This window comes from Onychostruthus taczanowskii, unplaced genomic scaffold (genome assembly GCF_017590055.1).
Source record: "Onychostruthus taczanowskii isolate IOZ18803 unplaced genomic scaffold, ASM1759005v1 scaffold38, whole genome shotgun sequence".
Taxonomy (NCBI): domain Eukaryota; kingdom Metazoa; phylum Chordata; class Aves; order Passeriformes; family Passeridae; genus Onychostruthus; species Onychostruthus taczanowskii.
This window is the reverse complement of record NW_024501237.1, coordinates 2,685,057-2,798,863: the sequence shown is the minus strand read 5'-3', so window position 1 is coordinate 2,798,863 and position 113,807 is coordinate 2,685,057. Positions and strand designations below refer to the sequence as shown.

The 113,807-nt window shown below is 44.5% G+C and overlaps 4 protein-coding genes across 19 annotated transcripts; 2 read left to right on the top strand and 2 right to left on the bottom strand.

Moving 5' to 3' along the window:
* Positions 1–11,822: 11,822 nt before the first annotated feature.
* COPS4 (COP9 signalosome subunit 4) lies at positions 11,823–20,898 on the bottom strand. Of its 2 annotated transcripts, none has more exons than XM_041412218.1 (10): positions 20,785–20,898; positions 19,584–19,663; positions 18,475–18,626; positions 17,387–17,490; positions 16,465–16,618; positions 15,206–15,356; positions 14,715–14,885; positions 13,311–13,426; positions 12,864–12,948; positions 11,823–12,364 (listed from the first exon to the last, which is right to left on the bottom strand). In XM_041412218.1, exons 1-10 carry the CDS (start codon positions 20,859–20,861, stop codon positions 12,231–12,233), a joined length of 1,224 nt encoding a protein of 407 aa, XP_041268152.1. In that variant the 5' UTR covers positions 20,862–20,898; the 3' UTR covers positions 11,823–12,230. The 2 variants fall into 2 exon arrangements, with proteins under 2 accessions (XP_041268152.1, XP_041268153.1); XM_041412219.1 differs by having other exon boundaries at positions 20,724–20,860.
* On the top strand, positions 20,898–58,684 carry LIN54 (lin-54 DREAM MuvB core complex component). Of its 5 annotated transcripts, none has more exons than XM_041412213.1 (14): positions 20,898–21,350; positions 36,703–37,433; positions 43,005–43,125; positions 45,767–45,912; positions 47,384–47,539; positions 49,775–49,991; positions 50,694–50,767; positions 50,922–51,119; positions 52,891–52,982; positions 54,282–54,353; positions 56,690–56,792; positions 56,986–57,123; positions 57,852–58,054; positions 58,386–58,684. In XM_041412213.1, the coding sequence occupies exons 2-14, from the start codon at positions 36,738–36,740 to the stop codon at positions 58,585–58,587; spliced, it is 2,418 nt and encodes an 805-aa protein (XP_041268147.1). In that variant the 5' UTR covers positions 20,898–21,350; positions 36,703–36,737; the 3' UTR covers positions 58,588–58,684. The 5 variants fall into 5 exon arrangements, with proteins under 5 accessions (XP_041268147.1, XP_041268150.1, XP_041268151.1 ...); XM_041412214.1 differs by lacking the exon at positions 20,898–21,350 and adding an exon at positions 27,937–28,025; XM_041412215.1 differs by lacking the exon at positions 20,898–21,350 and adding an exon at positions 28,984–29,106.
* Positions 58,685–61,214: 2,530 nt separating this feature from the next.
* THAP9 (THAP domain containing 9) lies at positions 61,215–66,170 on the bottom strand. The gene is made up of 5 exons (XM_041412212.1): positions 66,074–66,170; positions 65,806–66,001; positions 65,442–65,721; positions 65,049–65,199; positions 61,215–64,714 (listed from the first exon to the last, which is right to left on the bottom strand). Exons 1-5 carry the CDS (start codon positions 66,151–66,153, stop codon positions 62,791–62,793), a joined length of 2,631 nt encoding a protein of 876 aa, XP_041268146.1. The 5' UTR covers positions 66,154–66,170; the 3' UTR covers positions 61,215–62,790.
* A 582-nt stretch (positions 66,171–66,752) lies between these two features.
* On the top strand, positions 66,753–106,465 carry SEC31A (SEC31 homolog A, COPII coat complex component). 11 transcript variants are annotated; one of them, XM_041412022.1, is made up of 29 exons: positions 66,753–66,891; positions 67,428–67,510; positions 68,040–68,163; positions 70,233–70,431; positions 71,490–71,585; positions 73,116–73,256; positions 75,164–75,306; positions 76,242–76,341; positions 77,564–77,725; positions 77,894–78,046; positions 79,426–79,662; positions 80,217–80,291; positions 82,336–82,386; positions 83,127–83,204; positions 85,298–85,373; positions 85,948–86,126; positions 87,603–87,729; positions 87,877–88,022; positions 89,660–89,833; positions 90,356–90,529; positions 93,089–93,181; positions 93,819–93,948; positions 94,914–95,222; positions 98,461–98,499; positions 99,995–100,053; positions 101,982–102,257; positions 102,648–102,767; positions 104,843–104,914; positions 105,736–106,465. In XM_041412022.1, exons 2-29 carry the CDS (start codon positions 67,432–67,434, stop codon positions 105,913–105,915), a joined length of 3,792 nt encoding a protein of 1,263 aa, XP_041267956.1. In that variant the 5' UTR covers positions 66,753–66,891; positions 67,428–67,431; the 3' UTR covers positions 105,916–106,465. The 11 variants fall into 11 exon arrangements, with proteins under 11 accessions (XP_041267956.1, XP_041267954.1, XP_041267953.1 ...); XM_041412020.1 differs by having other exon boundaries at positions 98,461–98,508; XM_041412019.1 differs by having other exon boundaries at positions 94,914–95,267.
* Positions 106,466–113,807: the final 7,342 nt, after the last annotated feature.

Below are 113,807 nucleotides of genomic sequence, written 5' to 3'. Positions count from 1 at the left end.
GATCTCCTTGCAAACCAGGACTTCCCAGGAATTCTGACACTGTCAGTGCTGCTGACAAATTATATCTCCTAAAATGAAAGGGGAGGAAGGATACTTAAATAATAAGGAAAGACCAATTGTTCTTAGCAAAACTTACTTGCATTAAATCACATTCTTGGGAATTGTTGAGTACCAGTGGCTCTGCTTTCTCAGTAAAGTGCTTACTGCAGACAGGAGCCAAGAGCAACCCCAGAAAATCATACCCAGAAACATATACAAGAAGAAATAACTATTTTTTTGTCCCATTAGCCCTGTCCTGACATGTATAAATGATCTTTTTTACCCTTTTATACTGTCACATATTAGTTACACTGGATCGGTTACCATTAATGCCACATTTTCCATTCATGTGAGCAATCTGTGGCTCATTTCTTCAGTCTCCAAACAAGAGGTTATCCCATTGGCATGACCTGAATCACTGTCAGAGGAAGGGTTAACCCTTGGGGTCATGTGGCTGTCATGGTATGAGGGACAGTGCTCTGAATATAATTTCTCCTGTCTAAAGGTGGGGTAAGCACAAAACATCCCAGGCAGGATGGCTTCCTCCATAGGCAAGCAGGATAACCAACACTCTCCTGGGCCAAAGGTGTCCCACACATATCAAAAGGTATCTGGTGTTTCTCAGCTTTAGGAGACTGGATGAGTAATTATCCACACAGTGCCATGAGTAATGCTGTATGAGAAGCATCCTGCCCCCTGACCACCCTGCAGGCCACACTGAAGTGGCTTGGGACAACTTACATTTGGCTGTCCTTTCTGCTTCTCAGAAACCCTGATTCAGGTGGGCTCCTGTAAGCTGGTTTGCAAGTTAAAGGTAGAAGGCACTGGTCCATGTCTGCCCTTGTCTGATCCACTGACATTAAGGGACTACTGGATCAGGTTCCATTTTCCCCTTGAGAAATACTATGGGACTCCTTTGCCTGCACAGGCAAAGGCTTTGTGTGGCCTCTCATCACAGCTTTGGGATACTGCTCCCAAGAATTGTCTCCAAACCTAGTGAGCCTGAAAAATTCAACCCCCAAGGGATCCTAAACTTTTACATAATCTTGACTGCATTTTGCAATTTCTCCTGTCTTTCTCCAGATCTTAGTAATACACTGCTACTTATTCTGTTATAGGCTACTCCCTACACTAGCTAAATTGGACTCTTATGCCAAGAAGACCCGTGTGTGCTACAATCTAATGAAGCAACCATTTTCCCAACCCTTGTGTGAGATTTCTAAAAAACCTGGGTGCTTTTTGTAACATTCTAAAGCGTGATTTGATATATATTTTTTTTCCTAAGTACAAATATATTTATTACATTTATTTGAGCATGAATTTGATGCATTTATTACATTTCCTAAAGGGAAATCAGTGGAAGAGCAAAGACTAATTCCCACCTTCAGGTATTGGAACAAAACCAGTCAGGCTGAGCCTTTTCTGAAGCCTTCCGCTGAGGTGGTAGCAGAAGGTACCACCATGGACATAATTCAACAGCTTGTCCTCCAGCAGTAGGGAAATCCTGCAGGGAATACTTGCAGGGCATTTTTGATCTAACAAAAGTATTCCCTGGCTAACAGGTTATGTGTTTCTCGGCTTGAGGAGACTGGATGACTAGTTATGGACACAGAGTAACAGGCAATGCTCTGTGAGAAGCATCCTTGCTCCCTGACCACACTAAGCTCTCATTTGGGACACCTCATGTGTGGCTTTCCTCTCTGGTGCTTGGGAACCCTAATTCAGGTGAGGTAGCTTTTATTTTTGACACAAACCACCACCAAGACCTCTAGTAGAGGAGAAATCAGGTTTTCAAGAAAAATTCTTTATTACTATGTTTAAGAAAGGATCTTGTAGTCTCAGCTCAACAGCCCCATGGCTTTTACTGACAGTCCCTGATGCACTAGACAGGAGGCTCAGTGAAATGATGCTTTTTCTGTGTTAATACTGGAAATAAACTATGACACCACTTGGAATCACTGGGTGTCCTTAGGAGCTTAAAATGGTTCAGCACAGATTAGGAGCAGCAAAGGAGACCAGCTGCAGAGCACATCAAGAATGATCCATGTGACAAAGCAGCAAGTGTCTGAGAATGTTCTATGAAATGTTCTGCTGCAGTACTCAGGTTTCATGGCAGCAAATCAGTTGTTCAGTATTGTAGAACACAAAGAAAGTTCAAGAGGAGGGATGCCCAGGAGAAGATTCCTTCATCTTCCCCCAGATTTATGTGCTAAGCATGATGCCATATGGTCTGGAATATCCCTTGGGTCAGCTGGGGTCAGTTTTCCTGGCTGTGTGTCCCCTCCCAAATCCTTGTGCACCCCCAGAATCCTCGCTGGCAGGGCAGTGCAAGAGGCAGAAAAGGCCTTGGTGTTGTACAAGCCCTGCTCAGCAGTAACCAAAACATCCCTGTGTTATCAGCAGTGTGTTCAGCACAAATCCAAAACACAGCCCCATGCCTGCTACTGTGGAGAAATGAACTCTACCCCAGCCAAAACCAGCACACACAGAGACAGCAGCTTGAACATTTCAGAGAAATTAAAGCCCCTAATTAGCCATGCTAAAAAACTAATTATGACATAGGACAGGTAAGAGAGATGAAAGCAAAGCTTAATTGAGGTGAGCCAAAAGCCTATTACAGGTTAGGTACAAGCCCCAGAATCCAGCACAGCCTGTTTTACCCAGCTTGTCCTCACTGCATAGCTTGGATACCTCTATGGCACAGGCACTGTGGGAAAACATCAGTCTGAAACTGAAATCTGCCACCTGACTGTCACAAGGCAAAACCCAAAGTAGTGAGGACTGGCACAGCTTCCTCTCTAGTCCTCCACTCACAGGTGCCACTGTGTGATGGACTGAGCCTTCACTTTTGCCAGGGCAGCTTGCTGGGTCCTTGCAGTGGAAACTTCCACTGTGGGACCCAGCTGCTCATTAAGGGAAACCACCCAGCCATTTCAGTCTCACAGGTGTGGAGATGCAGCAGCTCTCCAGGTCACCGTGCACAGCAGCCATTTCCAGGAAACAAAAAATCAACTGTGTGGAAAACATGAATAAAACATACCCCATACAAGGCAATAAAGAAAAGCCCTTATCACAAGCTGAAACAATAACACACCATTCATTCTTCAAGATGTACCCCAAAAACAGCTAAACAGTTTAAAGGGTAACTTTTTAATGGGGCATAGCTCAGAAAATATTTTATGTACTAAAACTAGTGCCATTTTTACAGTGACCATTTGTACTATCAGGTATCCCTGACAGGATACTTTCACTTGGGTTTCCTAACCTCCATCTGCTGCACACACATTGTGAGCCAATTTTATTCAGAGATTTCTCACCCGCTCAGAATCAGGCCCGTGTCAGCATATTGCTGTGTAATCTTGTCAACATGTGCCCCCTTTTCATGCAAAACCAGCTTTCAGAAGTTCTGTTAACTCAAGCTGGGCTCTTCTCCTCAGGGACCCCCCACTAGAAACAAACATTGTTAATCTTGCACATCTGTAGCACTTTCTGACACTTTTACAGATGTTACACTAGAAAATGGGGCACACTGGGCTGCCAGGGTTGTGACTCTAACCCATCCAGGGCCGTGTCCCAGCCACATGAAAACACAGGACAGGTTTATAACTGCACCTAGCACACAAAACAGCTGCTGAACACCCAAAACTAACAAGCTAGTTACATTTGCTGTGAGACAGAATCAGTGTTCCATTCCTGAAGCCCTTAAAATGTGAGGTAAACGTGATTCCCTTTCTGTGTAATGTAACTTGTAGAAGCTGGCTCCATGGTGCTCTCAGGGAAAATCAATCCAGGCAAGTGCAAAGGGCTTCCCACCAAGATGGAACATATTTCATTTTGTGAGAATGCAGTGATTTGTTCTAGGCCCAGCAGCTTAAGAATTGATTGCCAGGTATGGGTGAGAAAGAAAAGCCAACCATTTGCATGGATTCCATCCTATTTTAGTACAAGCTATTAACACAATCAATGCTGATAGCAGCCAGAAGCAATTGCAGAATGTCAACAATGGAAGAAAATGCCTGACAGTTCTACAAGTGTGGGAAACAACAAGCTTGGAGGAGCACATGGAACATCTTTAACCACCTTCTCTTAGCTACCAGAATTGTTTTAGACCCTCAGGAGCAGGCAGCAGCTGGCTGGTATCACTCTCCGAGACACTGGAGCAAAAATAAGTCATCAGCAATGAGCACATTGCTTTGTTCCCAGCTCCCACAACGTGCACAAATACACCTAAACATCCCCAATGCCTGCTGTCAGCACAGGTGGTTTGTAAGAAATCCTTGGATATAAGGGAGTTTTCTGCCATACCTCTTCTTCCTAGCAGCTGGAGCTTCCAGTAGGATTCCTCTGCACAGGCTGGTGCATGCAACAGCTTGGCAATGAGATTAATGGTCACAAGGCAACAAAACTGAGATCAGGGTAAAACCAGATCTGTCCTTGGGCAGAGAGAAGAGGAACAACTGGCTATGAAATTGAATGCCTGCGCAACAGGACAAGTAATTGAATTGTCAGTCATCTTTTTTCAATTAAAAATCATGCAAGAGTCCAGCGTGTGATGAAGTACTACAACTGATAATCCAATCTGTGTCCTTTAGAGGTCTCCAACCCATCTGTCTCCCAAAGGCTGTCCACATTCATGCCAGGAGGCAGTGTGCTGATGGGATTTCATCACCAGCATCAGTCTATAAATCATACTCACAGCCAAATGCACAGGCTCTAGCTGGCAGAAGGCATTTCTGAACAACCCCACCACTCGGCTCACAACAGCCCACCCACATGCAAGGTAGGACAGTCTGATTTGAAAATCACCCACCTGCCCCTTGATTCTCCCCAAGGATCCAGCTGGGTCGCTCATCAGCCCTGATGTCAATGTCTCTCACTAGAAGGCAAGGCACAACTATTACCAGCTTTTCACCCATGTTTGATAACTCCCTGGAAAATGTTTTCCTGACTTGACTAAGGCAAGCAACAGCAGCAACAGAGTGCCTCACATGTGGCAATATATCATCTAGCATCTCACTTCCTGATCAAGGAATTTAAATATGTATTTCATTAGTTAAAGTCAAACTGTCAGATGAAATGTGATTACCTTATTGGAAAATAGAATGTAACCTTCCACTTAGACCCAGAAGTTAGTGCAGTTATTATTTGAGGCATTTGATTGCTTTGTTGTCTGGCCATAAATTTCTGATGCAGTTCTGCTTCAAATACAAGCATCACAGAATAAAAGCAATTAGAGGCTACAGCACGGCTGCTGTGCAGAACTGTGTATGGTACAAGTCTTTTCACCTTCAAATCACTTCTCAGTTTGAAAAAGCTTAAGGCTTGAACAGACCAATAGGCCATGGTGTCTGACCTCCTGTGGGTCAGACCCTTAAATTGCACTGTTGCCTTTGGACTACACTCAGCCAATATTCACTGACTAAGCCACTTTCCAGCCAGGCACCCATTCTGGATTTCAAGACAGCAAAACTGTGGAAACCTACCCTTGCCCTTTGACAGTTATCTCCAGAGCTTAATTCCTGCTCTGAGTTACTGCTCATTTGTTTTCTCATTACAGATGCACATTTTCATTTTCTACCCATTTGTTACTGCATCTCTCACCCTAGTTCTGTGAATATGTTTTGTATGGAAGAAAATGGATAGTTAGCCACTCCAGGGACTTCTGAAAGAACTCATCAGCCCAAATTCCTCAGGGCCTCCCTAAAAAGAATTCACCTTTTTTAAAATCACTCTGACCACACTTTACTGTACCATCCATATGTTTTAACACAGCTTTAAAAACACGTACAAATATTTCTAGCTTATTTCTCTTAATGGTTTAATCCATTACCAATATACTGCACAAAAAGCAGCGAAAACTGACACACGTGTGTCTAATTTGTATGCAGCCATTTCAAGCTCTGTTTTGCGTTAATGACTGCCCTCCACCCAGACTGCCTTGCCTTACCAGTCTGCCTTCACTGCAACACAGCACCCACAAACATCATTCTATCAGCTATTGACTTGCAGACTGCAAACAGATGCTGAATTGAGGCTGCCTCTAACAAAAACTCCCAGCTGATAAGGATTCCTTAATGAACAGCTAGAATGACATCAGTTTGTTAGCTCTTATCCTATCAGCTTTGAACAGCTAATTCTTGCAAATCACAAGCACCTGTGGAGGTGGGTACCTCTTATCCCCTGCACAATTACTTTTTTCAACCCTACTTAGCTTGTTTGGCAGCACCTGTTCCCCTTTAATCCATATTGACCCACACTAACACATTCCTGTCCTGTAGTTCTTTATTGAGTGAATCATATTTCTGTTTTGACATATTTTCCCTGGGAATACTGACAGAATAGCCTGCCTATAGATGAGCCCTAAACTAATGTGAACTCCTCGTCCAGTGATCAACGCCCATCTGTTTATCTCTTTACATCTGCCACAAAGAGGAGAAGCAGCACTTACAATACAAAGGCAAATTCCAGCTAAAAACCACACAAAAATTCAATGTAAATCTGGAGTAGATATTTTTTCACTGTGAAAGTTGCAGCAACTTTTGCAAGCAACAAGAAAAAATCCTTATGATCCTGTCTTGGGTCTTCATTTACCCCAACAGTCCAAATACACCTTCTTAGGTCATGCATACTGTATTAGCCCCACTGGCTGGGTGTGCATCCTGAATTCCCCAACAGCCTCCAGGGAATTCATAACCTTGCCCTCTCTGCTAATCCTCTTCTGGCTGGTAATCTTTATTCTGCATGGATGGAAAAAGCATCTGATCAGAGAAGATGCCCTCAGGTTAAGGGAACAGGTATTGAGCTCCATTAGCAAAACCCCACAGATCAAACATATTGACAAGCTTCTGGTAAAGGGGCTTACCAAGGCAGATCTGGATTTCCAGCCCTTCAAAAAGATGACAACAATAGAAACAGCACAGGCTGGGAGCACTTTCAAGTAACAAGACATCTTACAAAGACTGTGAGAATTTGAAAGATTCTCTGACTACTCCTCCCTGGTTTTATCCATTACTGAAAAGTAGAAATACATCACAACAATTATCTGTTTTCAGATAATAAGAACACTAATTCAAAGAGCACAATGCTAGTCATAATGCTGTCTTTAATACCACAAGCTATCTGGAGCCACAACAAAATGCCACATCCAACACAAATGTACAAGGCAAGGCAGTAGAAACTGGACAAAGTGACTATTTCCCATTCCCCAGAACAGACTATAGCTGGTCATGGACTTTGACCATGTGAAAGAGTCACAAAATACTTCACACACCATTTTCCTCTAATTTTGTAGTCAGTGCAGTACTTTGGGACTCCTCATACTCCTCATAGAGACCAGCCAGACAGACCATGCTGGAAAAAGAAGGTTCTATCCTTCCTGGTTCTTAAAAACCCTCCAAAACAATCAGTGCCAATTGTAAAATGAAGCTTTAATGGTGATCAGGTGTGCAACAACAGTGCGTGTTTTGAAAGCAAAGTCACAGCAGCTGGGATGTGTTTTGTACCCAGAAACAAAGCTTTATACAGGCAATAGTGGAAGCATTATATACCCTGAAATATGGAAGTTACATTGATGATTGCAGCATTTCAAAGCCAACAAAAATATAATTGTGCTGGGATTCACCCAAAGCTGGGAGGTAAATGATAACACACGTTTTCTTCAATCCTTGCCCCAAACAATCCACACATGCTATGCTGTGAAATTGGTAACTGATTGAGTTCCAATCCCCCTGCCATGGGCAGGAGCTCCTGCCCCTAGAACAGGTTGCTCAAAGCTCCTTCTAAGCTGACCTTGAACACTTCTAGGGATGGGACATACACAACCACTCTGGACAACCTGTGCCAGCCTCACCACCCTCACAGTAAGGAATTTCTTCCTAATATCTAATCTAAGCTTGTTGTCTCTCAATTTAAAGCCACTAGCCCTGGGGTACCCCAGGACTGGACACAACATTCTGAGTGGGGTCTCACCGCAGTGGAGCAGAATCCCCTCCCTCTCCCTGCTGACCACACTGCTCTGGATGCAGCCCAGGACACATTTGGCTTTCTGGGCTGCGGGCACACATTGCCAGGTCATACTGAGCTGCTTATCCATGAGCACCCCCAAATCCTTGTCCGCGGGGCTGCTCCCAGTGCATTGTCTGCCCAGCCTGTATTTGTGCTCAGGATTGCCTCAGCCCCCTGCAGGATCTTGCCCTGGGCCTCGTCGAACTTGAGGTGCACGGCTCACGCAGCCCCACCTCTGAAGCCTGCCAAGGTGCCTCTGGGTGGCATCCCTTCCCTCAAAAGTCAGAATTTCAAGTTTACACTGTTGCAACAAAATGAATGCTGTGCACTCACTGTGAGCCTAGGCTGACCCCCTACTTTTCAGTCTGATGTTCTTAGTCTGGTAAACTCCTTTACTTTGCTTTTGGATTATCTTATGCAATGAATAAGAAAGTTAGAAGAGTGACTACCACAAAGAATAAAAACATCATTTTGTAGAGAAGTCATTTATCATCTGTAAAGTGAAGTCCCTAAGCCTTAAACAAAAAAAAGGAAATGGATTTGCATGGGTGTTGTCCCCCGAACAGATTACTTACATTGTTTTCAGGTTTCTTCATAGAAAGAAAACGAAACATTTCTAGATAAATGCAGCTCATTGTACTAAGATTTTTTTTTAATTGGTATAATACCAAGATCTCATTAATCCCAAATTCAGTCCCACATTGTACTTAAAAACATCTTATGTATTGTTTTGATCCTCCTGCGAGGCCCTGTGGTAATTTTAACTCCCTTACTCTGAGCAAAGTTCTCTTTTTGTCATTTTTAGTTTGGGTGAAAGGAAAACTTTCTGGTACCAGGGGACAGTTCGTTGAAGTGAAGCACAAGCTCAGCCCTGCATGTGGAAACAAGCTTTGTAACCCGCTCTGAAAGCAGCTAAAGGCTCACAAATCCACCGAGCCCAGAGGCCAGTTCATTTGTTCTCCTGTGCTCGCTAGGGATGAGCAGAGTTTAATCACAGAATAAGGCCGGGAATGTTCTGTTCCACAGCGCCGGAGCCTGCCCGTGTGTTCTGTGCGCTTGGCTCTCCCTCTAGCGGGGAGCTGCCGGCCTCGGAGCCCGGCTGGAGCAGGGAGGATCCCGGGCCAGCGCTGGGAACGGGCTCGGGGGGTTGGCACTGCTCGTGCACACGTTTGGTAAGGAAATACCCGCAAACATCCCTGTCTGACAGCGCAGAGCTGCTGTGGCAGCCGCACTGCCACCGCCGCGGGCTGTCGCTGCTGCCACCGAAGCCCTTTCACGGCTGCAGTGCCCCGCTGGGTGCCCTGCTTGGCTCCCGCACTCACACAGTGTCGTATCCCCCACTGGCTGGACCCCAGGTTTCCCATAGCAATGTCCCACTCTTCTGGATCCTCAAAGCAATTTGATGGTGGTGCAGCAACACCATAACAGCTGGAATTGTGCTTCCGACAAGCAAACTTGAACAAAGGATTGCACTCTCACAGTATATGTATATATCTTTTCACAGACGTTTATACTTTCGTGTTCCAGTGGTATTTAGTCTGAGGTCTTTTTGCTGTTCATCAGCTCCTGCTGTGTCTCAGGGTGACCAGTCCCTCCTTGGCATGGTCACAGCCCCTTGCTGGGTCTCCTGGCGTTCCCCCACCCAGGGCACAGCCTGTAGCCACCAGCACTATGTGTATTCCTCATCATCCCTCTGTTTTAATTGAGAATACCTGCTGATTTACTTTAAGGAAAAAGAAATAAAAAGAAAACTTTCAAGGTACTGAGACACTGCCTTTACAAGTAACAAATGTAATAGAATTAAGGCCAACAAGTTGCCGTAGAGTGGTAATGATTATCAATATAAAATCATGGAGGATTCTTGAAAGACGCTTGTTGATCAGCTGGTAGATCATTTAACTACCCATCTAATGTGAGAATGGTGGATCCGGTTTCCCTTCTCTAAAACTGTTAACTGCACAATAAGAACAAAGTAAGAAGTGTATAGCCCCTCCCATTTATGTTCCTATTTGGATTTTTGTGAGGAAATGTCCATTAAGATTTCCATGTCCAGGTTGTATATCACATTCCTGTATGTATGGTGGGTGGATGGCACTGAGCATACTTTCTCCACTCTTCAAGCTCTGTGCATATACATAACATTGGACCAGGTGTTCCAAGCCCTTCCCTTTACAGGTTTCTGTAATGCCTCTAGCATGGGCTGGGCAATGGATTACAGCAATTTCTGCAGGTAACTGTACTTCAATAAATTAGATCTTCCCTGCTGATGTGAAAATTACACTCTCTTTCCATAGCATTCCTGTTGCATGACAAACCCCAGATGCTGCGTGTCAAGACTACAAGTTCTGTCCCTTGTGTATTCATCCTTGCTGGAAGTGGCTCTGCTTCCCTCACCTGTCCCTAGCTTCCCAGGCTAGATCTGGGAACGCTCTGGGAACGTATGTCAGGGCCATCAGATAAATCAGTCTGTGGCTTGAAACACGCGTCACCAAAGGTCGTCTTGGTTTTGAGGCTTGAGTTGACTGCTTCAGGTCTGTCCTCTGTGGCTTGAAACACGCGTCACCAAAGGTCATCTTGGTTTTGAGGCTTGAGTTGGCCACTTCAGAAATGGTTCCGTAGAACTGTTTACTGCTTTCCAAAGTCAGTCCTGGCCCACAGGGAGCAAAGGTCCACAAAACAGCTGTGAACACACACTGGTATGGCTTTTTAGGATTGGATCCTCCTGAAGTACCAGACTGAAGCAGCAAATAACCTAAATGGGAATGCATATGAATGGCATACGTGGCACACCACCTGCAAAGGGCATGCTCCAGGAGAAGAGCTCTGTGCAGAAGTCAGAGCACAAGCAAAAAGGAAAACAACAGGCTCCAAACTAATAGTGACTGTGTCAGCATTTCTCTTGAAGGGAGAGAAAATTCTCAGCCAGAACCACTTCAAACAAATTACAATTTCTCTTGGAAATTGGTGGTCAAAATACCCTTCAGCCTATTCTCACCACTTAAGTCATCACTCTGCTCTTACTTTTATGATGCTGTTGTACGAAGATGTGCGGCACTTGCACAGCAAAGAACATCATAACTGGGTCTACGCTCACCAGACAGTTTATTACTGAGTAGTAGAATCAACACACCTCGAAATGAGGCACTTCTTTACAAACAATGACAAGTGGAAGTACAGCAAGTGTGCATGCTGCGCATTCCTGTTTAAAGAGCTTGATTTAATAGCAATTAGTTTCTGCTGTGCTTGACATCCTGAAACTTATTAATTCCTTTCTTCAGGGATGTTTGCTTTATCAGCCAACTTGGTTTTGTTTCTCTAAGCTGCTAAAGAACTGAAAAATATGATGGATCCAAGGACTGGAGCTAGATGTGCAACTGAGTGGACAATTGAGTGGATGGAGTTTGCAACAGACGGGAGATAGCCAAGCATAGAAGCCTACAAAGACCCAAATATTTGTCATGTTTTTTAAATGTGTGTATCTGGCAAAGCACAAGGATGGGTAGAGTGCCCAAGTCCAGACTGATAAACATCAGAAGGGGCACTTTCATCCTTCATTGCTGCGCATAAGCATTTCAAGTTTGTCCTGCTTATCACAGGACACCTTGGTCTGCATTTCATAAGCAAAGAAAGAAAAAAAAAAAGGCTTTAATTTAACATTTTCAGGAGCTGAAAATGCAATTACAAAAATCTGTTTTATTTCAAGCTACTGTTTAAGAAAAATATGAAAACAAAACCAAAAAACCCAAAACCACAGGTCCTTACAACACTTAAACCAAGTGGCTCATCTCAGCCTTTATTAGAATAATTACAACTAAAAGAAACATGGTGCTTCTCTTTTCACAGCAGAACACGCACCACAGGAAGTAATGGGCTACAAAGCTATAGCAATACAGTGGGGAAAAAATAAAATTAAATAAACCAAACCCAAGGCTTGCTGCAGACATTACAGCTTCTTTAAAACGAAAACCACAGAGCAGAGTGCAACGCAGAGGCAGCAAGAGCATCAATCTAAGCTCAGAGAACTGGGAGCCTGTCACACCAAACATGGGATCAGCTAGTTGTGTCCTAAGCCATAGTGAAAGCAGAAGATGGGGAAGTGAAGAGGGTGTTTTGTTTCCCAGTCCTGCTCAGCTGCCCCTGCAGGCACAGCAGGCAGGTGATGCCTCCTCTGGGACAGCGGGCCATGGTCACTGAGCCATCTGGGCCTCCATGGCTTGCGCTGTCCACTCCGGGGCTGTCTGACTAATCTTCTCCAGAAGGTTGTTCACCTGGAAACACAGGGACTGAATCTGCTTGTCCCAAGTTGGCAAAGCTTCACGAGCTGAAAAGAAAAGAAAAAAATAACCAATACTAAACAAAGTAAGTCCTAGCAATTCCCTTGCTTTGTCAGCTGCAACCTTTCCTTTTGCCACTGCCCTCACTGAGCTCACAGAGGAAGCCTTCCTTGTAGTGACACCAGGATCACTTCTGCACTCAAAAACTGCAGTTATTTTGGCTGCCTGTTACAAGGCTAACTCCTGCATTGAAGAAGATAGGAACAGAGAATTTCCGGGTAAACCTGTTCCTAGAAGGAGACTGATGGAATAAAGTCACTCTTTCTGGTGGGTAAGAGGATGCAAAGCCCTCTGCAGGGAGTGAGTGAAGTGTCAAGGTTGTCCTTATGGCCAACTCTGCCACCTCCCGGCTACAGCAGGACGAGCGAGCTCACTTCAGGCAGAAGGGATTATTAATAAACTTAATTTCCTTACCCTGGCAGGGACCACCTCAAAAAGCTCACTCTGAAAGGTGCTAAAAAAACAATATACTGTGGTTGCACTTACTCTCAAAGTGAACAATTCCATCAATCTGATCAATAAATCCGTTCATGCGACCCTCAGTTATCATCTGAGAAGCAATCTTCTCTGCCTAGAATAACAATGAAAGATGTCAGAAACTTAGTCCATTCTCAGAGAAGTCAGAAATTATTCAGACTTAATAGTCTTATGGGGTTTTTTTTTTCCCCACACACAGGGGGGAAGGAACCTACAGACAGCACACATTAAATGATTAGACAAACTAGCAGTGGCATCTAACTCCACTGTTGTTCTTTCCATATTGTGCTACTCCCACTCTCATAAGATGTGCTAGATACTTAACCTTCCTCGTAACATGGAATATTTAATTATTCCCCAATATTTAACTAGTTTTCCTAATATTTATCACAGATATTTTCTCATGCTATTCATGCTCCTTGTTTAAAAAAAAATAAAAAGGTAGGAAATGGATACCTTGGCTGCAGGGATCTCTAGCAATGCTCCAAGCTCTTCAAAGGTAATGTTGTTGTAAAGTTTGCTTGCAGACAGTAAGTTGTGTTCAATAACAGCTCTGTCCAGAATACTGGAACCTTTAGGGTTAGATGAGGAAAAAAACCCCAAAATGTTACTGTAAGATTGAAAGATTTGTTTATACAGTAGAGCAAATGAAAAATCACTTCTCTTTCTTTTTCTGAAGAGTTACATGTGCAGAAGGTCCAGATGCATCTGCCTTGCATCCCTATTAAGCTGCGCAGAGACAGCAGACAGAAACAAATGGATGGCACATGGCTGATTTTAAAGCAGACAAACCCTTTATTTAATTTCAGGAGTAAGCAAGTGGAGCCCTTCCTACAAGACTTACTGTCTGAATTGAGGGGTTTGACCTCCTGTGATCCTAGCTTGACAAATGGAAAGACCATTGGGGGTTTTCTTATTGTTCATTATGGCTCTTGGGGGTACAATTAACCTCTCTCTTACCCTGCTTGTGATAAATCCTTATCTGATGTCTCTCCCCTTGACTGAACAGTTTTCAACAATAAAACTCATTTGCCCCATAACCTCTAGCTGAAGATAAACACATTATTAAACACCAGCTAAAGTGCATTCTTTAAGGACAAACAGTACAGGTTATAAATAAACAACAAAGTCACCAAGGGAAGGAATGCAGCGTATTGCTAGCAAGCACCTTTAACCCAGTTTTCACTCTGCAAGTACATGGTTACTTATTTTTCCTTAATCAACAATTATTTTTCACTAGGAAGATTTTCCTGATTCAGAGGTATTTCATGCTTACGTATTTTTCCACTTTTATATTCTTCCAGCCTAGGAAACTGAGACCAGTGTGTTTAGGATACCAGTTAAGTCATTACTTGACATTTTTTCTGACTGTTCAGATGTTGAGGACTTAGTGTCATGTCAGTGGAGACGTGTGTGAGGCCCAAACCTCACTATGTCACCTTCCTGTCAAGTCAGGAAGCAGTTCCAATAAACATATCATCAGTACAGACCATTTATGGCCTGAATGCAGGTCATGGGTTTCTAGGCACCCTACTCTCAACAGTGCCTGAGAAGTTCAGGAGGACAGAGACTGTGTTAGAAACACTGGGAAGTTGCCAGTGAAGAGGACTGTATATGGACAGGGAAAGAAAATGTGACAAGTTATCTTCCAGATGAGTATTTCAAAACCTTAATGGCAAATCAGAAAGATGAGCTATACCTAAGAAGCTTTACTATCTAACTATACATGCTGAAAAATATTTCTTAAATGATGATATAAGCAGTAATAAATTCTTTTCCATGACCCTTCTTGGCTGATTTGGGAAATCTAACTGCCATGGATGAACACCTAGCATTACAAGGTTTTAGAGAAGCATGTACCATCAGCTGTAGTCGCTTTCTGGTGAGGCATTAGCATAGCTGCGAATTCTTGCAGTTGATTTCCACGGATAATTCTGTCGAGATACATTTTCTCCAAGATCCCATAAGCTGCAAGCTGCTGGCATCTCTCATCCTTGAAGAGAGTAGCAAGCATGCGGGAACGCTGTTGTCCTAGGAAAGCCAACAGGAATTCTCATAACTGACCACCAAAACACCGAGTACTTAGAGGTAAACAGCAGGAAGTTACCTTTTCCCCCAGTGCATGCAAATAACAGCCAACAAAGCTCTACTGAAGAAGGATTTTGCTGTTCAGTTCAAAGGCAAAGACACTGAACTAATCCAACTCTGAGCTAACAGGCTGCCAACATGTAATTCTGACATCGTGTTCACAACTTTGCATTCCTCGCCAAATCTTAGCCATACCAGTAACACACAAGCTGACTTGCTTTGGGGAAAATACCTTTTACACAAAAATGTAAGGTGCATTTTACCTGCTGATGCCAAAATAGTACAATGCAGTGCGTGTTTCAGTGCCTCCAGCCGCTCAGTCTCATGGACTATGCTCTTGTAGGACAGCTCGTTGTACCTTTGGGCAGCCTCAATGAACTTCCTTCTGTAGTCGAGTACTCGAGCGTAGCAAACCTAGAAAGGAAGGATAACTCAGGGAAAGGAAAGCAGCAGAGGTGGCTGCATAATACAGATGTGTAAAAATTGCACACTGTCAAGTGACAGCTCCCATAAATATTGCTCTTCTGCTTCCTAGGGAAATGTGTGCCCTCAAAGAATTAGCTTGACTTGACAAGTCCTTGCTGAAGTACCAGGGAAATCAATTGAAAGGACATTTCCCACCACTGCCCACATGTTAAACACTGCAAATGCTCGAAAAGACAAGTATTGAGCCTAAGTAATTGAAATATTGCACACCTGACACTGTACTTGTCTGAGTTTCCCCTTCACTGCTGGCACTGACAGCTACCACTTAGACAGCAATTTATGTTTCAAGTATTTGCTTTTCCCTTTCAGCATGGGAACACCACCTGATATTTCCTCCTTCCTTTGTGCTTTTCTAAGATTCACTTTCAACTGAGTGCACACTTCAAAATGTAATATGGGATAAGGAAAAAAGGAAAGGGAAATCCAACAAACAGAAACCACCAGATGCTGAGTTACTGCTTGTGACACATCTGCTCTGTGTCACAGAATTTTAAACATCACCACACCTCACCAATTCTGTTACACTGTAGTCATCACTGCTCATCAGTTATTAAAATGGTTTGAGAAATTTGTGTATGAACTATGTGCACTGTAAACCCACAAAAAAGCAGGAATATCAGCAGTTAATTTACTACTTAAGACTCTAAGTTACTTTTACATATGGAACTTTTTTAATTACTGGGGGGTGGGAGGACTACTACTGTCTCTAATATTGGATGCAATTTTTTCCCTTGCTTAGATTTATAGACAAAGGTAGAGGCAATATTTTCAACAATATTTCAGATGCTTCTTAACCTAGTTTTTATTTTCTACCAGTAAAGCTGGCATTTAAGGAACAGTACAGACTTATCCCCAAATGGTAAGGAATGAGTTGGTTAATAACTGCTAAGATGTGTCTCTCAAGCTCCCAAAACCATATGGCTTTTCCCTTTGTCTCTTCTCTAATGAGGAAAGTTTTAGTGGCGCTGCATTAAAGCATCTTAATGTGGAATTGTCTGCCTTTAGAAGGAGAAAGCAACAAAGCAGGTTAGACAACCTTATAATGGATTTGGAGCTGTTCATTAGTTGATTCATTCTGAAGCAGGGAAGCTCGATTGATGTAAGCTTCTGCTTGAACTGGGTCATCATCCTCCAGATACAGCCTGGCAATTTTCAGGTAGGTCTCAAGTTTATAATCTACATTGTACTGCCTGTAGAGGAAAGAAAAAAAGCAAGTGCTCAGAGTTGCTCCAAAACTACATTTGCTCTTAGCTGCTTTAACATTTGTTATGATTCTTAAGCACTGGGCATCATTTGCTTTACCCTGCTTTCTTCTTCCCTACTGCCAAATTAGTGCTTTCTGTACAGAGAAGGAAATTTGAGATGAATGCCAATACAGAATTGGCTCCTGCAAACACCAGTAGAAATAATGCTGCCCATCAAGACAAAATGTACACTCTCATAACCTGTTTTTTGTGGACTGGAAGTTTGCCACCAGTGGTGAGCCACTTGAGTTAAGAATCAACCTTGCAGTGCAACAAACAGGTGCTAAATAGGCAAAACCTACAGCAATTCCTTCTATGTGCACAATGAGAAAGGGGAAAGGACTGCCAGAGAAAAATTACTGCAAGGGCTCTACACCTAAAAAACCCAAGCAAACCAAACTAAGCCAAACCCCACCTCACAAGCACACAAAAGAATCCCCAACTGCATTTGTTAATATCCAGATCCAGTTTCAAACTATGTCTTCATTTTGAACTGAGAAGGTGGACACATTGAACAACTGCCACCTTCCAAGGACCTTTCAATAACCTTAGAAACATTTCTGCAAAATACTCTTAAAAATACTTGTTTATCAACAAGACTAATTAATAGTGGGTAACTTCTGATGCAGCAAACCCCAAAATTCTCACTTGCTGGTCTAGTTCAGTACAGAGAGAGCAGGTACAGCTAACACCACAGAACTGGGTGTAACATACTTTTGCCCTGTTTCCAAAGGGATCCCCACCAACACTTGTGCTGCATTTCTCCAGTCTTCTTCTTTCTCATAGATTGATGCAAGATGTTGCCTTATTGAAGCCACCTGAAGGACAACAAAATCAAGAGCAAAAGTAGCCATCATTTATAAAGCTTTTAAAAAGATGAAACAAGTCTTTCAAGAACTGGAGCACCAAGAGTCACAAGTAATTTCTTGCAGTTACATTTTGTATCGTGCCAGTGAGGTAGCAATGAGGTGATCTGTGATTAGATCCTAATGAAGAAACTTCTGCTTTGGAGAGTGCCTGCCAGCAGGTAAAGTATCAGTGCTCACAACCTGGGTTTTAACTGCAAGTGTGGGTAAAGAAAAAGAAATCATCTGATGCATTGGATTTAATTTATGCATAATCATGATGACATACATGCAAGCATATTTAGCTCAGAGTAAAAGCTGCTTACAAAACGCTAAAGAGAAGCAAATAAAAATCATGACTTTCTACTCCAGTACTAGATCCTACAGCTTCTCTAAGAACTCTCAGATGATACTGTGCATTTGTACAACAAAACACAGAATTGAACTGAAAATGCAGAGCAGCACATTCAGTAGTTAAGCAGAACTGGATTTCAAGAAAATATTTTTTCCTGGTAAAATGACTATGGCTAAAATGAACACACAGAGAAAATTGATTTATTTTGAAACAAAAGCTATTTTTCAAGGTGCATGCTCTTCACACCACCTGTCTGTTCTACTCCTCGGGTAAAAGGCAATACAGTGAGTAGCAGCCTGTCTCTCCAGACACCTCCAGCAGCTCCAGGATTGTTTCACTGTAACAAGCCAGTTACTGGAAGCAGAGGAATTACATGCCCATCATCATCATGATGAAGTGACAGTCTGTAATCGTTGCACAGTCCTAAGTGCTCTCTGCATTTAGCTCAGGTTTCCCATGTACAGGACTGAAAAACTGGTCTTTAAGTAGAAATAGCTCTTTTGAGCAGCTTTTTGAAAGGCTTGAAATAGTCAGCAGATAAGGAGGGGAAAAACTAAAGCCAAACCCACAAGCCAAAACCCATCTCACCATTGATCTCTCACCTGTTCTTCAAATGAAATAACTCTGGGCTGTATCTTTTCCAAGGTGAAGTGGTAAATTTCTTTGGCTGTGCTGTCAGGGAGACTTGGAAGATGTGTACAGAAATCTGTCAGCAGCTGCCGCGAGATCACCAGGCTGACATTCTCATTCACCACTGGTTCAGAGATGCACACAAGAAAAGGATGCAGTATTTTTCAGTGCCTTCACTACAGGTGAAAATTTGCTTTTACATTAAATTTGAATACTTAAATTTTAAAAACTCTGCAAGTGAAGGGGTTTTTTTTCCTTTTTTCATATAGGTGGGTTTTTCTGTTCTTTCAGAAACTATTTACACTAAAGGTCACCAGAGTTCTAACCCCTGACAGATAAATGAATTTTTCACCTTGATTTATTGTTCTCAGTTGCTGTAGTATCTTAGACAAAGTAACTGTTTGGGCTAAATCTCACTAAGCTTATTCTCAACTTTAAAAACATTATAGCAGACATAATTTACAGAGATGTTCCAAACACCCAGTACAACACAAAAAAAACCCAAACCAACCAACCAACAAAAAAAAACCCAAAAAAACCCCAATAAAAACAAACAAACAAAAAAAAGAAAAAACAAAAAAAACCCAAAAAAACAAAAAGAACCAAACAAAAAAACCAGCCAAAAAAACAAAAAAAAAAAAAAAAAAAAAAAAAAAAAAAAAAAAAAAACCCCAAAAAACAACAAAAAAAACCCCCCAAAACAAACAAACAAAAAAACACACACACAAAAACCCACAAAAATCCCCCTAACAATTTCTTATTAGGGTTTCAGTTTTACACATGGCTGAAGAAGGAGGCTGTCAGTTTAAATACCATAAATTCAGCACTCAACAGAGAACTTTGTTTTCACCTTCCACTGCTGACAGGTTGGAAAAGTGTAACAGCCACAAAGCTTACAAATCCATTCCCTCTTCACTTCTGAATGTGGTGATGGGGGTTCCTCTTCCCATTGTGTCTGAGCTCCAACAGGACAAAAATATATTGCATTTACACAATCTCACGTAGAGCTAACAAATCCACAACCCCACAGACCTCTGGCCTTCACTCACTGCACAACCACTTACCCCACTTGTGCACTTACTTGCTTCTACAAAAGCTTTGAGAGCTTCAAGCTGCTCCACACCCGACAGCTGAATGGCTTTTTCCAATATTTGACGGTACCTGTCCATAAATAAATTTTTAAAAGGTTAAAAATCACACATTTTTCCACTAAGAACTTCTGTCTCTGCGTGCTTTCTACGTCAGAGCCCTATTTTTGCTCATATTTTCTATACCTTGAGGTGGCAATTCTCCAGTTTGTTCCCAAGTGTCATAAACATTCACCTGGAATTGGTACCTGGCTCTTCTTAAATCCCAGGATGAGATTCTCAGATAACAGAGCCCAATCATTTTGTTATCTAAGACGATAGGTGCAATTTTGGAAGTCTAAAATAATAATAATAATAATAACAACAATCATCCCAGGATAGCACATAGAAAAAGTAATGAAAACCGTATTGCTCATAGATTCAGATTAACCAAGGTATTAAAAAATTCAAAATGCCACATTCAACGTGAGTGAGAAATAGTGTTGTGATAAATATTATGTTACAGCCACTTGACAGCAGCACAGGTGTACTCCATGTGTTTTTAAGTGTTTATTCCTTTAAAAAATAGCAAGTTCTCCTTTCTTGTTTCAGCAAGCTAATAAAACTTTGCCTCAGTGTGTGTGACACTGATGAAGTACTACATCCGCGTGGAAGCCACATTTTGAGGGGAATATTTCCAAGGTTTTACACGAAAATCCTAGAAGTGTAAACTCCTAAAACCACAGCCCCCCTAGAACACAAGCAACTGGACAGAATTCCAGGTGACAGATCCGCATCTGACTGGACTCTCGCAGTAAAACCTGTGTGGCACAGCGCGCCACGAGAAGCTCAGCCCCTGAGGGCTGCCTCCGAAACACGCACCGAGCGCAAACGGCAATAATTCCCAATGACCACACGAGAGTGGCTGAGACACCCGATACACCCACGGCAGCAGAGGACAACAAACTCCCCGGCCTGCCGCTGTGGCACACCCAGGGGCAGCAGCCGAGCCCTGAGGGGGCCGAGCGGACACGCGGGGGCCCGTGAATGAAAAACTACACAACCGTGAAGCGAAACCTTTCTGTCTCCTTTTTATTCGAAGAAACGCGGCCGCTGGGCACGACCCACCCTCCCAGCGCACGGCGCTCCCTCACCCCGCGGGCTCCTTGCACCCCTCGCCCCAAGGCGGGGAGGCGGCGGCGGCCGGCAACTCACTTTCCCGCCAGGTCCTTGTGGGAGCCGCTGGAGTTCATCAGCTGCGCCAGCTCCTGCCTCACCGCGCCCGCCGCCATCTTGGGAGCCGCCTCCTCCCACCATGGAGCCGCGCGCGCTGGCAACGTCACGTGACGGGGGAGCGCGCGCAGGCCGCGGGAGGGGGCGCGGGCGGGCCGGCCCCACGCGCGGTTAGCGGGGGAGGAGGGAATATCCCACGGGGTTATCCCACGGGATTTACACCACAGCTGGGATAAGGCCGGACCACCACCGCCGCCTCCTCCTCCTCCTCCTCCACGGGTGGTGTCCGCGCGCGGCCCCGGAAGCGGACGGCGGGGCGGGGCGGTCCCGGAAGCGTGGGGCGCTGCGCCGGCGGTTGCCAGGGCGGCGCGGTATTATGGGATGCGGCGGGGGAATGGCGCGGGGCGCGTGATTTTGAACAAACGCGGCGGCGGGATCGGCGCGGGTGCGGCCGCCGCCGCCGCGGCCGCCGGGAGCGGCACCGGGGGGCGCCGGCACCGGCGAGAGGCATCGCTAGCGGAGGAAGAAGAAGAGCGCCCGCCCGCCCGGTGAGTGCGAGGGGCGGGAAAGCGGCGGCGGGAGGACAGGGAAGGGGGCGCGGGCACGGCTGACAGCCACCTCCCGCCGGGAAAGAACAGGCCCGACCTCGCCGGGGGCTCTCCCCGCGGCGGGCCGGGCTCCTTGGTGGCCCCGCCGGCCTCCCCGGGATAGCGCGGACAGTCGGTCCCGGCCGCCCCTCCGCCGCGGGGGTGGCCCGGCTGCCCCGGGCCGGGGACGGCGAGTCAGGCGGCTCCGGGGCCCGGGGTAGTCGCCGGCAGGCGCCGTTCGGGAAGACCGGGTCGCTCCCGGGAAGCCGCGGGTGGGTGAGGACGGCGCGGCCGTGTCAGCGGGATGCTCCGGCTGTGCCCCGCCGGGCGGGTGCGGCGCTGCCTCAGCTCACCCCGGTGCCAGGGCGCACCTGTGGCCTGAGCGTCGCTGCCGGGCTGTGGACAGCGCCCAGCTCCAAGGGAATGTGTCCGCTTCTGGACTCCTCAGTACAAAAAAACAAGGAGCTCCTGGAGAGGGTCTAGTGGAGGCCATGAAGATGACGAGGATCTGGAGCATCTCTCGTATGAAGAGAGATTGTGGGAGCTGGGCTTGTTTAGTCTAGAGAAGAGAAGACTGATGTCATTAATGCATATAAATATCAAAAGCAGGTGCCACGAGGATGGTGGCAGTTTTTGGTGGTGCTCAGCAACAGGGTATGGATAAATGGCCATAAGCAAACATACAAGAAGCTTCACCTCAGTATGAGGAAGAACTTTATGTTGAGAGTGGCAGAGCACTGGAACAGGCTGCCCTGAGAGGTTGTGGAGTCTTCCTCCTGGAGACATCTGGAACCCTCTTGACCATGGACCAGGTGTCAGCTGCTCCAAGTGGCCTTGTCTTGTCAGGGAGGTAGGACTGGGCTATTTCCAGGAGTGCATTTCCAACTTAACAATTCTGTGAATGTAGCCAGAGCATCTTTTGTGATAGCCCCAGCTTTTCCTGTTACCATCTTGCTTGTTATGACATATATCAGGATTCGGAATGTTTTTATTTGTGGCCTTGACTCTAAAGAATGTCATGTACTAATTATGTAATGCTTGATATTGAGAATTGGGGTTCTGGAATGCCCTTTGGCATTGAGAACACAAGAAACTGTCCAGTGGAATATACTGTTATCAGGATGAAAGCTCTCAGACTTAAGATGTCAGGTAAGGAAAGGACAGATATTTAAATCACCTTTCATTAGGTTCATGCTTCTGAAGAGTCCCTTGAAATATATTACAGTTACTGTAGGAAATACTGAATATAGAGAAGTAATTTGAAGTGTTCTTTGCAATGTTTACATTAAACTGGCAATAGCAGGTTACTTAATCATTGAGTATGTGGTTATCTTCATAGTATCTTTTGGCTTATTGGAGGCAAGAAGAATAGTAGGTTATTAGCTGAATATATTTCTTCTGTCAGTGGAATCTTTTTTGTAAAATAAAATGCATTAGACTTGTCTTTTTTTCTTTTTAAATTACTATTTGTCAAGACATGCAGTTTGCATATCTGTCTTACATGTTACATGCCTTGTCCAGAATTGCACCAAGCTAGAGAGAGATGTGTGGCTGTAGACAAACAGGCTGGCTTGGAGATTGTGTTTGAAAACACAGCCCAGCCTCCCTATGGGATAAAAAAGTACTTCATGCTCGTAGTGATGGGGTAAGCTTCAGCAGTTTGTTATGCAAGGCTCCTTGTTCAGCTTATGTATCAAGAACTATCTGCTGATGTTTGGTTTGCTTACGCTTTGATGTCCACACTCGGATCTTTTGTAACTGAATGCTCTGAACACTTCTGTCAGAATTCTTGAGAAGTTTTAAATGCTTTCAGGTGGAGTATCTGCTAACCACAGGTGCATAAGAAGGGTGATGATGAAGAGTGCTGTCAGAATTCAATCTTAGAGATGTTGTTATCTCATGCACTGCAATATCTTTTATTTTAGATTTGGAAAAACTGTCAGAACCCCTTAGGCTATTTTCCCTTACACTTGTTTGAAAAATGTTTTCACTGGGAACTAAGGTAGATTGGAGGGGGTTGTGTTTTGCTTTCTGCTTCAGCAACAAACTGTGGTTCCTTATCTGTCACTTGGTGTGGTTGTGCTTTTGTTCTCTATATCTGCTGTAGAGGTAGTGCTCACATGTGTGAGAAGCACATCCTAATGTCCTACAGAGGTTGTACACTACAGCAGTGCAAGGGTGTGGTGGGCCCCTTCATAGCAAGTACTTAGGAGACATACTCAGAGTTCGTTAGGTATGTTATTATTCATAGTTTCAGGGGCTTCCAAAAGAAATGGAAAATGTTTCTTGAATTCTTGTTTCGAAGGTTTGTATTTTCCCGGGCCTTATATTTGATTAGCTTGGTTCCTCAGTTGCTCAGAAAGCTGATAAGCAGCATGTGGCTTTCAGTACAGCCTGTGACTAGGCTTGCTCACCTGACAACATTAGAAGTCTGGAAAAGAATGTTCTTGCACAAGAAAGTGGGAGACTAACAGAAAAATCCCGTGATTAGTCATGGGGCGCAAAGCTACATGAAGTGGGAGATGCCCATGTTCCAGATCTGGATGTAGATTGGTAGCTCCTTAATTTGTGCATCACTGCCCTTCAGAAGCATCCTTCTGCTACTGGACGTGTTGCTGCCCACATGAGGGGTATGCCCTTAGTGTTGGGCTCTGCTTTGATCTGTTGTCTTGATCTAGGTATGTACTGAACCCCCATCTTTAGGGACTGACTGTTTTGGGGTTTCTATTCCTTTGAAGTAACAGCAGTTTTTGTTGCACACTCAAAAAGTCTGTCTTCCTTGGGTGAAACTTGTTTCTGTGAAGTCTTTCAGGTGTGATCCCTTGGCGCTGCTCTGGTGCTCATAGACTTTGAACAGAGCTGTCTCAGCACACTGACTCACCAGAATTTGTTTACTACTTTGTGAATTAGTTTTCTTCCTGGGCTGGACATCAGTTGGCTTGGAGAAAATGGGTTTCTGACAACCTACAGCTGGTTTTGGATGGCTTTGCTCATGCCTGGCCCCTTCATCTGGGCTGCCCTTGCAGTTATACAGATGTTTGCTAGCACAAGGAGGGTAAATGGATGGAAACAAAAAGGCAGATGCTGAAGGTGCACAGGAGATCTTTAGCAGTAGTGCTGGCTTAGAACACACAGGGAATTGAAAGACAGGGAAAGTAATGCTGCTGCTCATGTACACACAAAGTCACAAATTTGCTGTTTGAAATGACCATTCAATAAAGGTATTGCTAGGATATTGCTCACACTAAATCCTAGGAAGTTGTAGCAGGTGCTTGTTTTATTAGTGTATAATTATCAGTTTGTTGACATATAAGGTTTTTTATCTTTTGCATTTCCTTTTAAAATTATAATGGAAGCATAAAATACTCAGAACATGCCAAGGGAAGAAGGGTCTCTTCACAACTGGTATGTAGACAAGTTGGTTTATTGGTTTTCTTTTCCTTGTCTAGTCTTAAAAAGAAATCAGCTAGCACCTCTACTGTAAACATGGCAGTGGAAACATGAACTTAAGCAAACTTCCCATGGAAAAGAAATGGAACAAACCCAAAAACCTCAACTGTGTAATATAAAATTCTCATGTACATATCACTTGACAAGTGTCAGTTTAAACATGCAGGAGCTGCTAATTTGTGTACCTTGGCCATTCTTCTGATCTGCTGCACGCCGTTGTTTGTGTGGTGTCTCAGGCAGCGAGCAGAGTGTAGAATAATGGGAAGGGAATGGAGTGCGTTGGTTGAGGGAATTATGGTTGCCTTGGGAACTATTTTGTGACTATAGATGGTTAATTTGTGGTAGAAGAACACCTGGTATTTTCTTAAGTATTCCTTGTAGCCGTTGGAAAAAAGACTGGATACTTCCACTGGTTATGTATGCAGCATTTGATAAGGTTGGGTTTTTTTCCTTGCTATGGTTTCTCATTGATATTGTATTTAATAAACCTAGAGCCATGTTCCTCTGGGAAGCATGCAGACAAACTGCCTCCATTACTTGTCTTATGTGGAGATTGGGAAAGAGAATGGAAGTTATTTTGTCTGTGTTCCACATACCTATTTTGTTACTGTGTTAAAGCTATTTACTTTCACTCTGCTATTACATATGCAAACATGGTGAGATTGCAGTCTTAGATGATTAATTTTTCCACTTACTCTTGTTAATCATAGCTTCCTCATGGATTCATCTTTTTCTGGTTTCATTACACTCATTTTGTTAAAGCATTTCTAGCTCAGTAAGCTTAAACAAAAGCCTCTCTGTTGAAAAAACAGTGCTGAGTGATTTTGTAATTCTTTGTTTTATGACAAAACAAACTTTTCAGTTTTAGAGATAAAACATAGAGTGTCAGAGAGAGTAAGAAAATGGGGAATGCCTAAGATGAATGACACTATTTTACCCATTACTGGAAAAAAATAGCAAAATTGAAGAATGGCAGTTAATTAGGAGAAATGTAGTACAGCAAGATCACCTACATGCAATTGTGCTCTTTCCTTTGACAATAAGCCAGCAGAGCAGGGTGAGTCTTGATTATAGATATACGTGGAGGCTTTTCTAACAAACGAATGAGTGAAAGCATGTCTGGTGTCAATAGTTTCTTAAGAACTGCATTTCCTATTTTTTTTTGTGTTCTTCTTTTTGAATTTCAGTTGCCTGGAATAGTTGATGTGCTTGTTTGTATTTGTGAAAAAGGGATGAGAGAACACAGCAAATAAGGAGATTACCTAGCCTGTTCTTTAGTTTGTTTTGCTTGTAAAATGACGCAATAAAAGGATTTGTTTCTCTAAGATTTATTTGTTTCCCCCTTGAAATCAACTTAGGCAAACAAGTGACCTTCACTTTCTAAAGTGTGACTTGATTCTATTTTGCATAGGTAGGTAGGTGTTCTAAATCCTTTGCACTAGCAAGCAGTCAAGACACTCTGGGAACTATGAAACTTGTGCTGTTATACATTGATCTTTTCTTAAAATAAGTTTCCTCTTTGCTGGGAGAATGCCTGGACCATTAAATGACCAGTGGACGTTTTTCCATTTGCAGAGATTAGTTTTGGTGCCAGTAGTGTGAACTGGCGACACTGCAATGACCAGCAAGGCTGCAGTCAGTTTTCCACTCAATCATATTGGCAAATTTTGTCACTCCTGTTTCTTGTGGATAAAAAAAAATGTGGATTTCCCCAGGAGAGAAGCAGAAAAAAGGCAAGAGGGACGCCACTTGTGAATTTTTACCATTGCTACTGGAATGACTGGGAAAAATAAGAGCTCATTCTTTGTTGAACAGGAAGGTGAGTTTTGGTGTTATGTCATCAAAAAGAAATAGATTGAAAAAAAAATGTTTTGACAAGTTGGATGTCCTGGGTTCTTAACAAAAATTATTAACGACATTGATAAATGCAGATGCTACAGAATTTTGTGGAAAGACATCCCATAGTTATTTTCAAGTTCTGTTTCTGCTGCTGGGTTGGTTTCAGTGGACTCTACAGTTTGACACAGAGCTGTTTGGGTGTGTGTCCTGTGCTGGATTGTGGGAGAATTTACAGAGTGACAGCCTCTGGTTCAGGTGTGTCCAGCTCTTTGTGGGTGTGTGCTGCTGTTCACTGTGCAGTGATGAACTAGGGTAGCTGAGTCACACAGAGAACCTGCCGAGCTGCAGGTCAGCTCCAGTGTCCTGTCATATGTTAATCACTGTTAATCTCCAGTCCTCAAAATTATCAACTGACAAAAGCTGTCAAAAAAAAAAAAAAAAAGTTGGCAAAAGCTTTGTTTGTATACACAAGTTGGTTTTAGATGTAATAAAGAGCTAGATCTTGATACATGAAAAAAAGCCAAACGAGCCAATCTTTTCCATGGAAAGATACAGTTAAGGCTTTGTGTACTGTTGTTTCTTCACTTAGTAAGTCTGAGAAGGAGATGAACATTCTGGATCTGTGTCAGCTCGGGCAGTGTAGTGGTGACTTGTCCAACGGGTGGTTGAGCATGCTTGGTATGAAAATCAAATTTGGAAGGGTGTCCTGTAAGGACAGATTTGGGGCTTTTCTCAAGTCCTGCTGCTTGAGTAGGGTGGATGTTAGGAAAGGGTTTCTCCCACAGAGAGTGATTGGGCAGTGGAATAGACTTCCCACCGAGCAGCATGGAGAGTGCATCCGAAGAACTCTTCTTCCTAAGCAGCCTTGGCATATTGTGTGGAATAACGCTTCTCCAGGGGTAGAGTAAGATACAGTGTTGATATCTTGCCGCGTCACTTGCATATTGTGTGGAATAACGCTTCTCCAGGGGTAAAGATACAGTGTTGATATCTTGCCGTGTCACTGTCAGCATATTGAAAACAAAGGTTGTAAAGAGATACAGTGTAGTCCTAGTCACTGAAATGTTTCTGGCTAGTCCTGTTTCTTAGGTTTTTGGAGGTTTTTGAAATGCTTATCCAAAGCTGTTGGTTTTCTTACCTACAGCTAATGAAACTTAGGAGTTTGTGTTTCAGAAGCTCTTCAACTTGTTGTGTTACAACACATGAGACTTCAGAGGTCTGAGCAGCCTGCATTTGAAGTGACCCACATGGTACTGGAGCAGGGATGAAGATTCCACGGAAATTCCTATTTCTCCTGTTGAATTGATCTCAAGTCAAAATCTTAATGTGGAGTTTCATTCCACAAAGGTCAGTCAGCTATTGCACAGTCCTAGTGATTTAAGTAAGTTTTCCAAAAGGAATACAGAGGTGCTTTATCTAGAGATTGAAGTGGGAAGGAGGTGTTAATAGTGGTTTTCTTGAATGAGGGAATCTGAATGCAGTCCTGGTTTGCCTGCAGGTGAGCTATTTATCTTCTGCTCAGCCCTTCTGCAAGTGAATATATTCTGTACTTGTGGAGTGCTGTCATGTTTAAAGCTGGTAGAACTACGGAGATTGCAGCTAGAAGTACATTTTCCTGCAAACCACTGCAAAGTAACTGTTTGGATTATCTGTATTTTTGTTTTAATGCTCCGCTTGAGTCAAAAATGAAGAAAGCCAACCTAGATAAGTTCAAAAAGCGGTAGTGGCCATAGCAGCTTTCACTGCTGTTCAAATCTTGACAACACTACCTTTAAAGCATGGCACTTTATCTTAAGGTTTTTCTCTGGTTTTAATTTCTGTAGTGTTCTAACTTTGAAAAGGATCATGATTGCATGAGACACATAAGGAATTAAGCTTTTAGGGCAAAATTTCCTGTGCCATTTTAGCATATTTTTTTAAATTAAATACTTCACTGAAATCAGTGTTGTGGCAGGGGGGTTTTGTTTCAGTTAGAATGAATTTAATGTATTGTACCGAATTGGGCAGTGCTAGTGTAGTGTAGGTGAGATGCACTTGGGTCATCATTGTGCTTCCCAGTTGGCAGAGTCTCAGTAAAATTGGTAGGGTACAATTCTGTTGTGATGAACTCTTGTTCATAAATACAGCTCTAAAATGTATTCTTGCTGAAATTGCTGGCAGCAGGCCTGATCTTAAGGGTGTGCAATGTGATAACACCTGTTAAAAGTCCATGGGGAACTTGATATCAAGCCTGTGGTGGTAGTTTTCACACTTGTTGTTCAGCGTGTTCTTGGTGTGATATTGCTGTGTCTTCTGAATTCTTCTGTAGCCTCACATTCAAGGGGTGTCTGGAATTTAGAAAGCAAGACCATTATTTCAAGCTGTATATGGAAGAAAAAAATCTGCATTTTTTTTTTGGGCCTAGTGATAAGTACTGCTCACGTTTCAGGTTTGTTTGGTTTTTGGTTTTTTATCGGTCAAACTAAGTTCACTACATGTTTATTCAATGTAACTTTAGATTCGTAATGCTTTACTATTGGCCTACTAAACACGGCAAAAAATTAAATTACTTGAAGTTATTTTAAGGTTTTCTACTTTTGGCCTCATCCCAAAGTTTGTATGGAACATAATGTTAGAAGCCCTTGATTAAACGTAAAGGCCCTGGAATCCACAAACCCAGAATCTGGATTGTTCGCTGTAGTGAACACCTTCAGAACGTATTTAGTGGTCGTAGCACCTGTACAGTTCTGTGTTTCACCTCTTGTGCTATGGCATGTTTTGAAAATGACTGAAACTGGCATGCAAACCAAGGGAAGGGTAAAGGGGAATGTTCTTATATTTAGTTTCTATTTTATTTTTAGTTTGCCTAAAGCTCTGCTTGAAAGTAGAACATTGTTTCCCATTACAGAAGGCAATCTGAACTGCTTTGAAGTATTCTGCTGCATGGAATGTTATTTCCAGTACTTCCCTGGAAAGTTGCTGTGAGTGAGGTGTGTGGTAAACAAGCAGCAAGTTAACTAATGACTGAGTGAGTGCTTGGGATTTTGTTGTGTTTTGTTCAGTAATACTGCTCAGTACCTCTCAACAGCTGGAATGTTCTTCCTTAATAATCTTCTTTTGTCATAGGTAGTACCTTTGGGCAATGTAGTATTTTCTTGTGTTGGAAAGGGGGTTGTCCAATCCAGAGCTAGATATCACAGTGTTTTGAAATACTGGTTTTCTAGGAAACAATGCACTCACTTGTACGTGTAACATAATTCAACCATTTGCAATTTGTATGACATGCTGCTTTTATTGAAAACTTAGTTAAAGCTTTTTTTCTTTTTCTTTCCACCTTCCATTTTGCCTGAAAGGCTTTGGCTCGTGGGGATTTCTGGTTGTGTACTCTTTCTAAGGTCTCTGTTTGTTTAATTGTAAAAATTGCTTTTCTACTTGGTGTATAATTGAATTTCTGTGGTAGCATGCTGAGATTCCTTCTATGTGACAAATAGTTTTGATGTGAAGAAAACAGCTATAGGTCACAGGATAGTGAGTCTTAGTGTATTTGTAGCAGCTGTTGTGATGAAGGAAGAAGATGCATTTGTGTAAAACATTTCTATTTTGAAGACAGTAAGACACAAATATTTTTGAAAAGTTTTTTTTTTTTCCTTTACAGCCTGTATGCAAAGAACAACATTGCTTTCTTCCTCTGTGGATTGGGTTTTTTGGGCAGGAGTGGGTGCTCTTTGTGTTTTAAGTGTCCTTGTCAATATTTTGTACTATTATCTGGTAATTTTAGCAGCATGGAGAGTTTAGTAACTTTTCCATGGCTGAATAATTGCAACATGCTTTATTCCCCACCATCTCAAGGGCTGGAAGATGAGGAAGAGGAAGAAGAGTGGGTGAATAAATTGCTGCTGCAATACAGTGTTTCCACTGAATTGTACTTAAATTGTTGCAGCTTCCAGCTCCTTGCAGAATCCCGGAATGGTTGGGGTTGGAAGGGACCTCTGGAGATCTAGTCTAACAGAGCCTAGGGCAGGCTACATCTTTGTGTGTGGGTGGGTTTCTGCAGAAAAGGACACTCTGCAGCCTCTCTGTGCAGCAGTTCTAGACAGTGACCCCACTGCTCCTAACTCACCCCAGAATGCCATTGGCCTTCTTGGCTAGAGGGGCACACACTGCTGGCTTGCATAGAACTTCTGCCCTGGAACTCCCAGGCCCTTCTCCACAGAGCTGCTTTCCAGCAGGTCAGCCCCCAGCCTGTACTGATGTGCGGGATTATTCCTCACCAGGTGTAGGAGCCTGCACTTACTTTTGATGAATTTTATTAGGTTTCTCTCTGTCCAAGTCTCACTGAATTATAGCACAACCTCTTGATGTATTAGCTATGCCTCCCAGTTTTGAATCATCCACAGACTTGCTGAGGATGCACTGTGTCCATTCATCCAGATCATTTAGCAAGTTCAGCAGGACCAGACCCAGTACTGACCCCTTGGAGGGCACTGCTGGCTGCAGGCCTCCAACCAGACTCTGCTCCAGATCACAACCCTCAGTTTCCCTCTTCTGACAACTTTCGTTTCAAACCCTCCTCACCATCCAGACAAGCCTATGGACAAAGGTATCTTTCCTTTCTCTGTCAGATGGATCCCCCCGTCCCTCACAGACCAGGTTTCTGAAGCAAGTCCCATGGTCTGACCACCCAAACCTCTGCTGGTGGCAAAGGGGGTAGCTGGGGCTGCCTTAGCTCAGCATCTTTCCTGCTGTGATAGGTGTTTCCTCTTCAGTCTGTAGAGCAGTGAAGCAGTTTGGCAGGGGCACCTCAGCTTTTGGGAGAAGTCTCTTCCTCCTGCCAGTCCTTGCTGTTGCAAGCCTCCATTCTTCAGCATTATTTCCCCTGTCCCTTCTGGGTGTGCTGGTGGGGGAGTTTTTTGCTCTTTTCCTGTGGACTGTGAGTCTCCTGCAGCCTGTGCTTGGAACCAGCCATCCAACTGTTTCCTACCACCTGCTGCAGGAGATCCAACACCTGGGCACAGCTTTTGCAGACAGGCCTGCTACTTGTCCCTGCCCTGGCAGAAAGGTCTAGGCACTGGCACTTGAGGGCTGGGCATTTCAAATTGCTTAATCTCTAATTATTAAGGTCCCAAAAAATCGGATTTCTTCAGCTCAGCAACCTTCAGGAGTTTAAATATCTGCCAGGATTGGAGAGAGCAGATAAGCAGAAGCTGAAAAATTTGAAAAGCCTTTATGCAACTAAAATGTGGTTGGTAGCATCTCATGCTTCTCACTTAAATCATCAAGGATCCATTCTGTATTTCCCCTTTTTTCCCCATGTTCTTGCCTTTGTTCTAATGAATGGACTAGGAACAAAATATATTATGTTTTTAAACCGTTGCTACTTAAGGTATAAATATGCCAATTTTATTAATGTAACCATGTAATGTGGGATTTTTGAGTTTTAAAGTCCTCAAATCTGAGCCATAGCCTGCCTGCTGGTGGTCCTCTGCTGCGCCTTGATTGCAAAGAGAAGAGATGCTATTGGCACATTTTTATCTCAGCTATGGAAAATCCAAATGCTACCCCTTTTGTGCTAACCGACTGTTGATCCTGCTTTCTTTTATATTCATTAGAGTCCACTGTACTTGCAGTGAACAATTACTTGTTAGGTTGTCCACTCTTACTTTTCTGCCATTCATCTAACTCAGCTTTTCAGCCTCATTCTCCCCTTTCTTGAGGGCAAGCTTCATATTTCTTCTTCATACTTCTTTTTAAGGATTTCTGCACAGTTTTAGCTCAGAAGCTGAAAATATTTGCTCTTGCTGTCTCTTAAGGGTGCTACTCTTAAGTGTATCTGTCCCAGCTTTAAAGAACTACTAACAGATGCTGCTGTATCTGGCAATGATACTTAGTTTCACTTAGCGTTTTCCTGCTAGTCCCAAGAGAATCCCTGCTGCTTCAGGGATACATTAGATGTGTTACATTTATGAGGCTTTTGATTTTGGGTGGCGTGGGTTTGTTTTGTACTTCAAGAGGTGTTCATATAAAAGCTGTTACTGATTTGGTTTCCTTCTTTTCTGGTGAAAGTGACACTTGAGAATTTGGTTAAAAAATGAGCATTGCCAGTGACTCAAGGCAGGTCTGGCCAGAGTTCCTAGATGTGTTGGGCTATACCAGACTGTTCCCAAGGCTGGGCACCGCCAGGCCACCAGCCACAAATGGGGATGAGTGCCTTGGCCCTCTGTTCTCTTGTCATGTCCTTGCTGACATGCATCACCTTCCAGGAGTTCAAGTAAAGCTGGACTCAGCAGCCTTGTTTCTGTATAATCTGAATTTATGAATGTGTTTTACTTGTAGTACATAGCCTTGCTGGTGGTTTTGTAACCTGTCACCCTACTCGAACCGCTCATGGTTGCAGGCAGGAGGGTTGGCTATTCTTAGTGAAATGGAGACGTTTCTGCATGTAATAAAATGCAGTTATTGTAAAGTACAAGACATTTTTATGTCTTGCATTTTGTTTACTTCTTTGTAGATCACTGTGCTTAATTATATTGATTTTTTAAAAATTATTTTCCTGTTTAGTGTGCTGTTCTGGTATTTTATTAACAAAGATGTTGATATGATTGATCTCAATACTTTTAACAGAGTTTCTTAGAGATTTTCCAGTGACATGCTAGTGATGGAGAAAAATGATCAAAATTCACAGATATCTGTCAGACACCATTCTGTATTTTTGCCTACAATCTTGATCTTCTTTATCATCTTCCTTACAAATCTTCTTTATCCTTTACACCATCATAGATATATTTTTCTTCCTGAATATCAAGAACAGGAATCTGTTTTATGAGTAAGATGATCACAGGTGGTTTGCTCACACTGAGTTTTTTCCATTCCTTCTCCCTACTGTACCTAGCACTTTCCAAAGTTGTTGGTCCAGGACTTTGCTGACAATATGCTTTAGTTTCTAACTTTTTTTTCTCTGTTTGGCTAGTTGGGTGTTCTGAGCTAGCTCTGTTTACAAATCTTCATTATGTGAAATTTTTTGTGAACTTTTATTTAATTGTATGACCACTATTTTTTAGGCTAAAATTATCTGTTTAGTAATCTGAACCTAGGATATTTCTGAATTTCCCAGTCTGAAGCTTAAACACTTGCTTGGTCTAGATTGCTTTTATCCTTCAGGCTTTGAATAAGCACTTAATGATGCATCTTTTCAAAAGGTTGTAGTTATAGCTTGTGCATTCAGTACTCAAAACATAACTGCTTAAGTGAAGGAAACTTTCAAGGGTTTAAATAGTTAAAACGATTTGCCACCCTTTGTTGATCTCAAGGCTTTTAGGATCTTAAAGAGGTTGGCATGCCTTTACTGTTGGTAATCACTTTAGTAGAGGAGCTGGAAAAATGGAAACTGTATAAAAGCATTAGTAAAAAATAAACAGCTGAACTGTTGAGAAATCCTGGCTAGATACCAAGAAGTAAAAATCTGCAGGGATGTTGAAGTTGCCTTTGACAGCAGCCTCTGGTATAGCCAGGATGAAATTTTCATTATTGCTTTTCATGTATCTATTCCAGTTATGTCCAATCTGCAGTGAAGAAATAGAGCCAGTGGGTTATGGTTCTTTTTTGCTGTTGTTGAGCACACTAGCCTGTAATGGAAGCTAAGTTTAAAATTACCTGATAACTGCAAAATCTTCCTATGTGATTGCCATAAGTTGTTAATCCAGTAACTATGAATAGTGTTTCTTTCCTTTTCACTTCTCTGTTTCATCTGATTCCAGACTAGATGTGATATGTTTCTTTTTCTTCTGCATTCTGACTTGCCGTGGTTAGTTTGGACTCAAAATGCTGTTTAAAAGCCTGATTCCATGTATTTTAATATAAATATGCTTTCAACTAGATATAGGTATTTAATAAGCACTTACTACTTTGTAACATAACCAAATGGCAAGGACAAAGAATGCAAATAACTGATGAACTATAAAACTATTCAGATATATTTAAGTATTTTATGATCACACTGTTAAAAGATGCTAAGAATGGCCTTTCTTCTTGGGAAAACCATGTGCAAATGGAAACCAAAAGCAAGTTATTTAAAACTATTTATAATTACAGAGTGAGGTGGTTTTCCCAGTGTCTGATTTAGATGATTCTCTCCTTTTCAAACTTGGAGGCAATCATTACATGGATTGTGCTTGACACTAGGAGACTTAACTTCTGGATCCAAACCCTATGTGCATATCAGTATAGAACAGGATGATGCTTTGAGGTTGGTGGTTTGGTGGTTGATGATGGTTTGAGGTTTATTTTTTTTTGTGTCTGAAATAGTTTGAAGTTTTACTGTCTGAGCAGCAAGCCTTTGCAAGTTGCTGAGGTGACAGTCAAGTGACACAGCTCAGAAGACCTAGTGACCTGAACATATGCTGTTTGTAAAAACAGTCTACTTTTGAGTAATCATCTATGCAGTTAACCTATTTGACTTTAAGGCAGCAATATGATACTATTACTAATGTGTCCCTCGGAGCTGGCTGTTTTGTCTAGGGCTGCTTACCAGGGCTGGCATCACTGTGCAGGCATTACTGTGGGACAAATGCTTTCCACAGGAGGTATTTCTGGCAGTGACATAAGATAATTTTGTATCTTTAAATGCCTGCCAATAAGTGAGCCCTGACTTCGACTGTCAGTGCAGTTCTTTCAGAGCTCAGGCTTCTTGAGTGTCAGGGCACTTTGGTCTGGCTGGCACTCTGAGGTGAGGGGGGTCAGGGTGGCACCCTTGGCAATCAGGGAGGCCAGGACTGCTCCAGCATAGTCTGGAGCTCAGCATGGGAACTGTGTCATTCTAGCAGGACTTTTTTCCCCAATCCTTCCACCTTGTGGGTGAAATGCAGCTGTTCTGTAGTTAGCTGCTGTACAAAACGACTCCAGAGGAAATAATGTCACCCCTGCATTTGGTCAATGTTTTCACTGGCACGGTTCCTCATGAATTAGTATTAAAACTCAGCTCTGCTTTTCCTAGCAAATAGGAAACAGAATTTGCGAGGGTTTTGTCCCCTTGAGCTTATAATTAGTACTCAGGAGCATGTAGGCAGGCCCACGTGGTGTGCTCACCCATCCGGGGCCCAAGTGTGCTCATGGGGTCAGCAAGTGCAGAAAATGCCTTATTAAGCTGATCTGTTTTCAGACTCTTGACACTGATACAGCTTTAGGGGAATGGTGCAGTGTGACCATTTCCAGCAATGTCTGTAGGGTTTCTCAAGTGGAAGTGACTCTGGCTTTGAATCTCGCTGCAGGGGTTTGTTTAATATATAACTTGGGTGCTCTTAAAAAAATTCCTTTTATTTTTCATACGGTGTGTTATTTGTTTTGTGTTTAGAACACCTTTCAAATTAATTATGAATTTGTGTGTTATATTTTCTGGTGAGTATTGAGGTAAAAAAATTACTGAGCTCTTCTTTTCATAGCCAGCATCAAGGGATTATCTCTTCATCTTGTGAGTGGCAGAGCTTTGGCTTGATCCTGTGGTAGGTGTCTGCTGATTGAGCTTTTGGGGTTGTTTAAGTCCATCACTAAACAGTCGTTTGTTTTTCTGAGATTTCCAAAATGAAAATTTGGCAAGAATGTTATGTCTGGTATGGATAACAAGTCTCTTGAGCAAAATAACCTGGTAATCAATGTTGGCATGTATGAGAACACATCATCATCTATTAGATTTTTTTAAAGCTGTTTAATTCTTGCTTTATACTTCAGTGAATTTAAATATCTGTGCCCATATTTTCAGGGGGGAAGCACTGCTTCTTTGTGTACTGTGGTGTGAAGAGTGGACTGGTAATGCCTTTATTTTACTTCAGTGAATGATATTGTAAGGTTTGATGTAAGTTATTACTAAGACTAAACTCAGCTTAGTATGTTACATTTTGATAACAGTTTTTTTTTCCCATGATAACCCTCCTGTGCATGCACAATACTTTCAGTCTGAAAAATTTTGACTGTATTTTCTTCTTTGGTAATATTATTCATAAAGCTTTGAAAGTATGTGTTTTCTGGAAGCCAATAACTTTTTAAAATATTGCAGTACCTGCTCCGGCCATCACTGCCACAGCTACTAAAATGGAGGTGGTTTCAGCAGAAGTCAACAGCTTGCTCCCTGAGGAAATCATGGACACCGGCATAACTCTGGTGGAGGATGAAAGCATCGAGGCTGTTATCGTGTCGTCGCCAATGGGAGGAGAGTCTATTCCCATGGAAACAGAACTGGAAGAAATAGTGAACATAAGCACCACCAGCGACTCCTCAGCCACGACCACAGCCACGGTCACCACGGAATCGGTTCCTGCGCCCAGCAGCCACTCAGGAGATGCTGCACTGACCACCACAGCCCCAAGCCCTGATGTGAACGCAGCTGTAAAGCCTGCCTTTCCAGGTGGCCTCCATAAACTTGGTGCTCAGACCCCTGTCACTATCTCAGCTAATCAGATTATTCTGAACAAGGCCACTGATATTAAAATAGGCAGTCAGAGTATTAAACCAGACGGGCAAAAGCTGATTGTAACAACTTTGGGCAAGTCTGGCCAGCCTATTGTTTTAGCATTACCCCACAGCCAGCTCCCACAGTCGCAGAAGGCCGTGTCCCAAGCCCAGGGTGGAGACTCCAAGGTACAAGGCCAGCAGATCAAAGTTGTCATTGGAGGTCGGTCGGAAGTGAAACCTGTTGTGGGTGTCTCAGCTTTGACGCAGGGAAGTCAGCTGATAAACACTGCGGCCCAGCCCTCTGTCTTGCAGTCCCAGCAAGTAAAAACAGTACAGGTAAAATGAGTTATGCTGATGAAACATCTTAAAACCAGTTCTGTTGCTGCAGTTGTTGTCTGTTTCCTGCACTGATTGACACACTGTTGCTTTCAGCCTTTGCATTTATTCTTTGTATTAAAAAAAATACAATGCTGCTCTTAGCCCATGCTTTCATCTGTGGATGCGTTTGCCATTTTATGCTGTTTGCCTCTAGCTACTGTCTAGAAGCTTAGGGTTTGCCTCAGAGAAAGTGAACTATTCAGCAAACTGAAGATAATTTTCTCATTATTTTAATTTTATAAAAATAAATTATACATACTTTCAGGAAGACTGAATTCAACTTTATATGCCTGTTGTTGTTTATTCGAAATATACACTCCTTTATGGAAGAGTAGCTTCTACCTGTTACGTTCAGTTTGTTTAAAAAAACTCTCTGAAAAATCTTCTAGCATCTGAAAAAGAACAGAAGGGTGTATCTTGTCTGACTCAAATCTAATTATCTAAAGCTGAACATTCAAGGTTTTGTTCCCAATCTCTGGCATGGATCTTGAGATATTTGAAACCCCAGAGAATCTGCTTGGATCTGAAAATGTGTTGAAAAGACTTGGGTTATCACCCAAAGGGTCTGATTCTCATCTTTTATGTGGCAGAACTAAATGTGAGTGACTTTGTTCTATTGGCAGTGGGGCAGAAATAAGACTACTTAAAGTGAAGGACAAGTAGAACTCAATGCAGGGTATAATGGAAAAATATTTTTTTACTGTTAAAATGAATTGAGAAATTAAACTCTTAAATATGCTATTAAAAATAATCATCTGCACATAAAAGTGACAACATTTAAAAATTTTTATTAGTCAAATGTTCCTTGATTAGTATTTCATGGCAGGTGAATAAGATAAATTCTGGATATTTTCTTTAAAGTTGCAGATGATTCCTGCACCAATTACTTTCTCCTTTTTTGTTGCTACATCATACCTGGAAGCATATTTAATAATGGCCATTTGAAACATAAATGATTGTCACTATAGTTTTCAAGAAAGTCTCTGCTCTTTAGTCATCATAGGAACATTTAAGAGCAGATCAGTTCCTGTTACTTGGCTTCATTATTCACTGCCTAGTGACAGGTACAGGAAACTGGGGAGAACGACTTAGCTGTGATGTGGTTTTTCCTTGCATGAGATGATTTGTGCTGTCAGGGACTGAAATCAGCAGCTTGGCCATCGACCTCTGAGATTTGCCATTGGGAATTCTACACATTCCTTAGCAGAAGCTCTTACTGATGGACTTGCATCCGTTTTTAAATCTAGTTAATTGCAGTTTGGGTAAATTTATTTTGTTGTGGTTTCTTTTTGTTAAGCATTGGTTCCCTTTGCAAAACAGATTGAATTTTTCGCACTTGACATTCCTTTTTTCCCACAAGGAGAGGAGGAAGTAGAAATGAAAAGCAAGAAGACAAGATTAGCACCCGATATTGCAGGGGAAGTGATTGCATTAGCACTTCATAGACAGTGCTTTTTCCTGTAGAAAATTTCTGAAGTATCAGAGTGACGTATGAGGCTGGGTAAGAGATTCTGGCTCTACTCTGCCCTGAATGACAGGGGAGATAACCCACACCTTGAGTCCCTATCTTAGAAAATGAAGTGATTCTTTTACCCCATCACCCTGAAGAAGCCCCTTACTCTTTCAGTGAGTGGAAAAGGAGGCTGTGAATGCCTCCCTGAACTCCCCGTGGGTCTTGTGTCATTTATCTCCTGTGAATCAGGTATTTCAGAGGGAGGGCAGCAAAAGACTTTGACTTGGTGCTGAGAATGAACTGGTACAGATTAGACGACAAAGAGCTCTTATCAGTTCTTGTGGTCACTATCATAAAGGCTTTGCATATCATTAGAGAAACTCAATTGCCTTGACATCTAATCTAATCTTGTAATCTAATTGTGATAGTTGAAGTCTCAGGACCTGAGGCATAATTGGTAGGGTTCAGCAAAATGTTTCTTGGAATTTGACTCCTTCTCTTACAGTTCTAGATGTATGAGACTGAGAGGTGTTAAGTGTGGCAGGGCCTTTGGCCTCGTCAATATCCAGAGGTTAATTACTGTCCTTATGGCAGCTTGTCCTGATTTAGCTGAAACTAGTGCCATGGATGTGTGGGAAAAAACTGCTGGGCAAGTACATCTGCTTTCAGCCAGTGGCTCCTGCCTGCCTACAGCCTTAAAAGTGGTGGTGTGCCTGCTGCTCTGCTGCTTTAGTCCAGGTTTATTAAGCAGGAGTTTGGCCTTGCACGTGACTCTGAACCAGGTGTCCAGACATATCACCATGGCTGCTGTTAAGTCTGCCTTGGGCTTGCTTTGTGTGGTAACTGGCTCTGGTTTTAACAGCGTCCATAGCATTGTTGCTACCATGGCAAGGCAGCTGCTGAGCCATCATTGTGGCTTTATTTCATCATTGAAAAGGGACCTTGTGCGCTCCCTAACTTCAAACTCCCATTCCTAGCTCAGTTTCTTAATCTCTGAAGTTAAGGTGTTCTTTTCTATTTCTAGAGTCCCTGAATTTTCATGTTATGCCAAATACAGATTACATAGAGAGTGGGTACATGGACAGGCTCCCAACAGGTCTTCTAGGGAGTGGATTTATAGTGTATTAGCTCCTTTGTGGTAGCTGACTGTGGATATCCAGCATGAAATGTGAGGTATGAGTGTGCCTATTTCTATATTAATAGAACAGAGTCTAAAAGCAAAGTCCAGCTCTATGGACTTGCTAGTTCATCCTCCATGGAGAGTGTTTAGGAAGACAGAACTTGACCCTTGAAGTCAAGTTGCCTTCAGGTAAATCTCTTGACTTCTGTAGGGGAAGGAAGGTTGGTGTGTGCTCCTAAATATAATAACATTGCTATGGAAGAGCTTGTTGCTCTAGGAAATATATTTGCAGTCTAACTCAAAGTAACTTGCAGAGGGCATGCTTAGCTGATGTAGGCAGGGGGATAATGCTAAGCTCCTTGTGATCGATACAGGGAATGGCAGAGTGCTCCAGAGAACTTGCCCATTTTGAGGTATCAAAGGGGCATCTTGATTATTTCCTCTGGCTTCTTCATTCTTTACTGAAATGGGCTGTGAGTTTCCCAGTGGTGCCAAGAAGCTTCTCCCTGGTGGCTGGGGTTATCCAGTGCCATAAACCTCAGAAAAGCTTGCTTGGCATCAGGTAGGGGCAGGAGTGCTGTTCCTCATTTATAACCAGTCACATTTGTCTTGCTCTTTCCTAAGCCCTGAGGGGATTCCCTTGTTTATTAGACCTCCCTCTTTGTAGACAAACAGTTCACCTAAAAAGCAGGGGGAAATTTATTTGAGGAGGAGACTGCAAGTCGAGTATGAGGGAAGCAGAACTACTTGTGTTGACCTGTTATTTGGGGATTTTTCAGGTTTTTTTGGAAATACTTTGTGTTAATGGTTGGTAGTATTTTACACACATTCATGTAAGTAATTTAAGCACATTTATTGACTGTTACTGGGAAACTGCTGTTACCCAGAGCTGGCTGTTCCTGCTGAGTGCTCCTCATGTTCTGAGCCAGACTTAGCTCTCACTTCAGAGAAAAAGCAATAGCAGTTGAGTTGCAATAATACCTTATGGCAAGGTATGGTTAATTTAAGCAAAACAGAAAAATCAAGGAGATGAAATTTATAAGAATTATAGAATTGATAAGAAATTAAAGTGTGTCCAACCTGAGAAAAAAAATTACAGATAAAATGCCTGTTCATCTATCAGCTGTATATGTGCTAAGGTAATTGAATCCTTGAAGTTTAAAAATGGATTTGAGTTAAATTTGTGAGCAGGGCTGTGAATGAAGCTTCCTTCTTCAAACAATTTATGCTTCAAATTTTAGTTAATGTATTTCGAAAAAGAACAGGTTTATTTGTCCTTGGTTTCATTTTAAAGCCTTGACAATTATATATCACCCATAAAGCACTTACTGTGCCTGAGGAGCAGCATATTTGTTCTGAGATGGAACTTTCCTCTGAGGAGCACTTGTAGTCTAACTGTGGAGCAGCACGTGGCTTCCTTTAAATGCAGTCCATTCTCTGGTGGTGCCTGGTGTCAGAGCTGCTCCTTGCTGGCTTCCCTGGCTGAGTGGAGCTTGGGCACACTGAGGTGCCTTTGGCTTTCCACAGCAACCTGGAGGGCTCCAGTGCCATAGCAGAGGGGAGCTCCAGCTTCCCTGGCTGTGCCATGACTGTGCTGCTGGCAGCTGGGGAAGCCTCACGTGTGCTTTTTGTGGAGCAGCTGAGGAATTTGTTATGTGCTGCTGAATACTTTGAATGTTTTTGCCTTATGTGGTTGTAAAAAAAGTGTTTTCAGGCAACAAGTTCTATAGATAGGGTTTTATGGAGGAAACCATAACTTCCAGCCTACTCAATTGCTTCATTTGAGCATTTGTAACTGTCTCAGGCTGTCGAAAGTAGCTGTCAGCTCTGTATCTTTGCATGTCAGGCAGATCTCTGATTTAGCCGCTTGAGTAAGAAAGGTGACTCTGTGCCCTTGAGAGGTGGCTCCCCATGTGGATGTTAATGTTGTGCCTCTCTGATATTGCTGGAGTTGATGGCTGATGCCCATGGGATGTGGTGGAGGAGAGGCAGGATATGCCTCACCTGTGGGGTGGGCAGGTGTAAGGGCTTCAGTAAATGTGAGCACACAGCCTTCCAGCGTGCTCACATGGGCTCAGACCACATCCACAGACAGCCCCTGCAGTCAGCAGGTTAAAAGTCTTTGGAAAAAGTCAGCCTCTAAATTGAACTATTCATTAGCTGGGTGCCAACTCCTGGAATAAATGGAACTGGTAGTTAACTTCTCTCAGTGTGGAAGGGGAGAAAAATCTTCTTTAAAACTTATAAGACTATATACTCATGCTTACAAAGATTTCAAGCTGAAGTGATCTGTTACTGAATTGCTGTACATGTTCTTGGTCCTGCTGTGTTTCAGGAGACTGGATTGCAAGATGAAAATAGATCTCCTTATACCTGGAGGTAGCCAACTGATTTGTTCTTGGCTAGTGAGTACTCAAAACTTTCAGGCACTGATGATCCATGTGCTTTTGGGGAACTGTTGCAGAAAACATTTTCCCCATTTGCAAAACAAGTGTGCTGCTATGTCAATATGGTCAAGAAATTCTTCAGAGTAGTAGTGGTCATATTTAAATCACTGGGGACAAGTTTTGTCCTGGTTGGCTGAAAAAGAAGTGACTTCATTTAAAGCTTTGAATACTGAGAGTTGTGCATTTAATTTTGACATCTTTATATAGACAACCACACATAAGAAATAATTTCAGCATCTTGAAGATGAGATGTTTGCACAGAGAGCTATCTTCTGAAAAAGGCGAGAGGGATTTGGCTATCGTACTTTGGTAGCTGGCATTCTGAAGTGTCAAGGATAATCTCCTAGTTCTTTCTGTAAGGAGAAGTGGAGATGAAATGCAAAATACAGTTTTTCTTCTAATTATGTGTGCAAGTATTGCCCTTTTTATTTTTTAATGTACTTAACAATACAATAATTTAGATCCAAAATGCTCAAGTTACTTTAGATCTTTTTTCCTCCATCTTTTAGATTGCGAAGAAGACTCGAACCCCAACTTCTGGCCCGGTGATCACCAAGCTGATATTTGCAAAACCAATCAATAGCAAAGCTGTTACAGGGCAGACCACTCAAGTGTCACCAGTCATTTCAGGTTGTACTACTTTGACTTGTTTTGCTTTGCCATTTTAAAGGCTTTTCAAACAAATGGTAATTGTAGAAATTCTTCTGTCTCAACACTTTTACTGTAGTTTCTGTCAAAGTACCTTAAGCAATTGAAAAAAAATCAGAAAACTTTTTTGGTAGAAGCAGATAAATGCAGTTGTTGGTGCCTTTATACTTAGCTTGTTTAGAATAATCTTGATAACTGCAGAGTTGCTTTTACTGCAAGGTACTTTTACTTCATAGATTTTGGGGAGGAGAAAAAAAAAATACCCCAGAGCCACGGAAAAGATTACTTGATGAACAGAAAGTATTTGTAGGAACATTTTATAAATACACAGGGGGAAAGGGAGACACATGCTTTTGTATTACTTTAACCTACTTATAGTTTGACTTAAATGTAATACATGAAAGTAACAGAAAAAAATGAATGAAGAAAGTGCATAAAGCTGTGTTGTTTTTGTTAAGTTGCTCACCTACTTCAAAAATAACGATCACAGAAGTGTCTAGGAAAGTAATTAAGGCAAATAACAAATGGTCTTTCCCTTTGGAAAACAACTCTACACATCCTTATAAAAAAATAAAAGCCAAACCGACCACAGAACAACAGCAAAAACACCAACAAAATTAAAGAAAAAGCCACAGTGTAATACCTTGTTTATAATGGCAGTGTATCTGTTGCTAAACATCTGAGGCATCTAATTTTTTTGAAAAAGACAAATGTAGGAAGTTGGATTAATCATTAGAGCTTTGAAGGATGTCTAACTGCTTACAGATTTATCAGTCTAAGTGGGCCTAAAATGTTTCCCAGGTATTTAAACAAGTTTTTAAGTCTTTACAGCACTGGGACTTGAGCTGGTTTTAAGAAGGATGTAACTGTCTCCTGTATTCAAAACACTGATAGGTGCCAGTGAATGGCACATAGCTGGCACACAATCTTTTTCTTGAGTTGACAGGCTGCCTGCAGCCTGGTATGTGTTTCAGGTGAAAGAGGAATTCTCCATCCCACTCCCCAGTTTGTCCCCTTTCTCAAATTCCCTAATATATAGACCTGTAAGAAGATTGCTATGCTTATAAATATCTGAATTAAGTTGTGTTAAAAAAAAAATCCAAACAAACAAAAAACCCAACCCAAAAACATTAAAAATCCAACCCAAAACCATTAAAAATTTCTTGCAGTTTTTAAATCAGTATTTTGAAAAATCACCTGTGCCTGAGCCATCACTAAAACTGTCACTGAGAGGTAAAGTTGCTTCATTAATTGAGAGGGAAATCTGTAAATATTGTTTTCTCCCTCACCATTCCAAACAGCCAGCACAGCTTGCCAGCTTTGAGAGGCTGGCATCACTTTAGAGCAGGTGTAACATTTGTGGTTTGTGTTTTGATTTTTATGCATGTTTTCATGAATCTGATAAATATTTTTAATTGCCTGGAAATGTCTGAAAGCTGAGGTGGAAGTTGTAATCTCAAAAGACTTGTCAATATAAGCAACCAGATTCTCTTTAGGAAGCTGATGCCAAGGAGGAGATGTAGTGAGAAAGGGAAAGCTGTCACCAAGGAAACAACTCAAAGGATTGAAACCTCTAGATGTTTTTTTCCCCACAAACTGATGTTCTTCAGATTGCATGTGGCTTTAGCAGCTGCTGGCAACTATCTGTGCTGTTAGTTAGACTGGTTATTTTAGAGCACACAGACTTCAGAGGAAATCAGCTTGCTATAAGGATAGTGTTTTTTCTTGTTAGTTCCAGTTGACTTTAATTGTTATGCCACTAGTTGATTTTGGATGGAAAAGTTATGCTGGTATTTGTTTGTTTTTTATTTTTATAAATGTAGTACAAGAGAATGGGTGACAGAAGCTATGACAGAAATGAGTCTGAACCAAAGTGGAGCAGAGGAAAGCTCAGTGGTCAAGCATTCTTTGGAAAGAAACTTAGAAAGTATGGAAAAAAGAATCTGTTTTCCATTATGGGAGTTTGCAATATTCCTGAAACTGATGTCATGATTTGGAGCTGCTGTTTTTGATGTTTACTCTTCTTTGGCATTGTAAAAAGTGAGATAATATATGACACACACATGAAAACATGGGTGGTAGTATGACTAAAAACTGTTAGGCAGTGAAAGAGGCAGCCATCAACAGAGAAAAGAAAAAACCCAAAAACCTCAGAGCTGATTGTAGACAGACCAAACATCTTTTTCTTGGTCACTGTAACACATCTCGTGTTTGATGGCTGAGGTTTCAAAGGAAGTAGTCCCCCACTGATGCTCAGTTTCTCTGTGCATTGGCAGCAGCCCAGGGCTTTCTCAGGAAACTGCCAGCTGGCTGGGTGTACTGGAGGGCTCTGCTCCTCAGGATGCTGTCCAGGCTGTCAAGAATTGTCAGCTGAATGGTACAGAAAGCTCAATGTGCATTTTGGCTCTTTTTTTAAGCCTGAGCCAACTGTCTTTTTTTTGTAATAACAGCAATTACTTTCTTCTTTGTTGCTAAATGTAACTTAAAGAGTGGCAGTGTCCTTCCTGTCAGGTCATACACTCTCAGAAGTAGGGATAAATTGCACAATGGCAGGGAAAACTTTGCTTTAACAGTTACTGTGACCAGGGATAACTGGAGCTGATGGTATCTTCATTGTTTATAGGTAGGGTTTTTTCACAGTCTGCTCCAGGGACACCACCAAAGACAATAACCATCTCTGAGAGTGGAGTCATTGGATCATCTTTGAGTACAACAACACAACAGACACCGAATAAAATAGCTATCTCACCACTCAAATCCCCCAATAAGGTAAGGATCTGTTCTGGCTGCAGCCTTCTATCCCTCCTGCACAGTGGTCTGAATGGAGCTCTCTGTGTCTTTGCTACGAGCTGTTTATTATCTCTCCAGAGATACTAAACTTGTCTCCAGAGTCCATAAAAATATCTCCAGAGTCTCCATTTTGCATCACAATGCTCTGTGGTAATGCCCTAATTTAGATTTTTTTTCAACTAGCTCCCTTACTATGGTTTTAAGCAGATATGCATTACTGCATAGTTTCCCATTCCTGCCATTTCTTGCCATTCCCTAAGCATTGATTCTGAGAGCAGCTGTTCCCTCTTAGCCAAGCACTCAGACTATTTTTAATGCCTTCATAAAAGATCAACAGGCTGTTTAAGAGGAGACCTCAATAATATTAATAGGTCAGCACTTACTAACCATTCCTGCTACTGCACAGGCAATTCAGTCTTCCCTGATCACTTCTGAAGTGAATGAGATTTGCAGTGGTCCTTGCACAGAGCTGGAGATTGGCACAGGTCAAGGTGACACTTGTGTTTTAGATTTGATAATTGTCTCGAGAAGAGGAATATTGCTGGAGAAAGGGAGAGAGGGGGACAAGATGCACAGTGCAGGCACACTGAAATACCATGAATAAAAAGCAAATAAAGAATAAAGAATTATTTTAGTTTGGCTATGCTTTAGTGATGTAATATTATACAGATGGAGTAAAGGACTTGTGTTTGACAATTATTAGTAAGAGAAGCAACATAAAGAAGTTAATTTTTATTCTAAAGTTACTTTTTTTAACTAGGAGTGAGTGTGAAAAGACTCTTTAGGGTTACATCTTGAATTTACTGTCAATAAGTAATTCTAAGTATCTGATTTTTCTTAAAACATAAGGAAGTTCAGAACAAAAAGTAGAAAACCAGCCTTGGAAGGGATGTGTTTATATAGAGTGTTTAAACACTTCACTCTGAAGAAATATGGTCAGAAGACTGCATCTCTGCGAAACTGCAGTGTAGATTTGAAAGTACTGATGTTCTTATACTTTGACTGAATCAGTAGTGTGAGGTGAGAATTTTCTTTTAAACAGCTTTTTTTAAAAATTCCTATTTGTGATGAAATAGTCATTGTACCAATTATAATGCATTTATTTAGAAGATCCCTCTTGACAATGCTCAGGCTTTAATGGGATAATTTCCTTAAAAAAGCCCTGAGAAACAAATGGAAAGACAACCCCTAACTCCCACCCGGATGCTGTGCTAGGTTTCTACAGGAGCCTGTTGGTGCTGGAAACCAATGATGCCTTCAAGTTCCTAAGGGCTCTATTTACTCTTGTCACAGCTGGACCCGTGTGAGTTGTGGTTAAATCCAGGACCCTTGTTCACTGAAACAGCTCTGTTCTGGTGGAGAGCCGTGCTGTCCTGAGGAGGGGAATGTGTATGTACAGGGTCCTGTATCCTGCACAGAGGTTTAAACTGCTTTTTGTTTTGCCGAGCAGCTAACAGTGGTGTCAGTGGCCTCCCAGCCTCCCAACTCCCCCCAGAAGACGGTGGGCGTCCCACTGAATGTAGCGTTAGGACAGCAGATCCTCACAGTGCAGCAGTCAGCACCCTCCTCCCCTGGGAAGGCTATAGTCAACCACACAACCACCCAGGTACAGACCGACTTTCCTTTGTCTTCTGCTGTGTCTGTGTCATTGCTTGCTGGAAACTGCAGGGTTGGACCGCGGGTTGGCAGCGGGCCGTCCGCCAGTGTTCTTGGAATGGTGTTTGCTCAGGAACTGGCAAAAGTATTGCCCCAAGGAGCGTATACTTCTTCAGATGAGGGGTGCAAACCATTGCAAGCCCATACAAGGGTGTGCTGTTAGAAAGTAGCTTTCCAACCTGGAAAGCCCACTTGGTGCAAATTCTTGTTTCTGTGTGCTGAATCTCCCAAGTCACCTGAAGAACTCTGTGACATGAGGAGGAGTTCTTTGGGTGGTTCTCTCTCTTCTGACAATGTTTCTATGCCACTGCCTAGGGCTGCTTTCCAGGTATTTCTGAGGTTTGCAGCAGTGGAGTTCATATTCCTGCTGTAGAGGTCTGGGCTGAAACCTACCGAACCAGAAAGTATTCATTTCCTATGTCTCATTTCCAGAAAAACAGGGTTTTCCATAATACCTTTTATAAATAGTTTTGCATTAATTAATCACAAGACAAAACTGATCTTTCTTACAAATGACAGTTTTTGCTGTTTTCCTCTTTTGTGATCTTAGGTAAATGTTTTTCTATCATAATATCTGTACTCTTGTTGTGGTAAATATGAAGGGATGTATGGGTGTAAATAAATCCACAGTATGGATATAGCTGGGAGTGGACACACATGTAAAACATGAGACCAGTGACTTAGACAGATTTTCCCAGTCTTATCTTACTGATACAGGAGATAATTGGAATGCTGATGTGGGAATATGGACACCATAGAGATTTGAACTCATTTTTTCCCCAGGGAGAGCTGTCTTCTGAAATAGTTGTTGAAAGGTTAAGTCTCTCTAATGCAAGCACCCTAAGTGAGAAAATGGAGATGTTTGTGGGAGTTGCAAAGCTATCTGACACAACACAGGGGCTCCACCTGTCTTCACTGGACTCAAGAACATGCCCTTAGAAGAACTGTCCCTTGAACTTTACAATTTTCCCACTTGTCCTTGGATAGCAGCTACTCATTTGTGTGCTAGAGAGAACTGGTTTCTCTTTGATAATGTCTGTGACTGCTTGCACATAGTGCTTATTTTGATGCTCTGGCTTGTTAAGGTATAAAATATCTTAAGATAAATAAAAAATCCCAAGAAAACACCTTTTAGAAGAGCAGAGTTTTTTTTCTAGTAAAATGTGTGCAAATTGAGATTTCATTAATGTAGTTGCTGAAAGCTGGGCAGCTGGGAAAATGTTCTCATAAGAATTCACATCATACTGTCAACCAAGTGTAATACTTAAACTTGATGTCAGGACAATATGCTTAATATCAATAGTAATAGATACTGAGAATAAAAAGCTGACCTCTAAAAAAAGTTAAATGGAAGGAGAAAAAGGAAGAAATCAAGGTTTGAGGTTGAGCAAGTCTGGGAAAAGAGGCTGTTATCAAACCAGTAGACTTATGAATGTGTATAAATGAAATAAAACTTTCTTGTTATTAGTTTGTAGTTTGAGAAAAGTTGGAAAGATGAACTTTTGCAAATTCCAGCTGTAAGGTAGCACAGGTCTGCTGAGCTCCCTTTCTTTCAGCATTTTGCCTTTTTTCTTAATGAATTTGTTTTGCTACTCCTCATTGTTCTTGCTTCTTTCATTTCTCAGCTTGTACTCTTTCTGATGTCCATCAGTTATAGATTCTGTTCCCTTTTCCTCTCAAGGGTTGCACAGTGACTTCTGTGGATTAATTACAAACTATCTTAAAAGGACATATCTGTACACACGCAGATAAATTGTGATGCAGTCCAGAAAAACTGTTTTGCAAGTTCTTACCATGTGCTTTTAATAGTAGCAATATTTCTGTGTTTGGTTGCTTGATTGTGGAAGACAAACTGAGCCATGTTCGCTGTAGTTACTGGAAATAGTTTTGGCAGATGTTGTATCTTGTGAAGTGGCCTGAGTCACCCTACTCATGTAAATACTAGTTTACTCTGGTGTTTGGTGTAGAGCATTGAAAATGGAACTGAGTTTACTCTGAGCTGTTTGGAGGCATTTAATCTTTGCATCTGTTCTACTTTTGAAAGCAAAAAGAGGGTAACTGTCTTCCCTCTCAGGGGTAGGAATGGTACGTTAGAGTTGATCACTAACAAAGTGAGAAATAAACATGCTGATGTTCTTTCTTCCTTTGTACAAGTAACTTCGTGCTGTCTGTGTTGGCTTAACAGGCTGTGAAATCAGCAGTGCAGACCATTACTGTAGGAGGAATGGGTACATCTCAATTTAAGACAATTATTCCCTTGGCAACTGCACCCAATGTTCAGCAGATTCAGGTACCTGGAAGCAAGTTCCATTATGTCAGACTCGTTACTGCCACAACAGCCAGTAGTTCAGCCCAGTCTGCCAGTCAAAATCCCAGTACGAATACTCAGCCTCTGCAACAGGGTAAGTGCTGGTGGTAACATTGTCTGAAGCCTCTGCTGGGTTTTTCTTTCATGTTTGTTTTGTAATTATTAAAATGAATATATAACAGATCTGTGACAACTGCCAGATGTACTTGGTTTTGTGGTAAGACTTCCAAAAATTCCATATTCTGCTGCTACCTCTGGTCTGTATGTGAAAATGCTCCTTTGTGTCAAATTGCTCTGTAGTTGGGCCTGAATCCTGGGAGCATTTTAGGTTGCTTTTCCCTAGTTGACCAGATTTGTGGGTGGTTCATGACCTTTCCCATCTGCTCTATATGAAGAGCGTGAAGGCAGGACAGTCCACAAAGCGTATTGCCAAAACTCCCATAACATGAACATCCTTCCATGTAAATTGCTTTAGAAGTGTCAGGTGTTTTTGCTGGTTTCTGTCCATGCTTTCCAGAGGGGTGATGGAATAAAAGATTTCAAAGGGAAGAGAGATGTAAGGGAAATCCAGTGTCCAAAAAGGTCTGCACCCTGGCTGGTTTTTTAGACCATTGCTGTGAAATATGTGCACACACTCTTGGGCCAAATAGCTATTTACAAAGGTGTAGTCTAGATCCAAGTGTTGCATGCCATGAGTTACAGTGTTAAGTACCTCTGTGTTATGCACATGTGAAAGTCTGAACTTGCACTTGGAGTGACTAACACACATTCTTATGATGTTGTTTCTTGACACCAGCGAAGCCTGTGGTGGTGAACGCGACCCCCGTGCGTATGTCAGTTCCCATAGTGCCAGCACAGACTGTGAAACAGGTGAGTTGAGTTTAAGTCATGTGATAGTCCTGACCTGTTTTGGTTGGACAGAAAAAAAAGTCTGCTTCCAGCTCTGTAGAGAACTGTTCTACTAATCAAAGTGTGTTCTGAATGACTGAAACACTGATTTCATAAAGAGCTCTTTTCTTTCCAGGTGGTGCCCAAACCAATCAACTCAACTTCTCAAATAGTCACTACCAGTCAGCCCCAACAAAGGCTTATCATGCCAGCCACACCACTGCCACAGATCCAGCCCAACCTCACCAACCTCCCCCCGGGCACTGTGCTGGCACCAGCCCCTGGCACAGGAAATGTTGGCTATGCAGTCCTTCCAGCTCAGTATGTCACACAGGTATGGCCTTTCCCAGAGACGGTTAAGCAAATGCTGCTCTTGTGGAATATTCTGCCTTTCTCTTAAAGGTTTCTGCTCTGTGACTGCCACCTGACACTGAGGCAACAGTTTCTTTTAGGGACCCTTGGCAGAATGATGATGGCACTTTAATTTCAATCATGGTTGCAATTAAAGCTTTGTTTTCTCAAAGGAGTTTTTATTAGCATAATAGCACAGCATTTCTGTAAGAAGAATCAGTGTAGTGCAATTTTGAATAATGTAGTACAGAATTTGTAATGCCAACTTACTCGAATCACCTAAATATCAATTTGGAATTTCTAATCACCTAGACCCTGCATATCCAATATTGATACACAGTTTGCTTTATCACTTTAGCAGTCATAACCTAGACTTGAAAATCATATGAAAGGGTGCAAATCATTGGTCCTCAGAGGAAGCAGATGTCAATGGAGGTGACCCTGGCCACTGGCGGTCACAGGGCTCAGTGTCCAGCAGCAGTTCCAGTCCAGGTACATTACTCAGGACTTGGAACAGCTTGATTTTATAACTGTTCTGTGTGCTGTCACACTTCCCTGTTCCCTGACAGTCACCACCACCTGGTTGTCTGAGTGCCTGAGACCTCCATGGCCAGTAAGGAGCAGAGTAATTGGCCTGGTGCCCAGGAATCCTGAGACCTGTAGTGAGGGAAAGAAGAAATCCTATTGGTTTGTCTGCTTGGTTCACAGGTCTTTCAGAGCCTGGTGATGAGGAGAAAGGGGAGCATATATGTGGCCTGCTTGGTCACAGAGAATGGCTGTCTTCATTATGAAATGGTGTTAGTTAATGCTAAGCACATTGCTAGGGGTCAGAAGCAGCTGGTACCAATCACCCCAACTGAGGCCTAGGGATTAGTTTTTTGCTCTTTGCCAGGATCTGACCAACGTTCAGGATGAAAAGTAGAATAAATTGAATGTTCTGCTAAAGGCTGAAGTTTGTAGAAACAAAGACTCTGATAGCTCCTGGTGTTACTGGTATCAGACTGGTTTCTGGTTGCCTTTTGGTTTTGTCACAGTTGCAGTTTGACCCTGAAGGTTGTTACTGCGTCCTTCCAGTCTAGTTCTGCAAATTTTACTTGAAACTAGCATCTGTTGGACCTCTCCTCTGAGGTTTGTGTTCCAGTCACAGCCTGTCCCCGTTTGCCTGGCCATAGTAGGTCTATGTCTTGCTGTGTGCCAATATGTCCCCAGAAACTGTCCCAGCAGGAGCAAACAGCTGCTTCTAGGTAATGCTGAAGAAGGCGGCCCAGAGCAGTGTTGTTTGGCAGGCTCTTACGAGATTTTAGTTTTTTAACGTGAAAAGTAAATGGTGGGTTCGGGTATGCAGAGGAGTTGGAATGCAAACCATTTTGCTTACTTTCATAGTAAGTGGCTTGTATATAAAGGAAGCTACTAATTTGTGCAGGAAGTGATTCTGCTCTATTAGGGGGAAAATGAGCATGTTTTTAGGAGCAGGAGCTGTTTGTGGTCTGAACATTTCTGTGTGTTATCCCTGTCATCTGTATGGACCTAGACACTGTAATAGACAACAAAAAATACAATCTAAAATAGTATTTTTATGCTAAGTATGGAGACAGGAAGTTGCCACCTGGTCCAAGTTCTGTAAGTGTCTAAAAGTATTTTTAGAAGGAAGTTATTTTTGTAGCAATGTCTGGAAAGCTAATTTAAAGACTAGCAACACATCCTCTTGTTTATAATTTCTTTCACGTCAGGCATTAACCTTTTTGTTTTGTTAGCTACAACAGTCATCCTATGTATCCATAGCGAGCAACACTGGCTTCACAGGGACATCCAGTGTCCAGTCCCAGGCACGGCTGCCATTTAATGGGTAAGAATTCTGAAAAAAAAAAAATCCCAAAACCTGTAGAATAGGTTGCTTGAATAGGCATGAAGTCTTGGAGTTTGGTTTGGGGAATTCTCGAGTCTGCTGTGGTGTGATTATTACCTCTGACTGAAAGGTGTGGATCTCTCTGACATTTGAGCCAGTCTCTTGATCAAAGCTGTGTTTTTCTTTCTGTTTTTTGAATTCATGTAGCAGGAAGTTGACCTGAAAGCTCCCTGTTGCTCTTTTTTTATTTGCAACAGCACCTGTGAGCTACAGGCCTCAACTGTTTCTCAACATTGCTGCAAAGAGGTTCTGGACAACATATAAGCTAGATGCTTAACACATACAGAAATTCAGCCAAACAGCAAAATGGGTGCTGATAGGAGGCTTTGGGTTTTTTCAGTCATGCATTTTTCCTTTAAGGATGAAAATAACAGCTAACATATATTATTTTCCCTTTGCCAATCCAGCAGGCTTAGCTGTTCTGCACAGTCCTTTTGTGTTAGTGTTTGCTGGAAATTGTGACATGAAGTTGCTTTTTGTTGCTGCAACCTCAACTGATGCAAACTAATCCCAAATCCAGATGCAGCTATTCAAATGAACGGGTTTGATTTCATCTCCCTGGAATTACGTGCAGAAATTGCTGGATAGGGATGGAACAAATCTCATCAGATGTGATTAGTGTCACAAAATCCAAGTCTTAGGAGCAGTTAAAGACTTGTCTACTATAAAATTTATCTGAAAACTGAATACTGTGGTTTGGCTTGCTTTCCCATTATTCCAGAGTGTTTTTGGGGTTGTTTTTTTTTTGTTTGTTTGTTTGGTTGGTTGGTTTTTTTTTTGTTTGGTTTTTTTGTTGTTGTTGTTTTTTTGGGGTTTTTTTTTGTTTGTTTGTTTGGGGTTTTTTTGTTTTTTGTTTTCTTGGATTTTTTTAATTCCAAGTAGAACAAAAGAAAAGGCACAATCATGTTGTGTGAATTTTGGTTGGATCTGGTCCCACTGCACTTGAAGGGATTCTGGAGAAGGATTCCCTGACTCCAGTTTTTTAGTTATGCTTCCTCTAGCTTTAAAGCCTAATTTCTACTTCAGGCATGCATCCAAATTTGCAGCAAATAATCCATCTCTTTCTGGGCTAGAAAGGAACTATTTATAATAGTTACTTAAACACAGTCAGCCAAAAACCTAATCCAAGGGGAATAGAAAGTTTTTTTCAAAGTTTTTATTAGGAGCGGTTTATATGAATTTAAAAAAGGAAGAAACTGATAAAACTGTGTGTATATAAATGCCCTTTTCTCCCCCCAGAATAATTTCTTCTGAGTCTGCAAACCGCCCCAGGAAGCCTTGCAATTGTACTAAGTCTCTGTGTTTGAAATTGTAAGTACAGCTTGGTACAGTTTTTCATGTTTTTTTCATTTAAGCCTTATTTTTAACATCACAAATGTGCACCAAATATCAGAATATAATGGTTTTAAGTATGTCCGAAATTTTATGTCTAGATGCTGATTTAAAGTGGATATTGGTGAAGATGTTGCAGAGCCTGTGTAATTTTGCAGCTCCTGTGAGCTGTGTGGAGCATAACATTTAAAAATGTCTAATTTTGCATTATGTACCTTATTGCATGGTGGAGCCAATTCCCCTCAGCAGCTCTGGTTGCCCTGTTGGTACCATGAGTGAAATGGTATCTCATGGTATCATTCATGGGCATTTACTGTACTTTGGTGAAGTGATCGGTAATACCATGCTAGATCAAATACATCAGCATGTATTGGGCTGTGTGTATTTTATTAAAGGATTGAATAGACAAGTGATTCTTCACTCATAGGTCTACATCTTGCTTATCCATGAGATATTGTGCTGTTCCATTCCATGTATTTGTAAGCATTTGACACAAAAATGTTTGGAGCTGAGGAGAGCTTCTTCACCTTTATCAGAGTCAGTTTACTGATGTTTCTGGGACAGGAATGGGAGGAGATACTGAAATTAATCTGTGGTTCCCTGAATCCTAGACAATGAAGAGGAAATCAGGGGTGTGGTACTTGAAGGGGAAGTGATGCAATTGCATCTGAACCCAAATTAAGAAGTTTGTTTAAACTCTTAAGCTTGGGTGTCTTTTTGTTTAGTGCACCCCACCTCTGTATGGCGAAGTGTGCCCTGTGTTTCCTGGTCTCAGACTTGTCTGTTGCGCAGCAGGAAGGTGTGTAGCTGTTTTTCAGATATTTTGCATACATGACTGGCCTCACAGTGCCCAATGTATGTTAGAGGTGTAGGGGGTTAGGTCTTGGTGCCTGAATGTGCCCTAGAAATGCTGGGAGAGGAATGGCATCACTGGGAATAATTTGCACCTTTAGAATGCTGTTAGGAAGCAAACTGTCCTTGTAAATCATTGATGTTATGTGTTCTGGGCATTGGTGCAGAGCAGATGGTTAATTCACTCTGGCACAGGTGCTTTCTCTCTAGTAAACCTTTTTTTTTTTTTGTCTGGAGGGGAACTTACTTTTTCCCAAATCCTCATGTAAGGTAGGCACATAGCCTATTCTACGAAGAAGTCAACTCAGTTATTTGCTCTGGATTGATGCTGGCCCTGGTTCTTTCAGAAACCAGGACTATTCTACCACTGAATTTTAAAAAAGAAAGGAGAGCTACTACAGGTTGTAAAAGCTTTGATTTAATTTGTCCCTGGGACCATTCAAGGTGCTAAAAATCTCCAAAATCCATTTCAATCTGAGGAAGGGTTGCAGTGGGCTCCGGGACAACCCTAATCTAGTTTATGTCGTGCTAGGCTGGGCAAGGCACAGAAAGCCAGTTCAGCAATGGGTTTAGGCTCCAAAAAATGTCCATACACCCCCAGCAGGATTTGAAAAGCAAGTGAAGAGGCTCATCAGTTTTTAGCTATTAGCTGGTGGTCCTGGAAGCTTTGAAACATGTTGGAGTTTGTTGCGGCCTAAAGCCATGTTTGAGCTGGGAATGAATGTGGTATTTCCTTGTATTAGATCTGTGAGTCTGTGGATCGGTGAGATGTTGTTTTTGATGGGAGGCACCAGAGGTACATAAGAGGCATGGCAACATGATTGGCTTTCCCTGACCATATTTTGCTGCTTTTTGTTCATATATATGTCTCTTTTTCAAGTCTGCTTTATCCTCACTCAGATCCTTCCGTTGGTTGCCTGTGCTTCAAAGTCTCTGAGATGTACCAATTGTTACCCCTTTTCTATTCTTCCATCCCAGCTTAAGGGCAAAACTAACAAAATAAAAGCTCCTTGCTGGGTTAATTTGTCTGTTAACTGCCACTCCAATTTCTTGCCTTTTGTTTTGGCTCTATGAGGGCTCCTGGCTTGGACTGACTGGATCAGGAGCTGGCTGTAAGGTGGTGCAGCAGACTGGCCCTCAATATGTGGGTGACCCAAGAGTCACTCTTGGAAAAAGTCTCATTAGCTTCTCTTGCTGCTTGGGGGACCTGTGCTATGTGATGAGTTCAGGTGGATACCCATGAGCTCTGCCTGTGTCTTCACACAGCAGCTAGACTTGCACTAGAGGATTTTGGCTCTGCAGTGAGGCTGGTACTGCTTGCACATGTGGAGTTGAGCATAGGGTGACCTGTACCCATATTGGTGCCAGAGTAGGGACATCTGGTACTGCAGTGTGGGAGTCAATACTCACACACCAATGTAATGGTTAATATTTACAAATGCCTTCTGCATCTTCTGTTTCAGGTATTGTGACTGTTTTGCAAACGGTGAATTCTGCAATAACTGCAACTGTACAAATTGTTATAACAACCTGGACCATGAAAATGATAGGCAAAAAGCAATAAAGGTGAGGGGCCTCTTCCCCTGCCCCCTGGGATCAAAGTCATTTAGCTTCTTTTTTCTGAAGCTCCAGAGTGGGGCAGAGTGGGTGTATAATGCCCTGATCTCCTCCCACATGTGCAAGGCTTAAGTTCTTTTATTGCACCTCTAAATTCTGCTCCCTGCATGCAATGACTGACCCTTTGGGTCTGCATTGACAGGCCTGTCTCGACAGAAACCCTGAAGCCTTCAAGCCCAAAATAGGGAAAGGAAAGGAAGGAGAATCGGATCGGAGGCACAGCAAAGGGTGTAACTGTAAACGCTCGGGATGTCTCAAAAACTACTGCGAATGTTATGAGGTATGATGCATTATCTCATTTAAAAATAGTAGATTTTTCCCTTTAGTGTAGTGACTTCTCTCATTTGCTTTGTCTCTTCCTTGTATTGCTATGTTTTCTTCTGTTTGTTTCCATTCCTGTAATGTTACCTCTTCTCCCAGAAGTTTGCACATAGAAAGCCATGTACATGGAAAAATTGGTCACTACTGTTCTTTATTCACAATTTTAATTTTAAACAATTTAGCAACTTTGAACTTAGGCTTGGATTTGTTCTTTACTGAATAGCACCATTTCCTAAAGAAATCTACTGTACCAAGTCCCTAGGAGGAGTTGAAGCAGCATCCCACAGATACTGTGGGATAGAATGTGTCTTTGGAATTCAGAAGCAGAAGTTGTTGTTACTTCATGTGCTAACTGATCAGTCTGTGGATGTAGTGATAGTGTAGAGACAGACTGATCTTTCTCAAAAATCAGCTGTCTAAATTTCACTAGAAACTGGAGGCTGATGAAGAAAGGGATGAGTGGGAAACCACTTATTTACATTCTATGCTCTATGATTCGATTGAACTATACATTCTGGGACATCTCAATGTGAGGTAAGAATTTACAGAAAAGACTACTACCTGGGAGTTTGCTCTAATTGGTAAGAGATTAAAAGATCTCCTTTTTGTTGTGGTTTCTTATAAGGGGAGCCAAACCTGCAGCAGGTTTCTTTTGTTTGTTTCTTATGTTTTGTTTGTTTCTTTCAGGCAAAAATCATGTGTTCTTCCATATGCAAATGCATTGGCTGTAAAAATTTTGAAGAAAGCCCAGAGCGAAAGACATTGATGCATTTAGCAGATGCTGCAGAGGTCAGGGTGCAGCAGCAGACTGCTGCAAAGACCAAGTTATCTTCCCAGATCTCAGATTTGCTGACAAGGCCAACACCAGCCCTCAGCAGTGGTGGTGGGAAGTAAGTTAATGCTGCACCCTCTTTGAGTTGTTTCTAATGCAGGTTTTTGATGTGTGTGACAGGTATGTCCCTGTTATCTCTGAGCCTTTTCTGTGTAAGCTATAGAGGTGGGAGCAGTCAAGTGAATGGAACACTTTGTTCCTGTAACAATAGGGATTCTGACCCACCAGTTCCTTTGGCTGTTAACTGAGGCTTATTCACTACCTAAAGGCTCTTGGAAGCAATGGGGTAGATGAAATCTCATCAGTCCTTGGACTAAAAAGTTGCCAGCCCCAGAGTTAGGTGCCTTGTGTGTATTTGCAGACACTAAGTTGGTGTCCCTTTGTTTCAGGCTGCCCTTTACGTTTGTCACCAAGGAGGTGGCCGATGCAACCTGTGAATGCCTCCTGGCACAGGCAGAGCAAGCGGAGAAGACGGGCAAGTCCAAAGCTGCTGCAGAGCGCATGATCCTGGAGGAGTTTGGACGCTGTCTGATGAGGGTTATCAGCTCTGCAGGGAAGTCCAAAGGTGACCCTTGTGCCATGAACTGCTGACTCATGCACATGAGCCACAATGAAGCGGACTGAACAGAACACTTAAGGCACAGGGACACTTTGGTTTAGCATAAAGGATGGATTTAATAATATTTGTTAATTTGGTGCTTGTTGTAAATTGACCCATGTAAGATTGAAATGAAAAATTCTTTTATAACCAGATGTAGAGCCTTTTAAATCTTAGCTAAATTCTCTTCTATGTCAGACAATGCCTAAAAGTCAGTTCTTCTTCCCAATGTACAGCTTTTACCCTGGGTTTCTTAAGAATTAGGTGTGTTCTCTCCTTTCCCCCAGAATAATTGTCTGAAGGGCATATATAAATTATTATAATATATATTATTTACAGTATATGGATTTGCATCACTGTGCATACAGGAAAACACAGGTGATGTCACCAGCCAAGTCATGCTTTTGCTGACAGGCCTGTAATATGGAGGTACCAGTGTATCCAAGATAATTCTGAAAGGAAATAGGTAGAAATAAGCATCTAAATGGAAGGTAGTACTTGTATTTAGGACCTGACACAGCATGTCCCTGTAGTGCATGGAGCACTGTGAGATGCATAGGCAATAATAGAGGGGTTGTTTGCAGATGTAGCACTGAGCAAGCGGTGGAGAATGTTTCTGGAGCAGGGCCCAAGGAGTATAGAGGCGAATGGCATTACAGAGAATTTTTGATAGGAATGGGGCAGAGTGCTCAGGTGTTTCTTAAGCTGGAACTTGAAGGCTAAGACAGTGGCCTGTCCTCAGAAGTGAGCAAGAGCAGCCACACCAGACTGTCTGCCCAGCGTAGTGTTACCAAAGTATGTAGCAGATTGATGCTGTTGTTTGGGTGAAGCTTGGTTTATCAGAGGTCTGCAGCACGCTAACCCCTCACTGGAAGTAGGGCTGTGCAGTCCCTGTTTTTTTCTAGGATCAAGCTGTAACCCTGGGAAAGTGTTTAGGCCTGAGAAGCTGAAGTCACTGGAGATGACAATCTGCACCTGAATCAACTTAAAAATGCAGGTAGGGATCATGTTACCCTGCTGTGGGTATTCAGGATGCTGCTTCTCTCCATGTTGGCAATTTACGTGGCATAAGGGCTCTTATTTTGTTTAGAATAATTGTGAGAGCTGTGATCAGAGAAAGTACTAGCACAGAATCAGGATTGCTACAAAAACAGACACAGATCCTTTCACACTAAATGGGGGGCAATCAGCTATAGCTGGGCATAGACTAAGGCAGGGGATTTTTTTCAGTATTTGTTACAGGCAGTATCAGATCACATTTTTGATAGGGGAACACATTTGCAGAATTAACTTGGTGGGTTACTCACCTATCATGAACATCCATTAACCATGTTTAATCACAGGCATTTTTATTACCTGCCTCACTGCAGCCTGAACTAGCTATGTTTTTTCCAAAAGGGATTTTGCATTCCTTCTATAAAACTGTAAATACAGAGAAATGCAGGGCTAGGGTGGGGAGAGGTAGGGGCTAGGCACACCAGCAGCAGAGATTTGTGCCTCTGTGTGTGAAGGCAGTAGGGGGGGAGGATGCTTCACCTCTCAGCCCTGTGCACTGCACAGAAGGCCCTTGACCCTTCTCTGGTGCCTCTTTGAAATGCCTGGGAGGCTTGAAGGGCTTGGGAGGCAGTCAGCAGCAGTGGTGGGCTCACAGACCAGGTCTGACCTGCCAGTCACTGTCTGAAGGGCTCTCTCTGCTAAGGACATCTCCCTGAACATAAATAGCAATGTTTGTGCAAATCTCTGAAAAGGGAATCCACCTCTCGTGTAAGTAAATGCCACATTTTTTCATTATTAGGACTTGGATTTACTAAAAAATCAGTGCAGTAACTTTACCTGTAGATAGTGCAGATATTCCGTTCCCTTCTAGTGACCTAATATAGTCTGTCCAGTAAGATTTGTATAAATGTAAATTAGTGTAAGTGAATAAAGTAATACCTACTTACGTTATTTTTCAAACAGATTGCAATATGCCTTTTGTTTAGACTTCAATCTGTGTTAATTTTGTATATATTCAGTGTCTTACTCTAAATTGCACCTTTTGTGATGTGTATTTATATACAGTGTGCAAAAGCACTTGTGAAATTTAGATTACAGTTGTAATTATGTATGATGGCATTGCTGGAGAATATTTTGCTTGTAAAGACTTTGAAGGTGCAATCAAATGCTCTTAGTTCTATTTTGTTTTGAACAAGCTTTCTCAAATATTAAGCTTGGATTCCTCTCTCCCTTCTCCCTGGTGTAGAGTGTATGAATTGGTTTTTGTACTTCCTTAGCCATTTGCATCAAACTGCTGGACAAGATTAACAGTCAAGTTCATCCAGTTACATAAAAAATAATTGGGAATGGGGCAAGGATTCATTTTATAGTTCTGTTTACATCCAAAAGTAGAAAAATTAAATTTATATTTACAAGACCTATTCAAAGAATACACTTTTCTATATTGTACAAATAAAACAGTCAGATAAATCACAAAAAATAAACATTTATACTATTCTGTAAATACGATTTTTTTTGGCACTCCTTTGCTTCAGCACTGACAAATATACACAGAAGGTTTGTCACTGAAATATCAAAATAAATTGTTAACACTAGGTCCACTTCTGATGAAAGTACTGACTTGGATTTTCAGTGTGAGACCAAAAGCTACCAGAGATAAATAAATCTCTGTACAAGTATCCCTTGGTTACTGGTGTGCTGTCATGCACACCAATCCATGGCACAGTTCATAACTACTCATCTTAGAGCTGGAGGCAATGCAAGTGTTCCAACATTACATGACTGCAACCAATCTGTCACTGAGACTTCAGAAGCATTTTGCCAGTTGTCCCAAAAATCACATGTCGAGGGGAGGGAATATTTCCTGCAAAGTCTCTTGTAGCTGGAATGGCTCCGTGACTGTAATGGCTTCACTGTGGATTTTTGCATAGATATTTGGATTGGGGAAAAAAAAGCCCAGAGGTTCTGGTTTGTTCCTCCCAGCAGTGATTGTATGAATTTCTGTGGTGCTGCTGCTCTCAAAGCAGAGCTTGAGGGGTTGGGTGCAGCAGAACTAAGGGAAGGAGGAGAAACCCAAACCAACCAGAGAGTTTTGTCAAGTCACTGGTAGGCAGAACCATACCTTTAATATTATTACTGCCCTAGGATGTGGCGGATCACCAGTTTTCATCCCAGCTCCATCATGGATCTTGAGAGTGACTGAACAGCAGGTTTTGTGGGAATTTGTTGTCTTCCATCTCTGGATGCAACTCCAGTTTTGCATGGCAAAGGGAAACCCCTTAGTTCTGCTAAACTTTGCTGTTTCAGGCAAAGCACTGGAGGCAGCTTCCTTGCCATGGAAATGAACTAACTGAAGAAGCCTGTCCTACTTGGTGGCATCAAAGCTATGGTTCAAGTGATCAGGAAACTCTGAAAGGAGGGTGCTGTGTGCCCTGGGCTGCAGGACACAGGCCAGCCCTGGGAGGATGGGACCATGAAATGGGAACTGAAATGCTTGCCCTGCTGCAGCACACCCATGTATTCCTGCCCCTGGAGGGTACTGGTGCTTCTGGATGCCACTGGACACAACAATCTGGTCACAGGCTCAGCACTGAGCCTGAGGATCTAGACTGGACCAGTATCTTTAGCTGTTTGATGAGACATATTGGAAAGGAGATTAGAGCTTGTGTACAACTTGAGTGCCACTTTCTTCTCACGTCTTTGTTTTCAGATTTAAGTAGAAGCTCTGCAAGCTTTCCTGCCCCCAGCTTTTATAAAGCACAGCTTTTTCGTGAAATCCAAGTGCCAGTGCATGTGATTCCCTGCAACCCCATCAACTATCAGTTTTCTTCTGGCGAGAGCACTTGCAGCACTGAAACCACCCAGCACTTCCAGGAACACTGCAGTCTCCTACCCCTGCCCCAGGCACCTGGAGCAACCGTGGCTCATCCTGACCTGCCATCGAAGTTTCATTAAATTTGTGGCTGCTTTGCAGGACTGCTAGAAAGGACAGGGGATGGGATAAACTTCCTTGCTTTGCTCAGTTAAACTCTGGTTAGGGGGTTTGCAGTGGCCCAAAACATCACTGCTTATCAACACTAGTTTTGCCAGCATTGTTGCCTCATGTGTGTTGCCTAGATCTGTCCAGCACTGAGCCTAAGCAAGGAACAGCCATCCTTGGAACCACAGAGTACTCAGTAAGACCAAGTGTGTGTTGAGCTTCACTGACAGCTACCCAGTGGTGGTGGAAACAAATGCTTTCCCTTCAGTCTCTTCAGTTTGTGCTTTCCACAAGGGTATTTCAAACTCAGGTGTTGGGCGGGGCGTGTTCTTACATTTAAGTAACACCGTGTTATTTCCTTTACTAAGACTGTGTAGTGGTTGTTGATGCTCATCTCCCCCTCAAATAAATGTTTTGTGAGGGTGGGAAAGAGGGGGCTTTCTCCCAGAAGCTCCTGGAAAACTTTCTGCTCTAGACACAAATGCCACAGCTTGGTATTTTTGTTGGCATCTCCTACTTTGCCATATCGGTTTAGGACTTGTTCTGAAATGCTTGTTATGTGGTGCACACTGGCTGAGGGCAGACTCACACCACCTAACTTTTTTACGTAGAGCACTGACCTGCATCTTAGCCTGCTCTCATCTGCCTCAAACAGAGCGGCAAGACAAGCCTCACACTGCAAGTCCAAGGCCAACTGCTCGGCCACCCAGCCAGCCGTGCAGGTGAGGCTCTGTGCGTACAGCGACAGATCTGTCAGCGCGTTGCTCAGGGCAGAGCTGGGCAAAAGCAGGCCTGTGCTGTAGGGGTGCTCTGGGGCCAGAGTCCTCCCAGGAGCTGGGTGATACTGAGCACGAATGCTGCCCAGAGTCACGGCTCTCCTCTGAGACAGGGATACGTCCCAGGGGCTGGCAGTGCCACTGCTGGGTGGTGAGCCGGGGGCCAGGCTGCAGCTGGCCAGCAGCTTGTGGTAAGCAGCCTGGAACACAGCGCAGGTGGGGCTGCCACTGCTGCCACAGGCTTGCTGGAGGGCCCTGACAAACTGCTCCAGAGGGTCCAGGCTGAAAGCACGTGTGTGGAGGTGGTGGGAAGGAGTGCCTTTTAGACATGTGTGGTTGGAGGAAAGCCACTTGAGGCTTTCAGCATTGAGCAAGAAGCTCAGAAATCCCAGCTTGCGTTTGCTCTTAATAATGCATCTCCCCACAGAGTCTGTTAAGTTGACAAAGCAGCTCCTGGCCTCATCAAAGAGGTTGCTTATTTTGGTATAATTCCCAGCTAGCAAAGGCTCCTTTCCAAAGGGACCTCTGCCGTAAAATACATTGCAGAGAGAGCTCATCAGACGCACAAACTTGACAGTCCCGCTGCAGTTCTGAAACGAGGCCAGGCCCAGCTTCTGGAGGTGCTCCAGTGCCTCAGCAACACCCTCGCTGAACAGCAGGGTGGCAAGGTTGACCTTCAGGTGGTAACTCCCTTTACTCCCAGCCCTGCCCGACTCAGGACTGCACAGCTCCAACACCTTCTGCTCGCCCAAAGTTGCCAGCTCCACCACGTGCTGCCACCACATGGTGTCACCGAGCCACTCCACCTTCTGGAAGCACTGCAGAGCATTCCTTATCAGCAGGAGGGCATGCCGAACATCAAAGAAGTACGCGATGCTGTGAGCAGAACCAGGTGGATGCTGGAAAGTGCACTGAATCCTTTTGGGATCTATCCTAATGCCCAAAGCTCTGGCAGTCTCAGCACCGCGAGCAGAGGCACCCGATGTCACAGCCAGGACCACCATCCCAACGCTGTTCAGTTTATGGATGGCCTGACGAAGGAGCTGAGCAAGGAAGCGGCCGGACGTGCTGTTCACCAGGAAATAGCCCAGGGGAGCTGTCCAAGGGCTCGAGATGCCGACTGCCATGAGGATTATCGCTTCCGAGGCCAGCGGAGCTTCGTCGGCGTCAAGGACGCCTGCTCCCAAGTCAACAAAGCCCGTCAGCTGCTTGCTCTGTGGGTCCCACTCCTGCTGCTTCTGCAGGGACACGTCCTGTACCAGCACGGCGCAGTAGCGGCAGGCCTGATCCTCTCTCTCCACCTTTTCCTGAAGCCGGAGAAAAATGTCACTGCTGAAGCCCGCAGCAGCCTCGTTATTAGACAGCCAGCTGAAAAAAAAAAAAAAAAAAAGGCAGGATGTGATTAGGAGACATGATTCTGGAAAAGTTGAAGCAACAGGCAGCACTTTTTACCACTTAGGACGTGGCCAGCCATGCCCAGAGCTGCAGAGCAGGCTGACACATGCAGGGCAAAGATGCTTTCCTTCACGCATAGTCCGAGTTTCTTTCCTCTCACCCCAGTGGTGGGAAGCCAAGGAAAGTACTGACCACGCAGGGAAGTAACAAAGCAGCTTCAGGACAGATCTGTTACACCTATTTCTACACGAGTACTGGAAATGAATTCTGAATGAATGAATGAATGAATGAATAACTAAAAACTTGCTTTGTCAGGCTGTAAGGATGAGGGAGGGGAAGAATCTTCCGTAGGTAATCATAGGCCTTAATATGGTAGAGATGGAGAAGACAAGCAAATTGCCTCATTTCTGGTGAGTAGTCTGCCATCTGCCTCCAGCTGTGCAGCTCTCGAGGCAAATCTGCTTAAGAAATCACAAAAGGTCAACTTTAGTGAAACAAATAAATGGCTGGAAACAGAGGGATGTATGACACAAATGCACTGCACAATACAAGGCCTCTGGAACAACTCAGTCCTGAAGTCTGGCGTGAAGTGTAGGGCTCAGACACGGTACCACTGTGCCTCGCCTCTTCCTTGGTTAAGCAAAGACATGAAACCGGGCCGAGGGAGTGCACTCTGCCTCAGCAAGCATCCCGGCAGTACCTGAAAACTGCGCCTGCAGCAAACTCACGATTTCCTCAGAAAGCTGCCGCTTTTCCGCCAGCTCCCTGAGGATGCTCGGCACGCTCCTGCGCCGCGGCGCGGGGCCGCATCTCCCGGCGGCGGGCGGCTGCTGCTGGAGCCGCGGGGCGCCCGGCGCCGGCCCGGCCGCCCGCTGTCCCTGCAGGCTGTAGTTGTGGTCCCCGGCGGGCGGGCTGGGCAGCGGCTGCTTCAGCGCTCGGCCGGGGGTCCTGCTCCTCCTGCGGCCGGCGCCCGGCGGCTCCTGCCGGGGGAAGGAGAGGGGACGTCACGGCACACGGCGGAACCCCCGGGGGCAGCGGGGAGCGCGCCCGGTTCCCGCCCGCACCGAGGGGAGGAAGCGGGAGGGCACGGCGCCCCGCCGCAGCTTCCGCCGCAGCCCGTAGCGCTCGAAGTCCCCTTCGGCGAAGTGTCGGGAGCAGAGGATGGCGCCGGGGCCGGGCCGCCACGCCCGGCGGCTCCGCGGGTCCACGCGGTTCACGGCGCGGATCCACTCGCGGCGCTGCGCGGCGTCCACCGGGAACCTGCGGCAGAGGGAGGCGGCGGGATGAAGGAACAGAGGGACGGAGGGAGGGATGCGGGGCGGGCGCACTCACTGGTGGAAGGAGATGCCGCGCTCGCGGCTCCGCCCGGTGTCGCGGGCGGTGCAGCCCAGCGCGGAGCAGCTCCGCGTCATGGCCGCCGCCGCCGCGCCTGCCGGCAGCCAGTGGCGAGCGGCGATCCTCGGCGCCAATGGGAGCCGCGCCTCCAGCCCCTATTTATAGCGGGGCCGGCAGAGCCCGCCGTCTCTCCCGCTGTGCACCCGCTGAGCCGCGCCATGCGGCCCGGGCAGCGCCCGCTCCGCGCACGGCGTCTGCCCGCCGAGCGGCCGCGGAGCCCAGCGGGAGGCGGCAGCGGAGCCGTGCCCCGGCTGCCGTGAGGAGGTGGGTCCGGGCTGCCGCCCCCGGCTGTGGAAGCCGGCTGAGCTCCCGTGGGCTGTTCCCCCGTCCTGGGGTGGCCCCTGTCCCGTGATGAGCCTCACTGCTGTTCACATCATGAGCACGCCATGATTACTGCCCTTGAGCTGAGGACAGGCGGCACCGCGGCCCCCGCGCGGCGCCCCGGCTCCCCCGCTCCTGGCGCCCCTAACCAGTCTCCCTCTTCCCCAGGGCCTATGGCTGTTCCCGCCCCGAGGGACACGGAGGACACGCGTGGAAGGAGGCGGCTGCACACCCCCATACACACCCTCCTTCCACCACCACCACCCCCCCCCCCCCCCCCCGTGGCTCCCCGCCGCTCCCCAGGCCGGGAAGGCGCGGCCCCGCCGCCGCCCGGAAGCCGCGGGGCGCGCCCGGAAGGCGGTGGCGGCCGGGAGGCGGTGCCGGGGCTGCCACGTTGGAGCAGTCCGGGGACGGTGAGCGCCGGGGACGCCGAGGTGAGGGCAGGGACGGCGAAATCCTCTGGTTTATTACTGCTCTGCTCCGGTTCCCGTCGGAAACGGGGCGAGGGCCGCGGTCCCGCTGGCCGCGCGGGGTGCGCCCGGGGCGGGGGAGCCCTCGGGGTGAAACGGGACCCAAAAATGAGGCGCTGGGTGTCTGGGCAGGGTCTTCCCGGGGCTGGGTTTGCTTCGTGCGTTCAGGCAGAAAGCCGCTGTGGGGTGCTCGGTGGCTCGGTGCTGTGAGAAGAGGGGTTTCACAGCTCTTGAAGCTTTGCCCACGTTTTCCTGTGTGATGTTCAGCACCCGTCTGTTTCCTCTATGTGTCAGTGTTATTCTGCTAAGGGAGTTATTCCTCCCCTCCCCCGGGTATCCTCTGGAGAAGACGGCCTGGGTGTCTGTCTGAGGGATATCTTTAGGAATATGGTCCCTTCCGCTGCTTCTGCCGAGTCCTGATGCGGCTCCCGAGCCCGCGGCAGTGCAGTCTCGCCATGCACCATTTAAGCATCATCACCTCTCTTGGTCTTACTTTTCAGCAAAATGAAGCTGAAGGAAGTAGACCGTACTGCCATGCAGGCATGGAGCCCTGCCCAGCAGCACCCCATTTACCTGGCCACAGGTGAGTTTTTTGGGAAGCACGTGCTAGAAGACCTCGGGCTGTGTGCAGTGGCTGCACACCATGAATGAAGAGGTTATTACTGAAAGCTGTAGGAGTTACTCTGTGTCCCGGGGGCTGGAGGAGGTATACGTTGTGGGGTTTGAGTGGAGTTCTTGCACTGTGCTGGTAAAAGCATGCTTTGCATTCTGCAAGTGATAGTGAGCATCCTCCTCTTTCTGCTGGGAAAGGTGCTACCAATCCTAAGCAGTAGTCACTTGTGGCTCCTTTGTAACTTTAATCATGTTCTGTGCATCGTCAGGGAGAGGTACTTGCCCAAAGCTTTTCCTGCTCATACTCATTAAGAAACACCCAAACAGCCATGGGGAGGAGAGTTGTGTGGAACAACATCTAAGTAAGAGAAACAGAAGCCTGACCCTATTTCAGGATCGTTTTTGAAAGGATGATGTTTTTGTTCCCCTTCTTGTGCTGCATTTGCAGTTACTGCTCTGTGTGTCATGGCTTTCTCACTGCCAGGTGTGCTTCCTCACAGGTACATCAGCTCAGCAGCTGGATGCAACCTTCAGTACAAGTGCTTCTCTGGAAATATTTGAGTTGGACTTAGCAGACCCTTCACTGGATATGAAGAGCTGTGCCACGTTCTCCTCCTCACACAGGTAGGCAGTGTTGTAAGAGAAAAGTACAGTGTGTGGACTTGTTACGTGTGGTAGGTGTAGAAATGTCACTTCATGTGGTTTGGCTGCACTTGTTGTGGAGAGAAGCAGAAGTTCAGCACTGAAAGATGAAGGCAAGTGTGTGTAATTGATACTGTGGGACAGTGATCTTGGACTCTAACAAAGCAGCTCATGCTTTGATATAAACAAAGTTTTTGAATATATGCGTGGACCCTTTATCTCAGCAAACCTCTCAAAAGAAAACAGAAGAAAATGTGAAATTGTGAAAATATGGTGGCAACTTTTCATGTTGCACCATCCTGTTTGTATTAAGGCATTTCAGGGGGACTCCTGTAACATAACTAACTTGGGTTATGTTGTAGCCAAATTCCTGGCTGCACAGCTTCTCTCAGCTGTTAGTTCCTTACTGCCTGCTTATCCAGACAAATATTCTTAGCATCAGAGCAAACACTTTGCATCTCAGCAGCACTCGTAGCAGCTCTCTGGCAGAGCTGAGGTCAACATGTCCTGCTGATCTGCTCAGAGCAGGAGACAGTGTTGGATTTTTGATGTTTATTATTCTGCATTGTTTTAACTATGACTGAGATTCTTCAAGACTTGCCATTTGCTTTCTGAATTTCTAGAAGCACTCCTTAGAGCCAGAATGCAGTGCTCCTTGGAAAGTACCTCACTTTACCAGCAACAGAAGAATTTGACTTTGCCCCAGAAAATGCATTAAAAATGGGGCTGAGGATTGTTTGTTTGTTTCTAATTTAAGATTAGATAGCAGTGTATACGTCAGGCTGTATTTTGGTTTTCAGCAAATGAAAATGTCCAGGTGATAGACACATACAAGATAAATCCTTAATTGCTCTCCAAGCAAAGTTTTGCGCTGCTTTTATAGAACCATAATTTATCTTGGAAAGACTAAAGGGCAAAAGTAAAGTAATTGCACTGTTAATTTTTGGGGTTTGTTCCTCATTGTTTCCTGCCTTCATTTTGGGTTGTTTTAAGTCCTGTTCAGTCTTGCTGGTGATGCCTGGACAACCCTGTCAGTTACTTCATTTCTCATAAACTTGTACAGTTAGGTGCAGAAGCATAAAAATCATACCCAGGGATGGGTCTGTCTGATATCACAGACCCATTGCCATTTGTGGCATCATTCTTTGGTGGGCCCCTGCTGTAATCACAACACTGGGAGCCTGAACACTTGGCTGTTGTGGTATTTCTCACCCAGCAAAGGCTCTTTGGGTAGCTTTCTGCAGTCCTATCTTACCATGCTAAAGTTGCTGTGATTTCAAGAGGTTACTTGAAAATTGCCCAGAGGTAACAAATAGATGAGCAGTATTACAGTGAATGCAAAGGTGTCTCCTTGCCTTCTTCCAGTCAATGTGGGTTTGCTTTCTGCTTGCATAAGAGCTGATAAGTGGTTGTGTCATTTTATGCAGAACATATTCTTTGCATGGCTAAGTGCGCAGGAATGCTGTGTTGCTTATGCAGGAGGCTAATTGAGTTGAAGGGAATTTGGGTGTTTACAGATGGACACAATAGTGTTCTTAATTTCTGGAAGTATGTTTGATTCCTTCACAGCCTGAAAATGGGCTGTGCTCCAAGAGATGTGTCTGTGATGTTGGCTAAACTTGCTGAGTCCCTGGCATGGCAGACAAAACACTTGCACAGATATGGAAAAGCATATGGAATTTTTCTAGTTTCACCTGTTTCTTCTCCTATATGAAGCTGCTTGCAGATAGCAGAGGTTTTTCTCAGGCTGTAGCTGGATGGGTTTACAGCCCTTACTTTGATGCCTGCTGTTGTGATTGGGAGCACTTACCTGGTTTTGAAGGCAGGAGATGGAGATGTTGTTGGTTGTGCACGTTGTGCCTCTTGTTAATAAGCAGAATTGGGGCATGCCTTCCTCATGGAAAAGGTTGTGCTGAGACTTGTCCTTAGGGAGAAAAGCAGGCAGTGCTTTTCTCTGACTTTAGCTGGGGTGAGCAAAAATGGGATGTACCAACCTACAGGGAGCGGGTGGTGGATGGGTCTAAGACTGTGGGGCCCTCTGTGTCTTGCAGGTACCACAAGCTGATCTGGGGCCCTCACAGCATGACCTCAGGGGACAGAGTGTCTGGAGTCCTGATTGCTGGGGGTGAAAATGGAAATGTCATCTTGTATGACTCGGCCAAAATCATAGATGGAGAGGCTGAGGTAATAATAGCCCAGAAAGACAAGCACACAGGACCAGTGAGAGCACTCGATGTCAACATGTTCCAGGTTGGTTTTTCTGCTGTTTCTCTTCACATACCGTTGATAGAGGAGTGGCCTACCTTAACTTGTAAACTCAGATGTTTCTGCTGCTTCCCCTCCCCTGAAAAGCATGAACTATATTTGGGTTTTGAGTGTCTGTTTGGATTTAGTAGGAAAAAACTGCCTCATTACTGGCATTTCATAATGGGGAATGAAAGTTCTTTAATTTGTTCTTTCCCCTCATCAGTTTACCTTGTCAATTTAGTTGATCTTTTTAGCTCTGCTTATGTGTCAAGTAAAGGTGCTCTTTAGGGTGTTTTTAGTCAGTCTCTTCTCTTAGCTTCTGTGCATTGTGCCAGTCACACAGAAAGGAATTACATGCTCTCATTCATTTTTCTGGTGAGATCAGTTTTCAGGTCTCTCCTTTGGGGTTTGGGTAGGATCCAGCTTCAAGGCCCCCTTCCTAAGAGGAGACAGCAGGGAAACACAGCCACATGGCCCCTTGAACAGAAGGGCTCTCAAAACCAGCAGTCCTTCCCACATCACCAATGAGCATTTACTTCCTTCTAGATACAGTGTGTTGTTTTTTCCTTGTTGCCACCAGCTGTGTGAGAATTCAGTTGGATTTGTTTCCTAAATAACACTTCTGTCCCTGCACACTTGCCTCCAGCAAGGCTGCACTGTGTTCATTGTGTCCTCTCTGAATCACTTGCTGTCCCTTTCTGCCTGTTGTGAACTCAGGACTTGCCTGCTATCAGCCACAAAATGTGACCAAAGGGCACTTGGTGACCTTGGCTCATGTTGCCCTGCCTGGACTTTTGCATCCCAGGTGCAGGAGTACTTTGGATGGCTGCACTCACTGTGGGCAGGGCAGCAGTGCCACACTGTGTCCAGAGCCAAGCTCTGTGGTGGCCAAAACTGCAGCACTGCTTCCTCCTCTGCCCTGTCACTATTTTCCCTCTATCTTTTCCTATTTCCCAGATAGGGAAAATTCACAGAGTCCTGCAGATCTGATGCCTCCCAGCAGCTAAGGCTGGGAAAGCTGATGCTGAAATACTCTTAATGTCTATTAATATTTCCTACAGACTAATCTGGTGGCCTCTGGTGCTAATGAGTCTGAAATCTATATTTGGGACTTGAACAACTTTGCTACACCAATGACACCAGGAGTGAAGACACAGGTACCAGATTTGTGTTTATTAAATTCTCCAGAGCAGACTCTTGAAAAGGATGCATGGCAGTTAGGTGACAGCTGATTGAAATTTGCAGTTTTAAAGCAGTCTCAGGAGCATGGAGGAGGGGAAGCCTCTTGAAGTCAAACTTGCTGCATGCAAGGGTGCCTGGATGCTGCTGCTTTTGTAGCCCCTGGAGAGCAGTGTCCTGGCTGTGCCTGTCAGTGCAAGTGTGCACAGGTCCATGCAATGAGTGGTGTGCTCAGCTTCCCCTGCAGCAACCCGGGATGTGCTATCTCCTTTATCCACAACAGACCTGCAGTTTTAGCTCGCTGCACAAGTCAGCCATGTCTTCCAGTGGCAACTTTTTGTTAAGAAATTGTATTTGGCCAGGGAAAGCTGTAGTGTCCCCTTAATCTTTGAGAAATGTTGCATTTTGTCAAGCAGCAAGCAGAGTCTCTCAGGCTACACTCCTTTCCAAATGCCATAACCATTACTTGTCTTTTAGTCTTCCTCTGCATGTTTCACTGCATGCACGGATCTGAAGATGGTGAAGGTACACAGAGAAAAATAGGAGAAAAGATAAAAAGCAGCTGCTGAGAAGTCAGATGATCAGGCAGTAGGTTTTGCAGTTACCTTGGTGGCTTTCAGGAAGTGGTTTAATTGTTGTGCTCAAGGTCTGGTGTTTAGCCTGTGTCTCTTAAAGATGATCTTTGGGGAAAAACAATAGTCTTTCACCTTGTGAAGGAAATGGAAGAATGGGAGGAAGTTGTTTCAATGCAAGTATGCTTCTGTTGCTGTTACAAAATTCCACAGAAGTTCATGGTTGCTGGAAAATGGGTTTATTACTGCATGATAATTTGGAGACAAAAAAGTGTGCAAATGGGATGAGAAGTAATCTTCAATTTAAAGGTTTTTACTTTAAACTCTGTGGGGTTTGATTGCTTGGTTTAGTTCAAGTAATTTATTAACATGTAGGCATTTGAGAGGATGTCCACCTTAGAGATCCTGTAAAAGACTTATGTCTAATAGTGATTTTTTTTTTTAGGCTGGGATATCTTTTAGTCCATGTGCATAATGACAACTAGAAATAATAGGGCAACAAGAGCTGGGTTAACACTGCTTTTAAATTTTGGTCTAAAAATAAGATTTGGGGGGGAATGAAAAAACCTATGGAATTTCTCTAAGCAAACCTTTTTTTGTTTTTAATAAAGACCTAATAGTACAAGACAAAAGAGCAGTTCATATGTCTGGTTATAGTTTCATGGAGTAATTTTCTGTTCTTGAAGACAGTTTTGCTTAATCTTGCTTTAATGACTAAAGTGTAGTATTGTAAAGCAGAAAATAACTAAAGAGAGAAATTCTAAAAATCAGTGTTTTCAGGTGTTGCACACTACAGCATGTGTAGAAAGAAGCCAGAACACAGGCAGTAGACGGGGCACTCTCCTTGCAGATTTGTCACTTAGCAAGTGCTGGCAGGGGCAGGGTTTGAGCCTGCGGTGTGGCGGGTTGTGACAGGCTCTTGTGTGTGTGCGGCAGCCTCTGGAGGACATCAGCTGCATTGCATGGAACAGGCAAGTGCAGCACATCCTGGCGTCCGCCAGCCCCAGCGGCCGAGCCACCGTCTGGGATCTCAGGAAGAACGAGCCCATCATCAAAGTCAGTGACCACAACAACAGGGTGAGTTCTGTCCTGGCTCTCTCCTGCAGCTGCGGGGTGCTTGCGCAGGGGTGCAGGGATGGGTTGTGGCACCCCTTTGTATGTGACAGATGTGGCATTCACGTTCTGCGTCCAGTTTGGGGCCCTCAGTTTAGGAAGGATGTTGAGATGCTTGAACGTGTCCAGAGGAAGGCAAAGAGGCTGCTGAGGGGCTTGGAACACAAGCCCTGTGAGGAACGTTTGAAGGAGCTGGGATTGTTTAGCCCGGAGAAGAGGAGGCTTAGAGGTGACCTTATTGCTCTCTACAACTTCTGAAGGGAGGTTGTAGATAGGTGGGGTCGGTCTCTTCCACCAGGCAGCAACTGACAGAACCAGAGGACACAGTCTCAAGCTACGTCAGGCAAGGTATAGGTTGGATATTAGGAAAAAAATTTCACTGAAAGAATAATAAAGTACTGGAATGCTCTTCCCAGAGAGGTGGTAGAATCACCATCTCTGGATGTGTTTAAAAAAAGGCTGGACATGGCACTGGGTGCTATAGTCTGGATTCTGAGTTGAGGTGTTAGGATGTAGGTTGGACTCGATGATCTTAGAGGTCTCTTCCAACCTCATTATTCTGTGATTCTGTGAAAAAAATTACTTTGTCCAGGATTTTTCTCCTGGGAAGCGGAGAGGCCTTAGAGAAAAGGAAAACAATTATTATCTCATTTGCTTCTCCTGTGTTGTGCTCGTCTGGGATGTGTTTGGAGATTGTTTACCCACAGGTGATTGTTTCATTGGATTCTGGTGTGAGTTGTTTTGACTCAGTGGCCAATCAGTGCCAAGCTGTGTCGGGACTCTGGAGAGAGTCACAAGTTTTCATTATTATCTTTTTAGCATTCTGTAAGTATCTTTTCTGTATTCTTTAGTATAGTATAGTATTCTTTAATATGATATAGTATTATAGAGTAATAAATTAGCCTTCTGAGAACATGGAGTCAGATCATTCCTGCCTTTGTTGGGGGTGCCTGGCAAATACAGTAGACCGAGATACTGGCCCAGCTTGCCCTTAGGGGTGTATTTATGCAAGAGGGGTTGTCAGCATTTCAGTTAAAATAGCCAGATGCAGACTGAAGCAAGGCAAGGCACTCAGGTGTCCTAGCAGAGCGATGATTGAATTTTGAGAAAATGCTTACTGATCTGTTTGGGGCTACCACAGAAAGATTTTATTGATTTTGCCACAGAGAAGTGTGGCATTGAGCAGGTTACAGGGATGCTGCCTCCTATAGTTACAGCCACCATGCCACCCCTTTAGGCAGTGCAAAAAAAAGCCTGTTCAACTCGTGGAGAGTGACGTATTTGTACAATTTTCTATTGTTTTAAATACAATATCGTTATAACAAACTCCAAAGGTACAGCAAGAGTTAAAAATTGAACTTAGAAGTAGGTGGTTGGGAAGTACCTCTTTCCTCACTGTATTATTTTGATAAACTATGTCACTTTTAGTGCTTTCTAGGTTTGTTGCCTGACATAACAGCAGCACAGTAGGCTGTCTTCATCATGTGATGGTAGTCCTGTGATACGATGTTCTCATGACAGTAACCTCTGCCTAAGGTTGGCTTTTATTAAAATAGCAATAAAAATAATAGAGTAAAAGGTTTATATGGTGAGCTTTAGTGTTTTCTCACATTAAAACCTAGGACTGTGAAAAATCAGCACAGTGTAATCTCTCTGAAAGGGCCTTGGGAAATTTAAGTGCAAGTCTCCTCATTCACAGGAATAAGGAGAATTTCCAAGTCTGAATGCAGTCAGAAATAATGCCTGGAAGAACAGCTGCAAATTCCCTTGCAGTGGTGTTTTACCATGCACACAGACATATTTGGGCTAGTTTTCTTTTTCCTTTAGTGCTGCTCAGTTATGTGATGCTTTGGCCCAATGTCTCCCCGCAGATGCACTGCTCAGGCTTGGCGTGGCACCCTGAAGTTGCCACCCAGATGGTTTTGGCCTCAGAGGATGACAGGCTGCCTGTTATTCAGATGTGGGACCTGAGATTTGCCTCCTCACCACTTCGTGTTCTGGAAAGTCACACGAGGTATGAGTCTTGCATAGCGTGGTGTGCTCCATGGTATTTGCATGTGGGTGACTGTTCTGCCTTGTACATCCCACTTCTGCTGTTCCCTGGGAAGGAAGGCTCCCTTGCTGCTGGCAATTTCAGCAGCAGCCAGTGCTGGATGCTGGCTTGCTGACCAGCCAGCCCTGTGCCATGAAAGACTTGTGTTTTTGGATCTTGGTACTCTGAAGGAAACAGGCCTCAAAATTAAATAAATAAACTAACTCACCAGGCTGCTGAAACAGTGAAGCTACTTGTTTGTTTCTAAGGTTTTTACAAAGAGGAAGCTAAGGAAGAAAGAATTAGTAGCAGTTAATTTTGGCTGAATAACATACTAAGGTGCACCCAGGCACATCCTCATGTGGGTTTGCAGTTTCTGTGCCCCACAGTCCCCTTCATTTTTGGTCTAGTGGATGATTTTGTTAAATTCTTGTCCTTCCTCCATTGTTGGTGAAACCTTCCTTATTGCTCAAATCCAGTGCTTGATTTAAGAAGGGAGAACAGTGTTGTGGCTTCTACCAAAACTTCTGCCAGTGGGTTCTGCTGACTTGAATGTCTTGCTAATAAAAAGCTGAATACTTCCTAGTCACTGACCTTGCCTGTGGGTTTGCACACTGGCTATTAATGACACTGCAGGCAAACAAACCATGTTGTCACTCATGCTCAGGTTCTCCCATATGACTGTTGCATTTCATTACCAAATACAATGGCTGCATCTTTATACCTTTTCATGCAGAAAATAGAAAACATCTATTTCAATAAAACAAGGGCTGATAACATTGAAAAATTCTTCCTGCTGTAAGAGGAATGGGTGGAGAGGGCAATTTGGCATGGAATGCTGAACTTCTGAATATGCTTTGTTTATCACCATTTTGCATTTACATTAAGCTTTGTTTTTGTTGTGGCTTTTCATGCAGGGGTATATTGGCCATTGCTTGGAGTATGGCAGATCCAGAGCTGCTGCTTAGCTGTGGGAAGGATGCTAAAATTCTCTGCTCCAATCCTAACACAGGCGAGGTATTGTATGCATACCACTTTGAACAGACATTTTGGGATTTTTAGAGGTGGCACATGTAAGGCAAGTGTTCCTGTGCTTGCATTCCTAGGAATGATGCTTCTGTGGGATGTTAACCCCTATCCTGTTTGCTATATGTGTCTTCTGAGCTTGTTGTGGTGGTGCAGGATTCCTTCCTGGTATTGTCAATATTACACATTTGTCCTGGCAGCTTCTCTCTTCCTGAGTAGTGATGTCCCTGTTCATTATAAGAGATTGAAATGGCTCCACTTAAACTAAGTATATGCTTCCTACTCTTTTGTTTTGGGTCCAGTGTGGCTGTATCGTTGTTGCAATTGCTTTTTTCCTTCTATAAGAACTTTATCCAGCCAGGAGGGTATTTGTATGTTGCCATAGTTGTAGCAGATCAGTGAGAGCCACTCAAATGTGTTCCCACCCCACCCTTCTGGGCTTGGGAATACCCTTCAAAGAAAATGCAGATCTGTTTTTGAGAGTGTTTGTCCCTAGACCAGGAGAAAGGCTTCAGACATGCTGGGGGGCTCCTTCCCTCCAGTGGGCAATAAGTGTGGCATGGGAAGTGTTTCTAAAATTCAGACATTGGCCCAAAAGTGCAAAAGCTGTAGAGTGTTGATGAGTTATCTGAGCTGGATCCTGTGCTGTTACAAAGTTCTTACATGTGGTTGAATCATGTTTTTATTAAAAATAAAAATGAGTTCTGTGGGAGACAGCATTTTGCTGACAGCTAGCATTTTGTTCCTTGAATTTCTCCTGGTTTATGGTTAAATATCTGCTGTAAAGGGAGCTTGTCTGTTCCAGGGCACAAAAGGCTGTCTGCCCAGGGTGCAGGTTTTGCCTTTTTTAGTTTTCCTGTGAAAACAGACTTCCTCCATGTAGCATGTGAGGATACTAAATCAGCTCTGAATAAGTTAGTGTGAATGTCAGCAGCTCACAGGGGGACAGCACAGACATACCCCACCTGCATAATTTGTCCTGTGAGGATTCAACAGAAGATTTAGTGGGAGGAGGAGGAGATGAAGCAGTGGTGTGTGATGTTCTGCTGTTTGGGGATCATCAGAGTTTGCCCACTGTCAGTGTGTGTGGTGATGGGGAGGCTGCTGGGGAGCAGGGAGAGCAGACCAGCCTCAGGGCACACGGGAAGGTTGTTGCTGTCGGGGAGGGTGCTCCATGAAAGCTCTGATTTGTTGGGCTTGGTTTTGCCCCCAGGTGCTGTACGAGCTGCCCACGAACACGCAGTGGTGCTTTGATATCCAGTGGTGCCCGAGGAACCCTGCTGTGCTGTCTGCAGCCTCCTTCGACGGGCGCATCAGTGTCTACTCCATCATGGGCGGCAGCGCCGATGGCCTGAGGCAGAAGCAAGTTGACCAGGTGCTGAAAATTGTTCAGAATAGGGACAGAAAGGGGGGCTGATCAAAATATGGGAAGTCTTCAGTGGCTGTCTGCAGCCCTGCTTGCAGGAGTACCGCTTCAGCACAAATAGGTGTTTAGTTTATTAGAGTAATGTCATTTTTGTTTTTCCCCCTTGTGTTATTGAAGCTCTCCTCATCTTTTGGGAACCTCGATCCCTTTGGCACGGGCCAGCCCCTGCCTCCCCTGCAGCTTCCCCAGCAGACTGCCCCACAGAGTGTGGTGACGCCTCTGAAGAAGCCACCCAAGTGGATCCGGCGACCCATGGGAGCATCCTTCTCGGTAAGGATGAGACAGGGATGGGCAGGGCTGGCCTGGCAGCTAGGGAGATAGTGCTGGCACCTGCTGAACCTCTTAGAAGGGGGGAGTTCAGTGTGGTGCTCCAGCCTGGGAGACCTTCCTCTTTGTTGTCATAATGGGAGATGTTCGGGGCAGCTTCCAGACAGGGCACTGGGGACAGCAAGAACCTGACCAAAGTGCTTGGGAAAGGAAACGTTGCTGCAACATTCATTCGTGTCTTGGCATTAGGGCTTCGCTTTTGTTTCTGTGCAGTGCTTGCTTTAGAGTAAATAAATATAACTGTGGGGGAATGAGACCAAAGTGGGGCAAGTATCTGAGACTTCATAGCTTCAAACTGCACTCATGTGAGTCAGTAATGGTGGAGAACGCCCAGGTTAGCTTTGATCAAGGTAGCAGGAGTTGCTGTAGCAGCACAAGGGTGGGTTCCTCCATGGTTGGTTTGCAGAGGAGCCAGCTGAGGGGACGGCAAGCTCAGCTTTTTTGCTCCTTGCCTCCACTTTTGCCTTATTTTCTAAACCCACAGGCCATTTATTTGGGAATTTCTGGAGATTTTAGCCCATCCATTTGAATTTGATTTCTTTGCTGCAATACTGCTCAATTTTCAGCATCATGTCTGTTTATTCATGATCTGGTGCGCAAATTAAATGCAATTTTCTCCTGTCAAAGAGAAGTGATGTTGCCTAGCCACTGACTGATGTGTCATTTTATGATGTTGTTTATTCCCTTATTTGTCCTGGTTTCCTAGGAGCCAGGTGTCAGTCTTTTCCCTGGCTAGGCTTTTGTTCTTTTCTAATGCAAGTTTTACTGGACTCGCCCGTGCAAATTAACTTCGAGCTATAGAACGAAATAATATCATAAGCTCCTCCTAATTATTTTCTTGTGTTGATTTTACCTCTTCAAACGTTATCACAGCTTACTGCCTATCTTTCAGTAGAGTTTCTACTGCTAAACAGCCTGGCAAGAACAGGACAGACATCATGCTTGAGCATTTACTTAATGATGTCAAGTAAAGGTTTCTTTGGTAACTGCATTGCAATATCATGAGGTACTCCACTGTTGCTGGGTACTGCATAGATCCACAGCTCTAGCTCTCAGTTTCTGGTCTGTCTTTTGTCTGAGAAAAAAAACAGACACAGGAATGGCTGTGCTTACAAATCTTATTAAATGTGAACCTACTCATCCAACAAGCTCCTTTCAGGCATAGAAATATGAGATGAGGGGGAAACAAATAAATGAGGAGATGTCAGGAGTGTTCAGTTATTGGACAATAATCATATATATGTTATATAAAATACATTTTGATACATGCTCCCCTGCTGTATACAGTATTTTCACATACTGTATGTGTGCTTCAATTCCAGTTTGGAGGCAAGCTGGTGACGTTTGAGAATTCCAAGCCTCCACAGCAAGCGGGCATGGAGCAGCAGCAGCAGCATCCCCATGTCTATGTGAGCCAGGTTGTCACAGAGAAAGAGTTCCTGGCCCGCTCAAACCAGCTGCAGGAGGCTGTGCAGTCCCAGGGCTTTGTCAGCTACTGCCAGAAGAAAATCGACATGGCCCTGGCTGACTTCGAGAGGAACGTGTGGGCCTTCCTAAAGGTAACAGGCTGGCAGCCCTGCAGGAGCTCCCCAGGCACTGGGAGAGCCAGAAGGTCATTCCTTCTGCACATTTAGCTGAAGAGGTGCTGGGAACCCAAAGCTGCAGGCTGTGGGAATACTGCCCATAAGCCATGGCATTGCAGAAGAGGGAGGGTCCTCAGGACCGGAGCTCTTTGTGGGGTTTGTGAGGAGTCATGGCAAAGCAGAGGTGTGGGTGAGGATGTCCCATGGTTTTGGATGTTTCCCATCAGCACATATTTGTACAGGGAGCTGGTGAGAAGGATTAAAGCTCTGGGATAACTTCAGATGGGCTTTCCACTGTTCACTCTAAGCATTTAGATGTTTCCAGGTGAAGCAGATAAACAGATTGTTCACCTGCAATAACCACATGGAAGCCTTGCCCATCTGCTCAGGTGCCCAAGTCACTGAAGATTTTTGTATTTCTCTTTATTACATTTAGTCTTCTCAGTCACTAAATCTCCCTGGGTCATTCGTACCAGTGAGGGAGAAAATGAAAAATTGTGAATTGCAATATAGTCTTTAACTTTTTAAAGGTGAACTTCGAAGAAGATTCACGTGTTAGATACCTCGAGCTCTTAGGATACAAGAAGGATGATCTGAGGAAGAAGGTAAATGTGCCATATGTGAGATAAATAACTTTTGAATTTCAGAGTTTAATTTCAGAATTCTAACAGGAAAGTGTTTACTCTGTTGGATTTTTTCATTAGTTGTGTCTTCTTGCAATATGGATGTTCAGTGGAAATGCCAGAGCAGGCAGCAGACTTCAGAGGTGTGTCTGCATCTGACTGTCCATTGTTGATGTGAAATTCTCACTCATCAAGAAGCTTTGATATTTGTTAATTCAGGATATTCATGTAACTTTGCTATGTGACCTCCTTCCACTCGAGCATGGTGGAATGGGATCTGCTTTTAGGCTTTCTGGCAGAAGAACATGTAAACAGTTTTCATTAACTAGACACGGACAGTCCTTTTTGTCTGAGGGAGATATCCTGCATTTTTGAAAGGAAAAGAAAAAAAAACAAGCCCAGAGGTGAAACGTGGTTACATTTGGAAAAGCAAAATTTGGATTACTAGGAAGCAATTTGCACATCATTATAGAACTTTCTTCCTAGCTGGAAGATTTTTACTCAGTGTTACAGAGAGTTACCTGCTGTGCCTTTTGGCTCTGTTGTTTTCAATTGTCTACCAGGAACTGCCTAGTATTTCTTCAGTTCTGATTCAGTGGATTTTAACATTTAACTTATTTTCATTATGTCAAACTAATGTTTTATTTTCAAAGATTGGCTCCATTAAAGTGTCATTGTGCTCACAAATTAAATGTCCTTCAGGGCAAAATTAATATGATTATGGGGGAAAAACCGTGGTTTTGATAGGAGTTTGTCCTCAGCTTCTAAATATTTGTGTAAAGGCAAGCACAGAAGGGTAATCCTGTTATTGAAAAGCAGCTCTCAATTAGAGAATGCAGTTGAAGTTTAGTAGTGGTTCTGCAGACTGGCATCATGAGATTAAAGCGCACTGCTTTTGCTCTGGGTTTGTATGCCCTGTGCATGGGGAGGAGCTGGGAAAATGGGCACAGCTGAACTGGGTGGCCTGGAATGCTGTGCCTGTTCCATTATTTCAGTATTTAGGAAACAGATGGGAGGAGCTACAAGGTCCTGGTTTTATGTAGCTGTTTTCTGAAAACATTCCACGTAGCAGTTGACTCCGTGTTTTTTTCAGTGTGAAGAAGCAACACAGTACAGCTCATGTGAAAGTTTGTGATGCCCAGATGGAAAGCTCACTAAATCACAACTTGGTTTTCCTATTATTGGTAGCATTAGGAAAGTAAAAACAGGGATCACAGATTTCAGCTTCTTGTAATAAGCTGTTAAGAATGTGGGAAGGGTGGGTTATATTCTTAAAACCTGTGATTCTCATGCAAGCCAAGTCCTGGATTTCTCATTTTTATTGTAAACTAGTGATTAAAAAAGAAAGAGAAAACTGTCTCCAGCAATTTGAGCTCAGCTCTCTACACAAACCAGCCTACAAGGGTAAAATAAAGGCTACAATACAAAAAGCAGTAGATAATTTTAGGAGCAATGTGAAACCCAGGCTCCCTGATGCTGAAATAATATAGAAACTCTATACGTAAAATTGCTGGGTTTGAGAGCCCTAGTTGAATCTGGAGTTGTGGTTTGCTTTTCTTAAAAGCTGGGCATTTTAACTCTTTCTTTACCTTGGAAAATCCTAGCCCACAGCCAAGTGCCTGATGTCAGGAACCCACAGCTTCCTGACAGGCAGTGTGTTCCACAAGGATTGTCACTGCTTTATGGTCTCTGACCGGAGCAGACAAGATTTTGTCCTTCATGTTCTGATAGTGCTTTTATTCCTGTGGTTTCCAGCAGCTCTGGTGAGGTTTGAGGCCTTTGAGCTGACAATTAAAGGTTTAAAGGTGTAGGACAGCTGTTGTTTCCATCGGAACTTGGGGTGCAGGTATCTTAGCAGTAAATCCATCACCAACCTGGAACAGGAAATGGCTTAAGTTTTGTGTTAAAGTGTTTAATTTCATGTTAACTGTTGTGCAAGCAGTGTGGTAGCTATATGTGCCAGTTTTGCAATCTGAGAATTTGGTGCCTCTTTAAAAGGGTACTTATTTAAATCTTTGTTTTCTAGATCACATCTGCTCTGAATAAAGAAGGTCTGAATAATGGTGCCTTGGGAGAGGTAAGGAAACACATGTATGTAACTCTGTGGTTACTTTTATAATGCCATCGTAATCTGTAAAGTAAGAATAATTTTTCTTTCCACTGGATAGCTGTTCCAAAGCAAGTCACAAACAATCCAGCACATGGCAAGTTCCTACATTCAGTACGATGAAGGTGTTACTTAAAAGACATAACCACTTCTTTTCCACTCAGATGTCCCCCTCCTTTTCCAAGGAAGGGCTCTCAGTCACAGGTTTTAATGTGGGGTTTCATTGGCATCTGATTTCAAGAGCAGCACCTTCATCAGGCTTTAAAGAAAGCAGGACTGAGCGTGTGGTCCTATAACTTTTCCTGCAAGAGTGGGAACTACAGTTCAGGCACTGCCCACACTGTAATTGCAGTGGCCTGAGTCTACAGCAGGACTCTGCAGTGCTTTTGTGCCACAGACAGTTCAGTCATCTGTAGCTGCCTCATGGTCTGGAAGAAAGCTTTTTTTTTTTTTTTTTTTTTTTTTTTTTGCATGTTTTGAGGCAGCTAAGATGAAAACAGCACAAGGCACTGTGTAATGACAGAGAGCAAAGAAACCTAGCAGGGCCTCTACCCTGTTTGTGAGGCTCAAGCATGTATTGCCAATGCATTTCTGTGATTTTCAGTCTGGTTCTAACTGTTGGTTGGTGGAAAGGTGACTGTACTCTGCAATGCAAAGTATTTCTGCCTCTTTTGCTGGTGGATTTTTATTGCATCTTCTCTCTGCTGAAGTCTCCTGCAGAATCTGATGGATCTATGCCAAACGAGGGGGATGAAGGCCAGACTACAGAGGAACAGTTCTTGGGAGAGGTATCTGTTGCCCTCTAGACTAACCCTGCTGACCTCCCCTGTATTTACTTTGTGCCTTTTAACAGCATTTCATTTTCTTGGCTTTTCCTGCTGCTGAGGATATACAAAGATAGAAAAAAAATATTTATAATGGTAAAACTGGACTCTTGCTGATACCTTTTTTTTATCCGCTTCAGGCAGTATGTTCAGCTAGGTTTATTGCAGGCAGTTTGTGCCCAACCGTGTCAGCATTTGGGATCCCACATACCATTTGAACAGGATTGTTTTCAACTTGTGTTTTACATATGAGGACAGGTCTAATTAGCACTAAGGACTGAGCCTGTGCCTTGTGAGGTGTCACTAGCACTGCAAATAGTGTATTGACCAACTTCACTCTTCCCCATTCCCTCAGTCTCCCTTTTGGATTAGAATTTGGGCTGGTAGCTGTGCTTCCTGTGCTTGGTGCCTGTCTGCAGCTGTCTGTGGAGATGGGGCCAGTGGATTAAGGCTCTTGCATGTTGGGGTGGTGCACTTGACTCCACATAACAAACAGCCTGTTAAAGACACTCAGATCAGGAAGCTCTCCTTGGGTTATGTGCTTGATTGCTTGTTAGTTCTTTAGGCTCTGTAGTGGCAGATGTGTGTGTCTGACAGTGTAAGGGTTTTGCTGTATGCAGTCGTGAAGATATTGGATATCTCATTACAAATGTCTCTTCTAGGAGAGAATTCACAGCCAAACATGACCTTAGCCTACCTAAATATTTGTGATCCTGGCCTGAAGCTGCTGGTGATGCCTCAGGGCGTGCTGTCGCATACATAAAGTAACTGGATGGGCACATTATTCCTGTGGGAGTCACAGCATGCTCTCAACTGATACCAAGCACACATCCAGTGTTATCTGACAACAAAATCACTTTCCAGATGCTGTGTCCTTTGCACAAGTCAGACATAAAGCTTGTTTCAGACTTGCTTCCCCCTCCAAATGAATGGCTTTGGTCTACTGTGTCCTTCAATTTAGCTGAACAAGCAGGGTGTTCCTGAACTCCCTTCATGTACTGGAGCAATGGCTTGTGACAGAGGAGGTGCTTTGTGGGTCAGGTTCTGCACTCTGCTTAGCCTGTGCTGTGAAAAAGGATGGTGAAGAAACACTTCTCTTTTGATGCTATTTTTTATTATTGAAATGTTTTGTTTGAAATCCCAAAATCCAGGTACTCACACAAAGTGGTCTCTGTCTTAATTCTGGGCGAATTTTATAGAAAAAGCAGCCTCTGTCTACTGGACATTCCTGTCCTGAGTGCTACATTGGCCTTCCCTATTGAAAATTACCTTGTGTAATTTACTTAATTAAACTGGGGTGTATGTCTAGTGCAGAGGGTTTCAAGGATGAGCTGAAATTCAAAGTGGAGCAGAGTGGAACCTAGGTGGTGTTAATGGTAGACTGTTCTTGGTAGGGGTTAAGGCTGACAGAGAAGGAAAGAAAAGGATTCTGATTTTCTCATTGTAGCTGTAGCTTTGCTCGGAGGGGGTTGTGTGTGTATGGCTACAGGTACAAGTTGGTACCCAGGATCCAGGTGTCTGACTGCTGGTACTTGTGAGATTAGGGAAGTTTTAAAAAAAAAAAAAAAAACAAGGAGAAAAGGAAAAAAAAAACCCAAGGAATTAATTCACTGCTTCCCATGAGCAGGCAGATTTTCATCCCTAAGAAAGCTGAGCTCCATCACATGTAACAGTGAGTTAGGAAGAGAAATGCCATCACTGCAAACATCCCCCTCTTTCTTCTTCCTCCAGCTTTATATTGTGCTGAGCATGATGTTGTATGGCCTGGAATATCCCTTGGGTCAGTTTGGGGTCAGCTGTCCTGGTTTTGTCTCATCCCAGCTTCCCATGCACTCCCCACTTTCTCACCAGAAGTGCAGTAGGAGAAGTAAAAAAGGCCTTGGTGCTGTGCAAGTGCTGCTCAGCAAAAGGGATAACCTTCCCTTCTAAATTAATGGTCTCTGAGTGGTCTGAAGTTTTCAATTTAACTTGCAGTGCAAGAGCCACATAGTTTTAAAATGTTTCTATTTTCTAAGTGTTTACATAATCTCAGAAATTATGCTTTGCCTTTCTCTTAGACGCTGAAGGACCATAAAAAAGAAACTGAAGATGCGGGATCTGCAAAGACAACATTTAACATTTCTGTTAGTGGAGGTACAAAAAAACCTTGATATTGATTTTATTGTCTGTACTGTTGTTTGTGAATAGTGCTGTTGATACTGGTGTTCCAGTGAGAAGGCAAATTCTGCACAGATTGTGTAGGATTGTGACTATTTGCCTCTAACTGCATTCTCATGCAGTGTCAAGGCACTTGAAAATACAACTTTTTGAAGGAAGGAAGTTGTACAGCACTTGTGTACCCCATTGATGACTGCAGCTGCTCTGAGTGATAAAAGAAGATATGCTTGGTCAGGCATGAAGTGCTATTTCTACAGAAAGTCCCAGGGGATCTTGAGTAACACAGAAGCCACTGACCCCTGTCTAGGTTTGACTTTTTATGGTACTATTCAGGTAGTTGTTTTAGGAGCCATTTAGACCTCTAGGAACTTGCTCTGTCACGAGGTAAGTACTGCTTGGCAGTGCCCCTGTGACATGGCTGTACCTGGCCAGGAGCAGGCTGGTTTGCAGCCAGCTGTGCCAATGTTGAACAGTCAGACAGGATCACCTGCTGCTGCATCTCTGTGGCTTTTGTGGCAGCATTTGGAATTGCACCCCTGTGTCGTTGCAGATGTGGATGGGCTGATCACACAGGCTCTGCTGACAGGGAACTTTGAAAGTGCAGTGGATCTGTGCCTGCACGACAACCGCATGGCCGACGCCATCATCCTGGCCATCGCCGGCGGGCAGGAGCTGCTCTCCCGGACACAGGAGAAGTACTTTGCCAAGATGCGCAGCAAAATTACCAGGGTAGGTGTTTGCAGGTCAGAAGTAACATGCTCATATGCCTTTGGCAACTCCCTCTTTCACCTGAAAAAGTTTTCTTGCCATTTTATAGGTTTATTTCTGGCAGATGTGAGTAAGTGTTCAAGTCTGTAAGATCTCGGAGAAGAAGGATTTTCGTTACTCTCTTTTTAATGCATTGATAAGGGGACAGCAGGTACACCACCTGAATGTCAGTACACAGGAGTATTCTTTATCCCATCTCCAGTGTCTCTGAGTTGCATATACACAGATTGTTAACAATAAAGACAAATGCCTTAAGAAGGGCACATTTCAGTCTGCTGTTGTGTCACTTTTTTCACATGCAACCCTTGCTCAGGGCCAGCAGCATTATGTTGATTTCTGCCCATGATCAGCCTTCACAGATTTTGCTGATGCTTTGTTTTACTGCATACACAGAAGAGAGAGCAAGGTATGCCCAGGGTAGATTAATCACCCTATGGCTAGGAGACAGTCTGTTATGGCCAGCTGGTTATTGTTATTTTCAGCTTTTTGCAGTGCTAGAGGTTGCTGATGCTGCTTGTGCAAATCTTTCTTTTTTACTACCAATATGAGAAAGAAGTGACAGGAGGTTGAAACAGGAGAAGTGCCTTGAAAAGAACAGCTGGTTTAGCAAGGGTGGCAGCTTTTAGAGGAATTTCTTCACTGTAGTTCATCCTTTGGGAAAAGGTGGTTTTATGAAGAGCTGACCAGTTATCTTTGCCTATGCTGACAGGCAAACATTGACCTTGTAGTTAGGATGTTGCATTTGTTGTTCAGGTGTGTTTTTTCTCTTCTGGTCCCAAACTGCACACATACTGCTTGTTCAGCTGTTTCTGAACTTGAAGTCTTGGCATGAGAAAGACTTTGTTCACTCTAGAGCAGCACAGCTGCCAAGTCTGTCTTTTGTCCAAAGCAAAATAACTGGAGGCAGAGTTTTAGAAGGAAGAAACTGGAATTCCATTCTGAGGGCTGTGTAGGGTTACTACAGCCAGCTCAGGTTTATATTGCTGCCAGCTCTTTATGCAGCCTTTTCAACTGCCCCTCACTGGTCAGCTTGAGACCAAGAGCTTAAAGATGAATGAAACAGTTTAACAAACAAAATTCATACATCTCCCTGGGCATTGTGTAGAAGACTTCATAGCCAAATTCTTGGTAGGTCATCTTTGTCTGCAAAAATAGTGCTGAAAGCCATTTGAACAGCTTGTGGAGATTTGTGTATTCTTTTCTTGTTCATTTTGTAGCAAGAATAATTGCCCTCTGCATGTTCTCTGAGCTTGTTTTGTGATTTTTTTTCCTTTTTAAGTAAGGTGTGCTCTTGTGCAGCTGTTGAACTGCAGTCCAGTGCCTGTCATGATCCTGGATACAGTGGGGATGAGTACATTGGAGCAGATCCAAATCATCCTGTGTATTAAACAGAGGAAATCTTAGCAAGATCTAACTGTGGTCTCTCTCCTGTTCTAGCTCATCACTGCAGTTGTAACAAAGAACTGGAAAGAGATTGTGCAGTCTTGTGACCTGCAGAATTGGAGAGAGGCCTTGGCTGCTGTGCTCACTTACGCCAGGCCAGATGAGTTTACAGCCCTTTGTGGTAAGGACCGTTCACAGACTGGATCATTCCAGAGCAGTATCGTGGCTTTGCTCACAGTGCCTTGGCCAGTTGCTTCCCCAGCTTCAGCAGTGGTGGGGAGGGATACCCAGAGTGATTTACCAACATATTTGTTCTTATTTTATCTAGATCTCCTGGGTAGCAGGCTGGAGAATGAGGGGGACAGCATTCTGCAGACACAAGCTTGCCTCTGTTACATTTGTGCTGGCAATGTGGATAAACTTGTTGCTTGTTGGACCAAAGTTCAGGATGGAAACAGCCCCTTGTCCCTTCAGGTTGGTAATTCTTTTAAGAAAGGTGTTGGAAGTAACAGACTGCAATCATTTGGCTCTTAAATTATCTAGTGTAGAGCTTGGCTGTCTCATGTACATCAGGATGCAAGCCTTTCCTTTCTGGAAAAATAACACACAAATATGATGCTGGAAAACGTGCTGGGAAGTACAGTGGCCCTTGTGCTTGCCTTGTTCTTTGGGTAGTGGTACTGATACATTTCATGTGTAAAATAATAGTAGTACTTAGTGTTTTGGTAAAGAAGGGTCTTCCAGTGCTTGCATTTTTTTGTGGTTAGAAAATACTTGGACTTTTGTACTTTTGGAAGTTCAGGAGAAGAAATCAATAGAATTAGATTTAAATCTGGGGAGGCAGTTGTAGGAAGGTTCTCATGAAAGCTTTCCCCAGGGGTTTGCACATACACAGTTTAGTTTCCAGCAGTGAAATGCATTGCTTATAGCAGATATCTTGAGGGAATAGGGTTGATGAGTAGAATGAGGCAGTAATGGAATAATTTATTCTATAATACAATGTTAGTTTATTCCATTTGTTTAAGGCCTTTGAAGAACCAGTTTTAGAAAGTACTTACTTGATGATGCTGTGAGACTCTTCTTTAGTTAATTGAAGGAACTGATGTGTATCTGAGTTTTGCTTCATGTCATTAACTCTCTGAATTATCAAAATAATTTGATTTTGAGGGCTTTATTTACAGATTTACCTTCAATTTGAATTTGCATTTTGATTGCATGGCTTTGGTCTCTCAGGCTGTAAAATTGGAAAATGCTGTTGAAGTCCTAATTAGCTGACTTATTTACTATGATAGTGGCAATAGAAGCTGTTTTGGGGTTTTCACTTGCTTTTTTTGAAGTGCTGATTTGTAGGGAAAAACAAATATTTAGAAAACAATCTTTATTAGTAGTGTATGGTTGAAATCTTTTGTGTGGTACCCTCTCATTCAATCTCTTGTAAGATTTTAAAAAGGGCTTTAATTTTGCCAAATGAATATTTGTAGTACCCTTCAGTATCAATACAGTAAGAAAAACATAAGAAAACTGAACAGAAAATGTTCCTATAATTTAAGACTAGAAGGAAACCCAACCAAAACCAGCTCTGGTGTTGGGGGATGTGCAAGGAAGGCAAGATATAGAGTAATTCTGGTGAATATCAGGAAAACCATTTTGCTGTAACGACCAGAAAACTATGGACAGCTCTTCCAAGGGAGATTTTAGATCCTTTTGAGATGGATAAGAACTGACTTACTGAAGCCCTGTAAACGAACATGCAGTGCAGTAGTGGTGACAGGTGTGATGTCTGTTTGCTCTGAGGCTGTCACCAGATAATTTTATGAAAACATCCACTTGGTGGAGATGCTCAGTACTGCTAGAGCCCTGAAATGCTGTTTGATAAAAGCAGTTCTTTGGAACTCTTCTGGCTCTGTTAGGAGCTGCTTGGTGGGTGGCTGCTGTTCCATCCCCTGGGAACAGCCGTGCCTTTGGTGCAGCTGTGGCTGTTTGGGAAACCTGCGCTTGGCTTGGGCTCCCCACTGGCTGACAGGGGTCCTGCCAGGGACAGTCTTAAGCCAGGGCCTAGTTCACATTGTTGTTCTCACTTGTGGGTGGGTTCTTCTCTCCTGATCTTTCAGGATTTAATAGAGAAGGTCGTGATCCTGCGCAAAGCCGTGCAGCTCACGCAGGCCGTGGACCCCAACGCCATGGGCGCCCTTTTGGCCGAGAAGATGAGCCAGTATGCCAACCTCCTGGCTGCTCAGGGAAGCCTGGCTGCAGCACTAACCTTCCTCCCTGCCAACACCAACCAGGTATGGGGCCTTCAGGCTCTTTGCTCCCTCTCTGTCTGTGAGCAGGTGTGCTTCAAGCAGAGGCCTCTGCGTGGTGCGGTTCAGCGTCGGGACTGCCACTTGACATGCGCCTTGGAATGTGACAGTCGGGCTGTTCCCCTCACCCTGCACTGGCCTTGCTGAGCTGGCAGGTGTGCACAGACTTCTCCTCCCTCTTGGTTTCACACCCTTGTGCCAGCAGGCAGTGACTGCCAAAGGGTGTCCCTCCTGCAAGCCAGACGTGGCAAATGAAATGTCATAAACATTTGGTTCTTCTTTTCTGACTTCCCATCTTCCATCAGCTGATATTTGTAGACAGCTGGTTTGGGAATGAGGCAGGCAGTTGTAAGGCAGTTCCAATGGCCTCATGTCTCATGCAGAAAAGCATGAAATTAAGGAGGCTCAGAGGGAGCTCATCAGTGGTGGCCACTCATCCTCTTGGTGTGATGCACTGGGTGCCAGGTGGTGCATCTCAGCTCCCTTTGCTGTCCTTTCTGATTGCAGCCAAACATCGTGCAGCTACGGGACAGGCTTTGCAGAGCCCAAGGGGAGCTCCCAGCAGGACAGGAGGACCTCAAGGCACCATATGCGAGAGAGCCCATGCCCAAAGGACGAGCTGGCCCCGGGGCTGGACGGATGCAGGCACCCCAGGCTCCAGCCCAGCAGTATTACCAGCAGGTAAATGGCCTTTGCCAGTAAGGGAGGGACATGGTGCTTGAGTTCTACAGAGCGATGGATGTAATAATTTTTTTCCTTTCTCTTGATCTGAGGCTGTGTGACAAACCTCTACTGAGAGCCTTGTGGTGAAGGTCACTGGTGCTTCCTTTCAGTCAGTGCAGATGCCTCCTTTACTCCTCACCTGGAAACATCCTTTATACACCTTGTCAAGTAGCCTGCTTCTGAAAGCTAGGTGTTTCCCCCTTTGTTTGAAAATGTGCTTCAGTGCCAAGCTGTGTGGGAGAGCACTGCAGGAGTTCTGTGTGCTTCCTCTCACGGTCCCTGACATTGTCCCATCCCTGCAGGCCTTGGGCCTTGCTCATTCTGCTCTCCAGCCTCCTCTGGGGCAGATTATTTCCACCCCTAGCTCTGATTTTGGCTGCAGAAGTTGCTGAGCAGTGGTTATAGCAAACTGAGGGCACTTTTCTGCAGCTGTGGGTACAGTCTGCTGTGAAAACACCTTGCCAGCTAGGTGTCAGAGGGCAGGGGCTGGTGGGGAGGCTGAGAGTGAGCTGTGCTACAAGAAAGACCCAGGTGAGTATGAGACTAATAAGGGAGCTGTGCAGGGAGGAAGAGGAGAAATGGGGGAGGAAAATTCTCTGGTTTTACTTCTGACCTGAGGATGACACTGCAGCAGAACACATTGGCCATCAGGGCAGTGTGGTGTGTTGGGCAGCCCTGGCTGTGTGTGTGCAGAGGGAGCACTGCCAGGTCTCTAATCCCCCAGCACAGCACTGCAGCTCATCTGGTCCCCTCTAAAGGTGCTCTGGGCTGGGCTTTTCTGAGAGCATAGCTGGGCTAGGGCTGTGGGTGTTCTCCTTGGGCAGAGATTGGCAGAGGTATCTCTTGTCTCTGCTGCCCCCAAGTACTGCCTGCCAGAAAAAACAGGGCAGGAAGAAAGAAGGGATGAAAGGTGGGGGGGAGGGGGGAGGGGAGGGAAGTTGGGCATTATTGTCAACAGAAGTGTCTCTCCAGGGTGTTAGCAAGGTAGATTTCAGAAGGGACAAAGCCTTCATCCAGGATTTACCTTGCTAACCCCATTGCATATGGTATTACATGCATCATCATTAATAATCAAGTCTACTCTGCTGTCTGTCTTTGGCCTTCTTCCCTGTAACCAGAGTTGCCTTGAGAAGTGAAGCTCTGTGTCTCCTGTTTGGCTCTGGAGAATAGCAGCTCTCCTCTAGATGTTAAGATATGAGCAATGCTTTTTTAAACCAGAGTTTCCTCTTTCTCCCACTGTTCCTGAAATGCCTCAAGCAATTATTTCAGCAAGCCCTGCTTGTTAATTAAAGGCTGGGTGTATCAGAACCGTACGAGTTCACTGGGAGTTACAACCCCCTGTGTTGCTGGCTTTTCAGGGAGTTTATCCTCAGCAGGAAGGGCTTGAAGGGGACAGGTGTCAGTCAGAAAGGTTCCCAGCTGATGAACCAGAATGGAAAGAAATTGCATGTTTGAGTGTTAGGATACTTGATTTGTTTGACCTCCTTTTAAGAAGGTGTGTATGTAGGACTTGTTCAAGCTTGAGGCAGCCTTTGTTTAACTGCTGTCCCAAACAGGAACATGTTCTTAATACTTGGGTTCCTTTCAGCATAGTTTTGTTGAACCCTCTTTTTCATCTGAATAAACCAGGCGTGAAAGGGGACTTTTCAGTCTTTCACATTCTCTGGTGATGAGTGATGCAGGCATTAGCAGTGGCTGCTGTGCAGCTGACTGCACCATTAGCTTAGCACTGCATGGGCTTAGAGACACACAGACTGAAGCCAGCTGAGCCAGCCAGGGCTGCAGGGTCACAGCTTTCCCTCTGCTCATATCCTTGAACCCTAGCCATGTATCCTGCCTTGGGCAGTCTGCCCCCTCCTTGCTCAGGAGTGTCCCAGGCCAGGAAGTTTTTTATTTCTGTCCCATCAGAAAGGTGGGAGTGGTTGTATGGAGTTGGAGCCGTTTGGAGTGGTGAAGAAGGAAGATGGAGGAAAGGAGCTATGGGAGACTGGCTGGGAAGCACTTACCATTAAGATGTGTATTTGTGCATGTGCAAGAGCTGAATATCAGTTTTTAACCTTTTAAAATTATATTTTAACATTTTTTAATTCATCTGAAGCTCAGTTTGAACAGACTCCTCCTGTGTGAGGCATATGTTTGAATTTAACATGGAACCTGGGGCTTGCAGCTGTGGTTAGTGATGCTCACTGTCCTGGACCAGTGGTGGGGAGGCTTCTGCAGTAGGAAAATGTGATGAAAGATGGAGACCTGGCTGACTGGCACACCTAACACTGCACTTGCTCCACAGCCTATTGCAACTGCAACTGTGCTTCGTCCTCACTCTGCAATTCACTTTGGCTCCAGTGATTTTTGTCTGTCTTGAATGCAATTCCCTTCTTCCTCTGAGATTTTATGGCTGTTACAAGTGCCAGCATGCAAACCTTCTTGCGTTCACTTCTTTGCATCTTGATTTGTGAAACCCTTTAGACTTTTTTATTGTTTTGTTTTCCATGATTGGTATTTCTTTGTTCAATTCAGGTTAGAATTGCCCCTACTGTCACTACCTGGAGTAACAAAACTCCTACTGCCCTTCCCAGCCATCCTCCTGCAGGCTGTCCCTCTGACACACAGGTATAACCTTCATTATTCCTCTCTGAGCCTCTGCTCCACCCCAGTGTGTCCCCTGGTGTAATCTGTATTCTTGGCACAGTCTGTACAGATAGATGGACGGAGCAGCTCCCATGTGTGCTCTGGTTTTACTCCTCTGCATCTCCTTACTTTTTTTTTCACCAATGCCCAGAAGAGTGGCACTGGAAAGTCTTGAGTGGGAACTCGGTGTGACCTGAGTCTCCCAGCCCTTGCCCCATACTGGAATATCTGAAGTATGATTTTTCCTTTCCCCCTTTTCCATGGAGATGAGAAGCTGCAGAGTTACCATTTTAGTTTAGTTGAGGATGGCAGGGTGCTCTCGGGCTGCCTGAACACCAGAAAGCACTGGCAGGGAGCTCTTCCTTGTGCAGGCAGGTGTGTGCTGCTCTGCTTGCTGCTGAGGTCACTGCACATCCAGCTGTGCTTTCAGTGCTGGGCACCCTAAGGCACTGGGGTGGTTGGAGGCATTTGCCCCTGTGCTGTTGATTCCCTTCTTCCAGGGAATATGGTTTCAGGCCTTGAAACTCATCATTTTGCTGCAGTTCTGCTTCAGCACTGCATTACCATTACTAATGCAATCCTGTCTCTCCCATTTTTCCTGTAATTTTTTTTTTGACAGGGGGAGAACCCGCCTCCTCCAGGGTTTATTATGCCAGGTGCTGTTGGCCCCAGCATGCCACCACAGCAAGCCACGTCTTCCAACTACAGCATGTACTCGCAAGCAGGAGCGCGGCCAGCGTACCCACAGAGTGAGTAACAGCATCCCCCCCTCCCTCCCAGGAGGGCCAGTCTTAACTCAGGGATAACCTGAGTCCCCTCCTTGTGGTTGGGAGTGTTCAGGCCAAGCCAGTCCCAGAGTTCTTGCAGGGTGGGGAGAAAGGTGAGGGGACATCTGCGGGTTGTCATTTCTTGGTGGGGTGCAGGCATCAGACACCCTCTGTCAAACATTCCTCCTGTGCTCAGGTGTCCACCCACAGCTCTCAGACTCACTCCTCAGCTGGCCAGGCCCGAGGTTGTGCTGGGGTCAGAGACTCCAAAGTCTGAGTCCTGGGAAAGCAGCAGAGGCCTGGTAAAGAGAGACACAGCTCTTCTGTGTGCAGCTGGGCCATCCACTCCTCATTGGGGCTCCATGGGAACGGGAGAGGGGGTGAGGAAATGAGGGCAGTAGTAGAGGAGAGTGAAGAAGGGGGCAGAGCCCTGCCTCACTCAAAGCAGGAACTGAAAGTACTGGCATAAGAGAAGAAAAATGGTAGAGGCAGTGGAATTAGGCTGCAGGACCCACAGTGAAAGGCTGTGAGCTTACATCCCCTTCCAGAGTCTATATTCATTTCCTTGGCCTAAGTTTTCCCTTTGTGAAAACCTGGGACAAGGCTTTCCTTTCTCTGAGAGCCCCTGTGAGGATTGCAGTGGTCCAGAAGACAGCAATGTCCATGTGTCCAGCCCCACCCCAGGCATCATGGTGGCTCTGGGCTGGAGGGTGTGTGTGGCAGAGCAGCAGTCCTTTGAGCCAAGGCCATCCTCTCTGTGTCTCCCAGTGGCAGGATGGGGATTTAAGCAGTCAGAGTTGTGGGAGTCAGGATTTGGCTGGGCAGGTAAGTGGTTTCAGGGGGTAGGGGCATGAAGAGAGGAGAGTCAAGTGAAGAAGGAAGCAGAGGCAGATGAAACCTGCGGCTCTGTTGTGAACTCACTGACTGTTTTTTCTCCCTGTTTGTAGCATATCAGGCCACACAGCAGTACTCTGGAACTGGGGGACCAGCTCTCTATCAGCCTCAGCAGCCTATTGCTGCCCCTGCTTCAGCCTCTTACCCCAGCCCTGCCCCTAACACCACCCCTTCCTACCTGCCCTCTGCCCCTGCCCACTCCATGCCCTCCCCACTGTACCCCGGGCAGCCTCAACCCTCCCCAACGAGCCTGAATCCCATCTCTTCCTTCCCTGTTCCTCCTTCTGGCACATCCTTTCAGCATGGCAGGCCAGGACTTCCAGCAACTTCTGTGGCTTATGCATTACCTACTGGACCAACAGGTACTCTGCCTGCAACCAGTGACCTTCCTGCATCCCAGAGAACAGGTCTGCGCTTGGACAGGGGGGCAGGCAGGGAGGAGGGAGGGGTTAGCTCTTCACCCACTCAGTTAAATATGCACTTTTTTTCCTTGTGAATGCTCTGTAAAAAGTTTGCTTTTGCTTAGAGATCAGTTCAAAGCATTTCTAAACCCTGTTGTCAGCCCTGTGCATCTGTGACAGGGCTGTGTTGGTGCACTGAGCAGCACGCGCAGTGGAGCCAGACTTGCCACTGTCACAGAGCTTTTGTCTTGCCTAAGACAGGATGCTACCACAGGCTTCTTATGAGGCTGTTGTATGCCATGGATGGATCATGGCTCAGTTTTAATGTTGGTGTCAGAGCCTGCACTGTGACTGGAGAGCAAAGTACAAAAATGAGCAAGTTTTCCTAATCGCTGCAGACAAGATGATCTCAATTCTCCTCGCTGAATGGTTTTGCAGATGTGATTTGTCCATGTCCCTGGTTCTTGAGCAGCCTTTTAAGCCTGGATTGGCAGTATATTTAATTCAAACAACATTTCCCATAGCATCAGCTCTCTTTCATTATTTTGTCCTTAACCTCTAATTGCAATGGGAATTACTGAGGTTATGAAAGCCTTAAAAGATAATCAGAAGTGATTTAGAAATGCTTTCACATGTCTCTTCCCTGAATGTCAATTAAAAGCATGTGTGTGTGGCTGACACTTAGGAGCATGTTGGAGCATGCTTGGTGAGAGAGCACTTGCTGAGGTGGGGCTCCATGGCTGCTTGTGACTGCCTGGATGTCACTGCTGTGGGACAGTGACCTCGCCTGCCATAACAAACCTGTGCCTTCACTTAGCAGCCTGTGAAACAGCAGCTTTGCATGTCAGACAGTGCAGGAAGAATCAGCAGTCCTTTTCTAAACCTGCTCATGAACACCCTTCACATCTAGGTCGTCCAGCTGAAGAGTCAAGGATCTGGGAAGCAGAGGGTACAGGGAATAGTGAGCAAGATTTGAGGGATGTTTTAGGCATGTCTGTTTTGCTGACAGATACTAATGCGCCCACTGTCATTCCCTCTTATTTTAAAAGTCTGTTAGGGGTGATGCAGTGCAAAAAAAGCGTTTTGCCTTTGGCAGCATGAATCCTATGAGCAGGTGCACCTGTTGGTGTCCTTGAGGCTGGCAGCTGACAATATTCCCTTGTGTTTGGGGGAAAAGTGGTCTTTTGCCTATGTCAAAAAATAGGACTGGTGTAGGACTGCCACAGTTGCAAGGGGAGAAAAGCCCTTTTCCATCCACCATGCAGTCAGATTTTGTGTCCATTCTGTTTTTGGAGGTGCTGTACTGTGATCTCTCCTGACCCCACGTTACAGGTCATGTCTAATTGGAAGGAGGTACTAAATTGGAAGGAGAGAGAGGTGTTGGATAGGGTTCTAGGTCTGGGATGTCAAGCAACACATTATAATGCAGACACCATAGCTTCTGCACCTCCAAATAAATGCAAGGAGCAAGAAAATTGTTCTTATCCATTTTACTGCTCAACTTGCATCACTGGCAGGCACTTCTTGCCGTGATGTGGCATAGTCCACATGGCCTGCTCAGAGTGGGTGAAGCTCTTTTCAGAGTTAAAAGTTGTTCATATTAGGCTTTTTATCAAACTTTCTGAGAACTACCAATGCTGCTTCTGTTTTTCTCAGCAGCTATGGTGAGCAGCAGGGTAGCCAGTACAACCTAGCCAGGCAGACCTTCAGGAACCCAAACTTCGGCATCTTGTCTGATTTCTGCAGCCTTAGGCTGAAATGCAGGGGTGGACTGCAGGGCATGGTGAGGTGCTGAGCCCAGGATGGCTCATGCATACACACAAGTGATGACTGCAGCTGGAGAACTATGGAAAAAAGATCAAGTGTGTCTGAAGAGCACACTCTGTTCTCTCCCAGTGTTTTGATTGCACCTTTCAGAAAGCATACCAACAAGAAAGAAAAAACCCTTGTTTTCTAAGTGCAGCAATGACAATGCACATGCTTAATATGCTTTACCACCAGCACATTTTCTGAGCAGCTGCACTGCCTGGTGGGGGATGCCTTGGCATGAGATCCTGTAGAACCACTGAGATCTGCAGCCAGAAGTAGATGTCACCTGTAACTCTGAGTGTTCTGGTGCAGTGATGCTGATCCTGGCAACAAAGTGGTGTGCTTTTGTGTGTGGTGATGATCTTATCTGGGAACATCATGCTTCACTTTGCAGTTGTGACTCATTTAAATGCAGGAATAAGGGAGGAAGGAAAAAATACCTCAAATCTGAACTCTTATAAAGCATCTGACCTTGGAACTGGCTTGGATTTAAAGACGCGTGTAAAAAGCAAGAGTTCTCTAAATATATTCTGGGTTTTTTTCAAAGGCACATAACATCAGTATGTTAAGCTGTGCTTGAAGCTTCTGTAAGCAAGAAAAGCCCACATTTAATTTTATATTCAACTCCTTTCACTTTGTTTTGTGTTAGATCTTAGAAGCTACTTTCAAAGGAGTTCTAATTTTCAGCATCTTGAATCTTGTTTGAAAATGCAATAGACCAATCCTGGGTTAAAGGAAGGGTTTCTTCAGAACTATGAGCAGGCCAACCTCAGGGACAGGAGTTATCTCATCCCCCAAAGCTCCTTTCTTCTTTGGAATGGTGAGGGCTTTCTTGGCTACATATTGCCATTTGGGTTTGTTGCTCAGTCTGAGCAGGCAGTGTGTCTGTGTGAGTGTAAAGCTGATGTGTGAATATACTCCTGTTGCTGGGCTGCGTGCAGTTCGGAGCGTGCCTTGGTTTGAGAAAATACTTGGGAGATCCACCTTAAAGTAAGGTACTTCAAGCGTCTGTTGAAAAGCTTTCTGGAATGGTAAAATGGTGTTGAGAAGATTGTGGCTAAGAGTAATGGGCTGTCAGCTGCACTGGAATAGAAAATTAGGAGGGAAGAAAAAGGGCCAGAACACTGCAATGTTTGTTACAAACTAGAAACATTCATTTACTGCATGGAAAGAGCAACAGCGTGTTTTGGGGGAAGGTGGACAAAAGTAATTTCATGGGGGGCTGGAACAAATGACTTGTCGCCAAGCTGGCATTGTAATTTGGTTAGGTGTTTTTTTTCTGCTGATGCATGTTGTGAAACTAAATTGCTGGTCTAAAATTAAAGGCCAACTGCTTTATTATTTTTGAAGGAAAACATTATTTTTAGTTATCTTTGCATTTTGTCTGCAGAAAGTCTACCATCTCAAGACCAGGCCTCTCCCTTCACAGGTGAACTAGGTACCACCTAACCTGAAAATAATTACAGCCACTACATGAAATTAATTGAACAGACATCAATTATGCAAATGTTCTTTACAGAACATTAAGTGTGATGCTGTTGGCCAATTAGACTTAAATTGATTTTTAATTCCTTAATTAAAACCAATAACAATATATCTGGAGTTTTTAACCACAGAAACAAATTATTTTTAAATATTTTCCTTTTTTAATGCAAATTATTCCAGGAAATTAACAGCAGTAACTGTCTGGGAGATTTTAACATCCTATTCCTATCAATTTGACTCCCTATATCTTAAATACTCTGGGATTTTCTGGTTAGGGAGGAATAGAGGAGGCTGCCAGGAGATGGCACTGCCTTTGGTTAAAGAGAAAGCAGCTGTGAAAGGGGTTTTGAATAGTTTTTCATTTACCCCTTTAACATGCTCTGGATGTGGAACATGTTTGACAAAAGCCTGGGAGCAAATGACATTTCAGATAAATTGAGCAAATTCTGCAGTAACCTGTTAAGTAAAATGTTAACCTGTGCTGTCTAAGGTATATTCATCATCTGCTAAGTGAAAAACACTGTGGTGAAAAAGTCCATGGAGCAGGGCTTTGGTTTTGTTGGCTTTTTGTGGCTTTGTGCAATAGATCCTGATTACAGGGGTGGCCGTGGTTAATAATGGCTGGGTGCAGGGCCGTGGGCCCAGTTCCGTGTGCTCCGTGAGGAGGGGGCAGCTCTTTCTGATGCTCTGATGGGAGCTTTGGGTGCAAATCTCACAGCTGCAGGGGGCTTGCTTTCTTGGGAGAGCACAAGGGTTGGTGCAGAGCAGCACCCCAGACTGGGAGTGAATCTGCTCACACACCCTCTGTGCTTCCAGTTTCAAACAAATCACCTTTGGTACAGAAAGCCAGATTTTTCCACCTTGCTCAAGCAGCTCTGCTCTGATTTGGGATGCAAAGCCCCCAAAACCATGCTGTAGCTGGCAGGGGAAAGCTGGGTTTATGGCTCTTTTGTTTTTCCAAGGTGACTGGGTAAATCTGGCCTGAAAGGCTTAAGGCCTCTTATGCCTCTTCTTTCTGTGTGGTGTGGCTGGGGAACTTCATGTACAAATGTCGTGGATAAGCTCTCTTCACATAGACATCTGTGTAGCAGAGCTTTTTGGGGCATGGTAGGCCCTCTTCAAAGGCATGTCTGCTCAAAGCTCTTTTTTCCTGCAAGAGAAGAAAAAGCTATTTATTAAGTTATTAGCTTGGGAACAGTTGGTCAAGATCCCAAACCTTGCCCAGTGGGCGTGGAGCCCAAAGGGTCTGATGGAGGGATGCTGGGAGGCTCTGGCTGGCACAGGAGATGTTCTGGCCCTCAGGGAAGGGCAGAGGAACAGGCAGGTCAGGGCAGGCTCTGCCAGCAGAGCCATGGCATGGATCTGACCCAGCTGAGCTTAAGAAAGCATCAGTGCCCCCTTCCCAGGTACTTATAGTCTCTGTTCTCTTTCTGTCCCAGGGCCCCAGAATGGCTGGAATGACCCTCCCACCCTCAACAGAGCTGCCAAGAAGAAGAAGGTACTCTAGGAAGTCCTACATCAACACAACTGAGTGCTGATCCCTTGAAAAACAATAGTTTAAGCTGCTCCTGGGAAACCTGTTGGCAGGAGAAGGGAAGAGAAGGGTTAGCAACAAACAAACAAAAGCTGCATCTCATGAGCAGAAATGGCCTTTATGTCTCTCTAATATGCATTATCCCTCTCCAAATGTCTAAGCCTCTAAAGAGATGGTGTGTTTTTGCTGAAGTTGTGGTTGTTAATAACAACATTGTTCATGGTTTGAAGCAAATACTTCCAACTGTTTTCATCTGCAGTAAAGCAGCAGAGTTTTGCAGGAGATGGTACTTAGGCAAAATGAGGAGGCTGTGCAAATTGTTATAGATTATTGATGTTGCTGGAGCTGAAAGCAATTTATCCTGATTAGGGGTCTGACCCTGAGAGATCTGTTGAGACTAAGACAATTTCCATGATGGAGATAATGTAGTTTTGCAAAATGGATTTAAATTGCAGCAGGGCAGGATAACTGGGAACACTTGGTACGGAGCAGAGTGAGCCTTTTCATCCCCTGCTGCTGTAGGCTGGAGTATCTCCACAGCACTCAGTGTTATCCACCATTCTCTGACCCTGGGAGGCAACAGTTAGTCTGGAGCATGTAAAGTGTGGGGAGAACAAAACATTAGGGCAGCCAAAATAAGGTCTGGGTGGAGGCCAAGGCAGAAGTCTTCCTTACCCTTTGGGTTTTGGTCTCTGCAGTTCAAAGTGAAGAAGCTTTCGGAGGCTGGATAGAGAACTCTTAGTGTCAGAATAACTGCTGGAGCAGAGAGCTCAAGCAGCAGCCTTCTGCACACAGGGTTCTAGCTGCTTCTGGTGTGTGTGTGTGTGTGTCACAGCCAGCATTTCTGCCATAGCCAAGGCTTGCGGGTTGGCTCCTTCTAAATGAGGAATATGTTTGTTGCATTCCCTCTTGGGTATTTAACAAATCTGTCAGTCATGTTTCTATGTTTGTTTCCCTTCTGTCCACTGTCTGAGGAGTGGTTTAGGATATTCTAAAATGACTCACCACATGGACTGTTACAAAATAGAAGAAATATCTGGCATTTCAAGTTGTAATTTTCAGCTGTTTTCCTCCTAAGAACTTATTCACCACTCAAAAGTTTATTGCTGTGATTCATTTCTTTTATAATTGACTTTGTTGCTGATTGGGATTTTTTTTTTTTTTTTGGCTGTCCCAAACCACTAGCTCAATTCTAGCATCATTCATTCAGGGTTCTGTAATCGTCCCCTTTTTTTCTCCATGCACACCTGAAGAAATGTACACATTCCATGGAGGCCTTTCTGTTGTTTTGATTCCTGCACGATGTGTAGCAGAGGCCAGTAGCTCATTTTGTTGTTTCTTCCCTGTACCAAATGTTTGTGAAACACCCCTGTGTAAAGACTGGCAGATGCTCAAGAATGCCTCTGAAATGCCCTGGTAATCTGCCTTAGTGCAGACCTGTGTGCCAGAAGCCTGAAAGGCTTTCACAAGCTTTACTGGGGCATGTTGCTGGCTGTGACCTACGTACTGTACTGCATGGACAAAAATACACCCTTGGAAGTGAGACACAAAAGTCTAAATATAATGACCCAATAGTAAGAATAGATGTAGGTGTGGGTTAGTTTTCTCTTCTAATAGTGCTGGTGTGCCAAACCTGTGGTTTGGAGGGAGAGTGGCCCTGATTCGAGGTGGCTGCACTCAGCTCTTGTAGGCAGGGGCAGGCTGGGCTGTGCACACGCTGTGCAGCCAGAGGGATGGGTTTGGTCAGCCAGAGTGAAATGCTGTCTTGTCTGCCCCTGTTATTTCTGTATCCAGCGCTCCCAATTACTGTGGTTTGGGAAGTCTGTAAGAACTGGGTGTTGTGCTGTGCCTGCAGCAGCCACACCAACATAAATGCCTGTTTTTTTCCCTAGGTGCCTGACAACTTCCTGCCCCCGGTCCCCATCACCTCCCCCATCATGAACCCGCTGGCCGACCCACAGGCTCAGATGCAGCAGCCCCAGGCTCCAGCTGTGCCCAGCAGTGCGCCCAGCTTCCAGCCTCCACACCTCCCTGCAGGGCAGATGCAGGTGCTGCAGGGTGGCTTCCAGCCTGCTGCCCAGCCCCTGGGGCCATCCACCATGGCACCCACTGTTTCCAAACCCAGCACGGAGGGGGCCCCGGGGGCCCCGATTGGCAATGCCATCCAGGTAACGTAGCCCAAGCACTGCATGGGTTGGTTTGTCCATCTGCAGAGCCTGCCAGGCAGGATCCTATTGTCCAGGCTTTTCTTGTAGCTGCAAAGTGTACTGTGGAGTTTCTAGGCACTGGCTTTACGCCCTGCTGGCATTTTGCTACTTTAATTTCCACCTAGATGCTACTAATCCTATAGTCAGTATGGGCCAGCAAGCTGCTTCCTTGTGCAACTTTCACATCTTCCCAGAGGGAGCAACAGCAGGTGCTGGTAAAGTCACCTCCACACAGGCACAGGGATGAAATAGGAGTTGTGCCAAGCTAGGTAATCATGCCACTCGGTTTAGCTGAGAACAACATGTGGGCACAGTGACCTGGAAAAGCCTCACCTGTTCTCTGCTGCTCAGCACGTGCAGGCACTGCCAACAGAGAAGATCACCAAGAAGCCCATCCCTGAGGAGCACCTTATTCTGAAGACCACGTTTGAGGCTCTCATCCAGAGGTGCCTGCTGTCTGCCTCCGATCCGGTAGGTGATCTCTGTGACTTGTGATTTCTGGTAACAAACTCATCTCAAAGGGAAACAGCAGTTACCTGGGAAAGGGAGGATTAACAGCTTTAACACAACCACTGGAGCTGGATAGGAAAAACATTTCCCATGGCAGCCAGTACCCTGTAAATGATCTATCCCTCCCAAAGCTTCTCATTTATTTCTGATGGCCAGTAAATAACTGCAAAGCCCAGCTGCTGACTCTTCAGCTCGTGCCTGCCACATGCTAAAAGGTGGTGTTGGGGGTATGCAGAGGGCTTTGTGCACTGAATTTGCTTGGTCAGCAGCACAGACTCGTGCTCTTGTCAGTTCAGTACCACACAGTTGCTCAAAATCCTTTATTTCAAGGCTGTAGAGTGGATATATGTGTGTGTGTATGTGTTTGTATGTATATATAGTGTATTCTGCATTCCCTTTGACCTTTTCTTCCTCTAAGTGCCCCTTCCCCCAGACAGAGAAGGCAAAAGCATTCTACTCAAACCCAACCTGGGATTGCTTTTCTACTCTGCCAACACATTTTGCTTGCTTCTTGTTAAGTCTCTCTGATATTTTTAGGCAGTGAAAGTGTTTCAGCCCACGGAGACAAGAGACACCGCCCTGACTGTACACATCAGTTGTTGTCAGAGCAAATACAGGCACTGCTCAGCTATTACATTCTGAAGGGGAAAATGGGAACAGGAGCTAAAGAACGAGGAGAACAACCAGTTTGCACTTCTGCCTAATTGCTTTGGCTGGAGAGATGTCTTGCTGCTTCCTAGACACAATTTATTCCTCTCTGTCCTAGCTGACCATCTGTAAAATGAAAATAACTTCTGCACCTTTTCATGGGTTTTGAAACTAATGTTGTGTGGTCATGCATCTGAGAGTTAGGCAGTCCAAAAGAACTGGGGGTTTCTTACCTGCTCCTCCTGGGGTACTTTTTCCTTGGATATCTCAGTTCCTTGATGATATAACTGCTGCTGAGGAGTTTCTGCATGTGGCCCATGATCCATGTGCTGTGTTCTCCTTTATGCCATCTGAACAGCTTTCCCTAATTTCTAGCACAGCAAGCAGCCAGCAGTTGGTCTTCACCCTTCAGCTAGAGCATTCCCACAGGCTTTTTCTCCAGGCAGTTATTTAATCCAGAGAAATGTTTCCACTTGCCAGGGAAAATGGCAGTTATCCTAAGTGAAGATGGATTGATGCACAGACTGATTTAGGAGGAAATTCCCTTACTCTGGTGCATTGATGCCATTCCTGCTGCTGTTGACCAGCAGCTTTTTTATGCTCTTGCAGTTATAACCTTGATGCTTTATTACTCTGGAGTAAAATCTAGAGTTTTAAATGTTGTTTTTTAAAAACAAGTGGATAAAAATTTATTTCTTCAGCAGCTGCAGCTCCAGGTGGAATGTACTGTGGTTATTTTAAAAGTCTTTGGTGGTAAAATAATTCCCGGCCTGTCAGTGGGAGGTTTACTTTATAAAAGTCATGGAAGCACAAAGTGTCTGTAAGGACAGATTGGGTTAGGCTATTAGTTTTTCTGTTGACACTAAAAGCTTACAGACAAACTGCTGGCTTTACTAATCACATGAGGAAAAATATAATTAGGTTTTGTCATAAATGATGACTGAGTTGTATGCACAACTGGAGAATCTGCATGTGCCAATAAACTCCCTAATGTTGCTGGGTACTTCATTCAAAAGTAAGAATTTTATCTAGTTATCGCTATGCTTTTTCAGTGAACCATAGGAAAAAAAATTCGTGCTGCAACTCGGAATTCTGTCACTTTTCTTATCAGCTATGCCAGTGGGGTTTGCAAATGAGCAGTGGCTTTTGGGGTGCACCTCTACAGTTTTCTGTAGAAAGCTGAAGTGCTTACATGTGGAGAACTACAGTCATGTGGTCTTTCCTAGAAAAATCAGGGGAGAAGAGTGCAGAACAAAGAATCCAAATGATGTGTTAGGAAGATGTTGAGAAAGGAATTTGATGTGCTGCATGGACCTGTTTGCAATGATATCACATTGGTCTGGGGTTCTTACAGTCACTGTCCTTTGATGTATTTATTTGTCTTGCAGCAAACCAAGAGGAAACTGGATGATGCAAATAAACGCCTGGAGTTTCTGTATGACAAACTTAGGGAACAGACAGTAAGTTCTGTTTTACTTCCCCCACCTCTCAATCACTTACGGCCAATGACTTCATTGGTGCAATACTACTTCAGCAATATGTAGCAGGTGCTCATTTTTTCTTTGGAAGTGTGCTTCACATCCATTTATTGAAAGTTTGCATGGATTTCTTAGAAAGCAGCCAGTTACTGTGCCTGGCCCCACATGCCTGTGCAGACTTTACAGTGTTTTGGGAGCATGTCATGAGTTTTATGGTGCTGTGCAGAGGCTGTGCTGAGACAAAGAGCAGAGCAGCAGGCACCATTTCTCTGCTCCAGGCAGGAGCTGAGACACACAGCCTGGGGTCACAACAGAACCCAGGGGACTTTGATTTTGGAGGCTCAGTGACTTCACTGGAAGGCAGATCTGGTAATTTTTCCAAAGCCTTCCAGGAGGCTTTGGCAGAATAAAGGACTGTGCTTAAATGCCTTAGTACCTTAAGATTAGAGTGATGTAATCCTCTTCTTGTCAGGCCATGTTTGCTGAGCAATTAACCTTACCCAAAGGTAAAAGCTCAGTAGGTTTTTCTGGTGCCAGGAGTGTGTCACAGCAGGTCTTGCAGGGCATAGCAGTACTGCAGAGAAGATCCATTCTGGTTGAAATCTATTGTTAGACTTTTCAATGACTGTTCCCGGTGTGGTGCAGCTCTGAAGATGTCTTATCTCCAAAGAAAGGAACCTTCCTGAGAGCCAAGTGCCACACTCTTTTCTTTTCAAGTGACACACTCTTTTCTAGAAAAAGAAAATAATTTCTTTTTCTAGTTTTTCCTTTGTGCTGACCTGCCTTGCCTGCCTTTCTTTCAGCTCTCTCCAACCATCATTAGTGGCTTGCACAACATCGTGAAGAGCATTGAAACCCGCAACTACCAGGAGGGACTGAACATCCACACACACATCGTCAGCACCAGCAACTTCAGCGAGACCTCTGCTTTCATGCCAGTCCTCAAGGTTGTCCTCACCCAGGCCAACAAGCTGGGGGTGTGAGCTAGCCCCACACTTGCAAAGCCCTTTCCCAAAGAAGTGCATTTCTACGGCAGACGTGCGGGAAATGGACCAAATGCTCGTCCTCACAGCATGGCGCAGTAGAGCTGACAAATGGCATTACACTCTCCCTGCAAAGTACTTGGTTCTAGAAGGGCTGTGGAGCCCTGGTGCTTTTCTTCTTCTTTTAATCCTTTTCCCATCCCTAACGATTCTCATCTACAAATAGTATATTTAATGGATGATGTCCCACGTTGTCAATTTTTAGGTGCATGTTACACTGCTAAACAGTGGCTTTTAATAACAGATGTATGTGTTGAAACAACAAGATAGGTTGTGTATTGGACCCTAAAACAGATTATTCCCTTCCACCCCACTGTTCCTTATCCACCAGATTAAAAACAGTCTGATCATGTTACAAGAGTATTTGGTCTTTCATTTTATGAAGCTGCTTGCAGTTCTGTTATTACAATTTACATGTTAAATAGCTTAATTGTGCACTGGGGCAAATGAGCAAAACAAAAGCTAATGTGATATTTTCAATAAATGTAAATTTATTAAAATACTTCTCTATGAATTGCAGTGGAGGGATTTTGAACTGGAGTGCAGTGGGGCCACTTTCTGTTGTGTCCTGGGCATGAGAATACTTTTGTTTTTCCTCTTTTTTTATCACTAAAAGGTCTGTAGAACACATAAAGATCAGCAATTGGAAGAACTGTCTGGATTTGGGAAACAAAAGAAGCAGTTTTGCACTAACCTAAAATATCAGTGCTTGTGGAATGTAGATTTGGCAGTGCATACTGCAAGAAATAATCTCAATAACAATGTGAACCACGGCTGGCTTCTGTGACTTCCAACAGATTTGTTAGGCAAAACAGTTTTATTTCCTTTCCAGCATTTTCTTCCTTCATAAGCTTTTAAAATTGGTGAACACAAGGCTTCAACCTGGAGTTACCTTTTTCAGGAGTTTAAACAACATTTGGAGTAAATATTTTGGTCTAGGTTATAGGTCTCTAAGCAGTGTTACAAGTATTCTTGTGTAAGTGTACTTATACAAATGTATTCAGCACCTTTGTGTCTTGATTCAAAGTAGAAAAGTTTTAAAAGAAAGAACCCATTCAAAGGTAAACAGGAATGAAATAAAATTAAAAAACCCCCAACCCTCAACAGGGTCAAAAGCAGCTGTGCTGGGCTGGCCTGTGCTTTCTGTGATGCACTGCTCAGCAAGGAAAAGAAAAAGCAATCTTCAGGGCCAAACCAGCAGATAGGAAGTAATGCTAGAGGAATTCAGGAGCTGGCTTTGCATATCCTCTCCTGAGTGCTTTTGGATGTTCTTGACATGGAGCAGGAGTGGTGGCATGCACTGGGACTTGTGAAGGACAGGCAGATGGCTCATGTTGTGGGAAGCTGGCTGTTTCTGGCAGTGCCAACTGGGGAGACTGATGGTGGTGGCAGAGGGGCATGCCTTCCAGTAGGTACAGGGCTGTGGGCAAAAGCAATGCTGTAAATTGCAAGTTCATAAGTTGGGAACAAGAGCCTCAGGATGTGAGAATAATTAGCTGGGAGTATCTCCTGTGTAAGAGATGGCTGTGTGAAAGCCAAGGAATGCTTAATGACACAAACCCTCGTCAGGTTTGCCAAAGAGGATGCCAAATGAGAAGGGACTCAGCAAGGCACATGTGCCAGGGACAGGACTGAAGAGCTTATTTAATGGGAAGAAATTAAATAAATTTTGCTTGTTCCTCTTCTGAAGAGCACAAGGGTAGAGAGCAGTGTCACATGAGAACAAATGTGGCATGAACTGGCCAGGTGTAGGTTTGGTTTGGAAATTGAAATGGTCAAAAATGAGACCACCAGATAAGAGGGACACGAGGAGGGGTTTTGAGGTGATGGTATCCTAAGAGTGCCCTGATGTTGCACCATGGCCTGGACACTGTCAGCAATGGAGAAATCTCCTCTCCTTGCTGGAACAAAAGCCGTCTTCCACCTCAGCCATTGGACAGGAAAACTGCACTGCCCAAGTGCATAACAGGAGTGGATGCAAAAATCTGCTACTTCTCTCCTGAGAGCAGCTGAGATGAATTATTGGTTGTGCTGCCCGTCTGTTCATATCTTCAAGGAATGCCAAGCAATTAGCCACCCATCTGATGGGATAAATGCAAATGGCCATCTTCATTTGCAGAAGGCAATGAATCCCTGCCAAGTTAGGCTGGTAAAATTGGCCCCAAATAGCCTAATTTTGATCTCACTGAGTGAGAAGAGATTTATACCTTTGTAACACCACCCAAGCTGCTCCTCTTTGCAGCCACCCAGAGTTATAAGAAGGGATGGAAGGAAATTCAAGGATGTATTCTGAGCAGCATAGGTGTTGTCTGATGGCAGCTGACATGAGGAGCTACCTTGCTGCTTCAGCAGTCACCATCCAAGCAAAAGGGCCAGCAGGAAAGGGCAGAGTTGTGTCCTATTTGCTGGAAGCAGGTGGGGATGTAAGAGCAGCAGTACTGCAGAGAGGCCTGGCTGCAGGCAGGACATCCAAGTTAAGCATTTGAGTGAAAGCCTTTTTGTGCTTGTAAAGCTCTGTAATGGATTTACTTTGGTTTTTCTGGCAGAGGTCTGAGGTAGCATTAGGCATGAATGTTGGAGATTGTCTTTAGTTGCTGCTGCCTTTCCAGCCTGTGCACAGTGTACATCAGACTTTTCCTGTGTTGTGCTTTTGGATCACACAGTTCCCAAATGTAAAGATTGGGAACGTGGGTTTACTGCATAGTAACTGTGTCTTCTCTGCCCAGAAGGAAGCATGAGCTAGGCTGACTGGGCTAGTGAGAGACAAGGGACAGGGGTCTGGCTTCCAGAGCTGTTTCCCCAAAAAGCTATGGAGGGGAGGGGGCATGTTTTGGGAAGCATGGCAGAGCCAGCATGCAGAGCAGTGGCACCACTCCCCAGAGCTCTGCAGGCTGCCCTCAGCTTCATCCTCACCTTCACCACTGTGCTGGTACTTGGCTTCAGCAGCACCAGCCCCGCTGTGTCATTAGCCCAGCTGGGGACCCCTTTACGCCTGAGAGGGGAAACAAAGGAGATCCTGAGTCGGGTATTTCCCTTCCCTGCCTCCCCTCCCCACTACCTGCCATCCCACATGGCTCCACACCCCAAGTGTTCATTGTTCTGAGGCATCTCCATGGCAAAGGCAGAGCAGCAGGTATAGAGGCAGGCAGGCTCAAAGGGAAATCCAGCCAAACATCTGCCACCCACTGACAGCACCTCCCCTGCAGGGAATGCTGAGTGTCCTGTGGAGGTGCCTGCTGCTGAGAGGAGTCACTCAGCCTTGAACAAGGACCAAGGCCATTGCCAGAGGATACTGAGGAATGTCATAAATACTGTACTGATACCAGGAACAGTTTCAGCACGTCCAGCCTTGAACGGGTAATCTCCCCGCCTTAACTTGCTGTGTGCTGGGTTCATCATTCCCAGGTTTCCTCTGGAGATCCTGCAGGTGAAACAGATACATCACTGAATGGCCAGTCAGCATGGATGTATGGATACATCTAATGTAATCCTCACCCAAAAGAGGATGAACTGATTAAAATTCCTCTGAGCTTTCGAGCTGCAAGTTATCCAGAAGAGCATCTAATTAAGAGAGGATTTATTAAGAAGCACTAAAAAGGCAGCTGCAGCTGACCTCACCCAAGAAGTCTGTGCCTGCCTGGACAGCCCACAGAAGCCTTCTTGAGAAATTGTTGCACAAATTCTTTGCCAGGTACAGAAGAAGCACTTCAATCCACCAACACTGATCACATATTCCTTGTCCCTCTGACGTTTAAGGCTTTGTTTCCTTCTTTATTAAAGTGTTCATTTGAACAATGCTTTGGGATCATTATTTTTCATGGTGAGAGAAAAGAAAAAAGAAAAAAAAACCGAAAGGCCAATGTTGACAACATATTAAATAGCTCTGCACTGAAATGTGACGGTAGCAGGCAGGACTGAGTACCATTAAAATAAACTCAATGTTCACACAAACCATTCACCATCTTTCATCATCACAGCCCTCTTTCTTTCTTCCAGGCAGAGAATTCTAGAAGAATGTTTAAAATTGGGTTTAATTATATGCTCTCTGCTGATTCAGTTGCCTCAGGAGGTGTAGTTAGTGATTAATAACTACAGACTAATGTGTTAGTCTCAGCAGACTAATGTGTTTTGTAGCAATATCACTCATTAAGCCACGCTCTGCTGGGTCCAGGCCAATCAGGAGTCAAGGCCAGCGCTGCACCGAGACCACTGGGGATGGGGGTAAGCTGGTGTCTGCCTGCCTCCCCTGCCACACCACTCTCAAACCCTGGCAAAAGCCTCCCTCTGACCTCCTTTGGGTGGCTTTCTAAGGCAGGAAATAGTCAGGTCAAATAACTACTGGACAAGGACAAATAAATTCTGGACCTACGCAACGTTAGGGGTCAGTTTTTGTTTCTGAAACCTTTGTGGTAATAAAATTGTGAAGATACAAAGACTTTCAGGCCATTCTCAGTCTCAGCTCCAGAGGAGCATCCCAGCCCGGCTCACCCCAGTGAGGCAGAGAGCCTCAGGCCTCATGTTACTTGGCAGGAAGGATTTTTGATGGCTCAGACATCCACCTGAGGAGCTGCTGCTGCTGCCCCCGCAGGCACTGACACACAGAACACAACAGGCAGGGGCCATTCCCAGCTCTGAGTGGATTCCCCCATGTCTCTCCCTGCGAAGTGAGAAAAGAAAACAGGCTTTGTCTAAGGGGCAGTACCTAACTCCAGCAGCAGTGCTGAACCCAGAACCCCTGCAAGTCCATGATGTTTTCTGCTGGAACAGGAAGCTCCACCAGATGTAGGTCTTTGTCCTTGGTTCTCACATCAGTTGTTGGGCACTCAGTTGTGCTGGCAGAGCAACCTATAACCTTCTTCCTCCCAGAAACACAGAAGTATCTTTGTGGCCCAGAGACAGCTGTCCCCATCAGCAGTGGGAATCTGCCAGTGAGGTATTCCCAGGCTGGTGTCCAGGGCAGCATTTCACACCTCAGTGCAGATGATGGATGAGCCCTCTGTCACTGGCGAGGCTGAGAGGACGTGTGATCCCTTGTGGGGGGCACTGAAGCACTACTCAGAGCCTGTGCCAGTGTGTCGTGTGCCTGGGGCAGCCTTCCAGGCAGGCTCAGAAAGGCAGGCTCAGTCCCAGGGGAATCACACTCCTGCCTGCTTCCTGTGGGCAGATTCGAGTCTGTACTCCAGCCCCTTCACCCAGCAGAGAGATTTAAGCAAGGACTGGGCGAGGCAGACCACACAGTGAGATCATTTCCAGCCAGTGCACAAGACAGGAACAAGAACTACGGACAGGTCCCCTGGCCCACAGCTCAGTGCCAGGTGTCCCTTTTACCTGCACAGAAAAGGCATTTCTGCAGCAGTGGAGGCCAAACTCAGGCATGACAACAGAAAGTCCAGCTGGAATTGCCAGCAAAGGCAAGATGGAGCTTGCAGCAAGAGGGAGGCTGTCACCTTCCTCTCAAAACACTGCCTTGAGTTCGTTCTCCTCTTCAGCATGTCTACATGCACCATTGGGTACAGCAGACAAAACCAACTTGTTTCCAGATCTCTGAACTACACCCCAGCTTTGCTTTTTTTTTTTTTTTCTTTCCCAGACTTGAAGATCCTTCACTTTTAAAAATATGAACTCAGAAATGTTTATTGAGAAAATGTCCTTTTACCTCTGTTGCTGTTTTGATTGCAGTTCCCCAGGTTTTTTTTCTCCAGGCAATTCTGGCTTACTGAATGTTTTCCAATATTTTTTTTTTTTTTTACCTAGGGAAGTAGGATTCAGATTTGCAAAATCTTTCCTTTGCATTTCTGGGAACTGACAAGGCCTTAATCTGAAAGTCCAGACCTCTGTCTGTGACATATAGTCCTGACATTATGATTTGTGTAGCCAGGTACCTTTATTCAAAAGAGTAGAAGTTTTCACAGCATCATGTCCCAAAATACGCTGCTTCCCACAGCCACTGCAGTGATCCTGGGACAGATGCTGGTGCTGTCACTGAGTTGCCACTGCCCAAGCAGTGATTTCTGGGAGCAGGGGAACAGTGATGGGCTCCACACATGAGGAATGACACTGTGCAATGACATTCTCAGGGGGGATACTTAGGTCTGCCTTGGGCTTCCTCTGCTTCTCCATCAGGACTGGCAACTCCATGAGCATTAGGGACTGCTCTGGAGCCATCTGGGTTGGTACCACATAATATCCCCCTGACAGTTTTGCTGCTGCACTTGCCAAGCTTTCTCTGCATGCAGCCAGCTTCACTTGGAGAGGGACATAAGGACTTCTCCTCACACAAGTTACCTGACAGTGTCACCCTAAGCATCAGCACTCCCTACACCCAGAGGACCTGTGGCCACAGCAGAGCATTTTTCAAGTCATCTTTGTTCACCTGCTTTCCCTGCTGCCTTGGCTACTCTGTAAGCAAACTGCTGGGAGCTAGAGACAAATGTGGGGTATGAAACTTACAGTATTGTGTTCAAAGGCTCACAGAGGGAACCTTCACAGATGTCTTCCCCAGTGACTTGAATTAGCTGGAAATCTGGCAAAGCAATTTGTATGTGTTTGCTTCTTGCCAGGGCGCGGAAGGCAGCTAGCAGGCTTCAGTGCCACTTGCATCTGCACAAGCATACAAGACTGACATCTATCCTGTGCCATGCTTTAACAATCTGCAAAACCAGGTCAGGATGAACAGTTACATCCTGCCTTTTCAGAGAGATGCGCTCCCTGGGTCTCTGTACTTCCTTGCTGCCTGGTAGCATTTCCATTTCATCCACCTTGAACCCCGACATTCCTGCCTTAAACACTCAGGGCATCCTGCCCGTGGTGTGCAGAGGTGAGCTTGGGCTGTGCAGGTTCCTTCTGCGTGGTGTGGGGGCTTCTTCCTGCTCTCAGGCACTGAGACACGGAAAAATCATTAAAGGATGGAGTCTTCTCTCCTGCCTGCCCCAAACATCAGATTGCAGAGTCCAAACCAGAAGACGAGTAACACCTATTAGATCAGTAGTAGGTACACTTGAAATAAGCCTGAGAATTGACCTTGGGCACATGGAGGAGGTCAGGGCAGGAAAGCACAGTGCAAGTTAAATCACCTTTTCTGCAGTCCTGGTGCAGCAAGTGAAGGACATGGCAAGCTGTAAATCATGTAAAATCTGGTCCCAGCCAGGGCGGAGTGCTGCTGGCCGTCCTTCCCTCCATTCCTCCCAGGAGCATTCAGCACCAAACAAAATGCATCACAGGCAAACGTTTTATCTGGAATCAGTGTCTGGTTCCCACCTAATGACTTAAACCCTCGGTATGCTGCTTGTGCAGGATGTTCTTGCCCCGCGGCAGGTGAAGCACCTCGCTCGTACCCGGGAGCTGCTTTCCGCCTGCCGCTCCTCCGGGCCACCCTTGTGCCACCGCTGAACCTGCCACTGCCAGCCCGGGGCCCCGGGATCCTTTCTCTCCTTCTCTCCCGCTGCACAGCTGGCGGCGGGAGGTCGCGGCAGCACGGGGGGACACAGGGGCCGGCAGCCCCCGAAACCACCGCTGAGCGCTAAAACAAAGCCGCTCCATCCGCGCTGGGACGGGGTAAACACCGAGCGAGGCAGCTCTCCGTTCGGGTGCGCGCTGCCCTCAGCTTGCTGCGAGCCCGTGCGCTCGTGTTCAGCGCCCACCTTGTCACTCCCAGGCAGGAAACTTTACCCAGCACCTCTCCAACACCTGCTCCCGCTAGCGCCAGCGGCATCTTTTACTTGGCTGGCACGACCTTCCAGAATCAGTCCCCACTGGAGCCTTTGTCTCGGGCAGCCGGGGAGCGGCGGCAGCGCCGCGGGCCGGGCGCGGGGCCGCGCTGCCGCGGGGGCGCG

Coding starts and splice junctions, on each gene's coding strand:
- THAP9 (XM_041412212.1), bottom strand. CDS start 66,153: ATGACGCGGAGCTGCTCCGCGCTGGGCTGCACCGCCCGCGACACCGGG. Junction 66,002..66,073: donor CGCGGCATCTCCTTCCACCA/GTGAGTGCGCCC, acceptor CCTCTGCCGCAG/GTTCCCGGTGGACGCCGCGC. Junction 64,715..65,048: donor CATCCTTACAGCCTGACAAA/GCAAGTTTTTAG, acceptor TTTTTTTTTCAG/CTGGCTGTCTAATAACGAGG.
- SEC31A (XM_041412018.1), top strand. CDS start 67,432: ATGAAGCTGAAGGAAGTAGACCGTACTGCCATGCAGGCATGGAGCCCT. Junction 75,307..76,241: donor GTTCTGGAAAGTCACACGAG/GTATGAGTCTTG, acceptor CTTTTCATGCAG/GGGTATATTGGCCATTGCTT. Junction 80,292..82,335: donor AGGATGATCTGAGGAAGAAG/GTAAATGTGCCA, acceptor TTTGTTTTCTAG/ATCACATCTGCTCTGAATAA.
- COPS4 (XM_041412218.1), bottom strand. CDS start 20,861: ATGGCGGCGGGCGCGGTGAGGCAGGAGCTGGCGCAGCTGATGAACTCC. Junction 14,886..15,205: donor TACTATTTTGGCATCAGCAG/GTAAAATGCACC, acceptor TGGCTTTCCTAG/GACAACAGCGTTCCCGCATG. Junction 12,949..13,310: donor TAGAGATCCCTGCAGCCAAG/GTATCCATTTCC, acceptor TTGTTATTCTAG/GCAGAGAAGATTGCTTCTCA.
- LIN54 (XM_041412213.1), top strand. CDS start 36,738: ATGGAGGTGGTTTCAGCAGAAGTCAACAGCTTGCTCCCTGAGGAAATC. Junction 37,434..43,004: donor AGCAAGTAAAAACAGTACAG/GTAAAATGAGTT, acceptor TCCATCTTTTAG/ATTGCGAAGAAGACTCGAAC. Junction 47,540..49,774: donor TCAACCACACAACCACCCAG/GTACAGACCGAC, acceptor TTGGCTTAACAG/GCTGTGAAATCAGCAGTGCA.